The sequence below is a fragment of the Typopeltis vanoorti genome, chromosome 10 (genome assembly GCF_054136105.1).
Source record: "Typopeltis vanoorti isolate ZY-2024b chromosome 10, IOZ_Tvanoo_1.0, whole genome shotgun sequence".
NCBI lineage: Eukaryota > Metazoa > Arthropoda > Arachnida > Uropygi > Thelyphonidae > Typopeltis > Typopeltis vanoorti.
The window spans coordinates 23,853,612-23,977,134 of NC_143558.1; the positions used below are offsets into that span (position 1 = coordinate 23,853,612).

General features: G+C 35.6%; 1 protein-coding gene across 1 annotated transcript; it reads left to right on the plus strand.

The window, feature by feature from the left end:
- Positions 1–278: 278 nt before the first annotated feature.
- On the plus strand, positions 279–119,579 carry LOC150102230 (sodium/potassium/calcium exchanger 3-like). The gene is made up of 17 exons (XM_090398687.1): positions 279–563; positions 39,698–40,006; positions 56,394–56,545; positions 74,801–74,885; positions 79,748–79,851; positions 80,435–80,509; positions 84,082–84,161; positions 84,284–84,396; positions 91,336–91,435; positions 92,097–92,193; positions 94,721–94,812; positions 102,396–102,448; positions 110,720–110,889; positions 114,068–114,182; positions 114,326–114,438; positions 116,456–116,521; positions 118,627–119,579. The coding sequence occupies exons 1-17, from the start codon at positions 440–442 to the stop codon at positions 118,771–118,773; spliced, it is 1,995 nt and encodes a 664-aa protein (XP_090254813.1). The 5' UTR covers positions 279–439; the 3' UTR covers positions 118,774–119,579.
- Positions 119,580–123,523: the final 3,944 nt, after the last annotated feature.

Consider the following 123,523-nt stretch of genomic DNA (forward strand, 5'->3'; position numbering starts at 1 on the left):
AAATTATTAAAAGAAATAATCAGGGCCAAGTTCGAACTTTTAAGATCCTGTTAAAAAGAAAAAAAAAAGTTTTCAAATTAAAAAAAAAAAAAATCTAGAGGATTTAAACGTAGGTTGGACCACCCTTTCCATAATATATATTTGATCAGCAAATCGAGTGTGCCAACGCTTAAACTGTGCGTCTATTCTATCACCTGTGTTCGAGAGTAAAACGAAAACGACTGTTATTACATGTATCCAAGACGCCGGCCTACAGTTCGCTGCTAGCTAGGCTGCAGTGTCCATGTGTGTCTTGTGCACGCTTTGATACGTTAGGGTGATGTGTTAGGGGAAGTAGCAACTGCCGGTTATGTCGTCTCGGTCAAACTTTGACCTTTTCGGAGTAGCGGTATGAGGTTAGGTGCCTTGTCAGGCCTACGAGTGTCATCTTAACCTTGCCATGTCCCCCAGAGTGAATGTTTATCGGCATCATGCTATTGCCGTCCGATACAGTGGCGTTTTCAGGCGGTTGGTATTAGCCGCCATAGCTCTTGTCATTTGTTTGTCGTTGGCTAAAGACAGTGGTAAGTTTTGGTTTTGTATTTAGTTCGTCTGTAAATATAAAAAAAGTGTGGGAATTGTTTTTTAAACGATGGAATGGTCTATAATTGCTTTCCGTATGAACTTGAATATTTCGGTGAATCGTATCGATAAACTTAAGTCAGCGTCCTTGCAAGTGACCCATCGCATTGCCACATGTTAACAGAGAGAGAGAGAGAGAGATGGAGACACAGAAACAGAAAGAGAAGGTCTCTCACAGAATCGGTTTTTTTTGCATAGGCTGTAATGATGACGAAATCAAAGTATTATCTTGTATTTGAATTTTTTCTCCAGAAATGTGTCATTATTATGTTTATATTTACAGAATATACATCTGTATTAACGTTTAAAACTGTTTAGGATTCTTATTTTGGTCAATTATTCTCTCATAAATATTCTTGCGCGATATAATGCCAAACATCCCACTTTTGGACAAAGGAATAGCACATTACTTACAAGAAATTCTATTAATGGTCGCTAGAGGGCGATATGTAACCTAAATATCGTATGACTTATTATTACTGATAATGTAATGAGCTATATTTAGTATTTAGTACAAATCAATTGAAAATTTTCTTATTTTCTCATTATGTTATAAATGTTTGGTGTCCTTAATGGTGTCCCGCATGTAAACATAATTTTTTTATTTACATTTTTCCTGAAATACATATTTTGTATAAAAAAGAGATGGAAAGGAAAGGAAGAAAAACACTTTATCACCTTTCTATTAGCAAATCTCAAAATAAAGACGTTATATCTATTGACGTTTTTTTGTCAACGGTATATTTTTACATTCCATACTGGCGCCAGCAATAATTGAACTGTCTGCAATAAACTAAGCTCTCTCCATCTATAAATACATCACTCAATTAACCGTTTAACAAGAAGGAAACAATATAGAAAAGCAGTCAACTATGTTTAATAATATACAGGTAGAGAAGCTAAGTTTACTGTTTCCTTTTTTAAAAAATAAATGACGTTGAGTGAATAGCACATACCGATGTATTAAGAGTGAAATTAACTCCCAAACGAAAACTTGTCTTGTAGTCAATTTCATCACATGACTTGAACAATGGCGTTACCTTGTAGTCGATTTCATTCATCGCGTGATTAACAATGAAGTTGCCTTCGTTGCTTCAACAATGACGAATTGTTTCATTATTAAGAAATCTAGATCAATTTCATCATTTGGTATTTTTTTTTATTTAAAAACTAAGTAGTACAAATCAGGAAAACATTGGAATATTTTAATATTACGAATTATCAATTTTTTTTTTTTGAGTTTCATTATTAACTCTTACAATCATGCTGTCGTAGCCCTGTTTCTTTCTACTTCAGAATTATGACGTCAGAAGTTTAGAGCAAATGATTTTCGTCTTGTTTTGACGGTCGTCTAAGCTATCATACAAGTGAGCTTGTCTTTCACTCTGCAAAAACCCAGCTGTCGGAAAAATTGTATATGGTCACCATTTTTGTTTTCTTTCTTATTGATAAGTCAATAACCGATTCTATATTTTTCCCTTAGTAATAAGTCAACACTTGATTCAATTTACTTAAAATTCAGATTTAAAGTTCAAATACTTCTAAATATGGCACTAATTATGGCGAGTGAAAGGACAAAAGGCACTACACAGGAATTAAAAATATGGCCAAAGAGAAAATAATAACAGATAAAAATATACAAAGATTTTTCCTCTGATTTATTTGGTTCTTTTATTTAATCTTCTACGATTACAAATTTCAATTTGAAGAAATCAATGTGAAAAAAGAAGTTAGGCTTAAAATAAAGTTCAGTATCCTGAACTTTATTTTAAAATAATCTCCTCCCCTCCCCATGACATCTTATTTTTCATCTGGGAAGCTAAATGTTGGACACTATTTCCCCTCTCTAGCAATTTAGCATTATGTCTGAGCAAAGAGATCAAACATGACCTTCCATCTACTTCCTGCCTCCGATATACAAACGATGTTGTCACACCGAGTAGTAAAAATCACCTACCACCGAAAAGATGCACCTCTCCCGATCAGACCTGCATAATTACACTTTGTATTTGTGATCACTTTATTAGGAACACTGCTTCCCCCTCCTCTTCCAAGCAGCATAAGACATCATAAACGGAGTCGTTGCCATGGCAACGGATAAAAATGCTATAGTCTCAACGCAGATATGATACTTCACCAAATTATATATTTCGGAATTAAAAGGGAATTGAATGATGATTTGGAATGTTGTAGGATTGTGTATTTTTTTAATTTTTTTCATGCGTTTTATTCTACCTTCATTCTATCTATTCTATTCAACTGAATAAATATTCTTTGAAAACGAGTTTCTTTTATTGTTTCTAGCTATCTCTGATGTTATTCTTTTGATAAAAGCTCCGAACACATCTATTGTTATTTTGGAAGGTGGTGGAGAGAAAGACAAAGATGGAAAGAATAACTCCTATAATGATTGAAGCTTTGTTAGCGTTGCCATTCTTATAATTACATCCTGATAGGTTTTTTTTTCCTTTTTATCATTTCCTCTGGTTGAAAGTGTTGGAAATTCTTTAGTCGTATTGACAAATGAATTAGATTTTCATTAATTGTGTGATTATAAAACTTTTTATACGAAGCAATTGCAAGATTTTGCCTTAAAATTGTATTTTTTCAATTGATACACAGCTATTGCATAAAAGAAATAAATACATAAATCCGCCTCTTACCTGGGAGACATGTTCATATTTGTTTACATAAAAAATGTTTTATGTAAACAAATATGAACTCACCATATTTTCATCGGAGTCTATTTATTGTCCCAATAAATTATAATAAGAATCCACTCAACATGGCTGTCATTATACAGTTTAAATCTACCACTTTGCATAGAATGAAATTTAAACGTAATAGAAAATATACAAGCAGAATCAACAATGTAGGTTTCCATTGTTAATGCTACTTGTAAATTTCTGTTAACGAGACGCATGGAAACTGTTACTATGACAACACGAGTCTTGCGCTGATCTGTAAATTTCATTTGTTTTTATTCATGCGCTGGATATGGTTTTTATAAACTTTTTTTTTTTGTTTAAATACAAGTGACTTATTATTTGCGAACCTTTTTCTGACTATGAAAATGTTTTTTTGCGTGTTTATGTCTAGTTGCTGGTAGTTCTAACAGCAACTTTTAGACAATCCCTGTAATAATAAGATACTTAAGGATTTAATTAGAGGTATGAAGGCAAACTCAAAATTATCAATAAAACGCCCCTTCTGTTACTGTCTCCATATACAGTTAGCAATTGATTACAATCAAAAATCACCATTACGCACTTTTATTATCAACGTTTAGATGCTATTGTTATTTCTGATGAATTGTGATAATTGTTGACCTTCGTTTAGATTAGAAATAAAAAATATAAATTAGGTGGTGGAAGGGCAGAAATATAATCAGTCTACTTTTTAAGATAAGAGAACAAAGAATTCCGAACAAAGTTACCAATAAATTACTGAAATATTTCTTGCAGAATGGCTTGCATTTTGAACACCATTTCAATTTTTTTTTAAATTTAAGTCTCCTTTATTTATTAGCATTATTTATTAGTTGAGATATAACGATTCGAAATTATGGAGGATGAACGCAGAGATAGAAAGATATTTTATATATTCTCTAAAAAAGAACCTAGTTCCTTATAAGGACTGGCTTAAAGGGGCGAAGCAAGAATACTTTTTATATTCCCCGTTATCTGTACAGGACAGTGTAGGATTAGGTGTTATTGAGCTATTAAAGCTCTGATCATGGCAGGAGGGTAACAGCAATAGCCGAGCCTCAGTTAGAACTTCATTGGCTACAGCATTGCAATCCATTACCCTCCAAGGGTATTGGATTGAATGAATCAATCACCGACTATGTAAGTAAAGGTGAAATCTCAAAAAATCGGACGATCTCTAGGCCACTCCATAGTGGGCGAAAGACCGTCCATATCTCAGCGTTGGTTCCACTCAATGACGGGCTCCCCAATCACCGAGCAGAACCGCTCAAATTCCGAAGAAAATAATTCACCGACAAAGCCCCTCAGCGGACCGTGCCGGAGAACACTTTCCCCGGAGACTCAAATTGCTCCCTTAAGGCAAAAACCTTAAGAGAGCGAACTCAAAAATTCATCGCCCAAGGGGGTAACAGCAACAGCCGAACCTCAGTTAAACTTCATTGGTTCAGCATTGCCATTTGTTACCCTTCATGGACATCTCATATAAAATCAATCACCGTATGTTTAAGTAAAGGTGATATCTCAAAAATAGATATCGGACGATCTCTAGGCCACTCATTCGTGGGCGTTGAGTGGCCTAGAGATCGCGGACGTTTCACTGCGTAGAACCGTCCGCGTTGGTTCTACTCAGTGAAACTCGACCACCGAGCAGAACCGCTCATTCCGAAGAAAATAATTCACCGGCAAGTACCCCTCAGCGGGCCGTGCCAGAGAACACTTTCCCCGGTGACTCAATTGCTCCCTTAAGGCAAAAACCTTAAGAGAGCGAACTCAAAAACTCTTCGCCCAAGGGGGTAACAGCAACAGCCGAACCTCAGTTAAACTTCATTGGTACAGCATTGCATTGTTGCCATCCATTACCCCCAAGGGCATTAATGAATCAATCAATCAATCAACGCATTTCACGGTCGATTGATTCAGGCCTTTCCAAAACCTAGTTGAGCTATTAATGAAAGCTCTGATCATGGCAGGAGAGTAACAGCAATAGCCGAGCCTCAGTTAGAACTTCATTGGCTACATCATTGCTATCCATTACCCTCTAAGGGTATTGGGTTGAAAATCCAAAACCTAGTTCACCGCATCTCATTTTTTCAGTTCCTTATAAGGACTGGCTTAAAGGGGCGAAGCAAGAATGCTTTTCATCTTCCCCGTTATCTGTATCGGACAGTGTAGGGATAAGGTGTTATTGAGCTATTAAAGCTCTGATCATGGCAGGAGGGTAACAGCAGTAGCCGAGCCTCAGTTAGAACTTCATTGGCTATAGCATTGCCATCCATTACCCTCCAAGGGTATTGGATTGAATGAATCAATCCCATTTTTTCAGTTGAGCAAGTCCTTATAAGGACTGGCTTAAAGGGGCGAAGCAAGAATGCTTTTCATCTTTCCCGTTATCTGTAGAGGACAGTGTGTGGATAAGGTGTTATTGAGCAATTAAAGCTCTGATCATGGCAGGAGGGTAACAGCAATAGCCGAGCCTCAGTTAGAACTTCATTGGCTATAGCATTGCCATTCATTACCCTCCAAGGGGTATTGGATTGGATGAATCATTCGTCCTCCGTTCCATTTTTTCAGTTCCATCTCATATCAAGTAGTTATATTAATTATAAGTAAGCTTTTGGTAGGTGTTTAACTAAATTGTTAAAATATTTAGAGAAATTATTTTAATCTCAAAAAATTTAAGTAAATTATTAGCATATTATAAATACTATCATATTTTATATCACAAATAAAAAATGTTTCGATTTCTGAAAACTTGTGACTTTTTAAATAGTGCAAACCAACGCAACTTCAATGTTGACGGTTATAATCTGAAGAAAACAAGTTTTGGGGAAAGCTGAAGGTTGTGTTTGAGGGAAACATTATGGGAAAGGTTCTTCGAAACAACAGAAGTAGATGGAGGAGGGGAAAGGATATTTGATAGGCTGTGCAAAGAAGGAAGCCAGACTTGATCAAAATGCCTTGGAAATGTTCAGAACCACATAAGATTCTCCGAATCTTTCGGACGGGCCGGATAAACGGTTCTTCCACGCTGTTGGCTAACTGCTAGGCCACGAAATTGTCTAGTATGATACATAAACCTTCCTTAGAATTTAAGTAAAAAAAAAAAAAAGACTACAAACTCCACTGAATGCACGGTTTAGTATGATAACAGATCTTTCCATAGATGATCGTTGTCGCTTCTTATTGGAAGTGGCTTGTAAAAACGCGTGTTTTATCTCTAGAATACTCTCCGGGTTATACAAGGATATAATCCTTAGAATGCTCTGGGTGTTAACGTATTCTAGGCCTAGAACCTTTCTTGGATAGGATTCACATAAAAAGCCATTGCTTTGTAGATATATCATATCATCCATCAGCAAATGAATCCCCTCTGTTAATACCTTATCTAATGATGACGACTTACAATACACCTATTATCAGACATTTTGATTTCGTTTTCCTTTTTAAAAAATTGATTCTTGCAAATTGCAACTCCTGTGCTTATCTGTTGATATAAGATTGAACTCTATATAAGGATTTCAATTTCTTACTTCATCTATCTTTCCTTCTTTGTCTCTCCAGCCGTTATTTCCTTCTACTTTCTGTTTCTCGGTCATGTTGGCACCTTCTCTGTCGCTCTAACATCCTCTGACATTTTCTTTCAACTTTAAATCACGTCCACTAAAATATACTAATGATTTGTTTACCATAAACTTAACCTTTCACTTTTCCATTCTTTTTATTCTTTCGGTCAAATCACCGAAGTGTTTACCACTCAGCAACACCAGCGAAAGCATAACACGTTCCACGACTATCGTGCCTCAAAGTAATTTTCAAATGAAGTTCCCAATGCCTATTAATTTTCCTCGGTCATACAGCTTAGCGTGTAGTCATTTGCATTTAATTTCAAATGGATGTGGAAATGCGAGGATTAGCTGACTGCTGATAAGAATACGGACTTAATGCAAATCGAAATATTCATAAATATTCATAATGGAATTCAATCAAGACACTTCTATCGTTTTCTGCATTCGTTATAGCTGCGAAATATTTACTTTGTTCAACAGGGAAAGGTATTTCTTCAAAACACTTAATTCACAGAATAACTGCGTAGAAAACATATTTGATGCCGTCATAGATTGAGCGATATTGACGATGTCTTTTGGATTGAAAAACCTGGGTTCGACTTTCGTCTAGAACCCGTTATAAAAGACGCCTTAACTCACCTTTTATTAAACGTCATAAAAGACGTTTAATAAAAGGCGAGTTAACCGGTCTCATGCGGAGGGGTAGAGTTTTTTCTGCTGCGAAACAGGCAAATTAGTCAGAACATACCAAAGGTAGACATAATATGCCTCAATGGATACAAGACAAACTATCTTATCTTACTGAATTAACGCTTTGAAAGTCAAGAATATCGAGTTGGTCATGAGTCTTAGAACAGCGAAAGACACTAAAGAAAAATAATACAACTATAGTGTTATTTTTTTACAGATGAATACTAGCAGAGACCAGAGGTTAGCTAATTGGCCCTTATTTATATCTCCGGTCTGCTTGTGATATCAAAATCATAGAGAAAACACTCAGCACAGACGTCCGTCCATGGTACAACTAGACATGAATCATCGATAGACAGATAGCAGTCTTTCCATGGGGTCGACATGAATACAAACGAATTATGGAGAGACTGAGGAATGGACATCAGTTCCGTGATGTTTATATCATGGGACAGATAGATAGGTTAAATACACAATGTTGAAAAAAATATTTGGACATTATGTGGCATGTAAATTTCGTATCCTACCACATGCCAATGTTCATGGAATGTCTACGTAAGTCTGGTAATAAAAGGTGGGATATGCTGCATGTTTTGCGTCGTATTCGAGCTCAAGATGCCGTTTTCAGCTGAACCGACAGACTTCCAATGTGGAATGGTAGTTCGATGTCACATCATTCTTTCTGTCCGTGACATTGCTACTCGTTTCAGTATAGCGAAATCCACCATTGCTTGTGTCATTCGTAGATGGAAAGTTGATGGTGCTATCACGGCAGGAAAACGCCCCAGGATGCCACCGATATTCACTGACCCAGATCGACGAGGAATGTTCGAGCACCCCCCGCACGTCATCAGCGGCGAACCTCGAAGTCAACCTGGAAAATGTAGGGACATCTTTCATCACTAAAACTGTCGGCAGAGAGTTGCATGCCTTACCACGGCACAGCTGCTGCGAACAAGCCACATATCACTTCCCCCCCCCCACACACACACACGAGGTCAAACTGGCTATGACGTTTGGACAGGTGTCTTTAACACTGTTCCTGGTCCGTAGATGATTGGAAAATGGTTCTATTGAGCGACAAATCACGCTTCCAAATGTTTCCACACTGATGGTTGTTTGAATCTGGAGATTACCTAGGACAGCAGCATTCCAACAAGTTTAGTAGAAGGATGGTAATGGTATGGGGACTTGGACCATTGGTGAACGTGTCCAAAACCATGACGTCTGATGGCGCTATCCGGACAACTTCATGCTTCCCACGCTGTGGAAATACTTTAGCTTTAGTGCAGTACTTCCCACTGCATATCCGAGTCTGGTTTTCACAAAATAACGTAGAAGTGTTGGAGACTAGTCGGCTCAAAGTCGAAGAATTAGAATGCTGAATTCGCTCCAGACTACATCGGCGTCATCAGCAACAATAGCGGGGGGGGGGGGATTTGTGCGAGGAATGGAAGCATATTCCTGTTGCGACGTGTCAGAAATTGGTCGAAAGCATGTTCCGACGGGTAGTTGCTGTCATTCAGGCCTGTCTACGGGAAAGACAGGAATTATGGGATAAGCAGATGGATTAGACATTCATCTATGGAACAAATCGATGATTATTGGACAGCTTGTTAGATAGTATGGACGAATGTGTATAGAGCAAACACCAACACATCGAAACATATCGGTTGCACACGGAGGAGGCTGCACAGTTGCTATAAGTGAATCGTATTCATGGTGTGGAGCCCCTTTTAAATTTTGAAGCCCAAATACTATTTTATACTTTATGAGAATCCACTTTTCTGAATCATTTATAGAATTTTGATAAAATCCCCTGAAATTTCAACTACAGAAAGGAAGATTCATTTATTAAATCTCCATTTCTGTAAGTTGAAGATCAAGGATATTAATTTGAATTGATGAGCAAATAAACGAATCCTTTATAAGCTCACTAACTCATTGGAATAGTGTGAAAAGGTCCATCAAATGATTCAAAACTAAAATGTCTGATGTAACTGAGTAAGTGTCAAATTTCAGCACAATCCGTCCAGTGGCTTAAGAGTTGAAGCAAGACGTGATGAATGGAGAGACACTTTTATTTATTAATGCAGCTTGTATAATACTGTTGTTCTAAGGCTTTTCGACAAGCTGTAGTTATTATATATTGCACACGTCATCTGTTATCTAACACGCGAATAATGTTTATAAGATCTTGTCCGTTAAAAGTAAGTTAGTGGTCTCATTCCGTAAAACAGACAACTGGGCAGAAGAACACACGCATTTAGTTGACATAATACAATAGCCTAAGTGGCATCAGTGCCTTAGATGCTTCGGTCATAATTATAAACAACAACAGCATAAGTCAGTAAAGATACTAATCGTTTTTTACCAAAACTCATTACGTATGAGCCAATTTTTTAATTCGTCTATTATTTTTAACTCAAACCAGATGCAGATTATAGATAATATAATTTCCTGTAGGGGATACTTATTTTTTTTATCTGCTTCTTTACCAATCTATTGCTCAATGATTTTGAAAAAAACCCGATAAGTACGGGTATATTTTCTAAAAGACATTGCAATCATAGGTAGACATAGATTTTTTACTATTATTCAAATTACACGAATCATTGGAATCAACGTAGTCAAACATCTGTCAAACGATGTAGTTTTGAATGGGATATTTAGCGAAATTTATCCCATATCAAAAGGATAACTACCATACTATTGTTCTCTGCATATGCAATTTATTCATGAAAACGGAAACGTGCTATTTAAACCATCCCTTACGGGCCTCACAGCAATCGATAACTGCTATATCGATAGATGTTCCTTCGACCTTGTCTGCAGTGGATACAAGAAAATCTTTTATGTAGCAGACAGTTCATAAAAGCTGTCGATAGAGACGGAGCTCATGAACACGAGATTTTGGGATGTAAGTGGATAGGGAAACACGAAAGGCGTATTTATCAAGTAAGAGAGGGGACGTCAGAGAATTGATGGCCATTTGAGAATCACCAAGTTAACACGATTCTTGGTGAAATCAGCTGTTTGGTATTATTTGTATCTCTCCTCGATGACTACGCGTTCTAGAATACTTAGTCCTCCTTACACAATATAGAGCATCGTACTCTCCCCAGGAAATAGTCTCTAAGCAGTCGATAGATTCCAAATGGATAAAACCGAAGAGAACGGCCATATCCCCCCCCACACACACACAAACACACAGGCTAATCGGAATACAATCTTAGACACTGACTCCTATCAGCCATATTAAGGCTCATCAAATGACTCTTTTAGAGCGGGATCAATAATAATGTGATACTTAAAGTACATTAAGAAGATAGCTTTAAATAGTTTATTGTCAAATATAACCTTTTATTAAATAGAAAATTTTATTTTATTTTTTTAAGAATAAGCCACACCTCAAGACTTTGGAATCAACTTTGCTAAACCTGTATTTATGTAGAAATTATCTATGATTCAGAAAATCTTTTTTTGTTGTTTCATTTTTTTCGGTTTCCATCAAATGATGGTATAAAACAAATCCTATAATGCCTTGTTATCCCCAGAGGGAGTAGGTGGAAGCATTTTAATATTAACTTTTAAAATCGGCTGGTAACGGTTTCCATCCTTGGTCATCATCGGTAGTTGAGTTTATTTCTGCCGACGATTTAATACTTACAGGTAAGTACAGTTTAAACACCAACAAATAAAAATCCTACTGTTATCACGTTCCTCATCCAAACTGGTATTAAGGTTAGAAATCGCGCGAGTTCTATGGCTGATTTTTCTTGTTCCCAAAGAAAGGATCTACATGATAATTAAAAGTGACCCAGTAACAGTCCCATGCCGAATTTAGTACTATTAACCTCATCATAAAGCTACTACACAGGCACATTAAAATGGTGCTGTCATTAATATGGAGATTAAATATTAGTGGAGTCCATCTATATAGTATAAATATCTATTTAATGGATGATAAAAAGGAGTGTTTTATTTCACGCATTTTATTGAATGAGAGTAATTTATAAATACGATAATTTTCGATCCTGGTTAGTTGTTGTACCCTGCATTTCACGCATTTTATTGAATGAGAGTTTATTTATTTATTCATATGGAGTTTCCTCCCTTTTCTCCCCCGTCCCTATTGGGGCGAGTTGATCCCCTGCATGGGGGTTTAAGTATTTATGGCTGTGTTCACGGGGTCGATTTGCCTGCTTACGGGATGAAAAACCCCAGATAAACTAAAAACAGTTTATCTGGAGGTTTTCCTGTAGTAGGAAAAAACCCTACTGTCCACGCCCAAGACCGGCTAACTTGGCTATGGCTGAGGAAGATCCTTAAGCTCCTCACGTCGGCGACGGGAATCGAACCCAGGACAATCCTTCCGCAGGCATATGGTTGCGAAGCGCATAACTACTAGGCTAACCGCGCGGACATTGAATTGAATGAGAGTCATTTATAAATACGATAATTTTCGATCCTGGTTAGTTGTTGACCCTGCATTTACTTTTGGGCGAACGGGCAATACGTGGTGGGAAAGGGGCAGATGCTATCGTTCTTAAAACCTTGAGATATATCAGATATATAGAGATATATATATATATATATATATATATATAGTATAAATATCTATTTAATGGATGATAAAAAGGAGTGTTTTATTTCACGCATTTTATTGAATGAGAGTAATTTATAAATACGATAATTTTCGATCCTGGTTAGTTGTTGTACCCTGCATTTCACGCATTTTATTGAATGAGAGTTTATTTATTTATTCATATGGAGTTTCCTCCCTTTTCTCCCCCGTCCCTATTGGGGCGAGTTGATCCCCTGCATGGGGGTTTAAGTATTTATGGCTGTGTTCACGGGGTCGATTTGCCTGCTTACGGGATGAAAAACCCCAGATAAACTAAAAACAGTTTATCTGGAGGTTTTCCTGTAGTAGGAAAAAACCCTACTGTCCACGCCCAAGACCGGCTAACTTGGCTATGGCTGAGGAAGATCCTTAAGCTCCTCACGTCGGCGACGGGAATCGAACCCAGGACAATCCTTCCGCAGGCATATGGTTGCGAAGCGCATAACTACTAGGCTAACCGCGCGGACATTGAATTGAATGAGAGTCATTTATAAATACGATAATTTTCGATCCTGGTTAGTTGTTGACCCTGCATTTACTTTTGGGCGAACGGGCAATACGTGGTGGGAAAGGGGCAGATGCTATCGTTCTTAAAACCTTGAGATATATCAGATATATAGAGATATATATATATATATATATATATATATATATATATAGTATAAATATCTATTTAATGGATGATAAAAAGGAGTGTTTTATTTCACGCATTTTATTGAATGAGAGTAATTTATAAATACGATAATTTTCGATCCTGGTTAGTTGTTGTACCCTGCATTTCACGCATTTTATTGAATGAGAGTTTATTTATTTATTCATATGGAGTTTCCTCCCTTTTCTCCCCCGTCCCTATTGGGGCGAGTTGATCCCCTGCATGGGGGTTTAAGTATTTATGGCTGTGTTCACGGGGTCGATTTGCCTGCTTACGGGATGAAAAACCCCAGATAAACTAAAAACAGTTTATCTGGAGGTTTTCCTGTAGTAGGAAAAAACCCTACTGTCCACGCCCAAGACCGGCTAACTTGGCTATGGCTGAGGAAGATCCTTAAGCTCCTCACGTCGGCGACGGGAATCGAACCCAGGACAATCCTTCCGCAGGCATATGGTTGCGAAGCGCATAACTACTAGGCTAACCGCGCGGACATTGAATTGAATGAGAGTCATTTATAAATACGATAATTTTCGATCCTGGTTAGTTGTTGACCCTGCATTTACTTTTGGGCGAACGGGCAATACGTGGTGGGAAAGGGGCAGATGCTATCGTTCTTAAAACCTTGAGATATATCAGATATATAGAGATATATATATATATATATATATATATATAGTATAAATATCTATTTAATGGATGATAAAAAGGAGTGTTTTATTTCACGCATTTTATTGAATGAGAGTAATTTATAAATACGATAATTTTCGATCCTGGTTAGTTGTTGTACCCTGCATTTCACGCATTTTATTGAATGAGAGTTTATTTATTTATTCATATGGAGTTTCCTCCCTTTTCTCCCCCGTCCCTATTGGGGCGAGTTGATCCCCTGCATGGGGGTTTAAGTATTTATGGCTGTGTTCACGGGGTCGATTTGCCTGCTTACGGGATGAAAAACCCCAGATAAACTAAAAACAGTTTATCTGGAGGTTTTCCTGTAGTAGGAAAAAACCCTACTGTCCACGCCCAAGACCGGCTAACTTGGCTATGGCTGAGGAAGATCCTTAAGCTCCTCACGTCGGCGACGGGAATCGAACCCAGGACAATCCTTCCGCAGGCATATGGTTGCGAAGCGCATAACTACTAGGCTAACCGCGCGGACATTGAATTGAATGAGAGTCATTTATAAATACGATAATTTTCGATCCTGGTTAGTTGTTGACCCTGCATTTACTTTTGGGCGAACGGGCAATACGTGGTGGGAAAGGGGCAGATGCTATCGTTCTTAAAACCTTGAGATATATCAGATATATATATATATATATATATATATCAGATATATATATATATATATATATATATATATATATATATATATATATATATATATATATATATATATATATCAGATATCAGAGATTTCTGCATATGAAATCTTAAATTAGGACATTGAAAATCGAATAAAAGGCATCAAAAGTACACGCTGAATGATCATTCTTAAAATCGATTTGAGAATTAATTGTCGCTTGCTGCAGCACATATAATAATTATCAAGTATAATTATTCAAAAAAGGTGCCTAAATAAATACTGAAATACAAAAATAAATATGAAATTATTGTTAAAATAAAGAGTCATAATAGATAATATTATAGATGCATCTATATTTTATAATGAAATTTATAAAAAATGTAAACACTCTTAAATAATTTTAGATTACTTTTAAAAATAGTTTTAATAGTGCTTTAGATCATTTATCATTCAAAGCAATGAAAAATGCGCAGACTCAGATAGTGAACAAATATACCTGCGTCTGCGCACATGACTGTGTTTACATATATGCGCAGTAAAAGTTAATACTCCATTCTGGAAACAGCCAAATGTGAATCAAAAAACAATTCAAGAACTGTCAACTAGATCATAATTCAGTTGATTCCATAAAACACAAAATTAAAAACAAAAAGAAGGCTTTACAGTAATAATAGAATAATCGGACAGGATACCCAAATAGGAACAGAATGGCAACAAGACAAACTACGTTCTCACGATGGGTCAATGTTCTTGGAGTCGATTGAACTATCGATTGCTGAGTAGGGAAGGTTTGACGAAACGCTCAGATCAATAAAGTATCTCCATTCAGTCACTGCTCCCAACTCGATAGGATATCCCCCCGCCCTTCCCCCCTCCAAAAAAAGAAAACTAGTCTTTCTCAGCATCGGCATAAGTTAATAACAAAGTCAGTAAAAGAACGAATAAAAACATACATACTTTATTATTATTATTGTTGTTGTTGTTGTTGGAGGAGGAGGAGGACGCTGTGCAAGCATAAGAACGGGCGCACACGATGATACCGATGCTCCCGGTTTTTTTTAATAGTTTTAAAGTGGTTCTAACTACCGTTTTTAATTTGAAAGTGTTCCCAAGTAACTCGACTTGTCACGCCGAAGACAGCGATATAAAATTCACTGAAATCAGCTAAGAAGAAATCAAATTTTGAAGTGCTGAAAAGTGAACAGAGAGGACCGTGGTTAACAACGAACGAAGAACAAAGGACGTCGCCATCTTTACAATCACACTACAGTTTCTCAAGGGAAGAACGAACGAAGAACAAAAAAGTCTAGCGATTATGAAGATTTGGTCAAACAATAATTTAGCAGTCATAGAAGTGTTGCAAACGGTAAAAGACATTAAAATCAGCATTAAAATGACAGGCAACACAATTTGATGAAAGAAACATCTGAACTCCGTCAAGAACTTGATTCTCTAAAACTACAATACAAACGTTTAAATCAGCAACAACATAAAGAAGATCTTATCATAAACGGTCTTCCTGAAACTGCACTTACAGAAACCTCAGAGACGTAGTTTTAAAATTAGGCAATGCAATCGACTTCCCCTCTAGCTTAACGAGATGCAGACCGTAAATCGGATTCCTAGGAAGAGCAAAAAACATGGCTTGCCACGACCTGCACCAGTCATAGTTCGTCTTACAAGCAAGTCCACAAGAGACAATCTCATAAAAGGCAGCAGACAGAAAAACCCAGTTGCTAAGGACTTGAATGCATTGCAAGACAATACACCAATCTTCCTATCCGAATATTTAACACCATTCAACCAGAATCTGTTATACGAAGCAAGAAAAGCAAAAACAGAAAAAAAATTACCAATTTTTGTGGATCAGAGATGCCAAGATATTCTTGAAGAAGTCACAGACTTCAAAGCAGATACAAATCAAAAGCTCAGAAGATATAGAAAGGCTGCCACAGCGAAAAAAAAGTCTCCTAATTAGTTCAAAACGAAGATAAAAATGAATGTGAACCATCAAGACAGATGCAATAATGCCAGAATATATCGGCAATTTCACTTCAATCAGACCTTTGAGATCATTCATTTGACCCCTCAAACATCAGCCTACTTCCAACACAGCACTCAAATCAATAAAAAAATATCTAACCGGTGTCATCCTCAAATAAGCTTATTAAAAAGCTTCGAGGATGCAAGCTGAGACATTACATCTCAACCGAGATCAACATGAAAAAAAAAAGAATTAATTATTATTAGATTGAAGTGCTGTAATTACAGCACTAAAATATATTATTATTATTATTATTATTATTATTATTATTGTTGTTGTTGTTGTTCCGGGAAACTCCAAGGAGTCGACAGACTCATCGAGGGAGGCCCTAACATCATGTCAAGAACAACTATTCAACATTCACACAGTATCTATCATACCTTGCCTTGAACTCATTCACGGTCGTAGCACCCACAACAGACTCTGGAAGCTTATTCCACTCATTTACCACTCTCCAAGTAAAGAACCTAGCTCTAACACCCTTGTCAACCACGCTCTTGCCCAGCTTCCATGCATGGCCCCTAGTCCTCCCACCACCAGTCATATTTTCAAAAATATCTTCTGGATCAATCTTATAAAAACCCTTCAGTAATTTGAATGTCTCAATCATATCACCCCTCCTTCGCCTATCGTCCAATTTCTGCAACCCACAAATCTTCAACCTATTCTCATAAGGTTCATTCCACAGACCTGCTATCATCTTGGACACTCGTCTCTGGACCCTCTCCACTTCCTCCCCATCACGAAGAAACCCTGGTGCCCATAGCTGGGCACAGAAGTCCAGATGGGGTCTTATCAAGGCTCGATACAGAGGAACAACAACTTGTTCGTCTCTGCATGTTAAAGTATTTTTCAGAAGCCAAGTGATTTGGTGAGCTGTTTTAGTTACTTTTGCAATGTGCCCCCTAAACTTCAATTCCCTATCCACCAACACTCCCAAATCCCTGGCCTCATCAATCTCCTGGAGTACGGTTCCACCAATGCGATATACTGCTGCTATTCTTTTCACCCCAAAGTGCATAACCTTACACTTTGGCACATTAAATTGACATCCATTTTTCCTAGCCCAGTCCTCCAAACTATCCAAATCATCCTGTAAAATTTTGACATCCTGTGCACTCACAATTGCTCTACCCAACTTTGCATCATCAGCAAACAAGTGAACACTTCCTCTCAGATCCTTTCCAATATCATTGATGAACAAATTGAAAAGCAGTGGTCCAAGAACAGAGCCCTGTGGCACTCCACTAGTCACAAGACGTCTTTTAGACTCCACTCCTCAATAAACCACTCTTTGATATCTCTCCTTCAACCACCCTCTTATCCATCTCACCAACCCTATATCTATACCCATCTGCTCCAGTTTACTGATTAGGTTTCCATGTGGTATCCTATCAAAGGCCTTGGCAAGGTCCAGTACTATCACTGTAAACCCATTACCCCTATCCAGTTCAGCCGTCACTGTGTTATAAAACGTGAGTAAGTTACTGAGGCATGATCTACCCTTCACAAAACCATGTTGTCCCCCATACAATATCCCATTTTCATCTATCCAATCCTGTATTCTTTTCTTGACTAATTTCTCTAAGACCTTGACAATGATTCCTGATATGCTAATCAGTCGGTAATTTACAACAGCAGTCTTGGAACCACCTTTATGCAGTGGAACTATTTTCCCCTCTTTCCACCCGCTCGGGACTAACCCTATTAATATTAATATTAAAAGCAAAAGTTGTAAAATATATATGACTTATTGTTATACTATAAATGCTTTTAAAAAACGTAATCTTATTCATTTGCAAACTATAAATTACCATCTATAGTAACTATTATTAAACACATTATACAAAAAAAAAGGAAAATTTGTATGAAATTCATTGTTATTAAAAAAACAAAACAAAACTAGTACAACATGTTTTGTAAATGCGTAATATGTAATCATAATTTTAATAATAACAATCATTCGAATTTTTAAAAAAATGCTTAAATATAAAGAGCCAACAGGCTTCATTTCGGCGATATAAACATTAATTAAATTAAGGGGATATTAAATCCCACATTGTTTTAAAACCGAATAAGAAACTCAAAGAATTGGATCAGAGAGTTTCATGCCGAATATAGTATAAAAACTATAAAAGTATCGGCGAATACTAGCGTGAGCTGAATGCAAGTAGTCCAAGAACATAGTACAAAGCGGGCAACTCGTTGCAAAGGTGGGGAAAGTTCTGATCACTATTCTTTGGTATTTACCCTAATGTAAAAACACATTATCTCGTATAGCAGAGTATATAAGTTCTTTTCGCTATACCCTTTGGTATTAATAATTTGGTCTAGCTACTCACTGATGAAGCCTCAATAAAGGCTGAAACCGCTCTGGATAGTGACCTCTCTACCATAATGTAATAACAGCATACATTTCCTAGGAAATGTGTTTTTACATTATGGTAAATACCTAAGAATAGTGATCTGAACTTTCCCCACCTTTGCAACGAGTTGCCCGTGTTTGTACTACGTTCTAGGATTACTTGCATTCAGCTCACGCTAGTATTCGCCGATACTTTTATAGTTTATTATACTATATTCGCATGAAACTCTCTGATTCCAATCTGTGAGTTTCTTATTCGGTTTTAAAACAATGTGGGATCTAATATCCCCTTAATTTAATTTAAAAAAAATACTTTTATTATTATATGCATGTAATTTTTAGAATTTTTAAATTTTTAATTTCTATAATTTTATACTGTATTATTATTATTATTATTATATGTATGCAAGACATAATAAAGTGCTTAAAAAGTATTATTATTATTATTATTATTATTATTATTATTATTATTATTATTTATATAAGGATTACACAAATAATCCTTATAACCAAGAAGGAGATTATGTAATAAAACAGTTAGTAAAGTATACAACAATAAAGATACTGATTATTATGTGATAATATTAATATAATACTCTTATTTAATATGAAAAAATAATGTAATAAATTATTCATATAATTAAATTACATAAACAAAAAAAATTATTATACAAAAAATTCTGAATAATCTCCTTTGTTAACATTAGAAGAACGTGTGTTGTAAATACATAATATATAAGCAAAAAAATACTATTAAAAATTTTAGTTGAAATCAATGTAGAAAATGCAGCATTTAGAGCTGAATTCTGTAAAATTATAAGTTGCAATGTCACTCAAGATGTCTATTGCATGTGTAAATATTTTAGCAATCAATAAATTACTATTACTAAAAAAAAAAATAATAATAATAAAATAAATAAAACAACTGGCTTGTGACCAGTATAGAAACATAATCACAAAACCACCGCCATCTATTATCTTCTGCAGATAAGCTCTGCAATGCTTCGAGGAAGAAATCAGAAATGCCTCCCAAAGAAACAATTATTATGATTAATTGAGTATATGTATATAGGCTGTATAAAAATAAGCAATGATATTGATATAAAAAAATGTACATATATATTAAAAAAATGTACTCTACATTTTGTACTGAACAGAAATTGTATATATATAAATAAACAAAAGGTAATATATATATATATATATATATATATATATATATATATATATATATATATATATATATATATATATATATATATATATATATATATATACCCAAAAAATTCCGTATAATTTTCATTGTCAATATTAGAAGAACAAGTGTTGTAAATAAATAATATAGAGGCAAAAAAGTATTATTAAAAATTTTAATTGAAAAAAAAATTATTATTATTATTATTATTATTATTATTATTATCTCAAGGATGGTATTTCTTCATAAAATCGTTCTAATTCCATAGCAGAGTGTCTCTAACCTATAAAATTTTCTACAATGATTATATTTGTCTCAAAGATCTCTAATTTTCTTTGTTCCATTAGCACTTTCTGTCTATTATTATTATCTTAAGACAATTAATTCAATCTGAACGTTGGTGTTTGTCTAAAACTAAAATTTAGCTATATTTAAAACTGAGATCTCATACCAAAGATTCCATTTGTTTAGATGGATATTGTGTCTAGTCTCGATCGAAGCATCTATACTAGTCTCATCACTGAAACAATTTTTTATTTTTATTTTTTAAATCCATTCTTATAAGAGCGACAAATCTTTACCATGCACCAATAATCCTATACTTTCATCATACTAGAATATCACAGGGCTTCCTTGTTTTTATTCTGAGTTGTTCTGTGACATTTGGGTCAATGCTCTACGTTGACCACTGCAACCGTGCGATGTAATGCAATTCTGTTACCCACATGTTTACAATCAACGAAGATTCCCCTATAAAGGATAGGTATGAGTTAGTCATAGTTTAATGCCTTGTGGTTGATCGATTTAATCTACGCAACAGAAGCAATTATTGTGTATTATTATGTCATATTTGTTCGTGTTATATTCAATCGGTATCGATGATGCCCTTTGGTTTGCAAGATCTGGGTTTGAATCATTTCTAGGACGTAAAAAACTTTTATCAGGATTTGATGATAAGTTAGCCGTCTCATACAAGATTAGGAGAGTTTCCCTCCCAAAAACTGAGGGGCATACTCTACGTGTATGCCTCTTAATTAGACATATCCATCTTCACCTTATAGCGAGTAGTTGAAGTAATCGCTCCGCGATTCAGGGTTTTCTAAGTGTAGCACGTGCTAATTGGGAACTTCTGCTGAGTATTAATTCCGATTGCAAAGAATCATCTTCGCCATGGCTTTTTAATTAAAGATGAGTTAGCGGGCTTCATATGAAAATGACAGGCCGTTAAAATTCATAATACAAAATCCTATACATATTTTAAAAACATTTTTGGGATCGTTTATGGCTACTCTCATCTCTAAACGGAGTCTAGCGTCTGTAGTTCAGTATTTGCCAATTGCATTTCAGAAATGGTTTGCTACACAATAACACATTCTCATTTATCCCCTAAATAACATCCAAGGAACATTCTCGTCTAAAACATTAAGTCTTTTGTGAGCACTTATAGCTGGGCATTAACCATCACGAAATGAACTTTCAGACTGTAATTGCATCCATTTACTAGCAAATCGGTGGGATGTTCGACGACCTCTCATATCTGAAGTGAATTGAAGAGAAAAAATTTAGACGAGAAAGAATGGATTAAGTTGATGATCCAACTCCTACCCCATTCGTTTCACTCACTATCAGACGTTCATTTTTGTTCACTGTCTTTATGCAAATGCTTCCACAGTCGCTATTCATTTAAGAATGTGCAAATATCACTCACGAAACAATTTTAATTCTATTATTGTTCTTTATTCTAATATTTTCCTTAGAACGTATCTAATTAGAAGATATATACAGTATATCTTCTTTCTTTTTTATGTTAGATCGTTCAATTGCAGTGCTTCCCAAACTTATGAATGTAAAGGCCCCCTTTGGAAAAATTAAAAGATTTCACGGTCCCCATAGAAAAAAAATCATAATAGAGACATATTTTATATTCAAGATTTTGCGTTTGTAAGCTTTTTTTGTGCTTCTTATCAATATCTTTGTAATGAAACTTGTATGAATAAGCAGATATTTAAGCAAAATTTGTGAACCCACACCAATGTGTGATTTTTTTCCATTAAAATATAAAAAATAATAAAAAATAAATAATAAAAATTAAATACGTTTCTTTTAAGATTAAAAATAATCTACTTAGTCTTAAAACATTTTAATTTTGTTTTCATTATTTCACGCTCCCCCCCCCCCCCTCAACAAAACTTACGGCCAGCAACGGGGCCCACAGTTTGGGAAGCGCTGGTCTATTGAATTAGTGAAATATAAGTTGAATAACTTCTTTGCTTGTGTCATCATAAACATTTGAGAAAAATCAAAGAATGAAAATAAATTTAAAGTAAAAAAATATTTTTTTAAGTACAAAATAGAGAAAATACACTCTAAACTTTGAGTGTATATATACACTGCTTGGAAAGAAGTCAACGGACACCCTATGGGCAAGGTACATCGCGCCATGTAACACGTCACGCGTTTGTATCCGATATAAATTGGAGCAATATGATGCTCCAGAGTCATTGCATGTATCCAGGTAAAATGCTTGCAAGAAAGGAACTGGCGGAGTTCGACTAGGGCGTTGTATGGGATGACATTGCAGGCCTATCTGTTCGACAAATTACTGATGAGCCATCTGGAGTCAATAATCAATGATACTATGCTGAGATGAAGCTCACAGAGTCAACTGCAAGTGCTATCCGCAATGGATGATGTCAACAGACGTCACAACAGTCCCGGACCTCATTATATGCACACAGAAAGAATGGTCCGAAATTCTCATTATTCGCTATCGTATGCAGTGGGAAGTATGCCCCGTAGGACTGCTGCAGTCATCATAGCAAAGAAGGTCCTGCATCTTATTAAGGTTGTTTGTTCCTCACACTATGATGTTTGTTGACTTTCAAGCAGTGTACATCTCTTTTGCTTGCAATATCATTCTTGTATAGCAACATTATAATAGCATTTGATCCTCTGGGACGTTTTAAAGCTGTAGGCAACTTACTTATTGTACTTTTTGTAATAAATCAACCCATAGAGGAATTTAGTAGATTTGTTTTATACCATTCCTACATATGAGGGGAAAGTGTACGAATCAATGCATTGTGTAGTTAAGGGTCAAGAACAATGTAATCTGTTTGATATTATATCTGAATAGCTAAATTTTGCTGCCTTTGTTGAATAATCCATAGGGAAGGATGTTCCACAGAAGTGAAGTCCATCTGAAAGATGAATAGATGTAACCGGTTGGGTAATCAGTAGTTCAACTGTAAAAGGATAATGGACGGCTGTTCATTGTGTTGCTGTAAGTTTAAGAGAAATGACAGAGATAATGAATTCCAGTTCTGCTAAACAGCATCTATGATCTATCGAAAAATGACACAATACCGAAGCGGATCCTCTGTGTGACAGACTGGAAAGAGAGAGAGAGAGAGAAAGAGTGTGTAAGAAAAGAGCTGTCATTTAGGTGAAATGGCCTCTTCTGAATAATAACAAGAAGAATTTTAGGTTTTATGTGAACCACCAACAGAAAGGTAACAGTTCTATACCTACCGGACACTGAATTAGAAAAACGTTTATTTAAAACCGTGTCGGACCTCCTTTAGCCCAAATTACAATTGGCATAGATTCCCCAAGGTGTTGGATTGCACCTACGTTTACAATATACCAGGCGTTCACTAGACAGTCATTTAACTGGCTCAGATTTGATGGAAGAGAACTTGGCTCCGGGATTTCTTTTTCTAATATGTCGCATACATTCTCAATAGGTTTAGATCCAGGCTTTGTGGTGACTAGGGAAGATGGTGGAATTCGCTGTCATGCCCGCTGAACCACTGCTAAACAATTCTTGCGCGATGGTAGCATTGTCGTACATCAAGCAACCGTCACCTGATGGATAAAAAGTCAACATTGCAGATGGACGTGATCTGCAACAATGATCAGATATTCCTTAGAGGACTCGACCTTCCGGCAATAGCAGGAGACCCGTTCTATATCAACAGAACATTCCTCGTACCATAACACTACCCTCGGAACCTTGAGTTGTGTTTACAAGGCAATTAGGGTTCATTGCGTCATGGGGATGCAGCCAAACTCTCTACCTACCATCGCTATAGGACAAGGCATACCGTGACATGTCGGACCACATGACTTTTTCCAGTGTCCAGTCAAGGTGTTCCTGACACCAATGTAGACGAAATTTCCATTCTTCGCAAAAATCAGTGGTTTCCGTATAGGCATGCAACTGCCAATACCGATCCTTTTCAATTCTCTGTGAATAGTTTGTTGGTCTGTTTGTCCGTACAAGCCTTTTCAGACGACAACCTCGTTCCTGACAGACTCTTATACGAGCAATGTCGATTATTTTCCCACTGACTGATTTCTCGCCTTTGGAGAAATCAGTCAGTTCTGCTGTTTTTCAAGATCGTGGCTCCAACAGACGAGCATCCACAACAGAACTCCCAAAGATCCTTTGTTTTTTTCCCATTATGATCAACAGTACTGAAGATTACTGACTACCAACATTCTTAAACAGTTATTACTCACAACATGTGATGCCGCAAGTGAACCAAGTATTTTGTGTATATGCGGCTTAAGTGACGTTTACGTATATCTTCATAAAAGTCTTCTAATTCAGCGTTTGGCATGTGTAGGTTTGTTGGATTTGTGATATATGCAGAGTTAGGAGGTAAATAAGCTGAAAAGTAGCTTTTCGAGCGAAAAAAAAAAAGAGCAAGGGTCGTCAATATTTGCATCCAAATGGGACAAGAAAGCATGATTTGCCATTTATACAAACATGGTACAATTTTTTATGTTTAGCCATTTTAAAGGCAGACTTAGTTCCGTTAATAGTTTTTCCGTGCAAGCTGTTTGGATATCAGCGTAGACTGCGCATGCGAAACTGCAATTTTTGTCTCAATCCACTTATGATATGTATTTTTCTCTTGGACCTCTCTGACACACACACACACACACACACAGAGAGAGAGAGAGAGAGAGAGAGGAAAACCATGGTTTGGATTCTGGAGAAGAATTTTGAGTAAAGTGGGGATTGAATACCCTCATTCCAACATGGATAATTTCTTTAATAAACCCACAACAAAGATGCACATTTGAGAAACGAAATGGTGGTTTAACCAACAAAAGAAGTAAAATTGTCGTACGTCTCCCCCCCCCCCCCCAGGCGTAGTTTTTGTTGCTGTAAGAGGACACAAGATTGTGAATGGTTAAGTGGAGCCTTTCACTAGAAATTAAACTTAGATGGAATTATGATCTGAATTACTAAGAAGAGAAGTTACCTCAAGGAGGACCTTATGAAAAAAATCAATGTACGAATCAATGCAGTTGTTGAAGATATGGAGAAGATTCTGGCTGATAAATGAACAGTTTGCTTTTTTACAGGCAATTTTTACAGCAAATACCTCAACGTCTCTTCCAGGTTGGTCAGGGGGATTGCTAAAAGGAAGTCAGATGGACGTGAAAGTCACCAAGGAAGATGACTTTACTGTTAATGTAGTTGGATTCCAGAAAATCAAGCTTCAAGGATAAAAATTCAAAGAGGATGACAAAAGATCAAAAGAGGGAAGAATCAAGATTGGGCAAGGAATATCAGTAGCACAAATACCACCTTTGTGGCGGGAGGATATGTAAGATGGTCTCTGATTATTGTCACAGTACTTTGGAGTTCTGTCAAAAACAGGAGATTGGATATTGATGTCTGAGAAAAAACATGTCTGTGTTTGGTGGCATTGAGAGCGAATATCAAACCACTGAAGGATGGAAACGAAATCAGAGTTTGGGGGAAAAAAACACTGTTTTTTATTTGTTTGGTTGATAATATAGAAGATCTTGAATCTTGGGTTGTTTGGTTACTGAAATATTTTCCAAATGAGTAAGAAGAACTGAACATGCTATCATCAGAAAAACTATGGATAGGTTTCAGGTCAGAGAGACACATCATTTATGTGTATGATAGGAACACCTGTAGATAATATTATAATAGAATAACTGCCATTATTCACAGAAAACTGCCTACCCAATTACAAAAAAAAAACGAAAGAGAATCCATAAGATGACAATTTGCTGGGCATTCCTGTACGCCAGATGCTATCAGAAGTCCTCGATGTGTGATATATCAAGGATGAGACGTCTTTAGCGAAGGCAGCCATGTGTAAGGTTGATGCATTGTATGTCACTTTGACATTATATCTAATATAAACAAGACATGTTGCTGTGTTTCTGACGGCTGCCTCATCACTTATCTTATTTTTTTATGTGCATCTACCAACGAAAAGTTGTCAACCGTACATCAATACCACGAGTGGATGGCCTAAAGATAAGCTAATTCATAAAACCTGCTGTACTGACTAAATATAGAACAATTTCAGGCCTTCAGAGTGGTGGTCTCACACCGAACGGTGAAAATCATCTCTGTAAAGACATTCACAAAACATCAATGCCAAGTGTGATTCAAAATGGTAGTTGTATTTATATATAGTTATATAGTCTTTACATAAAGACACAACAAGTTAATGTATCTTTTTATATGTGCTTCCACTATATCAATTCACATATGCTATTGGGGATGCAACTTATTTCTAGTATCATGATTATATATTTTTTTAACAGTTTATTATCATTCTCATCACGTATACAAGATATTTATGTTATACAATTCAAGTTGTACACTTCAATGTACAGTATTATACAATACAGTTCAATACAAGTTTTGCAATTCGATGTACAGTATTATACAATACAGTTCAAGTATTACTATCATTTTCTGTTGGTAATTACACTTCTTTTTGGCTATTTATTTGGTTACAATTAATAAATGTTTCCTTATATATACAAATGGAGTCAAATACATTTTGGATAGTTTTCGTAGTTTATAATAAGTTCCTGGTTTTTAATGATAAAGTAAGTTAGTTTTGTATTTATGTGTAACCAAGGGCCGTAGCCATACTGGTTACTAGAGAATTAAATTAATTCGAAACAGTCATTGCGAGTCCAGTGACCGTATCTATGATGGCTCACCTTACTCGGTTTGATTTGATGTACATGTTAATATATTAGTCTCCTAAGTGAATGAACTAGTTAGTATGTTGGTACCTTAATTGGATATGATATGTGAGTTATAACGATCTCTTAAACTATACGTTTAAAGTAATTGTCAACATTGTTTAGTCCCATGAGGTAGTCTCTCAATCTTTTTCTAAATGCATAAGCTGAGGTTATAGATTTGATTTCATTTGGGAGTTTATTGAAGCTGCTGGTCGCTAGGTATTCGAAGGATTTATGAATTCTTTGTTTTCCTTGGGTACTACCAGCATGTTCCGGCTGCATCGTAATCCATAGTCTACATTATATACCAACAAACTTTCAGCGTTCCTTTTTAAGTATAACAGACAACCATATAGTTTTTGTAGTGGTAGAATATTATGCATGACAAACAGATCGTTGGTTGAATGTGCGAAGTCAGTAGTGGTTATGGCTCTGATTATTCTGTTTTGTATTCTTATTAACGGAAGCAGATTATTGTAATAATCTCCATATATATTATCACTATATATACTACACCCTCCGATGTCAATGATGCTTAAAATAATCACCATAACTAAATAATGCTAGTGCAACCTTTCACTGAGACAGTCAGTGAATACGGGTAAGTTAGGCAAGATTGATTTGCGATAGTTGTTATAGTTGTCAGACATACACAACTGTATCTATAGTGCTGCTACCTTTAACTCGTGACCACCACTGTTTAAGGTATTGTTATTTTTTTAGTATATTAACACGTGAATGAAGCTGAATAACTAACAATACCCGTGTACACATATTACGTAAGCGAAGTCTTCCGAGAGACAAATCCATTAAACTGGAGGGGTGTACCGAATTGTAGTTGCTGTAGATGGTTCTCATTATGTATAAAGTAGCAAGCGTGATATGGTAACAGGCAGAAATATTCGATGACATATTTTGAGAGTTTCTGGCTTCGTTTTCCAGTATTTTAGTCTGTATTAAATTTAAAAAAAAGAGCTATATTAACTGCAGTGAATAAGAATAAATATTGATAAAAATAGAAATAATCTCAGAAGAAGATAAATAGAAAGAACGAGAGTCGTAAAAGAGTTTCACATAAAAAACACTAATTGTGGAACTAAGAGAGATGTGGGAACTAATTTCGTTAACTAGCGAAGCCAATGCGGGATGAAAAAAGATAATGAAGGCGGTCGAAAATAAACATCGAGGTAGACTAAGCAGTAAACACCAAAATGAGGTAAAGAAAATAAAATAAATGGAGGGAATAAATGTGCAGTAGAAGATCAACGAAATAGGAGAGATTGCAGAAGAGAGAGAAAAAGATAAATAATAAGGAAAGAATAAAGAGAGAAAGAGCAAAAATATTCCTCTGTCTGGATTTTATATTTTGAGGGAGAATAACGAAGAAAGAAAACAAACCCTTCTGATGAGTCTCCAGAGCTCATCGAAAAACAAAACATCAGACAAATGATTAATTAATAAAAAAAAACAATACGTGCCATTTTAGTTTAGAAGTTAGTTATAAATATCGTAAATATAACTGTTAATTCTCTGTGTATTTGTTTTTTTTTTGTGCGATGAAAAACCATCAAGTGTTGGGGATAAAAATCCTTCCCCATCCATATGAAACCTGCTAATTCATCTTCACACCCCAAACCTAGACGAGATTCAACACGAGTCTTTCCAACTGTATCCCACTAGTGCAAAGCATTAGTTATGAACACAAAAAATGTAATGTAGAACTCGTCAATATATTTATTTACTAGTAAACCATGTAATCTGCTCAAATACATGGATAAACTTATGAAGAAAAATTGCGAGATCTCATAAATACTGGAAGTCTTGTTCTTAGAAGTGTAGCTGACTTGATTAGGTTTATAGATTCATCAGGTTTCGTCTATTTATGATAAAAAAGAAATAGAATTTCCTGGAAGAAAAAAAAAACTTAAACTACCAGAATAAAAAAAGAAATAAAAAAAACGTGTGGAAAGTGATTTCTTAGCCACGTGATTAGAAGCCATGCTGTCAGCTTTCTTTCATGTTCATCGAAGAAGTTCGGTAAGCCAAAACTACTCGCTGACACCATCAGGATCATCTGTATCTAAGTACTCAGGAGATCACCAACAGCTTTTAAAAACAGAGATAGATGACAGAGTGGAATTTGGATGACACAAATCGAGTTGGACGCTACCATCGCCAATCGTAGTTTAAGGAAAGAGGATTCTATCGCCAGACAAACTATCTAAAACAGACTTTTCGCTGTGAAAAAACTAAATTGGTTCAAATACATACCGACCAATAGAAAAAAAAGGAACATCACTAAATATAATTTCTCTTTCCATTTCCTAATCAATAAAGGAATGGTCGTTGCAAATATCTGTACGTCTGATAGATTTCTGGTGGCGACCCACTTCCTTTAATAATAGCTAAGGGGTGATCACTATCTGTTTCCACACCTCTTCCTTTTGGCTAACACACAAAAGAACATCAGACACGTTCACTTTCATTAGTTTTCTTACTTTATTTATTGTAAACATGCTAGAAGACTTCCTTCCCTATCTTACTCCGGTAGGTAAGCGACTAAATCGCAACACAGTCATAAATAGAGCCCCCCCCCCCAAATCGGCACACACGAGAACGTTTTTTTTTTTCCTCCCCAATTCTACCGATAACTTTACAGTTTATTGTGTGCGTGTGTGTACCCTTTCTTGGCCATGACAGCGAGATAAGAGGACATTGATAGATTGTCGGAAGGGTAAAACCTGCATTGGAGACGGCAGTTAAAGATATGGTTACCATAACAACTGATTTACTCTCGCAAGACACCGTCTGTTGGGCTCATACTAATGACCTCATAAGCGTAGAGTAGGATTTGTTTGCCCAGGAGTTTGGTAATGGCTCTACAGTTGTTGTTACATGGAATTAAAAGAAGGCGACGTGAATAATTATGTATTTATTTTTGTAGATTGGGCATGACAGTGGACGTTACAATCTTGAAGAGTTAGGCGATATAATTTGTAAAAATACGAAGTCAGCGAGGCCATCGTTGTTGCTTCTCTCGATTGTTTATTAATGTGTTATATTTTTAAAAAAATTCTAATGAACACTCTCTCTCTCTCTCTCTCTCTCTCTCTCTCTCTCTCTCTCTCTCTCTCTCTCTCTATCTATCTTTCTCTCTACGCTAGTATTCTTATTTTTATTTGGCTTCTTTGCTTCCAGCCTTTTCAGATTGAAAGAGTCACCGTTATAAGTGCCTTAAGCCATGTAAGAATATTTTAATTTCCTTCTCTTCATTCTTTGCTTGCAGAACTTGTTCACTTATTTCGTCCCACCCACCCACTACCCCCCCTTCCCCGTATCTTCCACGGCAAACTGTTAAAAATCTAAGCAGATCAAAACCTAAGCTTTCCGTTACCAACAGCTCGTAGATTAATTACAAGTAATGCAAATATTTTCCAAACCAAGGTTCAATTATTAGAAAGAGTTTTGATTGCACGAAATATGGTTGGTTTGACAGACACATTCAACAGTTTTCGTAAGCGATTAAGTATGATTGCTTTTATATAAACTTCAAGTGAAAACGTTTTTAATTCAGAAAATAGATTTAAAAAGTAGAGTGTATGTGTTAGCAAAGATGCATTGGGTTAGGCCAATTTTGTATCGAATATTCGCGTAAAATCACGAATAGGTCTTGATCTATGAAAACTTGCAGAATTACACTATCCGTACATAAATAATAAATAAACAATTGCATTCATTCATCTGTGTATTGATATCTTTTTCTTTTCGTGTCTTATTTGTTGTATGGATTTGTAGTTCTCTTTCTTTCTATCAATGAACAGCTATTCTGTCTTTCTCTGTCACACCTTTTTTTATGTTACTCTTTGTGATGCCTTTTTTCTTTCCCATGGTGCTAACCCTTTAATCTTTCCATTACAAAAGCAAGAAAACATTTCTGAGTCTTTTAGCTGAGTTAGTCAGTCTCAGGCGGAGTGACACTATTCTTTCTTCTGTAAAACAGACAAACATTAGATGAAAACATTAAGAATTAGTAAATACATGAATGTTGGCTTCAACTAACTCCAACTTTCTCTCTCACTCTCTCTCTCTCTCTCTCTCTCTCTCTCTCTCTCTCTCTCTCTCTCTCTCTCTCTCTCTTATCCCTTGCATCCACATCATTTTGTATTTCTCGTATTTCCTTCGTAAATAAAAAACTATTCATTTGCTTTATCATTAGGTAAAAGTCTTCTTTAAATAGTTATTTATAAATGAAACAATGCAAACGTAGAAATATTTAATATTGGATATCACCATCCCAATTCTCTTTCATGAAGAGAATTAAATTCCTATTTATCATTGAAGCACTGCAGTTTGGTTTCTGAAAACCCAGCATGCACATTATTATTATTATTCACTCACCCATTACTTCCACTAGTTTTTCTTCCTCGATCTCACGATGCATTTTGTGAGACACAAAGTAACTGATTTAACACTTCCACTCGGATATACCCATGCCCTATCCTTCCCAATGCATTCTGCACTAGTCTGATTAACACCATAGATCGATACGAGTCACCCTCTACTGCACTTGTTAATTTGTTTTTGATTACTCTGATTACCGCATCCATCATGGCCTCTTAAAAGAATTTGCTGAAGCCTTCTCAATAAAGCCAAATTATGTAGTGGGGAAAATATTATTGATCGATATTTCTTATTACCCTAATCGTATTTATAAACATAATGAATGCCATTAAACACTGTAATTATCTTAACTGGTGCAGAAAATATTGTGATATTATTAGGGAAACTGATCTAAATGAATTTAGGATTTCTTTCTTAATCATGAAGTTATTTTGAAAAATGTACAGTCGAAACAGATCATGATTTGTAATGATAAATTTAATCGGGTCGGATATAAGATTTGTATTGATTAATCAAGACAAATATAATTTACTGTATATAGGAATTTATGAATGTTAGTGGGCAATTCTGCCTTTGAGATCAAATATGGAGGTTTTGGCCACTTCAAGACTCCAATAAGCAAAGTGGTGGTAATCACACCGGGCGTGAGAATCATCTACCAATTAAACAGTTAAAAACAATAATTCTTCTTCTTCTTCTTCTTCTTCTTCTTCTTCTTCTTCTTATTATTATTATTATTATTATACTCAATTAACAAAGTTCATTAACAAAGTAATAAAGTAACAAGAAACATGAAACAGAATAATTAAATCTTTGACCAGCAAATGAGTCAAATTTAGGCCTTATTATTATTATTTGACAGTACATGACATTAACAAGGAATTACTTCAACATCACCTATCGAAACAACAGAGACACATATCGTATAACACGACCTACAACAACTCTCTACATCCCCACACCCTTCAACAACTCATACGGTTCTTTTGTGAGATCACATCAGATACCCACGCAACTCAACAACCTACCAAGAAAGTTAAAATACGTAGATAACTACAGAACATTAAAAAAAACTCTGGAAAATATACCAACAAAGTTAATATACCATTAGCACTAATATACACATCACAAATCACTAGCATCCAATGCCAACATCCCATACATAAACAGTAGCAACAACATAAATAGTGAAGGCTAAATCCCACTCTCTTCATAAAAGCTAACCCAAGCTTCGAAGTAGGTGGGATTAACTTGCCTCACTCATCTACAAGTAATCCTTATAAAGAAATGCAGAAATTTGTTTGTATGATCACTCTTTCTCAAACTTTGAAAAAAAAAATTATTCAAAAAATTCTATATAATCTTCATTGTTAATATTAGAAGAACATGTGTTGTAAATACTTAATATAAAGGCAAAAAAGTATTATTAAAAATTTTAATTGAAATCCAATGTAGAAAATGCAACACTTCGTGCTGAACTCTGTAAAATTATAAGGTGCAATATCACACAAGATGTTTATTGTATGCATAAATATTTTAGCAATCAATACATTATACATTATATTCTATTGTAAAAAAAAAAAAAAAAATATTACTTAGCCTTTCTCAAGACAAGTGGAGTAACATTCAACACCATAATTCATGCAATTACATTCCATCCTATGTGTGTGTTCTCTGGACGATTTGCCTGTTTTGTGGGCGGTGGAAAAAACCGGAATTCTAGGAGAGAAATCATGTTACATTTATATGAGATCATCTGATTCACCTTCAGCTGAAAAAAAAAAAAAAAAATCCTTATGACGGAAATCCAATCCAAGTTTTTTGCAACGAAATAGTAAAAATATTATGCTTCTGATTGTGCTTAGAGAATTAATCCAATAAAGTTATTCAATAATAGAAAAATATGCATTATTTCAAATAAATGTAATTATTTTAATAATAAAACCTTAAAAATCATTACCGGAAATGGACATAGGAATTTAGAAAATCAAAAGAAGACTCTAGATTGTATCCTGTACATGTAGCTTCCCCTGCATACTCGGCTGTATTGTCGTTAAGCCTTTCTCGAGCTGTTTGCGGATGTCACATTTAATGAGAATTTCAACATCTGAAATGTTGAGTTCTTGGCAAGGAATAGAAAAATAAAAACTATATAAATTAATTTATATGAAGAAGCTTTATACAAGCATCGGCTAGTTTTATACCTTCGCTGACACACTCTGTGAAATTCAATAGAGATTTCTTTGACTTACTAACCGTTGTTTCTTGGTATGAACTCTCTTTATCACAACACGAAATAGCCATCAGTTCCCGTAGTGACAATAATTCTCTTCTCTTTTCTCACAAAGTGACAGCTCCTTTACCGCTCTATAGGAGAGCAGACGTGTGTGAGGTCATTTTCTGTTTGCCTCTTGAGAATTTGCTGTGAATTGTGTGTTTTAAGCGTTGCAAAAGGCATGAGTCGAGTTGGAAATTCTATTTCGGGAAAAGAATTGGATCTTGGATTTGAAATATTAAACTGCTATTTAGTTGATTTCATGATATAAGAGTTAGCAAACTTTGATTTTTCTTTGAAGTAATCAGAATTTTTAAACTATAGCCATGAAACATGCGAGCATAGAATTATGATTTTCTTAAGATGAGTTTTGGTTATTTGTGAAAAGATTACCCTTTTGTTCTTAATATACTTTTTATGAATAAAGAGAATGAAAAACATGAGTGTATAAAAGGAATATGCTACAATTAGAAAAGCTAAAACAAATAGCTAGACATTTCTACGTGTCATTCGAAATTGATAATACGAAACATAGACATGATGGGAAGTTGAAAAGTAAACATTGAGAGAGCGTACACGAAGTGTAATAAAAAGTATGAATATATAAAAGTAGAGATTTGAAATACTACCAAGTAGAAAAGGTAAAAAAATAAAAATCATCTTCCGTATGAGACTGGCTAACTCAGCCTTCAGTTGAAAAGTCCTTATGAAGGTTCTCACATTCTACGAGAAGGGCGAAATTCAAACCCACGTGTGTCTAATCAAAAGTCAACTTCGATACCGTATGAGCTATGGAGGGTTACTAAAAAAAAGAAGACAAAAAGTGAAATAAAACATAGAAAAACAGAGAGGATTTGAACCCAGATCTTTCCAATTTTAAAGGATTCTCGCAACCAACTCAATTACTGAAGCTCAAGAAGTAAAGTAAAGTATAAATTGGAAATTGCTAACAAAAGTTATAAAATACAAATGAAACAATAGAAGGAAATGGAAATAAGGAGAGTAGAAGTGCCAACTACAAAAGAAGGAAAAAGAATTAAAAGCAGGAATAGAGATTTGGAAAAACAACAACCAGAAAATAATTCATATACAAGTCGAATCGTGCAATTTTTCTATTTAAGTATGTCGTATCGGTGTTCTTCTGCTTAACATTGTGTAAATACTTGTTGCATTGCTGATAGAAGGGAATTCGTTCAAGTTGTAGTTCTGCTATACCCCCATCCATAGCACTGTTCTGTGCATTTTGATAGGCTCCTTGTAGACCACTTTTCATATTGTGTATTATTAGCATTCAAATTCTTGAGACGGATTATTGAGTTGGTCGATTGGACATAGGCTATGCATGGTCTCCTGTATTATTATGTTATGTTTTGGTAACTAAGTTTATATCTCGTCACACATTCCACGAATATGTTTCATTTTTCAGTTCCAGAGAGAATTCACTAAAACCATTTAAAATGAACGGATATCAATGGTAGATACAGTAAGCCTCTTCCAATTATTATACTGAGTAGTTCACAAAGAAATACATGTTACGTAATTTTAAATTATGTAATTCATTTGTGTGTGCGCGTCCTGATTTTGGCTCTTGAATCGATTGCTAAATTACCACTAAATGTTGTAATCCGATTATAGTGAGATAATCCTATTTAACTTTCAGCAATTATGTTCCGTTTACGTTTATAAGGAGCCCCATCTGCGTAATTTCTCTTCATAATATCTTTCATTTAGTAAGACAATAAGCCGAATGCATCAACTGATTGTTCTAGCCACATAGTGAAGACTTACACTTGCTAATAAGTTTGCTAATACAATTTAACAGATATCCTAAATTCAGATGTATTCGATCCGATAAATAATATATTAAAATATGCGAAAAATAATATATTACAAATTGTATGCAAACACATGAACATTATATGAAAATCATGTACATTGTCAACCATTGGCGTAACCTATTCCATTCATTTTCAACTCTATTTGATAAGAAAGATAATTCTCGGTACTATAACAAAAAATATAACTTTTAAGCTACATCAGTACATAACTAATATTTCATTATTCATTTTAATATACAATTTTCCTTACTAATGACAAATTTGGACGAAGTTCAATTGTTCATTGATTCAGTTCTTTACAGGGTGATTTTAAAACTGAAAAAGTAGACAGCAAAATGAAGCTTAAAATTGACCAAGAGTGTAGTTTACTAACAGGGTAGTTTTAGATGAATACAGGTTGAATAATGAGATTATAAAAGTGCTCCTTTATAAAAGGATTTGTGAATTTTAGTTGATACGGAATTAGAGTTCGACGAACCCTATCTGTAAGACAATTAAGGAAGGGCAAAAGACTCTAAATTTTATTATTTAATTAAAGGCATGTTTCACTCTTAGGAGAAAGGAAATTATGATAGCGTTCTATCAAGTCTCTTGTCAGGCAAATATTGGATTACGGCTCTAAACTTTACTCTCCGAGGTTTTTAATGGTTGTCAAGAGAATCGAGATTGTTCAGAGAAGACTGGCTTAGAGCTTAGTGGTAGAGAACTGCATTACAGTATCTATTGGAATCGGTTGAGTAATTATAATTTATGTAACAGGAGTTTGAGTAGGAGGAGATTTAATGTAGTTCGAAAGTTTATTAAATAGATGAGATTTGTTCTTAGGATGTGTGCATTGTCTTGAGCAGTTGGTTATAAAAATTCCGAACTTGTGTAGTTCTCAGAAAGAATTAGATAGTTGTTATGACTCGAGGAGGTTGTTTAATTAAAACTATTTGATTTTAATGATTATGTGCTACAGTAATTTTGACCACGTTCTAGTTGCTATTAACGTAAGAAGCATCTAAATATATTTTTACATTTAAAGGTAAGCGATAGTAATCTTTATGGTTTAGTTGATAATATTATCATGGATGCTAATATACATCCTCTGTCCAAAAAGAAACCGAACTTTTCGAAAATAGATGAAACTAGTGGTGCCACTTGTTGTATCTTTTTGTTGTCGAAAGCGGCAACCTTCATTAGTGTTGTGTCAACTGTTTGTGGCATTTGTTTCATTAGAAGCCGAGTTATAGTGCCAAGAGTGACAGTGTGTTTTGACGAACGGTCGGAAAATGAGTTTCAAACAGAGAGCTACGTTGACTTTTGTGTTAAACTTGGTAAATGTTTTACCGAAACGCATCAAATGCTTCAAAAAGCATACGGTGATGAATACTTATCCCGTACTCAAGTTTACGAGTGGTTTAAGCGATTTCAAAGTGGTCGTGAGACGGTTGAGGACGACGAAAAACCGAACCGTCCAAAAACTGGACTGAGCGAAGTTAACATCCAAAAAGTGAGTGATTTCATCAAACAAAACCCGAAATCGTCCGTGAGATTGATTGACGATGAATTGGGGATTCCAAAATCAACTGTGCACAACATTTTGACCGAGAGTTTGGGCCAATTTCCGATTTGTTCCCCACAAGTTGATCGACGACCAAAAAAAGTATCGAATTGAACACTGCAAGGATCTCATTAAAACCGCTCGTAAGAACTCAAACTTCTTGAAACGATCGTTACTGGTGACGAAACGTGGTGTTTTGAGTATGAGCCTGAAACAGAGTGCTCAGTGGAGACCACCAGAAGAGAGGTATCCGAAAAAAAGTCGCTTGGAGAAGTCAAAAGTAAAGAGAATGCTGATTTGTTTCTACGATTCCAAGGGCATTATCAACAAAAAATTCGTTTCGCCTGCCCAAACGGTCAATGATGAGTTTTATCAAGAAGTTTTGAAGCGATTGATAGCGAGAATTCGTCGCGTACGGCATGAATATCGTGACGACCGACCGTTCGTCAAAACACATGGTCATTCTTGGCACTATAACTCGGCTTCTAATGAAACAAATGTCATAAACACTTGACACAACACTAAGGAAGGTTGCCGCTTTCGACAATAAAAATATACAACAGGTGGCGCCATTAGTTTCTTCTATTTTCGAAAGGTTTGGTTTCGTTTTGGACAGAGGGTGTATAATAGTATCCGTAAACAGCAATTATGGTCTTGATCCAGTCTGCTAGTAAATTTACAGGCCTTGTTATTGGAATAATGTCATACAACGTAGGCTCCTATGAGGATTACAATCAACTCTACCCATAGGAATTTTTTTAGGTCTTGGATAAGAGGCTTTTAATTGTCAGATGTTGCATTAATAGTGTTTAAAAAAAAAAAAAAAATCAGCTAACGCCTTTTTATTCCCGTATATACGGGAGTAGGTGAGGCCATTTAGCCCTATCTAACTTTTGGAGACTGAGTGGGCAGTTCAATCTCCACTGGTACCCAATCAGAGACAGATGGCCCAAGGCTATCACTAATTAAGAGGTACGCAGTGAAGAGAGACGGCTCAAATGTGCCGCCATCTCGTGGTCCCTAACCCTAACACAATATATTTAATGTCTGAAATAATGTGGGTTCTACGGTCGATTTTCTTGAGTTTACAGGACGAAAAACCCGAGTTTCCGGGAGGAAAAACCTGCTTGCCCGTGCCAGAGATCGACTAACTCGGGAACCGGTCGAAAAAAGGCTTAGAAAAATTTCCTCTAGTCGCCGACTAGACTCGAAACCAAGACTTCCTTCGTGCGGCCAAGCGCGATGGTGTGCAAACGCCACATCCACTGAGCTACACAGGCTCCAGCATTGCCATCCATCACCCTCCAAGGGAATCAATCACCGCATCTCACGGTCGATTGATTCATAATCTAATAGTGTTTAACAAAAACTAATTTTTACTTGGACATTTTCAATGATTTTAAGTTATTAAATCTCTTCATTATAAGGATTGACCACAAAGGTCCTCCTATTTTCGGGGACAATCATAAAACAGATGCACAAGTATGATGAAATAGAATAAACCTTATACATCTAGGAAGGTTAGCCAACGACGAAGCTTAGCAATGTCATTGGTTTGATAAGGATAGGTTAGATTAGCGATGCGGATCTTACAAGGTCACTTGGCCCATGGTCATTAGTATTTTTATAATTGAAAGGAACATGACCAATATTCGTTTTCACAGACTGGACAATTCAAATTGGCCAAATCATGACATAAATAGTTATCACCATATTCGTTTCAGGTTTCTTGATCGATGAATTAGTATAATAGGAGGCGAAAACTAACATGAGCTGACCTCTGGTGTTCAAGTTTGGCTGCAGCTTATACATAACTGAATTTGTAGTCAACTATTATGAGAAATCCAAGCTCAGCTGTACGATAGATCGTGTCCTAATTACTGAGCGGTATAATGAGTATCTAATTGTTATTCTGTGCAGTAAATTAATTTATATATAATTAAAATAGACACAAATGGACATTTTATAATTAGATTATGAAATATTTTATTTTCTGTACTGGATATTTTTTTTCTTCACACAGCACGAATGGTTTCTTAATATCATTTTGTTGTGGCGAACTATTATTTAGCAATGCAATATATATATTACGTATGCTAACCAGCTTGAGTATAATCTAGTCCGGTTACTATGACAACCAAACAATCACATTCCATTAGAATCTTCGGCTACTTTTTTACTTGTAGGTCATTATTTAGCAGGCCGCTCTATAAAAATAAAATTTATCAGTACGTGTGTGTGTGTGTGTGTGGGTGGGTGGGTGGGTGGGTGGGTGGGTGGGTGGGTGAGAGAGAGAGAGAGAGAGAGAGATGAAAAATAAACCAATCCTTCAGTTTAATCCTAAAAGCCCATTCTTGTTTTATGTATTGCATCTGGTATACCACCAGTTAGTTAAACCTGCCCTGAAGCGAGATTTGTTTCCATAGCAACCGAGCATCTGATAACAAACATGAAATCTGGTATCCGTCATAATACTCGATCGCATTTCTTTAGCGTCGATTATTCAAAGGAATATAACATCAAACAATTTTAAGAAAACTTGTATAAATAAATAAAAAAAAATCAAATCTTTGTTTACGAAAAATATAAACCACGACTTCCTGCAGATGGCACGCTGGTTAAAAAAAATTAAACACTGTTTTGTTGTGAACATTCGTTGATTGATATTACCCCAGACCAAGGTGATGTACAATCAAAGAGATTTTATTATTTATGACTGAATAAATGAGTCATATTTACACTTTACTATTAAATATTGTTCTATTGTATACATGTTTTCTTGAAATATAATTTACATTGATCTAATTTATTGTACATTTCAGGCAACAGATGGCGCTCACAAGAATCGACTCATCTCGAAAATTCAAGAGGTCACCACTTGTCCCGTCGTTTACATGGCATACGTTCAACGACAACACATAATCACAACCGTCCCGAACAAGAAGAGTCCCCACCCCATGAAAACCATTTCACAACAACATCAACGATTACACATCACCACAGTGCACATCAACCTGTGGAAAGGAACCATCTGATTTCGACAACCGTTAGGGAAACGACGACTACAGAAAATTTGACTCATGTGCCTGGCACCAACACCTTTGAACCTTTTGAAGAATGTACCCCTCCAGGTAAGAACTTTTGGTATAACAAATGTCTTGAAATTTTACAAAGTTATGAAATATAGATGGATATTAACATGATTTCAGGTGAATTTTATGAAAATTGTGCGCGCGCTGCAATCTAGATTAAATGATGGGATGTATGAAGATGTGAATTGATGACAATATTCTAGAATGCGAGTGGAAGAAACATTGGTGAATTTTCTGGCGGACTAAAATGAGAATGGATGGAAGTTGTAGGGTTAATGTAATAAAATATAATTTTTTTTTCAAGGATCTGTGTAATCCTGAGAAAATTATGTTTACTTCCATGGCGCTAAACTACCAGAAGAAAGACGTTATAAGTTCGATTTTAGTCCTGAACTGGAAGAACACCTTTTGGGCATATTTTTAGCCAATCTTCGAGATAGTCGATTTCTGGCACAAGCAACTAAGATTTCTTCTCCAGAGATTCGTGTTTCCATCCTGAAATTCAGTAAAAATGTCAAACACACACTATTTCAGACAATGATATATTCCTTTTAAGGATTTGGACCACGAGATGGTAACCGTTGTCTGCTGTACTCTTTTTACCCCCTAATGCCTCGGAACTCATCGACAGCCCTGATATAGTTATCTTTGATGTCTAAAGGAGGATACCAATTACCTACCAATTTCCAAAATGTTAAGACTAAAATGTTTATTTTATTTACAGCCGAGGAAGCAACTTAAGTTTTGAAGTCAGTATTTTTATTTATTTATTCGTATGGAGTTTCCTCTCTTTTCTCACCTGTCCCTATTGGGACGAGTGGAGCCTCTCTCATGGGGGGGTTAAGTATTTATGTGTGTAGATCCGTGTGTGTTCACGAGGACGGTTTGTCTGTTTTTGGGGACGAAAAAACGAATTTCCGGGTGCAAAAAAAAAATTGCTTTCGTATGAAACTGGCTAACTCACCTTTAGTCGAAAGAGACCAGATAAAGGTTCCTCACGTCAGGAAAGGGCATCGAACCCAGGTCTTTTCGACTAAAGGACTTCGTCTATACCGACTGAATGATTGATTGAAGTATTTATCTATTAACTGCATGTTTAAATACCCTCGCAGGTACAGTTATCAGAACTATTACATACAGGAATTCCCTGGGGTATTCTGCTGCAACATAGTACAGTATTTCCAAATGTAACATTTTGTTCTTTAAATTCCGAGGTTACTATTACAGCAATACGTACTAGATATAATTAGCAGTTGACAGAGACAAGCTACAGGACGAAAACGTATAGGTTTTTCTCCAGTATACTTCCCTTTACCTAACCATGGAAAACGTACATACACAGACACCTCACAACTTTTCTTCTGGCTACTTCATTTAAATATTTTTTATTCCTAAGGATTTGAAAACAACTTTTTTTCACAGGAATTTTTGCGAGATGTCGTTTTGTAGATGGAGTTTAATAATTCATAATAATTTGCATTTTTAATGGATTATCGAAATATAAAGTCTGTAGCTTAATCGTAATTGAAAAAGAACGTCTGTTTTTTATTCTATCTTTTGTACGCATCCTTTATTGTTCTTTCTTTCCCATTAGCTGGCAAATAATCACTTCAAGACAACAACAACAGCATCGATCTCTTCAACTTACTTTTCGTGCGTCATTCTTTCTTTTTATTACGAAATGATGATGCGTTCGGTTAATATTTGACAACGTTCCACACAACTGCAATTTCCTTAATTCACATGTTTACAGCCTTCCCCCACCTACTTCATACAATTCATTGTGGTGTTCTCGCTACTCACAAGTTCATGTAGGTATTGCTATCCGCCTTCCTTTCATCGGATTCGGGAGAATGGTTTTGTTTTCATATTTTATTAATAGAATGTTAGCTTAATACGTGTCCTTTTGTTTGTTTTTTCGTCTACATTACTTTTTTTTTGTTGAGTGTTTGTTATGCATAATAATAAAGATGCTTTCTCTACCACAGCAACAAATAACAGACAGAGTTGCGCGAATAATAAACAAGATATTTCTTCCAAAATAATTTCGTGTCGCTTTTATCTAAACACAGAATGTTATAAGAGTATCTCTGTATTGTGTTTATTATATATATATATATATATATATATATATATATATATATATATATATATATATATATATATATATATATATATATATATATATATATATATATATACCGCTTGCAGAGGTCAACGGACACCCATATGGGCCATTACCAATAAGGGTAATGGCCCATATGATTAATTACCAATAAGCGTACTTATTAGTTGTATAAAAAGCGTGTACAGTGAGCAAAAGCTTGGAAAGCTTTGGTATGCGGCGACAAATCACTCTGCAGTTTCTACTGAGCAGATGGACGGGTGTGTGTGTGTGTGTGTGTGTGTGGCGGATGCCCGGTGAACGTCTCTTATTAGAAGGCGTTATCCTAAATATGAAATTCGGAGGTGGACCTGTTTTTCAGGTTTGGCCTCGGACCTCTGTTTGCGGTGCCACGAACATTGAGGTCTGCAAAGTATGTGAACATTTGGACAATGTCATGCTTCCTACTGTGTGGTGTGTCTATAGAAATGACCGTTTTTTTTTGTCTAACATCAAAGACATTGCACTGAGTCATAAGCTGCTGCTGCAGTGTGCTTTGTGGTTATCAACATCACCACAGTAGCTGGCCTCCACAGAGCTCATTATATGTCTATAGGAAGAATGGCCCAAAATTTCCATTGATCGCTATTATACGCGTGTAGAAAGAGTGCTCCGCAAGATTGTTGCAGTCATTGCAGCAAATGGAGGTCCTACATCTTATTAAGGTCGAGCCATGGCTGTTTGTTCCTCACACTATGGTGTCCGTTGACTTCTTTTTCAAGCAGTGTGTGTGTGTGTGTGTGTGTGTGTGTGTGTGTGTGTGTGTGTGTGTGTGTGTGTGTGTGTGTGTGTGTGTGTGTGTGTGTGTGTGTGTGTGTGTGTGTGATCTTCCAACTTTCCCTGCTTTAAGTTCTTCTTTTCTTCACTCTTCTATTTTCTTACTTTTTTTTATTTTTATGAGTCTCAGTCTATCCAAGTGTTTGGGTTGTGTTACTCCTGCTGGTGTTATTACCTTAAGGGACATCTTTCATCCGATCTCTTGTGGCGGAGTAATCTCTCCACACGTTACTTCACCATGAGACAAAAGATAGTTCGAATTCCTTCTGATTGGAAGAACTTTTAAGGCCTCTCTCACGGAACTGACTGAGGCAGTCTTAGGTGGATATTTCACTGTTTTTCTGTACCTACCAACCAAAACAACTCCCTACGTTTCGATGGTATCCTTTGATTGGAAAAAAACTGGTTCTGATTTCATCTGTGACCCTAGGAACCTTTTCAATCAAAGGTGAATTGGAGTCATATGGATGTAAAGGGTTCATACATCCGGAAAATTCAGTTTATCGACATTCGAAATAAGGCAACGAGAAACCACCTCACATCCACCCCACCCCACCCCCCCACACACACAGATGACTCTCGTTATTCTTGAATGTGCATTGATGGCATAACGTTCCATGTACTCTTTTAAACTTTCTCTCTTTACTCATTTCTCATCTGTGTGTAGATGCAAGATGTTTCAGAGCATCTTCACTGAGCACCCTTTCAGTCTGAAAAGAATAAGAAGCAAATAAAGGAAGGAAACATGTCATGCATCCAAAGATAAGCTTATTTTTCACAAGTGAAAATTAAAAAAAAACTTTTCGATACTTCATTTCACCTCCTAACTCTGCACATAGCAAAAATGCAATACTGAATTTTTATGCAGATGCAAGTGCTTACGATCACGAACTCAATGAATAATAATCGGGGAATACAATGGACTTCTTAAGAGGCGTGTATGCAGGTTACTACTTTAACGAATTTGAATTCGGATGGGTGGGCTTGTTTTGAATTACAGGGGCAACATCAAAAGCCTTGTCTATTTCCCCTGTATCCACCAGGCAACTCGCAAAACATGAAAATCAAATGATGAAAAAAAAACCCATTTCACTGGCGTAATTGATTTTTCACATCATTTGACTCTGTGTAACCCAGTCCAGTAATACTAATGAGATTTCGCAATAACAGTTTAAGGAAATTTAATTTTATTATTACTGTTGTAGTTATTTTATTTATTATTATTTCATCATTTTATAAACATGTTTATTAAGTTCTGTCATTGGTTTTGAATTGCTTAACCAAGGATTCCGTAATCTGTAGAGATGGAATAAAGACTGAAAACTTCATTCGGGAAGTGACTCCATAATTCAAGACGTAACGAGATTACAGAGACACGAGATGTTCCCAGTAAACATTCGATTCGGTAGACGCTTCATAGATTTACAAAATGGTGTGTGGAAGCACGTACAAACATCACGGAATATCGCGCTATAAAAGTACTCATTCAACGTAGCCCCCGAGTAAAATGTAGGTCGTTTGTCAGACGAGATCCAACGTAACTTCGACATCCTTTTCAACACGTACTCCATAAAGACGGAACTTGTTGCCCTGAAAAGCGCACAATCCCGCAATATCTTAAAAGATGAAAAGACGAAGTCTGAAAAAGGGTCATTCTGCACCGAGTTTACTTGCTCTTTTACGAAAACCGCTCAGCTTCTACTATCTATTCACAAGTGATGAAAAGCATTTCATCTGAGTTTTTCATCTTGAACAGAGCGATGAGCTGTGTTTCCCAAGCCACACCAGTGTTTGTTATGTCAATGCATGTCCAAAAAGATTCAATATGATTATGAAGAGAGAGAACGATTGTGTGTGTGTTTGCCCAGTTCGGACCTATCAAGCATGTGCAAAGATTATTTAAATTAAGGGGATATTAAATCCCACATTATTTCAAAGCCGAATAAGAAACTCAAAGATCGGAATCAAAGAGTTTCGTTCCGAATATAGCAAACTATAAAAGTTTCTGCGGATTGCAGCGTAAGCTGACCTTTCACCATAATGTATAACATCAAACATCTCCTAGGAGATGTGTTTTACATTATGGAAAATACTAAGAATAGTGATCAGAACTTTACCCACCTTTGCTACGAGTTTCCCTAGTGTTGATCTATGTGTTTAGCTTACGCTACAATCCGCCGAAACTTTTATAGTTTGCTATATCCGGCATGAAACTCTTTGATTCTGATCTTTGAGTTTCTTATTCGGCTTTGAAATAATGTGGGATTTAATATCCTCTTAATTTAATTAATGTGTAAAGATGTCTGCATAAGTAAAGAACTAGATAAGAATAGAGATCTGCAAGTTGTCGAACAGTGTCACGCAGACCATAGACAGGAGTATGCAAAACAGCATACAGATAACTTATTATGTATGTACACGAATAACAGGAGTATCAGAAATAAAGGTGTAGAGTTTGTTGCCTTGGTCAATATACTGGGACCTCATGTAGGCATTAGTGAGACTACAAACTAAGTGGTATCGAGTGCAGAGGAGGCAGTATTTTTAGGGAGGATAGACATGATAGGAGAGGAGGGGGGGCGTGCTGCTAATGATATCGGATAACTTGAATCTAGTTAGAGTTGAGACCTATGATTGTAGTACTTCTATGAACACGCGGCAGTGAGTTTGAAGCCATCTGGTGTAAGGTGGAATCTACCAAGATCAATAGTGGGGTGTTGTTACAGACCTCGGTGGATCGGATGCTGGTGACGAAGACGACGACATGTCACCAAATAAACATAGTAGGTGCTAAACGAGTAATCATCATGGGGGGGTTACTTTATCCAAATATTGATTGGGTAGGAATAACATTTCATAAAAAGAAGGAAACTGAATTTATTGAGCTGTTGTGGGACAACTTCCTCAAGCAGCATGTGACAGAAGGAACTCGAGGTCAAAGAATGTTAGATTTGATTATAGTATCAGAGGGCGTTTCAGTTAAAGATGTAGCTATTCTGCCTCCTGTTGGTGACAGTGATCATGCTGTACTTACTTGGGAATTGACTAAGTTTATGAATGTTCCGTTCAGAAAAGGTTACAGGCTGAATTGCGGGAAGGATATTGACAGTGCATGGGAAGTGTTTAAAAAATACTTAAGTGATGCGATATGAGAATTATTCCTAGAGTTCGAAGAATAAATAGAGTAAATGGATGTGTAATCTTATTAAGCAAGAGATTCGTAAGAAAAAGACGATGCCAGAAGAGTCACAACTATTGTACAGAAAACTAAGTCTGAGTATGAAAAGAAACTGGCTCCACGTGCTAAAGACAACCCACAAGAATTCTATCGATATGCTGCAAGTAAAAGAAAGAATGAATATGAAATGCTAACTCTTCTAAATCCAGATGGCGTGAGGGTGACAGATGCAGAAGAGGATATTCAACTGAGTAGCTATTTTGCATTGAAAAAACTCAGGCGTATGAGGAGGAGGTATTACAGCTGTTGTACAAACAAAATAAGAATTTAGCAATAGGAACTAATGGGATATCAGCACGTGTGCTAAATGAGTGTTCAGCTGAACTGGCTATTTCTTTTTTGACCAGGCTGTTTAATATGAGTCTCAGAACAGGGAAATTCTGCAGAATGGATACAATGTATGGTAATCTCATTGTATGGTGGCGCAAATACCGATGTATCCAACTATCAACAATCAGTGTTCAATGTTCGCAATGAACAACATGGGTTTGCTAAGGGAAGGCCATGTTTTAGCAACTTGCACACATTCTATAACAATGTTACCATTGAACTAGAAAAGGGGAATGGATACACCACGGTACTTTTGGATTTTGCTAAGGCTTTTGACAGAACACAGTATTATAGACTGTTGCATAAATTGAAGAATATGGGACTGGATTATAGACTATTAGCGTGAATAAAAAAATGGCTGACTAACAGATATAAAAAAGTCATGTATGGGGGATGCGAGTCTACAAGGTTTAAAATAACTAGTGGTGCACCACAAGGATCATTCCTTGATCCACTGTTATTCAATCTGTACATTAGCAATATTGGGAAGGATTTGACATGCAACATACAACTATTTGCTGTTGATGAGATGATGCAAAGATAGGTAAGGTAATCAGGAGTGCTTCGGATATGCAGTAGTTGCAGAATGATTTGAATGGAATTGTGGGCATGTGAAAATGGTTATCAGTTCAATGTTAATAAAACGTCATGCACTTTGATGTGATTAGATATCCAGTGCCTTATTTGATATCTAATCACACATTGAAGGTCCGTGGCCATGTAGCAAAGTTACAAATACATCTCAAAAGATAATTTCAATGCTCAAACGAATTTTGACATATGGATTATTGTGCGCAGGTCTGGTCTCCTGGTTTCTGTTGTGATTCTGAATCAGTGGAAGAGAGTGCAAAGAGGAGTGCTAACGATGATATCAGGATTGTGGAATACTGATTATGACGACAGACTGAAAATTTGTAGACTGCAGACACTATCAAACAGGAGAAAGAGGGCTGATATGATTGAGAATTACAAACTTCTGAAAGGGTCATACAGGGTTTCAGTTGATGGAATTTTTCATTTTATGGAGGTGGAGAAAAGACAAGAGGGCATCCTAGGAAGTTGAGAATGAATGCTGTTAAGAAGGGGAGTGAAGGCTAGATTTTTCTCTCATAGAGTGATGCGTACTTGGGATGGATAGCGTTTGGATGTTGTGCGTGCAAGTAACGTGAATGAATTCAAGAACAGGTATGACAGCTGGTGCAAATAGTATGGCCTCCCTTGATGAGACCCTGACTCCCTGGAGGTCCCTCTTAATAATAGTAACATATATATAAAACTCAGATAATTATTTTAATATTCAAGATCTTAATTCTAACCACAGCAAGTTGTGTTTCATCTTTCATCTACACTTAATGCGAAATCCAAAGGGATCATCTGGGATTAAAAAAACTGGAGCATCACTAGCAGCAGCAGTGTGTGTGAAAATAGACCTCCGTTCTGACATTCTGACCTAGCATCCAATCCTCACCTTCTGATGGTGTGCCCCGTTAATTGGTATCTATCTGGACACTAAATGAACGAAGATGGCGTGTCATTTTTGAGTATAGCCGATCAAAATGTGTTCTGTATTCTGTATTGGCTTAAAGCATGAGAGAATGATAGTATAACAAGAGGAAATGTCAGGTCAGCTGGACGTCGCCTGTTAAATAAGATTCACTATTATCGTCAGGGAATCGGGACGAATATGAAAAGTCAGCTACTGAAACAAACTTCAACTCAAACGTAAAACTTGGTCATATAATTGTAAAATATATCAACAAAAGAAGCGGAATTGACAGAAGATTTTAAACAAGTACAATATCGATGTAATTAGTGTTATAAAGAGCTCAAAAAAGGTGAGATCTTTCTAAGGAACAATACAAGATGTAATTTTAGGGTAATAATGATCAATGAAAGGAAGAAATAGCTAAGATTGAACACTAAATGCGAAGATAATCTTCTTGGATGGAGGCAGTTTAAATTAGGGGGATGTGGTAAATTATACAATTCAATTTCTATGTGCTCAAACGAAAGTTCTACTAAGCAAGAAGTAGAGAAACACAAAGCAAAGGGGAAATTTTGGAGAAAATCGTAACGCTAATAATAATAGTATGTACCTGTTAGATTTGTGCGCATCTTTATGTTGGAACGTGTCCATACCATGTTCCAACATAAAGATGTGCACTAGTTCACGTGGCGAAAAGATATTAGAAATCAGAAAACTTGTTTCGACTATATTATTGTGGATTGATTGCCATTTATTTAAAAGCAGGATAAAAGTCAATATCATATTGAGAAGAAAAATAATAATCAAATATTAAACACTCGAGTGCCAAACAAAATTTGAAGAAAACATTGATTGATTCAGTCAGAGTGGCATGTAATGAAGTTCTTAGTGAGAGAGAATATACTGACAAATGAAAGATAGATAAGCTTTGTGTAATAGTAGCTGAAGAAAAGCCATGAGAAGACTTTCGTAAGAATACTGAAGATAAATCTGATGGTGATGGGAAAATGTTATAGACAGTTGATAAAGCGTTGGGATGATGGAAAGAGTATCATAAAAGGAATCAAAGGTGACAGAAATGAAAATGAAGATCGGGATATTGTGGATATTGTGGTTTAAAATCTTTCAAAGATTTTAAACGAAACAAAACGTACATCACGATGTAACAAACACACACACACACACCAGGAATGTAATCAATGGTACATATCGATATTTGAGGTAGAAAAAGCCATTAACAACCTGAAATGTGGAAAGGCAGCTGGAGTAGATGATGTTCGACTAGAAATGCTCGAATGTGGAGGTATAAAAGTTTTTCAGGGGCTACACTGCATAATTTAAAGGGCCTGGTCAGAAGGTCAAACTCCGGATGATTGAAGTAGAGCTTTTATAGTACCCATCCACAAAAAAATGAATAAAACTGAATCTGAGAATTACAGAGGTATTTCCTTACTGAGTGTTCCTGGTAAGATTTATGCAAGTATACTTGAGAGGAGGATACGGAAAGTCGGAAAAAATAATCTGGGTTTTAGGCTAAGTAGGAGTTTCAGGATCACATTTCAAGTTGAGAAATCGTAGAATATAGCAAGAATCAATTAAACACCGAATTGAAATTAGAAGAATTTCTAACTTACTACACAGAATTGTGGACAGACAAATATTTAAAAAAAAAGACAACTGGCAAACAATTAACGAAAATGAAAAGGAAATAATTAAAGAAGATTTAGAAATCAGCCTGAAAGAAACAAGAAACGGAAAATCACCTGGAGAAGATAAACTAGGTTCAGAACTATATGAATACGCAGGAACAAGATTCAAAGAAAACTCTTATTATTTTTAAATAAAATTTATTCAACTGGTATCCCCCAATAGAATGGAAAAAAGCAATTGTAATTCCTATCTTTAAAAAAAAAAGGTAATAGAGATGACCCTAAAAACTATAGAGGTATCAGTATACTAAATTCCTGTTACAAAATATATAGCAGAATCTTAAATAGCAAACTAATGAAATATTCCGAAAACTTTATTCTAGAGGTACAGAATGGATTTAGAAAAGGACGATCATGTATAGACCCGGCCTTTTGCCTAAAATTAATAATAGCGTAAAGAAGAGAATACAATTTAGAAACACATATTGCATTTATTGAGTTTGAAAAAACATTTGACAAAGTTAAAAGAAACATATTATTTAACATATTAAAAGAAAGACAAATACCAAATAATATCCTAAAAGCTATCACAAGTATATATGAAAATAATCAAATACAAATAAGATTAAATCAAGAGCTATCATATACACGAGAGATAAACCAAGGGGTCCGACAGGGATGTCCCCTCTCAGCAACTCTTTTTAATATCTACTTAAATGAAATAATAATAAAATGAAATAAAAATTTACATCAAGGAATTAAACTTTCTCCTACAGTGAACTTAAACACTCTCCTCTTTGCAGACGACCAAATAGTAATTACGAATTCTGAAGATAACGTACAGGAAGCCATTTTAGATCTAAATGAGATAGCCAAAGATTATGGTATGATAATATCAACAAAAAATCAAAAACTATGGCCTTTAAAGGACAAGATCCAGCTAGAACTAAAATAGTAATAGATAACAAGATCTTAGAACAGGTGAATTCATTTAACTACCTAGGATGTATGATCACATATGAAAATGAAAAAGATATAAACGTAAAAATTGCAAAATATTTAAAAATAACAGGAGTAATTAACTCTATATTTAAACCAAACTTAGTTCAAAAACAAACCAGGCTAAAAATATACACTACATTAATCCTACCAGTCTTAATGTATGGAAGCGAAATCTGGACAATAAAACAAAGATTAACAACAGCAGAAATGAAGTTTATGAGAAAAACTGCAAAGTATACCCTACTGAATCACAAAAGAAACGAAGAAATTATGAAAGAATTAAACCAAGAACCAGCAATAGAAAAAATTAAAAAATATAAACATAAATGGATGGAACACGTTCAAAGAATGAAAATAGAAAGATTACCAAAACAAGCCTTCAAGTAGAAGCCATTAGGAAAAAGAAAACCAGGACGTCCCCTTAAACGATTCAATGATGACTTCTAAGGCCGGAACAGGCCATGCTAGGCCTAAATACGCATGAGGACGATGATAGCAAGAATCTGCATTGAAGTTTTATAGATCTGGAAAAGGCACATGGCAAGGTTGCAAATGAAAAGCGGTTTTAAACGTTAGTTATATGATGTAAATGGAAACAGTCTCTATTTCAGTTTTAAATCAGCACTTCGAATTGATGGTGATGAATAAAAGGAAAGATGATATGGATGACTTGCGTGGTCAGCATTCACGATGCTCTTTGGAAAGGCTTGCGTTAGAATTCTATTTAGGACGCGAAGAACTTCCGTAAGGACTTTTCAACTGAAAGTGATATTAATCCATCTCATACAAAGCTGGTTGAGTTTGTCTTTCGGAAACTCGGATTTTTGATCACCCAAAATAGGAACATGTGGGATAGAAGAATTTATCGATTTACGGACATAATACGCTAACCTCATTAGTCTTAATTACTTCAATCAGAATTTACAACTTTATTTTTTCTAGTAAAATATTAATATTTTATTACTCTCGTACTTTAAAGTCACGCCTAAACAACTAAAGTCACAAGGCCGTGGTTATGTCTCTAAAGTGCATATGTTACTCTAACCTTTTAGCGATGCTCTATGGCTTTTCCTGCCATAGAGCATGGTTAATACCGAGGGGAAACTAAGAAGAATCTTGAACATATCAAATCTACCTTAGAATAACAATAACTTCCAGATTTGTTTGAATAAAAATATCACAGTTAGAGCCATCTTAGTATTTCGAAAGTTCGATAATGCTCCCAGCTCCCAGACATATAATACCTAGGCATACAATCGCAAACAAAGTCCATGACACTTACACAAGCTACATGGCAACGGTTGATACGATGGCAATCTCCAAAAGATTATTTTCTATAGAATTTCTGCATCTGGTGGCTCAAGATGGAGACTTATCAATCAAAAAAATAATAATACGTAACCAGTAGCGACTTAGACTAGTTGGTGATTGTCCAATTAAGTAACATAATTATGTTTCAACTAATAAGCAGATTAGTTAGTTGTCCGATTCAAAAACGCAAATTTCCATTCCCATAGGTTATCATTGTCTGCCTTGCCTCTATTATTTTTCCCTAGACACCAACTAGCTGCCGTAATAGTTTTTTAGATGAAATTATCAATCCAATATACTGCTCTTTTTTTTTATTGGGAAAAAGAAAGTTAGTTTCATTCTGAGCAATTTGTTTCCATGTCTTTTTCATTTTAATTCTCATTCTGTTTATCGCCAACAAAGATAAACAAGCACTTAAAAAATGCGATGTTAAGATAAGAAGAAAAACAAAATCTTTTTTGTGATAGGAAACACCCACGTATTTTCTCTTTTTCTTCTTAAATAAGTACATTATGCTTATTAGAAATTCAACCAACTATTCCCGTGAGAGTAGATGGCGCTGTTGTTAATGCTATAACAAAAAATCTAGGGAAGCTGAAGATGAATGTGAATTTCCTTCATCTCTCTTTCTTATTACTTGAGTAGCTATTAGGAACAGGCGTGCATCGAAATCAGCGAACGCACTTGATATCTTAGATTACTTCATTTTATTTTTTATATAATTTTATGAACTTTTGAGTTCGAGTATGCGGTTTAATTTAAATATTTTAATCGGTGTTAGATTGTTTATTGACGTTTATGGTAAACTTTATTTCATTTTCATAAAAAAAAATAATCTTTTTTCAAAATTAAATGGATATTGAATACCACATTATTTTTTAGTCGAATAAGAAACTCTTATTGGCTTTCGCTTGGACTCGCCGATCGTTATATAATTTTCTATATTCGGCATGAAACTCTTTGATTAGAGTTCCTATCTTTGAGTTTCTTATTCGTCTAAGAAATGTGGTATTCAATATCCACTAAATTTTGAATAATTTCACTTCGCCGAAGTGAACCTGTTGGCTCTTATTTCAGTAATCATCTTTTTTTATCTATTAAAATTGCATACAAATACGCGAACTGAAACTTAGACGTAACTCAAAACTTATTCGAAATTTTGAATGAATTCTAAGTCTGTAGACCTAGAAGTAAAGCTAGGAACGTATCCTGCCATATCTTATTCTCCTGGGGATAGGAGTTTATCCAAAACTCCAATATTGAGAAGACCAAATATCTGTGGGATAAACAGAATAAACTATCTCCAACAGACTTCTCGGTCAGTGTTTGTATTTGACGATGCAAGATGTTTCTTATGAACTTGGCAAGCTGACAATGTTATATTCCCTACATGGTTGAAGTTATTGAGTTTTGGATATATGTGTACCATAATAGCTTAGCCGGCAGTAGTCCAAAGAAGAGAAAATTTTCCGTCTGTTCCTATCTTATTCTAAATGGAAAAGTATATTTGTAGTTTTTTTAGAAACATATTAAAGGGAGTTTTTTTGAGTGAAAGTTTGAAATTGTAATTCTTTTTCTTATTGTAAATTCTATTTTTTCATATAAAAGTAAAATTGAATATTTTAAGCAATGAAATATTCTTCTGTATAAATAATAATAACAAATAATACAGCATATACGGATTTAAAAGCTTTGTAATATTATTCACAATCATATGCAAGAGAGAGAGAGAGAGAGAGAGAGAGAGAATATTCTCATTAGACTTTAGTTGGGTAGGAGATGATTTTTGATCATCTATGAGCTTACTTGGACAATGGTGAAGACACGTTAAGATGAGAAGACCTCATAATGAAAGGGGGTTTTGAAAAGTCGAAACAAAAAATATTGAACAAAGGAAACAACAAGAAAGAATGTGATGATCTCTAATTTTTGAAGGATGTTAGTAAATCATGGGGTTTTTATACTCTGTTGTAAATGGGCAACAATTTGCAAGCGAGGACAGAGAGATAAGCAAACTTCAAGACCGAAAAAGAATGATTCTTCCGATATCAAGTGTTAATATATATTGTAATAGACTTGTTTGTACAGGAAGTCAGTATGCTGTCTGATCTTTCTGTAAAAATAACATCAAAAATCTCATGATCACGGTCTCTAAAACAAACTTTGCACTGGAGTAGAAAACCTTATGTGTCTACTCAACTCAGAATTAAATTCACTAGAAAAGAGTGACAGCACACAACACCAAGAGACATCCTCTGATATTCTTCGACTCAACTGAGATTTGCTTTATTATTTAGAAATACAGTATAACCTCCACATATTACTATTACAATGGGAATTTTTTCTATGTCATATTAATATGTTTCTTCTCACATATTTTTATACTACAGTTGATTTACTTCATTTTTCATTTGTCTTCAGATTTCTTCGTTTGGGCAAAGATTGGACCGACAGTAAAGGCTTGAGATTTTTAATGAAAGTTGTTGGATGATAAGAACGCTTTCGTGACTTTACTTGCATTCTCTTTGTTCTAACAGTAACCCACTCTTAGAAGTTTGATGTAATGTCGTTTGGTAAGGAGAAATAAGAAAAAAAGTCTTAAGGAAACTGTTCATTAGCTTCTGAATTAGCTGCAGGATATTCGTCATTTAAGATAATCGGAAGACATTCTATCATCTTTTGTAAATTATAATAATATTTTCATAATCGTGGAAGATTACATCGAAGTGTTACTCTATGATCTTCTTCATATGATCGTCATCTTTTTATCCCGATCACCATCATCATCAGCTCCTCCACTCTCATTATTCTTCCCATCATCATCATCATTGCTGTTGCCTTCTCTTTTATCATGATTAGCTTCATCATCATCTACTTGATCATCATCATCATCATTACTGTTGCCTTCTCTTTTATCATGATTAGCTTCATCATCTACTTGATCCTTTTCATCATCATCACCATTACTTCTTCATTTCATCATCCTTCCTTCTTCGTTTCGTCATCAAGGTCTTCATCATTTTCTTCATTAAGATTAACATCTTCATTGGGAATTCACTATTTTATCCATTGAAAATTACCCTAAAGAAAGTGACGGTCAAAAATGTATTAAGTAAATATCAGTAATTGATGTTGAAGTAATGGAAATTCGCAAGATGGACCTTCATTCTATTGATTTCTCAATAAACACTGGATTGTTCCGTTAATCGATACAGAAGTAATTATTGACGCATTAAACCGCTCTGTTTAAAAATAAACATGGATGATTACTAAAAAAATCTGTTATTCGATACACGTTGTTGTAATTTATTTCTAATTCGGTCAGACACTTGTAAAACTCCATCGATATCAAAGGTACTTTGCTTTTGAGTAAGAACTTAAAGAATAATAATAATAAAAAACATCCAGTCAACCATCGATCGATCGTTTGCTCACAACTATTGGTCTGGAGGTGTCGAGAGGTTTCCCATTTACTAGATTCAACAGTCGAAGCATAGAGGAAAAGCTCACTTAAAACAACCCCGTTCCACAGAGAATCCATTAGTTCGGTACCAATTCCTCGCTAACGATTGCCTCCTAATGAATATTGATTACTTAAAGCTATAAGAAAATTCGCATTCGCGACTCCGTACAAACTGTTATCAGTCCCTTGTCACCAACGGCAGCCTCTTCCATCCCTTCGTGACACCATTCTGTTCGTAGTTGAGTGATTTGTTGCCTTTGGGTCATGTGATATCTACCATGCAACGGTACAACATCCATCTCCCTGTCTCGTCACTCTTAGGGCGTTTGCAGTTCATGTTTAAAACATCAAAGCCGTGTAAATAGACCGCTGGTTGTACAATGCACAAAGTTATTAATAAAAACAAAGCAATGATGTGAACAGACAAGATTACTATTGCGGAGAGTTTCGTTTATAATAAATATATGTTTGCATACTTTTCTACAGCTGATTTTTACAGCGATAATTGAAATAAATTAGTAACATTTTTGCTGAAGGCAGGATATAAAATAACCAACCAGTAATATAATCCAAAGATAAATAGTTGCAAATATTTACGAATGATGATGTGGACCAACAATATTTCAAATCAAAGATGACTTATCTTATACAGTAGATTCAAATGCATTGTTGATTTCAAATAAGACTGCACGTGGCTGTTGATTCATTGTTGTTACCACGTGATATATTATCCATTGTTGATGATGCTGAGATGTTGAACAGTGATTACAACGGTGGATTGTATTCTGCAATCATAAGTTTAAAAGGTCTAGCGATATCTGGAAAGGCTTTGATAATGGTTGTTTGAACCTGTTGGTAATGTTTTTTTTTCTCCTGTGGTAGTTTTTTAGTAGTAAACTTCGGCAAATAGCAATGCAATATTGATGATGCAATACTGATTCAATATTTAACTTTTTTAAAAAAACAATTCCTCCTATACGTTTCCTTTCCTTCTCTTTTTTTCCAGCTTACCATGAATTTCCACCAGATCTCTTCAACAACTACCAGCGAGCTCATGGAGCAGTTCTGGTCCACATTCTTGTCGTGGTGTATATGTTTTATGCCATGGCAGTGGTCTGTGACGATTACTTCGTGGCTTCTCTGGAAGAGTGTTGTTCGGTAAGTCCTTCAGTTATATTACTACTGCATTTGCATAGCTTTATATAAAAATCAGCCATTTGCACGTTACAATATGATTAAACATTACAAATTCGAATATGTAGAAATATATACGGAGTGTTCAGTTCATAGTACTAAGAACGATAACTAAATACTTAAGAAATTGACAACGTACACTAGAAATATAAATTAAATCAACTTTAATATATACTTTCCGATATTTCGGAACCATCACGTTGCCATCTTCATGGGAACTTAAGAAAAAAGACATGTGCACTGTATATGTCGAAAGTATAATAAATATATATAATAAAATAATAATAATATAATAATACCTTGTATAATAATACCTTGGGTATAATAAATGTTAATATATTAAATGTTAATAAATGATACCAAGCTATTTTAAACCTGGTTTTACTCCATTTCCCAAGTAAGCAAACAGACAAACAAGTCACGTTTGCGCCTGCAAGTATTGCAAGTCTAGGTGAACCCACACGTTGTGCAAGACCAAGGCAACTCATGGTAAAACGTGGATAAGCTCTGATCACTATTCTTAATATTTACCCTTAATGCAAAGCACATCTCCTGGAGGAGATGTATGATGTTTTGTATTAAAGGCAAGGGGCCACTACCCAGACCGGTTTCGACCTTTATTGAGGTTTCATCAGTGGGAGCCAGGCTAGAAATACCAAGATTTTAGTAATACAAAGCTTATAAGTATTTTACCAGATCAAGTTACCATAAGGTGTTTTAACCTTATTAAATAAAAATCTCAGGAGGAGATATAATTGTAGAAAGTCATATAAGACAATATTAATGTAGGTACTGACAGACAGACGATTCATCTTGTAAACAGACAACGTAAACTTACGGTACCGATAAATACAGTTCACTACTGTAAATGTATTTTTCACTTCCTTATGATTTTCTTTAATAACATTTTCTTTTCTCTAGTTTACTTTATTGTAAGAATATAGTATATTATTATTATTATTATTATTATTATTATTATTATTATTATTATTACGTGACAAATCCAGGGAGTCCAAGGATTCATCGTGGTAGAGCACACAACTCTCCTTCGCTAAATACATCTCATCCTCTCCACTACTACTTAATTCTCCTATTACAACACTACTATCATCAACACCATCTATCGCCCATCATCATCACCAACAACAGTATTTTTTATCTGTAAATTGCGTAATCTGTAAATCTGAGGGGCCGATTTGTCTGTATGCGGGTTGAAAAACCCGAGTTTCCAGGAGAAAAAACCCTGCTACCACCGTATGAGATCGGCTAACTCACCTTCAACTGAAAAAGCCTATGTAAGGATTCCCCCTCGTCACGACGAGAATCGAACCCAGGTATTTTCCAATCGAAGGGCGCAATGTTCCGCTATTCTTCGAATTGCGCGACAGCAGCTGTTATATATACATCCATAAAATGTGTTAATCGACTATTCGTGTTATCGGTAAGACTTCCGGTCAACAGTAGACTAATAGCAGTTAAGTTTTTGTGAATTCAAAAGTTATTCGAGGATTTTTGAAAACAACGGGGGGGGGGGGGGTTAACTATATATAGTTAAATCCCAGTGCTTGATTTAATTCTCCATTGGGGACTTCTCTATTTGTATTTCCTCGCTCGGAACTAAACTTTCTTAACCCTCCAAGTAAAGATAGTGATGAGGAAAACACAGGTGAATTCTTATTATTTATCATCACTTAAGTTTTCCGCCATCGATCACAAGTTTCTGACAGAATCTATTACATCAAGGGAACACTTTCTTACCGCAATGTCTGCAATAGTTGGCTTTCTGATAAGCAATTTGGATGCCGTCCAGGAAATTCTATTTCTAGGTTTAATACTAACTTTGTGGGAACGAAGTCGATTGCACAGTTTCTTGGGTACTTTCTTTTGCTGAGAAAATAATATCTTTTTTTTTCTCTTCACACACGGAGCAAAACAGTGGCGCTAATAAATAATTACTGTCCTCTCTCTCTCTCTCTCTCTCTCTCTCTCTTTCCCGCTTTAAATTAATTATGTGTAGACGATAATTTTTTTTTAAAGAGCATGTTTGGGATTTATCAGATTTTATGAAAGAATTAAACCAAGAACCAGTAATAGAAAAAATTAAAAATATAAACATAAATGGATGGAACACGTTCAAAGAATGAAAACAGAAAGATTACCAAAACAAGCCTTAAAGTACAAGCCATTGGGAAAAAGAAAACCAGGACGTCCTATCTTAAACGATGACTTCTAAAGCCGGAACAGGCCATGCTAGGCCTAAATCCTTGATACGCATGATGATGATGATGATGTTTGGGATTTATCTTAAATTGCAGATTATTCAATCCTTGGAATCCATCGTTACTGACGTCCTGGAGGTTACTTTTCGCATTGTTGATGGGAAATGGCAGAATCATGCCTTCATTCTTTCAATGTGCTTCTGTTCTTACGAACGACCAGAAGCACATTGAAGAAAAGTTTCAGACTCTCTCTATAGGACAGAATCTGAAATCCGAAGAATTCACAGCAATTTTGATTGTTGTTTTGAGACAATTCACTTTTATCTTCATTATACAAAAATGAAATATGATGCTTGGATCGAATCTAAAATATCGTTACAAGAAAGATTAGAACAGCCAGATTACTAAAGACAATCTGGTGCAACTTTCTAGAGCAGAATACACTTTGCATTTAAAGGTAATTAATTCTTGTCTGTCGGCATTCCTCTATTTATTCTCTCTATCCATCGGATTCTCCAAAACATATCCCAGATATTTAAATCTGTCGATCCTTTTTTAATCACTTTTGACATTAGCACTGTCAATTTAATATCGCATTTCTGACTTGCAACTCTGTTTAATTATATTTGCTCATCTCTTCTAATGTCCTTTTCCAATATCCTATCGTTTCTTCAACTTTCTTTTGATCTTGACAGAGCACTACATGGTCCGTAACGAGCACTGTGCTACATCCTTCCTTCCTGTTATTACCACATCCATGACAAACAACATCAAATCAGAAATACGGGATTATCTGTAATCCTTGTGCAGGCTTACATCAATTTTTTTTTTTCAATCTATCTCACATTGATCCTGACATACGTACAGGAACACTTCATCACTATCGACTCCACATATATATTTCTATGCCACACATTCTGTCTCAGATAAACCCGTGTTTTCAACCCCATTTCATAACCCACATTTAAAGGATAAAATATAAAAAATAAATAAAAAAGTCAAATAAATTATTAATACAATTATTTATATTAAAAGGTATATAGAATAAAGATAATTATTATTATCAACTAGAAATTAGCAGATAACAGCATTATTTTCAAAGATAAGATAGCAAACAAAAGTATTTCAAGACACCAAACTGTTTCATTACTAATTCAACTATAATACTATTCCCCTTCGTAACAAATGCGCATTTCTTTTATAATGATAGGCTATCAATAAAAAATGTTTCCATAACTACGAATGACGCCATTAACAGCAGGTCTGATTGGTCATTTGAAATGCACAATTCACGCATGTTCGAATTTGTGTTTTTTCCTAATTCTAATATGAATATGAATATTATAAACAGATAGGAATGCTCATTACTCCTAATACTTAATAATACTTCTGCATTTTCTTTTTAACAGCTTTTTTTTTTAAGTTTAGCATTATAATTTGTAATATTTAATAGCTGGAGCAGACTTGCCGGAAATTGTAAGTTACTAGAATAAAAGGATGTTAGCAATGTGAACAAATAGCTTGATACAAATGCTTTGTATTGCTCTTGGTGAATAGTTTGATTGGACGTGACTCATGGTCGCCCATTGTCACGTTCAATAAAGTAGCGTCCAATCACACTACACAATAGCGCAATCAGGGGAAAGATTTGGTCATTAATCTCGTTTGACCGAGAACTATTAACGGAAATTAAGGAGTTTATGAAATATGGAGCGTCTTCCTGCTAAATACTTAATTAATAGATAATTGATATCTCTTCTCAATGACGTGTGACTCAATATCTTTAGGCCAATTTGTTAATACATCATTCTTTGAGTAGTCTGGGGATAATTTTAAATCACTTCTCTTGTAGTAATGCCTTCTTTATGAGGACTTCGCTCCAGTGTATCACATTTTAGCACGGGTGGATCAAAAATCGGCTTCGATAGCCAAGGAAAATTACTGCGTTCTCTATTATATGCCTTCAAACCTCAAGTGATTCAGATTTTTAGGTGGGAGATGTATTTCTATCTCTAGAGTTGGATTTCGGGATTATATAAATAAAATATAATACCAAAATGGACATAATCTTAGTCTGATGATACGAGTGACTCAGTAGAAATGTAAGGTGACTCGTATTAGTCAAATACTCAACAGTAAAATGGACACGTCACGTTTCTTTAACGCTTTGTTGTTCCTCTTCTGTAATATCTCATTTCTGTTGTAATAACGCCTATGGGACTAAGAAGTCCAGTCGTAAAATCATTTTATACACTTCTTTTACGATAGCTCCATATTTGTTGGGCGCCACCAAAGGTTTTCCAGTTATATTTCATCTTTTCCAGTTCGAAGTGGGACATTGTTGTTATTAATCCAAGAACTCAAGGTTAGAAAGACTATTTTAAATGATCTACAGATAGTATCTGACTAGTTAAGATATTAATAATGATATAATGTTATTATAATAAACTTTTATTTCTAGTTATTAGTTACTGGATGGTTCCTGATAATGCTGTATTGTGATGGATGTTGAGAAGTGGTAATAATAGAGGCCTCCTGGTGGTAAAGTTGAAAACTATTGCAACGACCTCAATGCTTCCTCTTCCTAACCATAGCCGTCAACTAAAGCATTAAAATCCTTACTGTTTCGGAAAAAATCTGAATAATAAACCCTCCAGATGTACAGTCAGTTGAAATTATACTTTTAATTATCTTTTACTTGGGAAGTAAAGTTGTTCAAATTGTCAATCCGATTTTTATTCTTTCTGTCTCTTTCGCTTATGTTCACAATGGCGAATGAGAACTTCCTTACAACAACATTCCTGACAACCCCCCCCCCCAAAGCACTTTGTGAGCACCTGCATGACTAAAGATATCTTACATTTCCTCGAACGTATTCATGGCAGTTAGCGATATATTCGAAGTCCCCATCCATCAGTCGTTTGCTACAGTCGCACGCAAAGCATCACTCACACTGCGAAAGACGTATAGGGAGGGATCGATGACAATCCAGCCTTGCACTTACAATGAAAGAGATTTGATGGATAGTTATGACCACGTTACCGCAATGTCATGCTGCATTTTACACTTTTTACCATTCGTTATGCCATTCCTGATTTGACAGCAATAAGGCTAACATTCACTTGGAGATTGTCTATTAAAAGAAATTACATAGAACTGTAACTAGTCTTCTAGAAATCCAGAACTTTTTTTTTTTAATAAGCTTACAGAAAAATCCAAGAGATGTCGCTCGTGGAGCTTTTCTGTGCATTATCAAGTACTTATGAAAATTTCTTTTTCCGACCAGTTTATTAAACAGACCTTTTTTTCTTTCTTTCTTTTATAAATTTTCGTTTTAATTTAATTGCCAAATCCATTTAAAAGTATGCTGTCTGCAAGGAGACTAATTTTTTTTTTTTCTTCAGTATTTGACAGATTTTGAGCTATAAGCGAATTTTGCTGCGTCTGCCACTTTCGTCTGCGTACAGTCGTCTGCTTATTTTAATTTCGTAACCATGGCAACGTTCCAAATCGCAAAGGTTGCCGTTTTTTATGTGCTTAATTAAGCTGAAACCAGCTGTTAGGCCACATATCCAGCTTCTATCTTCCCTATATTCTACTTTATTCCATTTGATGTTCTCACACTCGGATTTTCTGCCTCCTTATCTTCTAAATTTCCGCTTCAAACGTTGCATCTGTCGTTTACGGAACGTTCTTGGGCATTTAATCCCGCTTGGGAGGCACCGTGCCCTGTACGGTGTGTGAACAAGACGGGCATTTCAGAGAAACGTGCTTGCAATGTGAAGTGTGCGGGATTATCTCCGCTTCGCGATAGCTGACGAGAGGGTTGGCGTCTTTTTGTAACGTGGTAGTGATTCGTTTTGGGAAGAGATGATGGCCGAATCAAATATTACCTTCTTACTCATCAATACAGCTATCGGTCTTTCTGAATGCTTTTCTGGAATATTCTGTGGAAATCTTTGAAAGAATCGGAATAATTCCAAAGAAAATCTGTTTTATAAATTTAATGATAAAACATTTAAATACAAAACAGATATTCCAAGTGCGTTGTTCAAAGCGATTTGAGATCACATAAAATACTATGTTGGTACATATTTGTCTCTTTTTCAATTTTCCTTCTTTCTTTTTTTTTTTTTTTCATCGTTTTTTTTTTTTTTTCAGGTGGGTTATCCTTAGAGCAATCGTAGCATGGAAGATTTGACTTCAGACAAAACTCATAAGCTAAATTTCGTAAAAAAAAAAAAAATAAATAAGAAATAAATATATATCATTCCATCACAGAAAGTTTAATAACGCAGGGTGCTAATGCTCTGCAGTCAAGTTGGGTTTCTTTACGATAAACTGTTCCATACACTTTCAAACCCATGTGGAGTTGTTCAATGAACGCATCAATGTCAAAGACATTTACTTGCTAATCCACAAAAGGATATCTCATTATCCCAAAGCTCACCATGTAAAATCTCAATTGAAAACAATATGACTGTACAAAAATTAGGTTCCAAAAAGCGGCATCTACATAGAAACAGAATTGCTGCAGAGGGCACAGCAACACACAAGGTTAAAGGTTACAGTAGTACAAAAATTGTCAACAATGCAAGATAAATGTACAAGGAATGCACAATCTACATATAGTTAAAATTAAAACACATATTTTACGGCCAATTAGGCAAAAATGAATTATTATACAACATGCATGCATAAAAATAAAATTTGGCAATGATATCTACATAAACGTTAAGCTGGGCAATGCAGTATCTACCTACAAACAAAATTACTGCAGCATTTAAGGTAGTACACGATTAGACAACGATATAAGTTAATAAACAAAATGCATGCACAACACCAAGTCAAGGAATGCCGTATCTACATATAAGATTATAAATGTTATTACAGTAATACACAGAGTTAAAGAGGAATTAATATATATTATACATAAAAATTAAGTTTAGCGATATAGTATTTACATATTAACAAAATTACAGTGAAATGTGTGTATAAATTAATTCTTTGTAAAAAATTAAAAACATTCTGCAATCTTCCCGAGTCTTTCAGCATCTGCCAGAGTAACCATCGCAGGTTACTCTGGTTTGCAGAACCATAGACTTGAGACCCATAATCCAGCTTTGAACGTATAAGTGCACGATAAAGCTGGAGCAATGAAGCTCGATCAATACCCCACTCAGTACAGAACAGAGTGCGAAGAAGGTTCAACGCTCTCTTGCACTTTTCTCTTAGTTGACGAATGTGTGCTAGAAATGTAAGTTTACTGTCAAAAATTAGTCCCAAGAACTTGGCTTCTGTAGCTACTGAAATAATAGTGCGTCCCATTCTTAAAATATATGGAAAAAATATAACAAACTGAAAAGTTGCAAACGATATTGCATCACTTGCAAGAACGGAAGGAGATCTACAACGAATTTCTGATAAAATAAAGGAAGAATGCATGAAATTGGGATTAAACCTAAACATAGACAAAACCAAAATTATGCAGATAGGAAAAAGAAACACCAATGTGAAAATTGAAATTGATAGTAAGGATCGAGAGCAGGTAAAAAACTTCACCTACCTCGGAGGAGTAATTGAGTACAACGATGAAATTACAAAAGATATAAACAGACGAACGAATTAGCCAAGCATCTTAATCTTTTGGACGACAAAATATGGAGACATAAGGAAACGACTAAAACAAGAAATAACAATAGTAGACAAAATTCAAGCAAGAAGACTGCGATGGTTTGGCATAGGGAACAGATTACCAACTGAAGACCTATATATACAACTATGGAAGGTAAAAGATCCAAAGGGCGGCCCAGAATTCGATGGATAAACATAATAAAAGAGGATCTGAAAACCAAATCACAACAAGCGACACCAAACTGGGCAGAACTGTTCGGGCTCTCCAGGGACAGACAGAAGTGGAAAGAGTTCATTTGGCCTCATCATCATCCACATAGATGATGGGAGAGAAAAAGAAGAAGAAGAAAAATCAAATAATAATTTCGTTTTATTGTACAAAAATATCTGATCAGTTTTTATCAATGATGCTCTTTCATATGAAAGCGCATCATTGACAAAAACAGATAAATTACACATGCAAGTAACAGATATGATACACTGGCTTCACTGCATTAGTTGGTTTGGCTTTAATTCCAATATAACACCACCACTACTACTACTAAACTTCTGGGCATTTTCGGGGTTAGTGGAGATGAATTTTCTTCATAAAACAATATCGAACGATGTATTGTATCGATAATGTCCCGATAATACAATTAAGCACTGAAAGACATTGTTATGTACACTCATTTTGTACTAGCTGATTTTATTATGAGCATTTTTATAGACTTTTTTATTCATCCTATGTCTTGCTTTTTTTGCATAATATCTGTTGCTTGTAGACCGTGTTGTTAGAGTCTATCGGATGCAGCATTTCCTGTAATGTAATCAAAACAAATCCTGAAGGAGAAACATAAAATTCTATAAACGTTAAATATAGAAAACCAAATCTTATTATTCTCTTGCGACCGAGAAACAGCACTTAAAAACTCTCCTGCCGTCATCTCTTACATCCATTATCCCTCTTTCATACACACAGGCTTTGTAGAATCCATCAGTGCTACCCGATGGGCTACGTGAAACCCGAGTCTTTCAATTGTGTTCTTATGAACGACATAAAAGCCTTATGTTCCCATCCGCTGAAATCTTATCTTCACCCTCCGTTGATCAGAGATCGAGACGTCTCCTATGTCATCCTATTAAGACATTCCTGTGCCACTGTTAATTGTGCTCTGCTTGGAAAAGACGGAAGCTTACAACCCAGAAACTCTGTAACTACAATATTTTACTAGCATCCTATTTCCCAAATGGCTTCTCTTATACTGAAAAGCAAAGCCAAGATAGAAAAGTCAATTTAAAACTGGAAGAAATAAAAAAGTTGCTTTTAATTAGCATCGTTTGCGGAGTTTTATTTATTCAATAGAAATATTGTAAATTTTCATTTCCGTTGATGGTATGAATATTCTAAAGAAAGTTCTTTCATTTTCATAATTCATTTCAGCCTTAATCATATTTCTTTAATCAACATCATTATGTCATGATCATCATCTTCTTCTCCTTTAACTTCACTTTCATTTGTTTGCTTTAAACTATTTTTCTTATTTCGTTTGCTTATTTTTTCATGTCTTTGTACCGTCATCATATTCTGTCTTTATTTCGTCTTCATCTTCATAATCACCATAATCTTCGCTCTTTCATCTTCACCTTTATTTCTTCTTTATTTCTGTCGTTTTCTTAATCTCTGGCTTTCATCCTTGACTTCTCTGTCTTCATTATACTCGCCATCTGTCTTCATTATCCTTACCTTTTCTTCTGTCTTCATTATCCTCTGCTCTGTTTTCATCATCCGTTCCTTCGTCTCTGTCTTCATCATATACTTCTTTGTTTTCATCATCCTCTTCTTCATCTGTTTTCATCTTCTCCTTCTCTGTATTCATCATATACTTCTTGGTTTTCATCATCCTCTTCTTCATCTGTTTTCATCTTCTCCTTCTTCTCTGTCTTCATCATCTTCCTTCTTTTTTCTCTTCATCGTATACTTCTCTGTTTTCATCATCCTCTCCTTTTGTGTCTTCATCATCCGTTTCTTCTTCTCTATTTTCATCATCCTCTCCTTCTCCGTTTTTATCATCCTCTCCGCTGTCTTCATCATCCGTTCCTTCTTCTGTCTTCATCATATACTTCTCTTTTTTCATCATTCTCTCCTTCATCTGTTTTCATCATTCTCTCCATCTATTTTCATCCTCTCCTTCTTCTTCTTCTCTGTCTTCATCATATATTTAATTTCCCTCTTCATCAACATTCTCTTTTCCTCTCCATCATCATTCTCTTCTTTATGTTATTCATCCTCTCTTTTTTCTTCTTCCAACTTCCGCGTTTCCATTAGTGTGTGCCTGTATTTATGCAACACCAAAAGCCATAAATACTTTAAAACTTATCCTCTCTGATTAGTAGCGGCATCCGAAAATAAACAACCCCCTACTAATAAAATTATCAGCCTTTCATCGTTATTTTTCTAAGCGCCATTGTTTTCTAGACGCCAGCTAGCGTCACTGATCTGTTTGCCAAATTACTTTATTATGTACGGCTAAATTCTTTTGTTAGTAATACCATTCTGCAGCTATCTTCGTTGTCAGCAGGCATGATCACTAATGCTATTCATGCAGATACTATTGTTAATTATAAAATTAATGACTGTTAATGCTAAACACTAATTAATACCGTAGGCCATGCTATAAATTACTTTGTGATTATATGACGTAAACGTTGCATCTTTCTTCATTTATCATAGAAGAAATCCCATTATACTTTTGTAAGATCCATAACAAATGTCTTTTTTTTCCTCTCAAAACTAACATACTAGACCGACGCCCCATCTTGTCAATATAATGTAGACGTATTGATTGATCTAGAAAGACAAAAACGTGCCAACGGCTTCGCCCAGTGCATCGACGTTAACTACATACAAAGCACATTTGGGCAGCAAAGTTGACTATATCAACGTAGTATTTATAGTTGGAAAGTGGGAATGACTGAATAGAGTTTCGTTTGGTTATTTACGCAATGAACGTGTATACGCATTGATTTGTTGGCTATAAATTATAGGGTGAATAAAATTGAAAAATACAATTATATTTCTTTTAAAGATATTGGACTAATGCTTACATGATCACCATTCTTTGTAGGACTCACTGACTTCTCTACAAAAGAAGCGTCTCATTAAATGTCTTAGCTGTTTTCATTCAGTCAAATGAATTGGAATTGTAGAAATAGGAGAACATGCCTTCACATAAGGGTTGCCATTAAATCTTTAAAGAAGATAACAATATTGAAATCTTATAACACAAAAGACATCCGGAGCCATTAAATACGATTGTTCCGAAAAATATCAGGTTTCCCATTACCAAGAAGACTCCGTGTGGTTAATATTGAAAAGTTCGTGGAAATTATTACAAAATTCTAAGGATAAATCCGAAATCGCGCGGGCGTATGTGTGTGTGTGTGTGGGTGTGGGTAGGTGGGTGGAGTATTACATTACTACAATTAAGCTAGGGTTATGAGTTCAGTATGGCTGATAATTACGTGAATGTAACACCTCCGCGCAGTTGCGAGAATATAGGAATATGCTTTTCTAAATAAAAGAACTAATTCAAATACACACCAGGACCCTTTATGTTGGCTTTTCGACTGTATATACTTTTCCCGGTCTCATAAAAAAAGGCGACATGATTTTTCCTCTTGGAACCTCGGTTTTTTTCGTCCTTGAAAACATACAAACCAATCAGAGAATACATGAATGTTTCTATGGGAATCCCACTCTAACTCCAGAGGGAAATCTAGTTGAAGTAGTGGGTTTAGTACTCCATCAGTATGTTCTGTCCTCTGCAAGGTACGCACAAAAGTATCTTGAAATCAACCAGAGAGAATTCAAAACTTAATTCCATATAATTGCTTTCAGCATAGTAATCATCTTTATCAGCATGGAGAGTAGATTAGTTGTCGAACACGCTGTACGTCGATAAGCGCTAATTCATTTCTTATCTTCGCTATAAAGTCAGGCTTCTTCACTTCGATATTAGTGTGATAGAAGTAATTGCGTCATGATATTCGACCTTTGTTCTTGAACCTGTTTTCAAACGCAAAAACAGAAAAACTGGCTAAAAGATCACCCGCAGTTAACAGGCCTAATACTTTGACCTCATAGCTTTAGATTCCTGTAATTTCAAACACAACCTACACATAGCGACGAGTTAGGTGAGTTAGCCGGTCATACGGCTCATACGGAGGTATTATTTTTTTCACTTTGATATGGTTTTTCGACCCCCAGAAGCGGTAAACCTGCCCCGTGAACGCACACGGATTACAGTCATGAATACATCCTAGCTAAATGTTGGTCCCGAGCCCGGATGAAATTGTAGGGGTGGGGAGGGGAGCAACGGTGAACTACTATGTAAAAAAATCTCACCTGGAACACTTTGTGGGCAATGCTTACAAAGTCACCTAGAATTGGAAACGACTGAAGGGAAAAACCACCACCACCTTTACTCGACACTCTTTGAATACAGTAAATGTACAAAGATCGCGTTGAAATATCCACATTTTACGTTTGAACTGTGAACAACTTCAAATTGTATGGAATATAAACGATTGTGTTTAAAAGCCTTCTAAGATGAATGTTTATTTGGTTGGTATAAGACAATTTTCACTCTTTGGTCCAAGATTCGTTATAAGTAATGTTTTCGTTATAATTTAATTTTTAATCGGTGATATGATAATAATTTCTCATCGGCTAAAATTAATGAAGTTCTATAATTAGAATCTGTAATTAAAATGCGAAATCATTTTAATTTTGAATCCACTCGGCTTATTTTAATAACAAAACTAGAAGGAACCAAATTACACTACACAAATATATCAGAAAACAAACAAAAAATAAGCATTTTATAAATATGTTCTTATAATTTAATGAATAAATCCTCTTCTGCTTGTTTATTAGCTCATCTTATTCCATTGTATTAGTATATTTGATTCAATGGTCTGTCACGATCAAGAAAACTCCGCCCGCCGGGAAGTACAGGCACAGACAATCACAGCAGACTATGACGTTAGGATTAAATGTCCTATTACAATATAATAGTCTTATGGGAGGACACTTATTTTCGGATCTGTCATCGCGGATTTTCACAATACGGGACTCGGGAATTATCCATGTGTGTTCAAATGCCTAAGACATTTTATTTCCATTTGCAGCATTCTGTGTACGTTGCAAATAGCTGTTATAACATGATAATGGTACGATCCTAAATCAGGTGACTATCGCAGTCCTGAAAACATGCAAGTCAAGTCGACAAATGATATTTGAGACGTCTCCAAAATAGCCTGAAATTGTTTTAAGATCCTCCAACTGCTGCTCTAAATGGAAATAAAATTTCTTAGGCATTCAGAGGTTGTCATCAATGTCGACAACCTCTGAATTTGTGCGTGTGGTGTGTAAGTGGCAGCATGTAAGTCAAACTTGTTTCTCAGGTCTGGAGCCTATTCCTAACAAAAACAAACGCTAATGGGTCGAGTTCGAAATCGATTCATGATGCTGTAGAAAGGAACCATAATTATATGAATCCTGAAAAATGCGCGAGTTTAACGCATAATCAGTTCATTAAATTCTTACAAAACAAAGGTCATGTGATGGGTGGCCGACACGGATAGAAACCCGAAACTTACTGATCTATGGACAAGTTTTCATCCTGGAGAAAGTAGACTGCAAATCAATCAATGATACACTAATACATCTAATACGATGGATGAATATATCCATCGCATTAGATGTAAGCAGTCCACTATTACGCATATATTTTAGATAGTTGCCAGCATAGTAAAGGTTTGATGTGCTGCATTTTCGTATGAAAAAAAAAATTCTAGTTATCGTGGAAGAGGTTTTGATTTCTATTTAGGATACCTTGGGTGCGTAGAAGTTCACTGGATTGAAAGTCCATAGTAGGATGCTGTCTTTCAGGCTGGAAATATACGGACTTATTGAGGTCTTTTAGAATATCCTTTAAAATAATAATTATATCGTTTATGTATCACCAACATATCCATGGGTTTGAAGTGACTTATGATAAAGATTTCTCCTGAACTTGGCGTGTAAAAAAACACCGACGGGAGGAGATAACGCACAATGATAGCTGGGCCATACGTTTGTAAGTAAAATTGCTTTTCAGTGTAAAAACAATTGACAGAAGGCAATGTTGATAAAGTTTGTACTCTATGGATTCTTCAACCAGTACGTTTGTGATTAAAGACACGTGACCAAGGCTATATCTACACGACAGAGTAGGGTAAGGACTCAGTAGTCTGATTAAAATAAATGCGTGAATTCCCATAACTCTCATTTAGTTATTATTTATCATACTAACGTTGCCTTTCAGTTAACAGTTGATTGCTGATTTAGAACACTTACAGACGTTGTCCTACCTTTCTCGTTCTAACTTCGAAACGTAAAGAAAAAAAAAAGAAGGTTTCTACAAACAAAAAAACATATAGATGTAAATTTTAATTAAGCTCCATCTAAAACGTCTGTCGCAACTTGTGAACAACAACTTTTTCTGGTATCTAATTACTTTGAATGCTTACGCAAACTTCTGATGCTAATCTAAAAAGCAAAAAAAAAAAAAAAAAGACAGAATTCGTTACTTACCGATATCTATTTCTTCTACTGGATAGATCTTAAGTGACTTGTTGTCCTAATTAAGAAGAAAGGGAAAAATCGTTTTTTAAGAAAAAAAATTTAAGATCTAATCATTCTTTTAAGACACTCCATAAATATTTTTGAGTTTGATACGAGCAATATATGTGGAAATATACATGAATATAAAATATAAATATTAAGTTATTATCAAGATCGTTTCTATTGAATAGTTTATAATGCAAAAAACTAATTAATATTTTTTTTCACTTTTAAACCAATCCTAGAGAAAGATTACGCAGAATGTAGAAAATTAATGTTCTATACTCTGTGTAATCTCTCTATGTGGGAATATAGAATAAAGTTATATAACAAGTAGAATATCGCCTCTACGTCTTTAATTTATGCTTTATTAATTAAGTGATGTACGCATATAAACTTGCATTATCATAAGTATAACAACGATCTGCTTTATTTCAAACTAAACTCAGATCTTTACACCTTTTCAACTACATTCCTCCGCAGAACGAAATAATAGATAAAACTGTGAAGAAATCGATCCGCCAGCCAGTTTAAAGCGGTCTCCAACCTTTCATCTTCAAGGAGGATAATAAATAATAAAGTTCATGGCGCTCCCAAAATCAATTCTTTCAAATCCACTAAAACCACCAACTTCTTTGTCTATCGTTTTCTCGCACACCATTTGTCTATCTTTACTTATTTGACGTTTACAAAGACTAGAGTAGCTCACCGACATTACTATGGCTTTATTAAAGCAATTTTAACTGATTTATAATACCGAAGTAAATTTAGCAGTGATCATAATGCTTTCCTACCTCGAAATAAACTTAGAAATGGTTTATTGATTGGCCTTGGTGTACGAGTTAGAATTTAATGTTCCGTAATTCATGTCGGAATGCCGTAACCAGTGGATTTGGAGTTTGACTTAGTTAAATATGTAGCAGTTGACGTGAAACAGACGTATTTCTCTCTCCTGTTTAAGCACTATTGCGAACAACCATCCGAGGGTCATAGGTCATCAGCAAACACGGATCCGGTGTTACTGTTCATGTACATATAAAGCAGCTCTCACGTCATTGGAAGATATGTGTCGAGAGGGAAGCGAAAAAGGGGGGGGGGAGTGTAGGGGAAATGCTATTACATGCTGGATTTCTCTTACAAAGACACACCAAGCATTGATGTCCAGGTTGCATCGATCGATTCGTGCATAGGCATTGTGCCAAGTTAGAAAATCACAGATGGACGCCTTTAAAAATGACAAAACGCACATCTATTCAGACAGGCAAATAGTTGTGTTCGATGTCTTTGAAAGTTTCTTTCTTTCTTTCTTTCTTTCTTTTTTTTTTTTTTTTTTTTTTTTTTTTTTTTGTATTCATGACATCCACCTGCCACAGACAAAATGTCCCTAATCTGTCTCTTCGAAAATTTCCAGCGAACTAAATTTCTGTGTGTCTGTGTGTGAATGCCGCAAAAACATTATCCAAGTATTAACGCAAAGTGAACTAAATGTGGTATTGGACGATACATAAGATTTCAGATTTTCGTGATGAAAAAAAAAGTTATTTTAAAATAGTTCTTAGGCCATTGTACGTTATTTTAGTGCACTATACTGTCTGTGAGCGGCGATGTTTTTCACTGATGGGTTTGTTTTTTATTCCAGCTGTCTCTAATTGTCTATATTTACTGTTATAATAAACTTCTTTGTTTTGCTTGAATGGGCGCAGTATGGTATTTGGAGGTTGGGGAAAGCTTTTCACCCTACTGTGTCATCCATTATCATTGAAAATCAAATATAATTTACTAACTAAATTAACTATTAATTGTTTATTATTTAATTAATAATAAATGAACGAAATATTACCATATTTCGATAGTGATTGAATTGGTCGGTTAGTATACTAACGCTTCTTTAACACACATACACACGTGATTTATGCCACGCCCAGATGAATCATCTGATATCAGATGTCATGGGTTCAATGGATATATTCCCATGGTCATAGCTTCCAATGTATAGGCAAAGGTATTAATGTTCGATGGATTTTCTTTTTCATGTTACTGTATTTTTTCCTCGACAAACTTTCTAAAATTGTCCGTGTGTTGGACAGGTAGATGTTTTATAGCCAAATTCATAAAGTACAACTTGATTAGTTGCTGTAATGTTCTACAACAATTTCAGTTTATAACGACAGAGGTAAGCTTTTTCTCTGAATTTACATGCAGTCAGTTTTACAGAGTGGCGCAAAAGTAGCGAAAGGTTGGGGGAAAAAATCATAACTTTTTGAAATTCAATGTTGTTCTAATTTTTCTTTTCAGAGCTTGTGAAGTACATCTGGGAGATTCAGTATGGAACGTTACACCATTATGCAACGAACCAAGATCATAGAGCTTTATTCTGAACACCGTTCAATAATCCAGACCCAACGAGCCTATCGTCGTCATTTTAATGCGCGAACACCCTCTGAATCGATGATCTGGTGATTGGTGGGACGTTTTCGGCAGCAAGGTGCAGTGCGAGATTTGCCAAGATCAGGAAGACCAGGCTCTGCCCAAAGCAACGTAACTGTAATCTGTGAGCGACATCGAGATATGAATTCAACAATTTTTTTAAGACCAGCTCTTTCTGATATTCCAGAGATGTGGTTCCAAACCCCCCCCCCACACACACACACACACAGCTCGAGCCACGATAGGGGTCTTAAGGGAGATTTTGGGCGAACGTCTAATTTCAAGAAATTCTGCATTCAATTGGCCCGCTCGTTCGCCAGATTTAACGGCCCTGACTTTTTCCTTTGGGGGACATCTTAAGGAGAGGGTGTATGTGAATAAACCCAGAACCACAGAGCAGCTCAAGGAGAACATTCGAGCCGAAATACGGAATTAACGCCAGATACTCATGATACCCGTAATGGAAAATGTTCTCAAAAAAGCCTAACTTTGTGAAGCTAAAAAGCGGCCACTTACAGGTCCTAGTCTTCCATACTTAGCTCATAAAATTCTCCAACCATTATATGTTACTGTTTTGAAGAGAAATAAATTCAAAACTTACAATTTAAAACGTTATTATTGTAAACCCCTTCGCTACTTTTGCGCCACCCTGTATCTATAATTCTTTCTTCGATATTATGAATAGCAAAGACGGAAATAAAACTACCAAATAAAAAAAGCACTTTTACTGCTCGATGGTTGAAATATTTATTCATAGAAATAATCTATGAATTAAACAACGACAAAAAACAGTCATTGTGCAGGAAAAGGTATATAAATAAAATAAACAACAATGAAACAAAATCGGCAACTTTGATATGTAATGTAAGTCTCCTTTATCATAAAAGGGTAATGATACGACCCAGCTACATTTCAGCTAGGAGATGGGATCATCTATAAATCACGTAATGCCTTTTTTGTTGGGGGGGGAAACGAGTTTGTCATAGGAAAATATGCCATGTAACAGAATTTCTTTCTTTTTTGTATCTCTTTTTGTTGAACTAGGACTAATTAAGGACTAAGTTATATCACCTATAAATAAATATCAACTTTCTCTTTTCAGTTTTTTTTGTATGTTTCTTGCATGTTCAATATATCTAAAAGCATTCATAAAATAAATCTAATCAGACCAAAAGCGAACGCACACTCAAATGCATTAATAAAAAAGTCCAAAACTTATTTACGTGAGTTAAAATTTTCTAGAATTTATACTGAAGATATTAGAATTTTTTTTTCCTTATTTTTTTACAGCGTCTTAATCTGAGTGAAGATGTTGCCGGAGCCACGTTTATGGCTGCTGGGAGCTCAGCTCCAGAACTGTTCACTGCCATTTTAGGTAAGTACCCGGATGGATACATTTCTGTTCGTGATATTACTTTGCTACTGATTTACATCAAACATTTAAAGGATTATATATATATATATATATATATATATATAGTGAATTATAGTGAATTTCCTATGTGAATATATATATATATATATATATATTCACATAGGAAAGCATGACGGGAAACGCAACCCGAAAGTGATAGGTATATATATATATATATATATATATATATATATATATATATATTTATTTATTTATTTATTTATAAAATTAAAATTTAATTTTAATTTTATATAAAGAAGCAGAATAGCAACAGTCATATTTGAATAGGTGACCGCGTGCTACTGTTTGCATGAGTTGAAAGTGTGTGACAGCTAATTTTAGAGCGCCAGTATTGGATTACTGCGCTAAGGGAATCAGGCAAATTGTAGCTTAGATTGTTGTTCAAGTGTGAAGGGTCCAGAACTATTTCTTTTGATTCTATAATTCGTATTTCTTTCTACTTCGTTCTTTTCTGAGTCAACCAAAACCAAAACACAACCAACTGCATTTTCCTGGTGTTTATAAAGTTTTGTGCGACTGTGGTCGACTTTATTTTGGCCAGACAGATAAATCTGTTTCACTTCGTCTTGAGGAACATAGACGTGACATCTCCTACAATAGAACACGAACGAGCGCCCTTTCCAGTCATGTGCTCTTCTCCGCAAACTCTAACCTCGAAGAACGGCCACACCAAGTTGATTGGGACCGCACAACCAATTTATATATATGCAAGGATGAATTTGAAAGACGAATTATAGAATCAAAAGAAATAGTTCTGGACCCTTCACACTTGAACAACAATCTAAGCTACGATTTGCCTGATTCCCATAGCGCAGTAATCCAATACTGGCGCTCTAAAATTAGTTGTCACACACATTCAACTCATGCCAACGGTAGCACGCGGTCACCTATTGAAATATGACTGTTACTATTCTGCTTCTTTTTATTAAGCTGGAAAGTCCATGTTTTTTACCTTGTTATTTTTATGTCTTATGTTATTTCTTACTCACCTGAAGAAGTCGGAACACCGATGAAACCAGTCGTGATTTATTAAAGGTTTTTGTTATTCTTTCTCGGGTTCTACTCAGTTAAATTTTAATTTTATAAATGTATACATCCCGAGTTAATCCTAATTACAAAAATATGTATATAGTCGTAATTTATAACTTAATAATAACACAAATGAGTTTAGGAATTTTACTGTAATCCCTTCTTCCTACATTTTCTTTGATAATCATTTCGAATGTTAAGTTCCCGTATGTGCAGGATAAAACAGTATTTAAATTAGAATTCCCAATTAGAAGCGAAATATTAAGCACCTCATTACAGTAGTCAAATATCCATTATTAAGTCAGCCTGAAGGATTAATTACGATGCTGCTAGGATTCTATCACGTGATAATGTCAGAGAATATTACAGCTCTAATGACTTCGAGATTATTAGTAAGCTTTTCTTGTGATTATTCTACACCACTACAGCAAAACTCGGAGATTTTCGACAGCAGATTGGATTCATGACCAATAATATAATAATTATCACACTGTATCCATCAATAATGCAAGTATGGTGTATTCGACGTTTGTTATATATATATATATTTTTTTTTATAAGCTAGGTTTTAATCCTTTTTCCGAAGTAAGCAAACAGACAAGTATGTCAGGTTTGCGCCTGCACGTAGTGCAAGACTGAGGCAACTCTTGCAAGTAGTGCCATACCTAGGCAACTCTTGTAAGTAGTGCAATACCGAGGCAACTCGTGGTAAAGGTGGAGTAAGCTCCGATCATTTTCCTTAGTATTTTTCCCCTAATGCAAAGCACATCCCCTTTCAGAGATGTATGATGCTATGCATTAAAGGCAGGGGGCCACTACCCAGACCGGTTTCGACCTTTGTATAGGTGAAGCGGGCTCTAAAAATAAGACGATCCCGAAAGATCGCCCAACTCAGCGTTGTTCCGCCCAGTGACAGGCTCACCACATCACCGAGAAGAACTTCTCAGCATTGGCTCTACCCAGTGGCAGGCTCACCCCACCACCAAGTAGAGCCATAATCTCAGTGGTGGCCCCACTCAGAGACAGGCAAAAACCTACCTCCAAGCGGAGCTTCTCAGAGCCAGATCCACCTCGCACCGGTTTCGACCTTTATTGAGGTCTCGTTAGTGGGAGCCAGACCTAAAAATGCTAAGGTTAAAGTAATGCAGAGCTTATATGAATTTTACCTAAACAAGTTGCCACACGGTGCTTTGACCTCATTAAATAAAATCTCAGGATGAGAGTAAGATGTAGAAATTTTTTACCTTGGTTATATAGTATGTTAAAGATACCAAGCAATTTTATAAGTTAGGTTTTAATCCTTTTTCCCAAGTAATTGGGAAAAAGGATTAAAATTTTAATTTTTAATCCTTTTAAAGGATTAAAGGATTAAATAAATTTTAATCCTTTTCCCCAAGTAATTGGGAAAAGAGTTCAGCATGTGGTAATAGTTGTCTCTTGCAACTGTATCTTCAAAACGGTCCAATCAATCCTTCAGTGGGAATCGCCCCCCCCCATACAGGTACACCTGACTAGCTCAGATGTTTCTCCCATGTAATATTTGGATTGTCTAAGAAGTTTACGCAAGTAAATTCATGCTTCAATAGCATGACAAGATTCATTTTCATGTTTATATTCAATTGTGTACAAACTTTTGAGCCAGGACTAAAACGTCATTTCTCACAACGAAAACATCAGAAAAAAAAAAAAGAAAACTTTTTTCAAACTTAGTAGAAACGAACTCAACTCTATCGATGTGAATGGTGGAGATATTCTACCTATTGATTTTTACAACCAAAAGGTTGAGAAATAAAAAGGCATGGGAATATACATAAATACGCACATGTGACTGTATATAAAATCATTTGAATTCCTTTTACTAAAATGTAATTCAATATCCGTATACAAAAAAAAAAAAAAGTACAACTTTAAAAAGAGAGGAATCTAATGATGCAGACAGTTTTGATGAGTTCAATTTGTTTGCTTTTATCATTCTTCTCTTTTTCATTCAGAAAATGTCAATTATTAAAATTACTCCCATTTTATTGCAGAAATTCATTCTGAGGAACTCGGAGATCCTGCGTTAATGAACTTTTGTGGGTTCTTGTCAAAGAAGCATAAAATCTTTATTAGGGTAATAAATTAATTTACATCAATGAGAACTAATGTGATGTTCCACTCATCGATATCCTTGGAATAATAGATTATTCTGTGTGTGTGTGTGTGTGTGTGTGTGTGTGTGTGTGTGTGTGTGTGTGTGTGTGTGTGTGTGTGTGTGTGTGTGTGTGTGTGTGTGTGTGTGTGCGTGCGTGCGCGCGCGTGCGCGCAAAAACGAATAGAGAGCTAATAAGCAAATACATAAATAGCATAAATAGATATATTACACTCTGAAAACAGTTAACAGACATCGTACTTTTCACTAATTGCAGCGTCACAACCAGCTGACCAGTCTAGTAACCAGGATGTAGCCTACATACCAATCAACAATGGTCGATAAATGAAGTATTTTCAACATAAGATATTTTGCTCTTAGCTAGTTGACTATTCTAAATAAAATTTATATGTATGAGCGTTGGCAGAGTTGTGAACAGCTACCTTATAGGTGGCATCTCCGAGGCCTGATATATGACCCCCAATTTGTCTCTATCAACCGCAACATACATTATGATGCTCAGTGCCCATTTGGAGCATTGCCAGTAGACTGGATATCTACTGTGTCAACTACAGTTTCACTTGAAGTTTAGTTTATTAACTGGAACTTTTACTATTTTCGGGATATAATAGCAGATACTGACAGTCATATACGAAAATGAATGTGTCAAAATATATTATAAATAAATCGTTTCTAAATAACCTTTCAGTAAAATTATTTTTATAACGTCTGCTATTCTCATAATATTCGCATTTTATTCTTGGAAATGTAAATTTCTGATGATAGTCGACCAGTCATGCGCAAATGACGTCACTTCCCATAATTTATCACTTTTATAATTGCACTAATGGATGAACATATGCAAAACTGATGAAAATTAAAAGTGATAGATTATTATTATAGCCATATTAATTAATATGCTATACATTCAGCACTGACATCTTACAACCAATTGAATATTTAGTACTATATTTGTGCTAATATAAGTATAGCATTAATCTAATGCTGAAAACTCAACTGTATATACACATATATGTGAATAATGTTCCCACTGACATTCTATCTTCAAAAATATCTATTTTTTTGAGGACTCATTTATTAAAGATGCAATTAAGCGGTTGGAATCGAGCCAACTTTCATATATTCTCTTCCCCGTCAGTATCTGCTATTATTAGATCGTGATTTATTTCCAAATTTGGCTTAGTTCGGGTATGGGTGTGTCTTTCTTAGGACAACGATTTTTTATAAAGAAATACTTCTTAACTAAGTTTTTATTAAAGTTACATAAAATTTATTTTGATGATGGCTTATTTTGCAATGATTACTTGCTATTTCACGGAGGTTTGATTATAATTTATTATAAAGCAGCTTCTGTTATTAATAAATCAAAATACTGACTGATTATTTTTTTATTTTAAGGTTTATTTCCATGTTTGACTATAAAATATAGTTGGATTCATAATATCCCCCATCTTAATCGAGCGTAAGACATTCTAGGTTAATACAATCCTTAGGATTGTATTAATATTGGTAATAAATACTTCGTAAGTCATTGAACTAGACGAATAACAGATTTATTATATAAATAAATAAATAAATTATTTTCTTGAATATTATACTATTTTTTTCTTCTTTCTTTCAGGGGTTTTGGTAGCCAAGGGGGATGTTGGAACGGGTACAATTGTGGGATCAGCTGTATTCAATGTGCTATTCGTTATTGGAATTTGTGGCCTGTTTTCAGGGAGGGTAAGTTTACTTTCGTAATAAGTATTCGTTTGTGACCATGAATACAACAAATTAATAGTAAAATTGTTCCGAATGCTAACATAAGCTCTACCTAGAACTGTAGAAGGTTACCAACAATTCCAATCTCCTAACACGAAAATGGCACAGATTTTTTATTTGGCCTTTTGCCCTTCACTCTATTCCTGAAAACCTACATTATGATTAGTATACGGTAATTGGATCTGCAGTGAAGTTAAGGCTGAAATTTTTTTCTCACTCCATGTACTACGAGATGGTAATACGATCACGCAATATTGTTCGCATAGCGTGCTAAATGTCAATGACTTTATATCCGCATAGTTTTACAATAAGTATTCAAGAACGTGGTTGCAAATAATGAATTCCAGTTGAAAAAAAAGGAACACGCAATTGAATTTCATCCAACAAGTACAATTTCCCTGAAAAGTAATCCAATGTTTAATCAAACTCTTATGCTAAACGTTAAAACTACACACTTGTCTAAACCAGTTAACCAAGAATATGATTTTTAATGCAATATTATACGTTTAGTGAATAAAGGATCTTTTACTGTTTTCATATGTAGGTGGTGTACTTATCCTGGTGGCCCTTATTTCGAGACTCCCTCTTCTATTCCATGACCGTGATCATCCTTATAATCGTAAGTACCAAATTGAAATTCGTTCGCTAATTTTCTACTCATAAAGAGTAGATTGTTTAACGTAAAGAAACTGAGTGACATTATATAAATAGCCTAATCCTTAAATGATTACTTATAGAAAGGTTAGTAATAAACAGCAATAACATAAGAATAACATACTAACATTAGTATCGCATTACAGGGAGAAGTAAATGGAAAAAGATTATAATCTGTATTAACTAGAGCTTCCGAACACACACACACACGTCACTGTCATGCGCTGAGCCATATACCCCTAATTTACCTATAAAATAAAGTTTTTTTTAACTCTCTCTCTCTCTCTCTCTCTCTCTGTATGTGCGTGTGTGTGTGTGTGTCCTTTAAAGAGAACTCCGCAGCTGTTGGTGTATCGCGAAAAGTAATTAACTTGAACACCAAATCTCAACGAGGCAACTGTTCTTGACAAGAAGTTGGGATAGGTGATAAAAGTAGCGTGCGGAACAATAAAATCGTTCACGGTCGATTTATGGAATTTCTGAAACCTAAACAAAGGTTAAATTTGGATGCCCTTATACATAAATTATGAACCAAGATTGTTTTTACTTTACTTTTTTAATTATTGTTTTGAAGAGCTGGGAAAAATGAAAGTTTGCAGTTCGTAAATTAAAATGTTTATATTTTTTTTTCTGTTATAATTAATACATCCGCACAGAACTCATTATACGATGTACACCGCTTGGCAAAAAGTCAACGCACCCCCATGGGCAAGTAGCATCGTGCCATGTACTGAGTCACGTGTTCATATCCGGTATAAATTGAAGAAATGTGGTGCTCGTAAGTCAGTGCGACTATGTCCGGGTAAAATGGCTGAGAGAATGGAACTGGCGAAGTTTGAAAGAGGCGTTGTGATAGGATGCCATGTTGCAGGCCTATCTGTTTAGCAAATTGTTGACCGGCCATCCAAAGTCAACAATCAGTGATACCATACTGAGATGGAAGTGTAGGGAGTCAACTGCACGTGCCACCCATAATGGATGACCCACCACACTCACTGAAAGTGGGAGTAGGGTGCTACGAAGGATAATATGTAAAGACGCCATTCATCGGCCGAAACGCTGAATGCGGAGTTCCGGCATTGATTAACACGAATCTGCCCAAAGTCGTTCAGAACCTAGGCTCAAAACATGGATTTCCATGTTAGCACTGGAATATCCAAGCCCACAGTACCCGATATAACATGTAGTGTCGTCTTCAGTGGTGCAAGGAACTTGTACAGCGGGACGTTTAAGCCTGAAAAGCTGCATGGAGCAACAAATCGTGCTACACGGTCTACCGCGCAGATGAACGGGTGTGGGTGTGGCAGATGCCTAGTGAACTTCTCTAACCCCGACTATGAAGGTAGCGGTGTGACCAATGATACTGTTTTTCCTGGTTTGACCTCGAACCTCTGTTTGTGGTGCCACAAACATTGAACTCCGAGGGGTATATCTGAACATTCTGGACAATACAATACAAAGGAGACAAGTTACTGAACTAACTTGTCTCTTTCAGCAGGACAATGCACCGTGTCATAAGGCCGCTGCTGTAACTGCCTGGTTTGTGGAATCTCAACCCTATTGAACATCTGTGGGATGAACTGGAGCGTCGGAGTCAAGGGGCGTCTGCCCCACAACAGTCCAGGACCTCATTACAGGAAAAATGGCCCAAAATTCCCATTGATCGCTATCGAAGTATGCCGCATAGGATTGCTCCAGTCATCGCATGAAAGGAGATCCTACATCTTATTAAGGTGAGCACAACGGATGTTTGTTTCTCACACTATGGTGTCCATCGACTTCTTTCCAAGTAGTGTATGCTTATTGTGTTCTTTTGGGTTGTATTTCTGTTTTGGGGGATGAACAACCTAAGTTACTGCCAAAAAGAAGAATGGAAATACTAATAATAAAACTTACTGGGTTGAAAATCCCACTAAAAACCCAAAGAAAAATGGAAATACTGATAATGAAGTTAGTGGATGGGGCTGGAGTCGTGATTGTTTTGAAATTACTGATGAATTTAAGACTGTATTAAGCCTGTAAATTGCAATAGTTCTTACGGGAAATGTGCCTGTTTTACGGAATTAAAAGCCCTGTCAACCCCATATAAGACAGGCCAACTTCAGATAATAATAATAATAATAATAAAAGTTCCTCGTGTCCTAGACGAGATTGGAAACTAGGTGGGATGTAGTTGGAATTACGAATTTGCAAAGTAGCGTAGTCGTACACCATATGTCTGAGAAAGAGACTTTTGTCGAAATCTTGTGTATACAAGAGATATCTAGTGTTTTCACACTGAGAATGACATTAATCTCTCATAAGTTGTTAGAAGGTACGAGTCCCCACCCCCAGAAGAAACAAGCTAAGAACATATTAATATGAGTAATAAAATTAACATCTGTTACCCTTAGCATTCTCAAAATAATTTCATTGACTCCTGCATTGTCATGAGGAGTCATAGAAGATCTATGTCTTGGTATCCGACTTGGCATTGCGTAGCTTATTGGGGGAAAGATTTGTTGTTTGAGAACTCTAGAAGCCAACCAATAACTACGTCTGTCTTGTGTACTTGAAAATTATTGGCTCAGAAGACAACCATTAAAAATGACGTGTTATAAACTTGATATACTGCATACTTTGAACGTACATAGATATTTATTTTTCCGCCCAGTAGTTATATAATGGGTCTCCTATTTTAATTATTAATTAAATTAATTAATATAGATTAATTTGTACGAATAAAATTTATAACGTCTCTCAACTTATGAAAAAAAATGTACTCATCATTTTAAAATAGCAGTCATAGATGCGTGCTATATCTTAGTTTTCCATTCTCCTTTACCTTTACGAAATCTCTTTTATTTAATAAGATGAAAAAAAAATGTGCAAAAAGTTAACTTTCGGTTCCTAGCGTAAGACATCCGACCTCATACATAACGCTATTTTTCATTTTTATTTCATAAAATCGAGAATATTATAGATTTTGTATTTTAATGTAGGCGGCGCTAGAGTAAAAGCAAGCTGAAATTTACATGTAGTAGTATTTGCGTAAAGACGTCCATTTTATAGACGATCTTACCAACAGGATTATGCTGCTCGTAGAATTATGATTTATTTACAGTCTCTTTTTTTTTCTGATAAAGTATTTTTAAGCATACTTGTGATCCCAGACAGAAATTCAACACCGAGGGGAGTGTTTTAATATTTAACTGACAGTAATGCAATTTTGTGATATATGTTCGTGCAGTTGGGGATTATATTGTAAATGCTGCCCGTGCCAAAAGAGAGAATATAAATGTCGCTTTTTTCATATCCGCACGCAGCAGTTGTGCATTATTTATTAGAACTATATTTACTCAATAACTGTTCTCTATAACGTTCAGTCGAACATGGCCCGTGCGAACTTTATAATGTCTTACAATAATGGGATTTGTGGGATGTCTAGACGGGTAAAATTCTTACACGTCAACACATTACTGCTGATAAATGTAGTGAATAATTTAAGACATTTAGAAGAAAGATGCCATGTTTATGAAACGTTACTATTAATTGCAGATTATTTATGACAGCGAGGTGACGTGGTATGAAGCGCTCATTATGATGATTGTGTATAGTATGTATATCCTGTTGATGAAGTAAGTATTGCTATGTCTTTATCGATGTTTGTGGTTTGTTTATTTGTTTTTAATAAGACATTTTAATAATTGTTGGGTGTTATTTTCGTCACTCTCTTCCTAACGGGCATTTTATTTTTCAGATTTAATCGTGAAGTTCATATGTTTATGGGTCGTATCTTCAGAATAGAAGAAGAGCCTCCCGCAGGACTTGGGATTCTAAATCAGGGCGATAAAAAATGTTACAGCTCGTACGGTATGTTAATGAGTCTAAAAATAAATAACAAATAAATCAGTTAACGCCTTTTATTCCCTTATAGGGAGACGGCAAAGCCGTTTTATCCCTAATTTTTGGAGACTGTGTGGACAATTCAATCATCACCGACAGCCAATCAGAGATGACTAACCCAAGCACTATCACTAATTAATTATAAGAACAACTGATGAAGAGACTGGCAAACAAGTGCTGCCATCTCGTGGTTCTGAACACGATATTCTATTGTCTGAAATAGTGTGAGTTCTACAGTCGATTTTCTTGAGTTTACATGACGAACCCAGAGTGTGTGTCAGGAAGAAAAAATCCGGTTAGTCCATCTCTGGCACAGACTAACCAGAGATGGACTAACTCGGGAACCAGTCGAAGAAAGGCTGAGAAAAAGTTGCTCTAGTCCCGACTAAAATTGAACTTAAGTTTATCATCGAGTGCCTTAGCACAGATGGCCACTATCAGTGTAGAAGAAGTTTCTAAGTGATGATTCCAGATGAATGCTTGGCATCAAATACCAGAGGAGTGTTTGGAGTGAAAAATCGCGTTTTAGTTTTTATTGAAAAGCAAACAAAAAAATAATAAAATAAAATCTTGATTTATTTTTGGTCCATTTTAAGGAAACTGGGGAATGAGTCGCTGGGAATATTTTTGGAATCCTGTCAGTTACACAAGGAATCAAATGATGCTACTCTAAATGATCAGATATTTAAGATTAGTCAGAAGTATCTTTCAGTTCTACTTATTTCTATTGAAGACTTCTTGAAAGTACTGCTGAAGCTACAGATGAAGATCAGTTAGCAGATCATCCATCTCAGAGGACTCTTTTATATAGCATTGAACTGGTTTGGAGTCATAAAGATTATGCTGATAGACATTCAATCTAATTGCGCTGTGTTAAGCCGATTAAAATGGATGCAGCGGCATTTCAGTGATGTTGACAGTAAATGGGTTGAAGCAATGAATTGTGATGATGATTATCTAGAATATACATACTGGGAAGTACTTTTCAATACATTTTACAAGAGAATATTGAAGTTACCCCTTTACCTCTTACTTTCCATATATACTTCTCTAGAGAAGATTTTAAGGTGGTATAGGAATATATGTAATAGAATTTCTCATTAGATGGCATTTTTCGCAAAGTGAATGCAGGTAGAATCAACTGAGTACACAGAATTATTCATTTTATAAGAATCTGAAAATAATATATTTTAACGTGTAAGTTTAAACATTCTTGGAATCACAAGGTAGACTTTTCGCCTCGTTACTTATCCTTTTAACTCCTTCAATATTTGAATGAATACGGATTCATATAAGTAGAGAAATGAATGATAGTTCCCTGCTTAAGTAATAGATAGCAGTGGGCTTTATTTTTTTAGGGGAAATACTAGGTAGTGTTGTTCTTTACTTCAAAAAATTATACTTCAAACATATAAAACTAATTCGGTCTTTTGTAAAATCACACCGAGCAAAAAAAAAAAAAAAAAACATCGGCTAATATGAAGACAGCCATCCATGCTGCAGCGGAATTCCAACTGATAACCTTAGTTGGAGAGTGGAGACTTCATCCGCTTAGTCTACCAAGTCAGCAGATGCATTTCAAAAGTAACATTCTACAAGAATGTTACTCCGAGCCCCCTTTTACGAGTCTTATAATTATTATCATACTTTCATAATAATATGTGAAAGTTTAAATCGTAGGTCATATTTTTTCCTTCCTTGCCTACTGTTGAAAGTTTGAAATGCCACATTATGCACTGTCTGGTAATTACTTCCCTTTTTATTACTATATTTTTAATATGTCCGTTATCAATCCTCTGTTCTTGGAGTAACCATCCAACTGCATCCTGATTAATCCAGGACGCACTCTTCAGAAGTTTTAATAATAGATTTATAGATGAGTTATGCAGCGCATTCGAGAAAGAATGGTAGCAAAAGTTATGAATATTAATTAACTTAATATTATTAAGATAACAGTCTTTTGTTGTCTTTGAAATTTAATAATGAATCCCTTTCGCTCTAAAACTTGTAAGGTCATTGATACAATTGGGTGTGTGCTTGTATGTTTTCGTTGACAACTTTTCACATATTAGAATGATACTGCAGTTCAAACTACTTCGGACAGCTTATCAAGAGACATCTTTCCGATTGCAAATGTAATCCTTCGTCGTAAGTCAAAAACATCGCCCATGCGTGTTTTTCTATAAACGATGTCTGCTCTTGACTAAAAAAAAGACATCTTCGTGTTAAGTAAGGACTTATCGTAGGCACAACTGACCTTGCTCTTCTCAGATCACTGACAGGGAAGTAAATATCCCAGAGAAGTGCACATCCTCTTCTTTTTTGACGGCTATCTCAGCGCATTTATTAGTTATATAATCGCCGCATATGATACTACATCATGCATAGCTTTTGCACCAATTATATAAGAAATAAGTATGTATAAGATGGCATAACTCTATTGAACAATTGTAACAAGCGAATTGCGTTTTTTCTGACATAATTTTTTTTTGCATTGGGAGAAGATTGTGAACAACGACATATGCTTTGTAGTATAAGATCTTTAGCTTCTTTGAGATTCATACTTTTTAAGGAAGTTAAGACTTTTAAAGGTCATTAAATGCATGCATCATTACTCTGAATATAAACATAGTAAACAACCTTGTAGCTGACGACACTGCGCATAAATCGTTTCGTGAGTCGCTTCTTCAGAGAGCGTAAACGAATATTATCACGGGAAATACAAAAATGCTTTACATCAGTCTGATAACCTTGCATTCTTAATATGTATATTACGGATTTACATCAAGAATAAACGCATCTAATATCTTGATGACAGAAAATAACTTGCAGATTACGTAGCCAAAACCACTTCGTTAATAACGTGTTCTTCAACAACATAATTCCAACCTCTGACTGTTATTTTTAGAAATGATTTCATGCGAATGTAAATCACTATAGAACAAAACGTGACTGTAAAAAGTTCGACATTTCTGTCGAAAGATAAAAATAACCTTTACCAGGAAATGTCATTACGGTAATGTGCTACTCATTTCCCTTTTGAGTGATGTCAAGTATTCTTCCTTGCCTTTAGACCGAGGTTTCATCACATTTTATCCATGACTATATTATTCCTGCTATACCCTCAAAGCGCTTCTCTTTAAGTAATTTTTTGTCTCACTTTTTGTCCCACAAATAAGTCACACTTTGATACGTACTTCTCATATCTCTGTACAGGTCCTATCGTAATTTGATCTACTTAAGCTTATTGGTTCAATACGTAGTCATTCTCAAATGCAGTCGAATTGTAACACTACGTCTCTCTAGGGAACGTACTAGTTTCCATATGCGAACAATATCATTAGTATTCTTCATTTACTCCTTGCGTGTTAGGCCCAGCGACCTGTTACTGTCAAGTAACATGGCTTCATATTAACTTAATGAATGCGCTGACAGGACAGTTAATCCAATCTGCATAGTCTAATATGTCTGCCAACTGCGTCTATTCTCGGTCAGTATTTTTTTTTTTATCTGTTGAATGAAAAACTTAAGTTACTGGAACAATTCTGCCAAATGGGTATAACACAGTCTAAATCGCTTCAATCGAAAATCCTTTATAAAGTTATTTACATTCTAGAACCGGATTCGAACCCAGCTTTTTTTTCCGGACGTACGGCATCATCAATAGCAAATGAGTTTTGGAACCTCTTACTATTAGTGTATCTGGAAAAAATCTCAAACGGTTAGTGAGGAGTTGATTAGTATTATTACAACACATCTCAGATTATTAGCACGTGTATAGTTCGCCCACCGATTTGAGGTCCCTCGAAACTACTGCGCATGTCAGAAAAAGGAGAATCCATTCCGATAATAGGGTAATCAGTCTGTCTGCTGGGATGTAATAATAAACAAACTGAGTTTGTTTATTATTACAGGTCGGAAAATTTAGCTTTTCTTTTACGAACATTGCTGTTTTTAAAGTGTAACTATTTTGCTTGTATAACAGTTGGAAAAATGTACGTAGAGTGTTAATACGTGCAAATACTGCGTTCTACATAAAACAATGTCACTTCGCTCCATGATAAGTTTCCTTTTATTCTGGGACTTTTTAAAACAAAATCCGATTTCATGAAGTATTTTCCTTAAAGTTTCTCTTTTCCAAGAAAAATTAATTTTTTCTTTAAGCACAGGAATCAATTTCGGAACAGTTGGCACTCTTTTCTCGACCACGTAAAATTCGTGAATAGTTCTTCTTATAACGTCTACATCAAAATCATTCAAAGCTACGGTTTCGATGGTTTTCTTTCTCTGGCGCTTTTTTTTAGGAGATTTAAATTTTGGCTTACCTTCACCTTTTGATTCCCTACGAATTCTTTTAGCAGTCGACCCCGATACGCCCGCAATTGCACTTGCACGTTTTATGACTTGAGAAAGGGGAACAAGAAGACGGCCTTCTGACGATTCTTTTTCTCAGAATGTCAGCACATTATTCAATATTCTTTTGCAAGAGCTACTGAAACGTGTAACAACAGAACTTGTTGACTGTACTGGATCCATCATATACAAATTAATAATAAAAAAATAATGCAAAAAGAGAACAACAAAAATCAAGCTAGTACTAGTACAGCGACAGACAAGAAAGCACGTGATTTCGCATGTTGGCGACCAATTCGTACATCCTTCATTTCTTTCTCCCCTTCAGCATGAATCGACTATTCTTGGCACAAAGCCAAGAAGTGACCTAGAAGTGGTGGGCGAACTATAATATCTCTAAGTTTATCTGAACCGTATTCCTAAAGGCTATAAGCTTATAGGACTTTTTTTTTTAGATTAGCAAGCTCAATGTATTAAACATGTGCGACAAGCTTGGAACATTCACTTTCAATCATGCTTATTGGAATACTGTTTAATCGAATCCACAGCAACTGGTTTACGAGTGAAGACAATATTCAGTCTGCTAACGAGATCGGCAATTGTGAATCGTTCCGAAGGTCTTTCTTCTGTTCTGCAATCGTAAAACCCCAAGTTTCAGTGAAGAAAAATTCTGTTATCTCCTTAGGGAAAGGCTAACACCCTTTTATTGATTTTTTTCTTCCTAGATGGAATTTCAACCTGGTCTTTTCAATCAATGTAAAGATACTGTTCTGACTGTTAAGACAATAAGATCATTTACTGCCATTTATTACATTAATATCATTAGCATTTTAAATTAAGAATATAATTAAGAATTAAAAACGTTTTATCAACTTAGTTGGTCGATGTCTGGTAATTTCGAAACCCAGTCTTTTGTCAACTGAGTGACACGTACAATAATTACTGCGCCATAAGAATGCTTTTCATACAAATTTCTAAGGTACAATTAAATCACATGGGCATGTCTCACCTCACTTAAAAAAAAAAAAAAAAAGGTAGAAGAAGTCACTGGTGAATGACTGATCAAGAGAATAATAAGGAAGGAATATTTTCTATTCAGCATTTTACTTTAAACAGAGCAGAAAAAAAAAAGATTATTTTTTTTTCAGCATCACTGGCATGCACGCGCGCACCGATATTCCCATTTCCGGTAGAAAGAGTTTCGATGGATAAAAGAAATCTATACCTTTCGTCGAGTCAAAAGAAGGATGAAATTCTAAAAAAATGCTGCCGAGACAGATTTTTCTGCCACTGTGAAGAATATTTCATATTTATAAGAATTTAAAGCAAAGAGAAATGCGAAACAGTGTCTGTTTAAATTTAATAAATATTGCGGCGCGAATGCGTGATGGCAAAATAAGTCTCAGTTTAAGAAAAATATGCTCGTCTAAAAATAGAAACTGAAAGTTGTCACTACTGTCTAAATCGTAAAAAAAAAAAAAAAAAAAAAAAAAAAATGGTCAAAAATGTGCTTTGGGATTATCTTGAAAATATGTGATTATAGTACTGGTTTTATTTTGAGAAATCGTGCTGTGTTCGTTTAAAATAAACGCTTTTCTATTTATATACGTGTCACATAGGATTTTTGTTCTGGCACACGAAACAGAAAGTGAAGGAGTCTTCTGTAAGGCATTCATCTCCTTCTAAAATTCAGAAATAAAAATGTTTCAAATGTGAAACAAAGTATGAGTTTTGAACTCATAAAATCAATAAAGTTCCTGCTCGTTAAAAATTGGCTTGAGATTTATCCAGTGAATAATATTTTAATTAAATATCTTGGAAACTTAGAAAATGAATGCAATATTTGAAATGCAGTTATTATGTCAGATTTTAATTTTTCTGTTTAGATATGATAGGACAAGACATCAAAACAAATTAATATCTAGCAAACGTACCTATTTCTCTTTTCCATTATTTTTAATCGTTTCATGAAGATCCTGATAACGGCTGGACTTTAAAACAACTAGGTAAAATTAGTGAAATGAATTTAGCGCGGAACGGCGTTTTTTATGAACTAAATACTACTGATACTCTGAATATGTTTGAGATTATCTGGAAAAGCAACTTTGTCAAAAACTTTCTCTTCCTGTGAGCAAACAGGGAAAAAAACTTCAGCATAACTTGGGATAAGATTACAGCAGACATCTGTCGCCATCTCGTGATCCTAAACCCCAACAAGTATATTAATGTATGAAAAGTGTGGGTTTTAAGATTTACCAAAATGTAAGTGGTGAAATGAAATCTACCAAATGGCATTTAACCTGTGACTTCCTCTTTGCAATGCAGTGAAAGACTTAATTTATTCTTTAAGTGAAACAATTTCAGGATTTGGGAATATAATGGTAAAAAAAATATAAAAATGTAATAAAAACAATTACACCTATTAATTTAAAATGTCATTAATACTGAATAAGGACTGTTAGAATTAATATTTGTTTGGCTTAAAATTGAATTGAGTTAGCCAAAAGTGATTACGTAAGGAAATAAAAATACATTTTTTTTTTTTTTATCCAGTTCCATTTAACAACGAGATCGATGAATTAGCTGAGATGCCAGTTACAGCACGTTACCATGCTTTGCCACCAGACGAAAGCATACGTGATCACAAACACCGGTAATATAATATAAATTTCCTTGTGCAAAAATATTCTAACTCATAAAATGAGTATAGAAATGCAGGCAGTCCCTGACTTGCGTAAATTCGGACTTACGTAAATGATCCCGAAAGGACAATAAAATCTCGACTTATAAAAATGTTGCTTGCCTCGCGTACGTTACTCGCACACCACTAACAGCCATCATCCACAAACTGGACAATTAAGTCAAAGCAGACAATTTCCAGTTTGTGAAACGTAACCCTTGCGTAAATCGGGGACTACCTGTATAATATAAAAGCATTTTGAAAACTAATTCTTCGAAACTCATAAAATGTACGAAAATTGTTTGATGTTAACCTTTTTTTTTTGTTAACCTTTATAAATGCAGTTTTATTATTCACATCCGATTTTTAAATGTAAATAATATTTTTAAAATTACGTATTATTAAAATAATAACTAATGTAATAAAAATGGTTATTTGAATAAAACAACTCTGTTAAACTCTTATTTCATATGAAATTTTAAAATGACATTTAACTTTTTAATGTCAAGAGTGATTCATTTTTATTTGAACGAAATCATCAGTTATAGATTAGCAACTTTAGTTTTTATTTTGTTTTCATGCTACGACTGTACTAAAAATTATATTTATGTATACATACAGTATTTTGTTGCAGAATATCTCTCTTTGAGGCTGCCTTAATGATGATGATGACACGTCACTTCCGCCCTAAAACCCGATTCTGGTCAGCATGTAAAAGATTAATATTAGAGGTAGGTATCGACTCAAAAGCGCCCCCTGTGTTATATTCTTGAAAAATTCTTATCTTAAAAAAAATCGTAATTTTACTCCTCAACAATCGTTTCTATTATACTGAGTTTCATAAAAAAAGTAATCGATTATCGATCAGAAAATCAATGGTGTACGCTCACAAACCTCTGAAATTGGCGCAGGGACAAATAAAAATAATCGATGGATAAATTTACTTCATTTATGAAATTAAAAATACAGAAATGGAGTCGCTTTTTTTGCGGGAACAATAATTGAATCTGAAATCGATAGAAGAAACATAAAAGCCTGAAGCGTCTCACTCGTCAGTCACGTGCACTTCAATATTTGCATTATTCAGATCAGGCTCCGATGCGCATTCTTTGACACCGAAATGTAAAAAAGGAGAAACGCAGTAGCGTAATCCAACTGAAAGAGCATTTTTAAGTGAAATCGTAAACAGATTTCTCGCAAGACGTGAAAAGGATGTTTCAAGAAAGATTCCTGTGACAGATCAGAAATGAAAGCAATGTGTGTGTGTGTGTGTGTGTGTGTGTGTGTGTGTGTGTGTGTGTGTGTGTGTGTGTGTGTGTGTGTGTGTGTGTGTGTGTGTGTGTGTGTGTGTGTGTGTGTGTGTGTGTGTTGAGAGAGAGAGAGAGAGTATCTGATTAGAGTTGGAAAAGATAATAGTAAAATAAGAATTAGAAAAGGCAGAATATATTGAAACTTCTTGAATGAAAATCCAGTCCACAGCGCAGTAGCAAGAAGAACAAACAAGAATCCCAACCATCCTGAACTCGTAAATTATTAAGTTGGAAACACTAGTTCAAGTCTAGTCATAGTTTACATCAATGAGGTTTATTGCAAATGAGTAATGTCGTTTAACATTCTTTTGATCAGATAAATTAAAAATTAAAAGGCTACGTTCTGCAATTAGGTAGCCATCTTTCTCTCTCTGGTGGTTCACTACATCTCATGATGGACTGCTTCGCCACTAATGTAGGAGTGCCTCCGGACTATGTCCTATCACCTATTTATTTCTCCTGCATGTAAATGATCTACTCTAAATCGTCACTAATCCTATTCATAGGTTTGTAGATGATTATACTCTTCATTCATGCCACTCACACAGTGCTAAGACAACCCAAACTTCGTGATCATATACAACCGGTGTCATAAACATTGATCTGCGTACTATTCTTCAATGGGGGAGAGGTCAACCAGGTCACCTTCAATGCCACCAAAATGCAGTCGTGCCTTTTCTCTTAAAGAATAGATCTCAGCAATTTCCTTTACCCTCAGCAATATCATCAGACAGGATCGGATCTCTCTGCTTGGACTATCTCCAGTCTCTCTTGGCATAGACACACTACATTAGTAGCTTCCTCAGCATCCAAAAAACGAGGCATTCTCTTTCGTTCGTTCAAGAAGCTAAATAGGTCCATCAATCTCTTAATTGTATACAAATCCCAAATAAGTCCCTCTTTAGAATAATGTGCTCATATGTTTATGATGGTGAGCCTAAAACTTCCCTAAATATTCGACGCTGTCCAGAGGAGAACAATTCAGCTCATAGATTAGCCTTTTGTTATATATTTCACTTCAACTTCTATCTCACAAACGCAATTTTTCGGTATTATGTCTATTCTACAGGAAAGAAAAAAAAAAACCTCCCACCGTTGCATGAGACTGGCTAGCTCGCCTCTAGTTCAGTCTGCCAGTAATGGCGATTGTATTATGCAACAAGTCCGCATTGTTGCATCTGCGCCCAGCATTCCTTAGTGCAGCTGCAAAGAATTCTTAAACACGCTACAACCTGCGACTGTTAAAAAAAAAAAATAGAAATAGACCGTCAACATACTGTAGGAGGAAACAGAAGTTAATGTTAGGAGGATCGCAAAACCTGATAGATCACTGCTGACAGCTAGAGCTTCTTGTCAATTGAAATTTGTTGTGAGACATAAAATCGCACCGCTGCCATTACAAAGAACGACACTGGAGATTATCACAGCACGTGAATAGCTGCTGGACTTAATGACCCATCAGACAAACTCTCTCTGTAAGATAAGATACCATTCCCGCACGTCTGTTTAAAAGCCCAGGCTGGAACAAAGAGAGAATGCAATGGACTTTATAGTAATGGCCAAAGAGTACAGTGTAAGAAATAACTCTAGTGATAGGCACATGTGTATGACGTATGCCACTGGTCGATGAAATTGGTCAGAAATATAGAAAAGGATTTTGATGTAGTCTTTCTTAATTTAGCTCTCAAGTAATCTCGATTTCTTTTTAAAAAAAAAATGTGATTATTTTACTTTGTTGCAGTATAATTACAAACTACACGACTCTCTCTCTTTCTTGTTTTCGTCAAGCACCTCTCTCTTTAAACGCGAACTGTCTCCCAGTTATTCACATCATAAACACAGCATACATAAACATCAGCTTTTTAAAATGCAGCACAATTACTCCTCACACAATCTTACAACGGAACGCTGAAAACTTGTTTCTTTTTTTTTTTCCTTTTCTCCATAGCAACAGCGACTAAGGAACGCTCCCCAGAATTTACAAACACAGATCTCCTTGGATACCACCGAGGGACCAAGATGGAGAAGCAAGAGCATTAGGTAGGTTATGATATGTTACTATTTTTAGACCCTAATCACGTCAGGTAGCTGATTTGTGCAGGGAGCAACGCACATGGTTGCTGTAACCTTGCAATGTCGTGCAGGTACCGCAGTGATATGTAATCACATAAACCCGGGATCTCTTGCCTCGGACGAGAGATCTGAAACCAGTGAACGTATCTGCACAGTTCCTTTTCCTTTTCTTCCAGAAAGGCAATATTTTTTTCCTGTTTGCGATTCGGTACAGAAAACTTAAAGCAGGTCCAGGAATCTGGGTATGGTAAGTGATATCGAACTGGCCAATCAGTCGGTAGTAAACATAATGACGTCTGGCCAATCTGAGTGATGCAATTTCAGAAGAATAGCACTTATGATAAAATGGATCTAGGATACGCGGAATTAATGCGGGTCCTGTGAGGAAACTAAGTCGTATCTGGAACATTTCTTATGGGAAATCATGTTGTAACTTAAAATCACTTTCTATAAGGACGAATAATCTCCAGTTGCTCTGTTATCATGAAACAAACAACATACGATAGCTTGAGTCTACATTTCGTTAAAATTCGGCGCATTGTATTATATTATAGTCAATCTAGGTTTTCTTCATCTATTATATTCATTCTTACTTAGTTTTCTGTGAACTTTTTCTTTCTTTGTTCCTTTTTTTTTAATTGAGTATATTTCACACCTTTTTTTTTCTGTCGTTCTCTCCTTTAATTATAAATTAAACTTTTCGCTTTTCCATATATTGCTGTATTAAATTATAAATAAAAGTAGTTACGTGTGGGTAGAAAGTCACATAAAAATTACTATATGCTGTTTTTTGATAAAGTGTAATCACCTAAATCCGAACTAAAGTGCCGATCTTTCCGTGTACTCCACAAACAGAAACGTAATATGATAAAAAGAGTATTATCTCGTTAAAAATACTAACGAAGGTTGCTGGAGATGATGCATTGGTATTGTTGTTTAGAGAATGAAAAATTATCGACAACGCATGACAAGAACTTGCAAATATCAGCAGGACTTTTTTGATCTTCGAAACGTGATCAACTTATTACGAGTTTACTATTTTGTTTTCTTTTATGCGAAAATGTAGTTCATATTATTGCTAATATTAACTACATATCGCAAACTGAATACAAATAGTGATCAATGGTTAAAAGTTTCATTTATTACGTTAAAAAAAATTAATCTGGTCATTCCGTGCATTTCTTGAAAGGCAGACTACGATCTTTGCTTTTTGTTAGGATAGTTCATAAATAATAGCGCAATACACCAACTGCAAATAAGTAGCTTAAATACACTGAACAGTTGAATGAAAAATCTGGCTTGATCATAAATCTCTGTTCCATTTCTTCCACGTTGCAGCAGCGGTGCCAAGGATGGCAACAGCAGTATAATCGAAGTATCCATCATGCAAGTGACAACAGTAACACCTGCACAATCGATCTCCTTATAATTGATCTCTGAATGCCACTGATGCCAGCCAGGTAGGTACGTCTCTTCACGAAAAGAGTTCATCCCACCTGTTAAGGAAGGACTGCTGCCAGCCGATGACGAGGATCACAGGAAACAAATCATCTGAAAATTGCCAAAAGGCATAAGGATGACTTTGCATTCTTGTTGTTCACTGGCTTTCTCAGCCCCAGTTTCAATCCAATGAAGCATACTACTCCTTTGGGTATGTTTCTTTTAAAATCATCTTGGTGTGTGATAGTTTTAATTTTGGTCTTCAGTTTTGATAATTAAAAAAAATGTACAACCATAAGCACGCGCTGCTTTTAAAGTTATGCAGTTCAATTGTTTCAGATCTAAAAATATTCCCAATTTAGAAGCTTGGTGATTTTCACGAGTTAGGAAGTACTCCTGCTTTGATTTCCTCTTAATTTTAATATTTTAGATAACTGAAGTTGTAGTAAGGATCCGTTTTTGCTAACGTATTTCCATCCATCCTCTCAGTGTTTTTCGAAACATAAAAGAGGTCCAATTGCTATACTGATGTTATCATAACAATAATTGTAAAAATATACCCGCAAATTTCATTCCCAGTATAAAGTTTGAAAATAATTACCGTATATAAGTTGGCAGTTTATGGCAGTAACGTTTCGAATAAAATCAACGTAAATTATTGTAATACGTTCGGAATTGAGATAAAGGTAACGGAGGCTAGTATATTGTCTGTTACCTGTGTATTATTCTGCCGGTTTTCAGGGATATAAATGCGAAATTTCGACAGGAAAAATTCCCCCACCCACCCACCCACCCACCCATATAAGGCCACGTAATTCCCCTCACTGAAGTTTTTTCGATTTCGATTCATAATGAAATCACTACGGAATATTGCATATGGACGTATCACAGTCAACTTCACTGAAGAGTTTAGCAGGACAGTACTTGAGCACACTGAAATTGCTTGCATCATCGTACCACGATGTAATATTTCTGAAACTCATTCCATTCTCACCAGATCCTATTCTGCGACATCTGTTTTTTTCTCAAAAATAAAAAAAAAAAATCATAAAATATTCATTCCTGAATAGTCTACGCCAGTTGCGGATTACACGTCTGGGGACCCATGGCGGTAAAATTTACTGGGCTCCTAAAGAGTGTTTATATAAGTATATGCTACAAAGAGAACTAGGGCTTCAGTATAACAAACTTAAACACATACAACAGGTAGAACCTAGAAAAGCTTAAAAAAATAAAATAAAATAAATAAATAATTTCTACATTTAGAAAATATTCTCGCAGTTGTAATAACAACTGCGAGAATCACTCGAAAATACATAAACATTAATAATAAAAAAAATCATTATACTCATCCACGATAGTAATGATCTATAGGTTTGCAACCTTCCTGGGTTTGAGCTATAAAAAAAATTCTTTAACATAGGGAGGTGAATATGAATGATTTTTTATGTGTGAGACTCTTCGTCTACTGGATGGTAGTCTTCACTTTCTCGTGTTTGTTACGGTAGAAAACTCACACAGGCCACTATATCCACGCAAACTTGCACCAATCCTAGTAAATCATGCCCATGCTTAATGTTCTTCAAATGATTGATGACACCAAGATTTACATGAAATCAAATCAACCTTCATGGCAAACGGTTTCAGCGAAGTAGCCTTTATTAACAAAGCTTTCAAGAACTCTATTCTTGCATCTTCTGTTCAAGAAGAAATTAATATTCTGCTGTTCGATATTAAAGGAATATCTCGTGAGAATTTAAAGCCTCTCAACATTTATGTAGCATTTCGTCCTGTCAGAAAAATCTCCACCTTCCTTTCTTCACCCAGATTCCGCAAGCTTAATTTTACGGCCGTCTAACAAAACCCTTGCTCATACGGCGTATCTTATTTTGGACTGGACGATCTGTCTCTGTCTGTTGTGACGAACATAAATTTTATATAACGTATCACAAGCTCAGACAATTACTACTGAACATGCACTCTCTACTAAGCACAGTCCTGTGGAAAATCTCAAACAAGAGTAGAATCCTTATGGAACGTCTTTGTAAGGAAACTTTGAGACGTTATTACACTGTCCAAACATAAATATATCTGATAGCTTACGTTCATCTCCCTTATGGAAGATAGTACTTTTTTTCCTAATTTTTATTTATTTTTTTAAATTAGGTATTTAGTAACCGGCTGTTACTTTCTAAATCTATTCTAGTAACCCTTTTTAGAATCTATCTGTTAGTTTATACTATCTTTCATTTTTAGCGCACTGAAGACGCCCTTGATATACAAGCGAAACTTTTACCATAAATTTTTTTTTTTTTTTAAATCGTAAGAGTTATCCGTTCTTGAATTTCTATAATCATAAAAAAAGCATCCTTCAATGTTGTTTCAAGAGCTTATTTGCGTTGGACAAAACGCAAAAATGCCGAGAAGATGACCCTATTGCGAGTAAACAGTAAGTAATTTTATTGCAGAACGGGAAAAAAAAAATCATTCCATGAAGTTTTTTTGGTCGGCCTTGGACATCTATTTCTCCGATTTTCTCTCGGTAGTTCAAATCCTATATTTTCAAGACCAATCCTTGGAGCGTGAAAAATCAGGAGAACCATAATCATCTAAAGACGTTCTTTCGTTACTATAGCAACCGTTTCCTGGGAGCATTGCTAAGTAGCTGATCTGACCTTAAAAGCGCCTTTTCCAAGACTAGCTAAATCATTTTAAAACTACCATTTGCGATCAGCTAATGTGTTGACTTTGCTCTCTGCATACTTCGGAAAACTGCACCATTGCACATATTTCCACTTCAACGTGGCAAAGATCCCATGAAGTTTTATATAAACACTTTATGTTTATGAGAGTTTCAACAGAAAGCTTATGATAAGAATGCTTGCAACAGATTTCTGAGTAGGTGTATTTTCCTCCGTTTATTTCGATGATTTTATTACGAAACGAAAAATTAAAATCTCTCATATGGTTGATTATTCCTAAATATATATTTCTTGTGTGTAAATCGCGTGTGTGTTGAGCTTCCGAGAGTGAACAACCCTTGCCTAGACACGATTAAACCTTAGGTCTTTCTGCTAACTAAAGGGCTTCGTAGAAACCGCCTTCGTCAAATCAATATTTCAATAGAAAACACCATTTCAATAATAACGAAATCGAACTAAGAAATCGAAGACTCCGAAGAATATTTTCGACGAATTTAAAGCGCTACCTAGCATATCAGAGCGATCGGTCTATTAGGCGGATAATAATGCTCATTTGCTGCAACTCAGCGCACCCAACGGACGAAACTCGGTAGGGAATCTTAAACTGAACCCACCAAACTCCGTTCCATTAATTTTAACTGGAATTCTTAATTGAACGCTATTAAATTGCCGCCAGAGAGAGGTCATTCGTGTTACAAGTGATTCTCAAAATAGTTCTACAAGTAGTTCAAATCCCTTAACTGTGTAGAATGTGTTGGGGTTTATAATTTCGGCAATTAAGCTCCGTTCTTAGCTCAAAAAGTTTTCCTATCCCCATGCGAGTCCCCCTTTTTCAAAACACACATAAATAATAACAGTCGAATATACTTATCGCGAATATACTTAGATGTGAGTTTCGCTTAGTATTTGTAGAAACAGTGCGATATTTACATCCCATTGTTTCTACAAATTGAAACATCGCTTCTAAAATATGAAGGAATTTATTTTAAGAGTAAATATAAGTAATTTTACTTGAAACCTAGAAATTATAATGTCTATCTATCTGAAAATTATCTGTTATAATCAGAAACAAAATATTACAGAATGTGAATTGAATATCTAATCTGGCCAGTTAATATCCTTCTGAGATGAAAGTTCCAGAGGTTTCAACACTCCTGCTATGGTTACGTTAACGGTGACAAAAATGAGAATCTTTTTGAGAGATAATTCAGACATCCTAATCACAAAGCAGAGTGTTCATTTATGCTTATGTACTAGTTTAACACATCATGACGCTATCTCAGGTGATCAATGATATCGATCTTCTGGGCAATATACGTATATATCCCAGTTGATCTTTTACCGGTCAGTTGATCTTTTGTGTTTTATTTTCGGAGAAGGAACTTCAGCATCTCTCTCTCTCTATTACTTCACGGTGAGTTATATTCCTCAAGCATACTATAAAAGAATACACGGAACCTGCTAGTAAACCATCTGCTCTGTCAGGTGGTATCAAGAGGATGATCCAATAATGGCAGGAGGGGCGGCACAAAAGTAATATTTCCTATTTTCTTAAGAAGTTCAACAATGCTTTTACATGGATTAATCCCTCCATCTTTCACGAGCATTCTCTCATTCTTCACCACTTTTGGCATCGTTTAGCGAAACACTGTACGCAAGCATAGTAAAAATTCTACTCCGACGTCGGAGCATTTCGCGAATAGATTTTCGGCTCCTCGTCTTCCGCAAAATGGCCTCCTCCTTCAGAGGGCCAAACAGGTGTAGTCAGAGCGTGCCAGATCAGGGCTGTGAGCCTGATGAGGAAGATCATGCCAGCCAAATGTTGCAGTTGCATCCCTTGTGTGCAACTAGCATGAGGTCGGGTGTTTATCGTGGAGAAGGAGGATTTCATTCACGTGTCTGGTGGACCGAATTCTACAGATGTGTTTTATTAGTTTTTCCCCGTAGCATTCTGAATTGATTATGATGTTTCTCTCCAAACTTCCACTCTCTGTATGACGTTCACGCGACCGATCGCAGCGGCACTCACTCTGGCGGAACTAGAGACTATTACGGTACACTCGGTGTCGGTATAAAGCTTGCTGCCGTGCTCGAATCGAAAAAAAAAACAGGAGGCATTACTTTCGTACCGCCTCTAGTAGAGAAATTGCAAAGATCGTCGCTCTCCACAGTATGCTTTCTCGCTGACTAGCATATTGAGGAAGCTTGGGTCGATCATGCAAATTAAGATATAGTGCATCCCAACTTTTTTTTGCAACATAAGAAAAACAACGTTAGTAATTCTGCGCTTTACACTGTGAAAACAAAACAAAAAAAAAAAGTCTCCTACACGTATAAACAATACGTACCAACATATACACAAGTGTTGAAGCAAGTACAACATTATCATACTTAGATGAAAATTTCTTCTCAGTTATTTAAATAAAAATAATTGCCATCTTAAAATTTTCTCAGCAAAATAAATGAGAAATTTAATTTATTTAATAAATATTTTTTAATAAATAAAAATGTAATAAATTAGAACGCTTAGAGAATAATTTATGACTTTTTTTTTTTATTTTGATATCGTTCATTATTTTCGCTTTTGGTTGCTGACGTTCGCAGCCCTATTAAAATATTAAAATCTAATCACTTTACCTGTTCGCCCTCTCTCTAAAAAAAGTCAGATAATCAGTAGGAATTCACAAAATCTGTTTATCTACCTGCTAAAAATATGCTCTAATCACTGGTAAGAAAAGGAATGTGCTCGTTAGAAAAGGAAATGTCTTAAAAGAAATTCACGCAGCACACGACAGCTCAAATTAAATATTGATAAACACAGATTTTCTTGCAAAAAATACCAAACGACATAACAAATCAAATAACCGCCACCAAGCGTCATTTTTTTGTGCTAACACTAAAGCATTTTTAATTAAAGATATTCTCTGATCTAATTAAAATGTATTGTTGCAACTGTTTTAATTACAAAAATATGCACTAATCTAACTGAAATTCACCTTTATTAAATTGATTAATTGGAATCTATCAAAATGACGTTTTTTTTCTATATATAAATATTAATATGTATCTAGAGGAATTTATCCGCTTGGTGGATATGCCTTGCTACACACACTTGCAATAATGTACCAAATATCAGCTGGTTATTTCGAAAAAAATAATAATAATAAACTACAGTATTAATTACAGAAATAGTTAATTTCAGTCTGATATGTCACACTTGGTATAAAAATGTTTTTATGAAGTGTAATGTATTATTATGATTACGATGTATGATTTCAATACTTTCCAATTTCAATTTTTCTATAGTAATGAATGAAAATGTTCGAATTAAAATAAAAGAAACATACAGCGTTTACTCTGAAATACGATTTTCTCAAACATAACAGCTAATATTTTTTTCTTTATTAGCATGAGTATCCAAATGTCATCTGAATCAACATGGAAGCGAATTCCATCAAAAGGTACTTTATTATCATATTTTTATTTGAAAGGTTTATTACGCTTATTGTGAATCTTGGATATAGATAGATAGGATGGCGAAAGTTGTCTTCGGTACTCTCGCCCTTGATGCCTCTGAAGTTATTGAAAGCCTTGGACTCAGCTATCAGTGATGGCTTAGAATCAAGATTGGTTGCCCATTGATTTCTAAAAAATTAGTTATGGCTAAAAGAGCTCGAATTCCACCGTGCTCATTGGATGCTTGTGATTGTGGGAGATGATTTCGTTGCCTGGTGTGAGGCTACCTACCAGCATACTGGAGACGTGAAATGGCTTGAAAAAGTTAGATAAAACAGAAATAAAACACAAAAACTGAAATTAATAAAGAAAAAAATACTTATCCCGTCTACGGTAATGCTATAGATTTATACAAACAAAAGAGCGCCACCTACTTCCCAATGAGAATAGGTGGCACCCTTTTTGGAAGAAGTGGACAACTGATCTTTTAACTCACTGATAGCTAAGACTCTGACGATCGATAATGTCCTGAACATTAGAAGTTTGTATGGCAGATAACTACCACCACATCTCGTGATTCAAAACCCTAACGGGTGTATTATTGTCTGAATTATAAGTTCTGTGGTCTAGATTTTGAGCTGTGAAATTAAAAACCCGAGCAGAAAATTAACTATTCAGGAAATAGCAAAAAATATCCCTAGAAAAAAAAAAAAAAAACTTTCTCTAGTCACTGACCAGAATTGAATCTTCTGTCGATCCAGCTCTACGGCAAATGCCATTTCCTCAAGGCTCTACAAGCCTCCTAATTTTTTTTTAAATATTTCATTATTAAATATTAAAACTGCGAAAGTATGTTAACCGCTAGTAAAATAATTGCCTTTTGCGATGAAGCCTGCACTGCATGGAGACAGGAATGTAATAATAATAATAATTAAAGTCGTGTTCCCATTTTCTTTCTTATTTCTATGTTGAACGATTTTGTTTTTATATTAGTTTCATTTAGCGGTGTGTTTGTTGTTAATTATTTCTTTACATTTTGATAGAATGATTTGTTTAATGAAATCATACAGTAAAAAGCTGTAGTTATGTAAGCAAACAAAGATTGGCAAACTGTTCAATGATTGCATATGCTATTTGCTCATTAATGTTTGTAATATGTTTCGGGCTTTCTCTTTTCGATTCCCTGCTTTTTCTTTTATTTATCACAGTATGTTGTTCAGAAGTTGCTCATTTCTTTGTCGGTATCCTGCTGGTTAAGCCCATGCATCATTTATGTAGTTTCTGACCGTTTCTGTTCCTGTGGTGCTGCTAGATGATATATCGTCTAGTTCAGTAGCATATTCGTACTAGGAAGTGAACAGCAAAACAGATTTCTCTAAGATGATTTATTACATAATGCATATGTACTATACAGGTATGTAACGGTGGATGTTTGGCAACGCCTAGCTATAGATTCCTCTTGTCGTATACAAATAAGTGAATGAAAGTCAAAAAGAAGCTCATTCTGAAAATTCAACAGGCTAATGTATAATTAAGAATATAAAGGTGTAATGTAAAAGTTTTATATTCTTAAAAGTTTTGTTTTAATTAAAATTAGAAATTCAGAAAATATGCTGAGTCTCAGAAAACTTCAAGAAAGCTTCTGTGTTACTTAAAAGGGCAGAATTCATGATAATACACCCTCTGTCCAAAACGAAACCGAACTTTTCGAAAATAGAAGAAACTAGTGGCGCCTCCTGTTGTATCTTTTTGTTGTCGAAAGCTGCAACCTTCATTAGCGTTGTATCAACTGTTAATGATATTTGTTTCATTAGAAGCCGAGTTATAGTGCCAAGAGTGACAGTGTGTTTTGACGAACGGTCGGAAAATGAGTTTCAAACAGAGAGCTGCGATTGACTTTTGTGTTACACTTGATAAACGTTTTACCGAAACGCATCAAATGCTTCAAAAAGCATACGATGATGAATGCTTATCCCGTACTCAAGTTTACGAGTGGTTTAAGCGATTTCAAAGTGGTCGTGAGACGCTTGAGGACGACGAAAAGCCAGGCCGTCCAAAAACTGGACTGAGCGAAGTTAACATCCAAAAAAAGTGCGTGATTTCATCAAAGAAACCCGAAATCGTCCGTGAGATTGATTGAAGATGAATTGGGAATTCCAAAATCAACTGTGCACAACATTTTGACCGAGAGCTTGAGCTTTCGTAAATTGAATTCGCGATTTGTTCCCCACAAGTTGATCGACGACCAAAAAAAAGTATCGAATTGAACACTGCAAGGATCTCATTAAAACCGCTCGTAAGGACTCAAACTTCCTTGAAACGATCGTTACTGGTGATGAAACGTGATGTTTTGAATATGAGCCCGAAACAGAGTGCTGAGTGGAGACCACCAGAAGAGGGGCATCCGAAAAAAAGTCGCTTGGAGAAGTCAAAGGTAAAGACAATGCTGATTTGTTTCTACGATTCCAAGTGCATTATCCACAAAAAATTCGTTCCGCCTGGCCAAACGGTCAATAGTGAGTTTTATCTCGAAGTTTTGAAGCGATTGATAGCAAGAATTCGTCGCGTACGGCGTGAATATCGTGACGACCGACGGTTCGTCAAAACACACTGTCACTCTTGACACTAAACTCGGCTTCTAACGAAACAGATGTCATAAACAGTTGACACAACACTAATGAAGGTTGCTGCTTTCGACAACAAAACATACATCAGGTGGCGCCACTAGTTTCTTCTATTTTCGAAAAGTTCGGTTTATTTTTGGATAGAGGGTGTAAAAGTATGAAGATTTTATACGAATCCTATCCATGAACAGCTGTAAACCTAAAGTACAAAAGTAATGTTGGTCGGTTAAGGGTTAGATAATCCAGAAGCCATCCTCGACAGAACAAACCCGATATCTTTTCAAGCCAGATCTACTATCAAAAGACTTTTATATACACTGATTGGAAAGACGTCAACGGACACCTCATAGACAAGGTGCATCGTGCAATGTAACGAGTCGTGTGTTTGTAACCTGTATAAATTGGAGGAATATGATGCTCCAAGTCAGTGCAGCTGTGTCCTGGGGTGCGAGAAGCTAACTGACGGAGTTAGAAAGAGCCGTTGTGACAGGATGTCATGTTTCAGGCATATCTGCTTGGCAAATTGTTGACAAATTGGACCATCCCATGTCAACAATCGGTGATACCACATTGAGATGGAAGCGCAGGGAGTCAGCTACAGATTATCACTAGTGGACGCCCACCACAATCACCTAACGTGACCGTAGGTTGTTACGAAGGATAATATGTAAAAACCGTCATTCGTCGGCCAACACGTTGAATGCGAAGTTCCAGCCATCAACTGGAACACGAATATGCACAGAAACATTCAGAAACGACGTTCACAACATGGATTTCCATGTTTAAGACTGCAACATGCGAGCCCCCACATTATCTGAACTAATATGCGACGTCGTCTTCAGTGGCGCAAAGAGAGTGTACAGAGGGACATGGAAGCTTAGAAAGCTGTATTATGAGTGACGAATCACGCTACGCCCTATACTAGCAGATGGACGAGTGTTGATGTGGTGGATGCCATGTGAACGTCTCTTACCAGAGTGCGTAACTCCAATTATGAAATTCGGTGGTGGTAGTGTGATGGTATGATCCTGTTTTTCCTGGTTTGGCCTCGGACCTCTGTTTGTGATGCCACGAACATTGAACTCCGAGGGGTATCTGAACATTCTGGATAATGCAATGCTTCCTGCTTTGTGGCGTTTTCCTACGGAACTGACCATCGTCTCTTTCAGCAAGACAATGCATCGTGTCATAAGGCTGCTACTGTAACTGCGTGCTTTGTGGTCATGAACGTCACCATACTTCACTGGCATCCACAGTCCTGATCTTAATCCTATTGAACATCAAGGTCAAGGGACACTTTTGCTGCAATCATTGCAGCAAAATGAAGTGCTACATCTTATTAAGATGGACAACATGGCTGTTTGTCACTCACACTATGAAAGAAGCCAACGGACATCACACTATGATGTCCTTTCCAACCATCGTACAATCATATTCATTATGTTCTGGGATTCGAACGCACATGCCTTCTCTGATAGGACTGTGCGTTCGAATCCCAGATTTGCTGTTCTGGAACTTAAAAAATTTCAACCTTACATTAGAACATTATACATTAGAAGTATAATCAGTCTTCATAACCAAGAGTACAAACTAATTTTGTTGCTAAGAAAAACACCAAGGATTCGCAAAAATTATTGCTTTCTTGAGAGCAAACATGGCTTTGTGGTATTATTATTATTATTATTATTATTATTACTATAATCTGATGGAAAAAAAATACAAAACGAAATACCATTGTTCGAGAAAAAAAAATTTCTCCCTTCCCCAATAAAAAAAAAAAAGTTATATGATGGCGGAAATTTGCAGTTAAACTTAGAAATGCTGAATGAACTATGATATAAGAAAGGAAAAAAGGCAAGAAAAGTATCACTCTAACCTTGTCGTTGTTTTCTGGTTGCTTACGCATTCGAAAGACAAACTAGAAAGCGGTAAAGATGTTATCAGGGTGCAACATCTTTCACGTCTCGAAGAGAAACTAATATGACGAAAGTTAGCAACTTGTCATCAAAGTTGGGAGTGTCATACGGACGTTGCCAGGTCACTCGTTCTATATCCTACCCGAAACCATGTTAAGAGTTCATTTTGCTTTTGCCAACACAAGACAATGAGGAGTTATAGAGGTTGTGCAACCTCTTATGTGCTGGAGGGGGGATATGCATAAACAACTATATACGACGTGAAATAATAAAGGAACAAAACAAAGATTTTTTTTGATCAATTTAAATATGGCATACAATTTTTCATGTTATTTGAATATAATAATTTAACTAGAATTTAAAATTAGTTTAAAATTTTAAATCCATGATCATGTTCACTTTTAATACGGAAGTCATTATGATGTTTACTTAAAAAGTAATTAAAATCAATATCGAATTGACTCTCATAGGAGTGAATGATACATAAATGAAATGAACCTTTCGAAACTCCTGGATCGAACACATCTGTAGAACAACGTTAACTGCTTCCTTTTGCTGGAAAAGACCAGAGTTCCATTTTATTCGAATGTTATTAGGCATTTAATCTGAAATAAAAGGTAATTTTCAACTGACCGTACATTGCTCAGTCTCATACAGATATAGCAGAGCTTCACTTCCGAAAACAGAAGTGAATCGAGAAAACCCATTGTAAGAATACACCCTGAGAAGATGGTACTTGCCTTCTACCTTTTCGAATACCAGTAGGGCATGATTAAGTGTTGGAACCTGGACCAGATGATACCTGAGGAAATAAAATGGGTCACCGTGTGGCTCCAGGATTATACATAAGAAGTAGATACTATCAAGCTCTTATGTATAAATCTTAGATCTTGTGGAATACAAATCCATTTACCCCTGAATCGACTTGCTTGATTAAATCAGAGGCATCCCATCTGTTTACTCATTTAGAATAGTTTTTCAACTTATTCATGGAACTTTTGAAATAAGTGCTAGACAGCGCTATATTTCAGAATCTAAAGTGAACGCATCTCAATAGTGTGTTGGCCCATTCTCTGTCCGTTTATGATGAGTTGGTTACTTTGGACCATTCGTCTTATAAATGACCACAATTTCACGCACCGTTATTGGACGCATTGGTTGTTTTACCATATTCCTTCAATAGCACCTACATGCTGTAGTGTGTTATTTTGTTGTGTTGAAAGATACATAGTCTGTTTCGAAAACTGCCAAATGTTGGAAGCATTGCATTATTCAAAATTGTTGCATATGTTGTTAGGTGTTCCATCCTTGCAAACAGAGTCTCTAGACCATTATGCCCCATTGAGTATGATGCATTTGGGCGTAATGCATTCCCCAAGAATCCTTCACACCCATACTAGCTCATCTGATGATCTGGAAAGGATATAGCGTGAATTCAACTTCAATATCACTGACTTCCAGTACTCTACATACCAATTTCGACTTTTTGAAACGTGTTCTGGCTGTTGATGGCTGTGGTTGATGTATAGCTAGTATGCAGCTGTCCATCTGCAAAACTGGAGACTGTGCTATTCTTTAAGTAGTGTCCTATTACTAACTCGTATCTCTGTAGAATCTGAGTACCCTTTATTTTTTAGATTAACTTCCTGTGAGTTTCTAGGCAGAAGTAAGAGGTGTCACACTCATAATTTTCTCCTGCTATTGATAGCATTATTAGTTATACACCCTCTGTCCAAAACGAAACCGAACTTTTCGAAAACAGAAGAAACTAGTGGCGCCATATGTTCTATCATTTTGTTGTCGAAAGCGGCAACCTTCATTAGTGTTGTATCAACTGTTTATGACATTGTTTCATTAGAAGCCTAGTTATAGTGCAAAGAGTGACAGTGTGTTTTGACGAACGGTCGGTCGTCACGATATTCAAGCCGCACGCGACGAATTCTCGCTATCAATCGCTTCAAAACTTTGAGATAAAACTCGCCATTTACCGTTTGGCCAGGCGGGACGAATTATTTGTGGATAATGCCCTTGGAATCGTAGAAACAAATCAGCATTGTCTTTTCTTTTGACTTCTCCAAGCGACTTTTTTTCGGATGCCCCTCTTCTGGTGGTCTCCACTCAGCACTCTGGCAGTTTGTTTCGGGCTCATTCTCAAAACATCACGTTTTGTCACCAGTAACGATCGTTTCAAGGAAGTTTGAGTCCTTACGAGCGGTTTTAATGAGGTCCTTGCAGTGTTCAATTCGATACATTTTTTGGTCATCGGTCAACTTGTGGGGAACAAATCGCGAATTCAATTTACGAAGGCCCAAACTCTCGGTCATAATGTTGTGCACAATTGATTTTGGAATCCTCAATTGATCTTTAATCAATGTCAAGGGCGATTTCGGGTTTTCTTTGATGAAATCACGCACTTCTTTGGATGTTAACTTCGCTCAGTCCAGTTTTTGGACCTCCGGGCTTTTCGTCGTCCTCAAGCGTCTCACGACCACTTTGAAATCGCTTAAGCCACTCGTAAACTTGAGTACGGGATAAGCATTCATCATCGTATGCTTTTTGAAGCATTTGTTGCGTCGTTTCGGGAAAACTTTTACTAAGTTTAACACAAAAGTCAGTCGCAACTCTCTGTTTGAAACTCATTTTCCGACCGTTCGTCAAAACACACTGTCACTCTTGGCACTATAACTCGGCTTCTAATGAAACAAATGCCATAAACAGTTGACACAATACTAATGAAGGTTGGCGCTTTCGCCAACAAAAAGATACCACAGGTGGCGCCACTAGTTTCTTCTATTTTCGAAAAGTTCGGCTTCTTTTTGGAGAAGGTGTATTATATTATTTCAATTTTCCCCATGGAACAAGTGCAGCTGCCGCCCAACATCCTTTCACTGTACAGCTGAAACCCAAAGAACAAGTTTCTTTTCCTCCTCTTTCATCCATGCTACTGTGGAACAGTCTTCCCCCCTGATGTGTTTCCAAAGGAATAGAATATAAATGATTTTAAATCAAATGTAAACAAGTTCCTCCTTTCGCAACCCACTACCCAAATACGGTACTAACGTACCATAGATTGATCAACCAACCTCTTGTGTATGAGCTCATCATAAAAAAATTAATAAATAATAAATAAAAATAGGGCATTTTCAGATTGATCGTAGTGGTTCCAAGCTCATCCATTTGTGCTTCAGAATCAGTCATACAGTCCACTTCCGTCATGTTATAGGGAGAATTTTACAAATCGTTCGTAATTTGGATGCAGTATATTCTAACAGAAATCCAGTATTATTTCCTCTGACTGTTTCATTTAAATCGGGGCCACTTTTTGGTTTTATTCCACAATTTCACAAATATCTGTTAGGATTGTATTCTCCACACCTCTCCACCTATCGGCACGTACATATGATCATCACGTCTGATAGATTTTTTGAACGTTTGTATTTTGGGTGTTTACAAAAACCTGTTGTCATTTCCATCTTAGTTTAAACCGGCAGGTGATAGTAACCAAAGTGATACTAAACTGCATGGTGTAGAATTCTAAGACTCTGAAATCTGTCTAGAGCCTTATTGTAACAGTGACTCATTGCATATAATGTTTTGCATTTATCATAAATTATCGCACCAAGTTGGTTGTAGATGAGCGAATTAATAGGACAAACTTGGTAACCTGAAATAGAATAAGTTAGCCATATTTTTTTATGATTCGCTAGAATAATTTTTATACTCGTTATCTTTTCAGACGAAGGCATCCTTAGCATCCTCAAATGGGTCGTTCAGGTTCCTTTGCTAGCTGTTCTCCACTACACTGTCCCAGACTGTCGTAAAAACCAGTGGAGGAAATGGTTTTTAGGCACTTTTTTCATGTCGATTTTCTGGACAGCAGTTTTTTCTTACATCATGGTGTGGATGGTAAGTTGAAATCCTTCTGTAACAAAATCGCTTACATGAAAAGTCATTTGAAATCATTTTTGCTTTAATTTTAGTTTAGTTATCGATTTTTTTATGTGAATCCTCAAGCTAAACGGTGTAAATCTATTGAACCTTAATACTGTGGTTAAACTAAGGATTAAATAATTGGGAAATTCTACTCGAAAAACCAAACATGGGACTTTTTAAGACAATTCAGGAATCCAATAAGCAAGGTGGTACTCTCACACTAAGCATAGAAATTCATTTATAACCCAGAAGCTATCCACAATCACCCATGCTCGCGGTGGAATTCGCGACAGAATCTACAAGCAAATCGAAAGACCAGGTGACAAAATTTATTTCATCTTTGTATATATTTAATTCGTTTTCCTGCATTGTTCTGCCCATGGCTTATAACATCAGCTCGTTGATAAAGACAAGCCCAAACTTTGCAAGGTTGAAGTTGTTCTAAATGCTACATATGACCTTTCTATAACTGATTTTGGATTTATTTTAATCGTAAAAGAAAATTGCTAGTTTTTCAAAACTATAAGCAATTCCTTGATTAAAATGTTGCATCAGCATTCTAAATATCATTTTGAAGGAAACAACGAAACTATTCCTGGTAAAGTCGGAGTTTAAACATCATTTTTATACTTTTCTTTCAATAGAAATCCAGTGTCATATATACTCCATTATACACAATATCCTTCAGAGTCGGACAGATAGTTTAAATTCGGCTTCAGTAACTTAAGTTCATCCATTACTTTGCATTGGTTTCGAGATGCAGAGTGCTATGATCGCTCAAATGATTAACCTACTTGATAATAAATATTATAGTGACATTTTTAATCCATCTTTGTCTTTTTATAACGGTTTGTGAGTGATTATCTGATGAGTGGTAGTCACACGTGCAGATACGAAGTGTCATCCGATTTCGTTTATTAAAGATACTGTATCATGCAAATTTTTGTGTCCAGGATTACTACTGAAGAGGGAAATTTAATAATAATAATACTTTAAGTAAAACAAAGATGGTCAAGGAAATAATTTTGCATTACCAAATGCACAGCGCTGTATTTGGGAGAACTTAGAATTGTTTTTCACCTCGCAAGGCAGGCAAACTGGTCAGAACACAACATAGTTTACATTTTGTTTCTTTGGACCAATAAAAGAACACTGGATACCAGTGTTCTTTTGAAACACTGTTGGCAATCTATAGCATGCTTTCCTGATATGGCTTGTTCCCACCTACGGACCAAATACATAAATATCTTTGGCAACTGTCTCATATGCGTTTACGATACTCGTATATTGTTATTTTCGTTCCCATACTTGTTAAAATATCCTCTTAACTTTCATCGAAAGTTTAAAATGTTAGCTAACACCCAACAATAAAATGTGGAACTTCTTTGGGAGATGGACCGAGTCCTTGACTCTTCATCCCCTTCATCTGATTTTAGCTTGTGTATGAGGGTATTATTGTGGGTAATTTACCCACTCGTTGTGAGCATTGTAAGCTGTATTAGCTTTCTCTTGCGATGGCAGATTTCGGTTTTTTTATATTTGAAACGATCTGAAGGTTCGTAGTCCGCTACCTGTGTGATTATCTGCGATTGTGCAATAAAATGTTTTTTTTTTTTTTTTTTTTTGGCTAGATGGGTGAAGCAAAAATGCTTTTCATATTCTCCGTTATCTGTAAAGAAAATGTATGGATATGGTAATAATATAGGGCAATAGGCTCTGATCATGGCAGGAGGGTAACAGCAATAGCCGAGCCTCAGTTAAAACTTCATTGGCTACAGCATTGCCATCCATTACCTTCCCTGGATACCAATTTTAGTCGCCTCGTGCGACATGCATGGGCTACATTGGGGCTTATATGTAAGTAAAGCCGTCTCTAAAAATTAGGACGATTCCTAGACCACTCCATAGTGGCCGAGAGATCGTTCGACTCAGCGTTGGCTCCACTCAGTGACGCCCCCCCCTCCACCGAGCAGAACCATTCATATTCCAGGGAAAAGCGTCCACCAACGCGGTCCTTACAGGTCACGCCGGAGAGCACCCTCCCCAGAAACTCAAAATACTCTCCCAGGGCAACCCCCCTCACTAGGAGCAAAATTCCGGAAGAAGCCTGAGAGAGCGAAACTCTCGAAACTCAGCGTCTATTTCAGTCGCCTCTTACGACACGCATAGATTGCGTTGGGGCTATTCTTATCCCGGCCATCACACGGGGGGGGGGCAATAAAATGTCTTTATCCTTATAAGGACTAGCTTAAAGGGGCAAAGTAAGAATGCTTTACTAAAATATCCTGGCGACAGTTTTTTTGTTCTTCAAACGTTTGTGCCTAAATATTTGTTTTTGTTCAGAATTTTTTGGCGCGACATCAAGGATAATATTATTGTTTCTAAATATTTTTTTATTTAATTTTATTATATCTTAATTTTTAAGAGGTTGTATAGCTCAAAAGTGGCGTTTGCACTCTACGACGACGCTTGACCGCACGAAGAAAGACTTTGGGATCAAAATCTAGTTGCCGACTAGAGGAGGAACATTTTCTAAACCTTTTTTTTCGACCGGTTCCCGAGTTAGTCGGTCTCTGGCAGGGGAAAGCGGGTTTTTTCTTCCGGAAACGGATTTTTCATCCGGCAAACTCAAGAAAATCGGCGGTCGAACCCACACTATTTTCAGACATTAGAAATATTGTGTTAGGGTTTATGGTGGCGGCTAGCAAGTGCCATCGAGATGGCAGCACTTGCTAGCCGCCTTCACTGCGTACCAATTAATTAGTGATAGCCTTGGGACAGCTATCTCTGATTGGCTACCAGTGGAGATTGAACTGCCCACTCAGCCTCCAAAAGTTAAATAGGTCTAAAACGGCCTCGCCTACTCCCTATACGGGAACAAAAAGGCGTTAGCTAGCTAAATAATTATATACACATATAATTGTACTTAAATGAGGGATTCCCCAGATGAGTAAGATATACTAGTATTTGGTACACCCTTGCTAATCAGGGGTGTACCAATTGTTACTTGTATTTATAACATACAAGCCTTCCAGTAACAGCCAGGAATTGTTTACAAAATTGTACTAGTGATTTATATTTATGATTTATATTTATACAACTCTTTGGCTACCCAAAATACAAACAGAAATATATTTTTCATCTCCTTTAGGTAACTCTAATTGGCTACACGTTGGGAATTCCGGACAGCATCATGGGAATCACCTTCCTAGCAGCCGGTACTAGTGTACCTGATGCCTTTGCTAGCCTCATCGTTTCGAAGCAAGGTACGTGTTCTTTTCTGTTCATTGCATTTTTGAAGATTACTTGAAATTAACATTAATCACTGACTCGATTGAAGTTGAGCGAAATTCTTCACGTTATAAAAGAGGATAATTTCGCTAACTTCCTCTAATCATTCTTCCAATAGGTCAAGGAGATATGGCCGTATCGAATAGCATTGGCAGCAACATCTTCGACATTCTCATTGGTCTTGCTTTTCCGTGGTTTATACAGACTGCCATGGTGGAACCAGGATCGATAGTAAGTTATTGATTATAATATTAAGTGAGTGGTCATATGTGGTTATTAGATTTTATCAGATGGAATGTTGGAACCACATTGGTATAGAACAAAATCCTCTTTCAACATTAGGTTTCTGTGAATGACGAAGACACGAATATGATCGACATGAATATGAATATAATCCTCTCGTCGCGACGGGAGGAATCTTTATCTGGTCGATTTCAATCGAAGGTGAGTTAGCCGATCTCATACGGAGGTAGCAGGGTTTTTTCTCCCGGAAACTCGGGTTTTTCATCCCGCATACATACAAATCGGCCCTTCAGAACACACACGATTTACAGACAAAAATTACTAGTTGTGGTGGTGTTGGAGGTGGGCGGTAGATGGCGTTGATGGAGATGATTCGTAGTAGAGGTTAGGTGTAGAGACAGTTGTAGGTGTCCTCCCGCGATGAGTCTTCGGACTCCTTGGAGGTATCAGGAATAATAATAATAATAATAATGATTGGAGATTTTTTTCCCATATAGTAGTAACTGTTAAGTTAATGATATTATACTCGCCTTAAAAATAAAAGCATTTTTCCCAGGCACTAAATTAAAGTGGTGTCAATTAAAAATAAATAAATAACCAGTTTTAATGACCCATGTTTAGCCATATAATTTATATACAGGATTAAATCCCGTATAAAGGGTTTTCAACTGCAGATGGAGGAGTCGGTCTCATAAAGAGGAGATATTCTTCTTCAAAAAAATTTGGAAATTTCATCCCATCCATTGGTGAAAATAATACAATTACAGGCATTATATAATACATTGGCCTCATAATCACAGTTGATTCGATCTTAATTCCATTCGAACTAATCTAAAATAAAGCAAGAGCATATGTTTGAATATCGTGGAAATGTTAAATTTTAGGTTACAATTGGTAAATCGTAAACAAATGCCACTAAATTGGGGAAAAGAACAAAGAAACATTTCACTTTATTCCAAATTGTATGAACATGATCAATATCACTAAATTGACTGTATCTAACTGTACTTCGGAACCTCCGTAGCTCAGTCAGTATACACAAAGCCCTTTGGTCGGCAAGACCTGGGTTCGATTCCCGTCAGTGACGTGAGGAACCTTTATCTGGTCTCTTTCGAGTAAAGGTGAGTTAGGCGGTCTCATACGGAAACTCAGGTGAAAAAACTCTAAAACAGTCAAACCGTCCCCGTGAACACACGTGGATTACAGTCATGAATACGTCCCAGCCATATGCCGGTTCCGAGCGCAGATAAAATTCGGGAATTGGGGAAAGCAATGGTGAACTACCCTGTAAAAATCTCACCAGGAATACTTTGTGAGCAATGCCTACAAAGTCATCTACTGTCGGAAACGACTGAAAGGGAAATATCTGTACTATGTCAAACATGTTACTTAGTATTTCCAATTTCGGTCCTCCTGTACTCAGTACATCTTTCCCCTTGCGACTTCCACAAGTGAAGTATTGCTTTTATTTTGCGACAGATGCATTTCGAGGCGTCGTTAAAAATAGATTCAAATTGTTAGGGCATCCTTTATTTGGAATGAAAAAAAAAAGTGCTACAATATCAAAAAGTATCTTAATAGCGTTTTGTCGTAAATGGGGCTAACTGTATTGAAAAAAAAAAAGGACGTGTATGAAGTTTTTGATGTACAAATCACGACTCCGTCTCAAATATTTGAGAGATATCACACTAGTCGTCAAAAGACAGTGTGTCGCATTATAATACTTTACGACGTTCATCTGTTTTGAGTCAATAATTTTCTTTTCAGTAAATGATTAAAATTATGAGTGGAATTCAGCGCCACCTCATTAAATTCCATCCAGATATTTAATTCCTTTGTAAAATAAATTTTAATCAGATTACTTAATTTACGGAATTATTTCTGTTAGATTTAAGATGGATTTAAAATGCCAATCCTGAGGATACCTGGTAGATGAAGTAGGAAACTAATGGTACATTTTTTCTTTTTGTTTTTTAAGTTAACTTTTGAATGTCATTTCTTTCAGGCAACCATCAACAGCAGAGGAATGGTATATTCAGTAGTTCTTCTCTTTCTGACAATCATCATCACGGTAAGTAACTATATTTTACTAACTTATTAATCACATCAAAAAAAGGTTATATGCGTGAGTTTTAAAAGTGCATTGTTTTAAACTTGCTTAAAACCGTTTTGGTAGATCGGAGGGGAGACTTTTTCCAAAAATGCGGCCATAATTCCATTTAGACGATAATTTGTAGAACAGATTCCAAATACTTCCGTCACTGAAATCAATCCAGCATGAGTGACGTCATTAAGTGCACACAGACGCACGTGTTTTCTACAGATTTTAGGTAAATGGAGGAATAATAGATGTCCCATTTATTTTATTTTAGACAGCACAGAAACATTTAAATCAGTAAAACAGATTTTCAAGAAACAAAGGTAGTTTATTAAACTCTCATCAAATGTAAATACACGAAATATAATCTCGCTAAATGTCATGAATTTTCAACAGTTAAATTACGGCATTTAAAAATAAAAATCTGATTTACTTAAAATGATATTTTGTTCTAAATGGACTCATTGGTTTCTGTACCGTCCGTACAAAAGATTAAACAAATCAGCTCTAAGAAGGCTTGAGTTAGAAAGCCTTTTATACACGTACGAGTAATAAGTTTGCAGAGTTGCTGTTTATTCTTGTATGCGTGATCAGGTAGTGTTAGTACAATAGATTCTACTGAAATGAAAAATGCATGTCCTGGCTCGCCAAATTTGTCTGTGGGAATAAAAAAAAAAGAGTGTTTAAACCACCGTACGATAGAGACTGTTTAGCTTAAAGCTAACGAATTTACAGAACTTGAAACATGTAGGAGTTCTTTCGACGCAGTTCAAAGAAGTCCATACGAGTACTGTTCAAGAACAACAAGTAGTGCATTTACTTCACACAAACGTTTCCACTCTGAGGCTTACAAAATTTATTCATTGCACAATATTTTCAGTTTGCTATACTTGTTGAATTACCTAGTAGAAGATCTACTCAAAAAAAAAAAAAAAAAAAAAAATGAAGTCGCATATAATTTCAGTTTGTTTAAACCCTCTACGTCAGAAACGTAGCAGATGTTTTTTTTTTGTTGTTTTTTTTGGTGTCTTTGGCAAATTCACACGTAGTTGAGCGCCTTTTTAAGTACGAGTTTATCCTGTCACTGGCGTCCTTCTGACATGGGTGCCTTTGGCAACGGCTCCAATGCCATAGCGTTCTTACGACACTTGCTTGTTAACGTTCCAACCAAAAGGTTGCGAGTTGGAATCCCGCCTCGGACATGGAGGTTTAGGATTCTCTCATTCATTCGTGAATACAAAATATACACTCTTCCGAAATGGACTTGGTCACCAGGGGAGAAGTAGGAGAGAGAGAGAGATCAGAGACTGAATACAATACAAAGAGTAGATAGATTTTTCCCCTTGAGCTGAAATCTAACAAACTTAGAAGTGAACACTGCGTATCTGCAGTGGGGTTATTTCCATGAAATAACCAACTCTGTTACTATTAAAGAAATGTGTCTAACGATCCTGTTTTTGTTTATTTTGGAATATAGTCATCATTCTATTATTTAAATGTTAACCCTCCCACAAATTGTTGTAAACCTATTGCCAGGAGTGATTATTGTCAGATATCGAGAAACTCTGATCTACAGACTAAAACATGGTACTTTTTCAAGTCACTTCGGGCTTCGAATAAGCAGAGTGATGGGCTTACACCAGCTTTAGAAAATTATTTATCTAAAGACACGCATCCATACCACCATATGATTCAAACCCACAACCTATATGGAATATGTATTACTAGTCAACTGTAGCCTTTCATAGAAGGAAGTAGCAGAGTTTTTCTCCCGTAAAATTAGGTTTATCCCCCCCCCCCGCAAAAACCAAAAAAAAGAACATGCAAGTTGTCCAGAATATACTCGACTCATGACCTTAGCAGCATTAATTCCAAAACTATGTAGCCCAGCTTTTCGCATGTAGATATGATATAATAATAATAAATATGTTTTAGTAATATTGAATATAATTAATAATCCTGTTATGTCTATTAATTGTTTTTGTGAAATTTTCAGCGTTTTTTTTAATTTTTATTTATTGATTATTAGACAAAATTCCTCTCAACCGTTCCTAATTTCTTTGTGTCTTTATTCACAGATTGGAGGAATCTACTTCAGTAAATGGCAACTAAATCCCCGATTAGGCGTTCTTCTATTAATAATATACGGTATCTTCTTGGTCATATCCAGCCTGCTAGAGTTTAATTTATTGGGATACGTGAATCCTCCTATGTGTCCAGAGTGAGATTTCGCACGAAGTGAAGGATTAACCATGGAAAATAATTATTTGAAAGAACGCAGCATATAATATATATATGCCATCACTTGTATCAAGGTGTTGTAAAAGTATTTGCTTCTTCCAACAAGTGGCTGGACCACAGTATCTTATATTGTTTGATGGGTGGTTTTTTTTTCCTGAAAAATGCATGACTGGCTTGTGTTCGTGAAGTTGATTCATATTATCATACACAGAGGGGCCATAAACAGCCTTTTCAGATATTATACAGGAACATTTTTTAATTCTATAGAAAGCACTCAGAAGCAGGAAGACAGATTAAAAACATTCCAAAAGAAAGAAAGAAAGATAAAGGAAAAAACAAATCTTGCCTTCTAATCTATCAAAGAGTTGATTCCACTTTAATAGAATTCAAATTTAAGCCTTTCTAGGTAGAGACCAGAATTCATCGAAATCTATAAGTAGAAACCTTCTAAAATATAAATTTTTCACACACACACAAACACATCAAAGTTTAATTCAGAACGAAGAGAAAGAATTTCCGTATATATATTTCACCGATGTATGGAAGGTACCAGGTAATGCGTAAACAGTTGCTGAATCAAGTGAGAGAAAGTAGAACTTCAAAAAAAGCCTGATACGTATCATCATCTGATATTTCTGGAATCACTTGTTGTTTAAAAATTAATGTTATCTGTTTTAATCTTCCTGTCACTGTTTTTTGTATTGGTATCATAACAACATTGATTCCTTCTTCAGAACCAGGCGTGAATTCACTGCTAGATGTGGCGCTAACACAACACATGAAATGTCCAATTTCCAGAAAATATAAATATATACATATATATAGATGTAAGATATATTTATTAAATTATAACAATAAAGAATTAGAAAGTTTAATGACTACCTCTTTATTTACATTTATTCTAATAAATGATCCACTAAACTAGTCTAATATAGCGTCTACTGGCAATTAGTCAAAGTCCATTATTGTAATTACTTTACGATTTTTTTTTTTCAAAAGCAATTGACTATATGGAAAGAAACCCGTATGTTTGTTTCCATCTAAAGATCATAAGTTTATCCCCTGCTGTTTACTATTTTTGAGGCTACACAAAAAGGCAAAGTACTCCAAATTCAAATAAAAATAAAGCATTCGTAGTAAACAGGCATGTCGCAAATTAAAATAAAATATTAATTTTCAAATTTATTATCGGATTTATCAATGTACCAGATTCCCAAAGAAAATAGACCGATAACTTTTTTTTTTTCTCCAGGTTCCAGATCAATAAATTTTTAAAAAATAGTAATACATCTTTAAAAAAATCGACCGTGGAATTCACCCTTTCAGATATACCTATTGGGTTTAGGACCACAATATGGCGGCATTTGTTTGATGTAATCTCTCTATGAAATCCTTGATTCAATGAAAATTTTGTTGTCAGTGATGGCTGGAAGGCGGAGTTTGGTTACTCCATCAGCTAAAATAGACCAATAACAATTCCACCCTTTGGGAATAAAAGCCATTAGAGAGCATGTGTAGCTCTGGATGTGGCGTTTACACACCACGCCGCTTGACCGCACGAAGGAAGACTTCTTGGTTTCGAATCTAGTCGGCAACTAGAAAAAATTTTTCTAAGTCTTTTTTCGAGTTAGAAAAATTCCGATAATTTCCGGTTCCCGAGTTAGTCAATCTCTGGCACGGAAAAGCGGGTTTTTTCGTCCCGTAAACTCAAGAAAATCGACCGTAGAACCCACATTATATCAGATATTAAATACGAGTGTTAGGGACCACGAGATGGCGGCACTTGTTGAGCCGTCTCTCTTCACTGCATGCAGCTTAATTAGTGATAGCCTTGGGCCAGAAATCTCTGATTGGGTACCAGTGGAGATTGAACTGCCCACTCAGTCTCCAAAAGTTAGAGAGGGCTAAACGGCCTCGACTACTCCCTATATACGGGAATAAAAAGGCGTTAGCTGATTTTTATTTATTTTTTAATTACTAAACTTCAAAATACACATTAACGGTTATGAATGGGGTTGCATTATAATTTCTTTAAGCTTACCGAAGTGACACGTAAATCCGAAGATTGTTATAATTAAAATGGGTTATAGTGTATATATAGGAAAACGTTTATTTTCTTATATATACACTAATAGCTCAACATGATAATAAGTTACTAGGTTTTATGAGTCATGTCGAAAACTACATAGAAACCGCAGTGAAAATAAATAATTTGAGTAAAATTCATTATTTACAAACCAACGTTTCGCTAGCTCAAGCTAGCATTGGCAATTTAACAGTACATACTGGATGAAGACATGAAATGATAGCCTGAATAACAAACACAGTCCCATGCATAGAAGCAGGCAATAGCACTCTTTGTAGTGATTCTTTTTATTAATGCTCACGGATAGATAGATAGGGCGGTACACCAAAATCTATTCAAGATCATACCGTCGGTTCCATTAATGTTATCCACGTTCTGTAGAACTTCTGCTGCTTCCAGGAGAAGTTCTGTAGAACTTTTCCTGGAAGCAGCAGCAGTTCTCTCCAATTTAAACTGGCTTCTCTCTCTCTCTCTCTCTCTCAGCTTCTCTCCAATTTAAACCGGGATTTACGAAATAGCCCAACTTTCTCTAAAACATGCTGTGATAGACCTTTTTGATTTTCCGTTCCAGATATATTTTTAATGTTCTATTCCTGACCCATAATACTGACTTCCTGTATATGTAAATGCGGATATACTTCGGAAGGATAAAGGGTACTGTTCTGATTCTGTTTGGTTTCAGGAGAGAATCCAATCTATCTTTTGTACAGTAAAGATATAGGATGTGATAGTCTAGTTTAAAAGTTGGGGTTCGTTATTCTTTTTAAGGCGTTTGGCAAGGTTTCTTTGAGCTAGAAACGTCAGCTTGCAAATAATTCCAATTTCTATGTAGTAGAAACAGAAAGTTTCTGGTGGAGAAGCTTCGGAATGAATCATGAAAATAACTATGGAAATTTGAACATTTAATACCAAATAATTAAATAGAAAACAGTGAAAATGTTGTATATAAAGGAAACAATCTGAAGGTAACGCAACTACCGTATTAATTATGCACTTAAAGTTGACTAACATCATTATGATGTGTTTGCTGTCATGTTGCTTTATGTACTCATATAGCGAAGAGTGTTATTCATGTTGCTTATTTGAAACAATAAAAATACAAAAAAAAAACCTTCGTGAAGGAATTTCCACTTCTCAGCTGTATTTATGCTAATTTTACATATTAGATAAAATCTTCGGCCAGCGTAGATCAGTGGAAGTGCTGTTTGCATCCTCTGCATCAGACGACCTAAAGACTCAAATTCCAGTCTACACGTTAAGCCTTTCTTTGATCATTTCCCTAGTAAGTCCACCTGTAGCAGGCGCAAGCAGGTTTTTCCTCTCAGATTTTTCGTTTCGTAAATGAAAGAAAAATCGACGTAGAATCTACATTATTTCAGACAATAGCATATTGAGTTATGGATCAAGAGATAGCGATCCCAGTCAGTCGTCTCCTCATAGGCTGCCTATAATTAGTGATAGTCATATGCCACCACGTGGAAGGTTTAATATAGAACATAATTCCTCTGATTTCTCCGTAACACAAACTGGCTATTGTGTGATAACTGTGATTCCATGTTCAAACTCGGCTGATTATATAATTGACTTTCCATTTAAAAGAAATACGCTGCAGTCATATGGTGTCAATGGGGCATTATATCAAGCAATACTTAGTCTTTATTTGAGTTGTAAGTCAGCAGTTAGAATTGAAGGAAGTACAGGAAGATGGTTTAATGTTAAATCTGGTGTGAGACGAGGATGTACATTATCCCCTCTGTTATTCATTATCTATATGGATCACATTATGAAGGAAAGTGGTATTAAACCTGATATCAAAATTGGAGATGTTAATGTCAGCTCTTTGCTTTATGCAGGCGATGTTATACGTCTAAATAAATCCGCTACAAGTCTGCAAGATTCCCTGAATAAATTGAATAGCTGTTGTAATAGATATGGTATGAAGGTCAGCAATAAAAAGACAATGAAAATAGGTAGAATCGTTGAAAATGCCAACTGCATTGTGAATGGAGAACCTATAGAACAAGTAAAACATTTCAGCTACTTAGGCACGATTTTTACTGAAGAGGGTAAATTAAATATAGAAATAGACAACAGAATCAGCAAAGCTGGTATGGTAGGAAGTCGATTGAATAAATTCATATGGAATAAGAGAGAAGTTAGTCGGAACACTAAATTAGCTGTATACAAGACAGTGTTCAAACCAGTTTTAACTTATGGATCTGAGAGCTGGGTCAGAAGTAAAACACTTGACCAAAGACTAGAGACCACAGATATGAGAGTCCTGAGAAAGATTAGAGGCGTGAACAGATGGCATCAATGACAATATCATATTAAAAACGAGGATATTAGGTAAAGAACTTGACATTGTCAGCATCCAGGAATGCGTTAGCAGAGCTAATCTCAGGTGGTATGGTCACTTAAACAGAATGGGTGAGGAAAGATTAGCAAAACAAGTGTTCTCTGCCAGGTTGGCAGCAAAACGACCCAGAAGAAGACCAAGATATACAGGGTGTTCGGGATAAATTTGACAGTTTCGTAAGGAAAAAGAAAATCTTCTTTGTATCTATTAAATTTAATGAATTGACAAAAAAACATTACAGGCAGAGTTAATTACAATACTATCAACAAGATTTACTCAAAATAACCAC

Excerpts from the sequence above, each read along its gene's own strand:
- LOC150102230 (XM_090398687.1), top strand. The coding sequence starts at position 440 with ATGTCCCCCAGAGTGAATGTTTATCGGCATCATGCTATTGCCGTCCGA. Across the intron at positions 56,546-74,800 it reads CTCTGGAAGAGTGTTGTTCG|CGTCTTAATCTGAGTGAAGA; the intron begins GTAAGTCCTTCA and ends ATTTTTTTACAG. Across the intron at positions 80,510-84,081 it reads CCGTGATCATCCTTATAATC|ATTATTTATGACAGCGAGGT; the intron begins GTAAGTACCAAA and ends TATTAATTGCAG.